The sequence below is a fragment of the Lonchura striata genome, chromosome 5, assembly GCF_046129695.1.
Source record: "Lonchura striata isolate bLonStr1 chromosome 5, bLonStr1.mat, whole genome shotgun sequence".
NCBI lineage: Eukaryota > Metazoa > Chordata > Aves > Passeriformes > Estrildidae > Lonchura > Lonchura striata.
This window is the reverse complement of record NC_134607.1, coordinates 2211407-2352833: the sequence shown is the minus strand read 5'-3', so window position 1 is coordinate 2352833 and position 141427 is coordinate 2211407. Positions and strand designations below refer to the sequence as shown.

The 141427-nt window shown below is 44.2% G+C and overlaps 6 protein-coding genes and 3 long non-coding RNA genes across 14 annotated transcripts; 3 read left to right on the top strand and 6 right to left on the bottom strand.

The window, feature by feature from the left end:
* Positions 1 to 8694: 8694 nt before the first annotated feature.
* On the bottom strand, positions 8695 to 16303 carry LOC144246247 (uncharacterized). Its single transcript, XM_077783103.1, has 6 exons — positions 16276 to 16303; positions 16054 to 16244; positions 15183 to 15287; positions 14663 to 14787; positions 13365 to 13521; positions 8695 to 12700 (listed from the first exon to the last, which is right to left on the bottom strand). Exons 1-5 carry the CDS (start codon positions 16301 to 16303, stop codon positions 13446 to 13448), a joined length of 525 nt encoding a protein of 174 aa, XP_077639229.1. The 3' UTR covers positions 8695 to 12700; positions 13365 to 13445.
* A 12865-nt stretch (positions 16304 to 29168) lies between these two features.
* LOC110475209 (uncharacterized) lies at positions 29169 to 33047 on the bottom strand. Its single transcript, XR_013339970.1, has 3 exons — positions 33000 to 33047; positions 31200 to 31358; positions 29169 to 29262 (listed from the first exon to the last, which is right to left on the bottom strand). It is a non-coding gene; the product is annotated as an uncharacterized LOC110475209 (long non-coding RNA).
* A 4932-nt stretch (positions 33048 to 37979) lies between these two features.
* On the bottom strand, positions 37980 to 41831 carry LOC110475221 (uncharacterized). The gene is made up of 4 exons (XR_013339969.1): positions 41695 to 41831; positions 40714 to 40800; positions 39444 to 39529; positions 37980 to 38331 (listed from the first exon to the last, which is right to left on the bottom strand). It is a non-coding gene; the product is annotated as an uncharacterized LOC110475221 (long non-coding RNA).
* A 111-nt stretch (positions 41832 to 41942) lies between these two features.
* YBX3 (Y-box binding protein 3) lies at positions 41943 to 58987 on the top strand. Of its 2 annotated transcripts, none has more exons than XM_021539201.2 (9): positions 41943 to 42171; positions 46196 to 46259; positions 47947 to 47980; positions 52753 to 52842; positions 53446 to 53568; positions 54780 to 54871; positions 56904 to 57075; positions 58105 to 58205; positions 58623 to 58987. In XM_021539201.2, exons 1-8 carry the CDS (start codon positions 41973 to 41975, stop codon positions 58168 to 58170), a joined length of 840 nt encoding a protein of 279 aa, XP_021394876.1. In that variant the 5' UTR covers positions 41943 to 41972; the 3' UTR covers positions 58171 to 58205; positions 58623 to 58987. The 2 variants fall into 2 exon arrangements, with proteins under 2 accessions (XP_021394876.1, XP_077639318.1); XM_077783192.1 differs by having other exon boundaries at positions 54777 to 54871.
* A 4275-nt stretch (positions 58988 to 63262) lies between these two features.
* Positions 63263 to 97466, bottom strand: SYCE3 (synaptonemal complex central element protein 3). Of its 5 annotated transcripts, XM_077783191.1 has the most exons (5): positions 97136 to 97466; positions 67722 to 67840; positions 64999 to 65109; positions 63944 to 64090; positions 63263 to 63314 (listed from the first exon to the last, which is right to left on the bottom strand). In XM_077783191.1, exons 2-5 carry the CDS (start codon positions 67741 to 67743, stop codon positions 63292 to 63294), a joined length of 303 nt encoding a protein of 100 aa, XP_077639317.1. In that variant the 5' UTR covers positions 67744 to 67840; positions 97136 to 97466; the 3' UTR covers positions 63263 to 63291. The 5 variants fall into 5 exon arrangements, with proteins under 5 accessions (XP_077639317.1, XP_021394871.1, XP_021394873.1 ...); XM_021539196.3 differs by lacking the exon at positions 67722 to 67840 and having other exon boundaries at positions 63263 to 64090; positions 64999 to 65107; positions 97136 to 97461; XM_021539198.2 differs by lacking the exons at positions 67722 to 67840; positions 97136 to 97466 and adding an exon at positions 67531 to 67614 and having other exon boundaries at positions 63263 to 64090; positions 64999 to 65107.
* On the top strand, positions 78334 to 84691 carry STYK1 (serine/threonine/tyrosine kinase 1). Its single transcript, XM_031503658.2, has 9 exons — positions 78334 to 78400; positions 79229 to 79372; positions 80278 to 80526; positions 80772 to 80953; positions 82743 to 82826; positions 83075 to 83283; positions 83495 to 83535; positions 83818 to 83914; positions 84356 to 84691. The coding sequence occupies exons 1-9, from the start codon at positions 78334 to 78336 to the stop codon at positions 84558 to 84560; spliced, it is 1278 nt and encodes a 425-aa protein (XP_031359518.1). The 3' UTR covers positions 84561 to 84691.
* LOC116183135 (uncharacterized) lies at positions 89410 to 92323 on the top strand. Its single transcript, XR_004147682.2, has 3 exons — positions 89410 to 89469; positions 90388 to 90490; positions 92295 to 92323. It is a non-coding gene; the product is annotated as an uncharacterized LOC116183135 (long non-coding RNA).
* Positions 97467 to 104406: 6940 nt separating the features above from the next.
* GABARAPL1 (GABA type A receptor associated protein like 1) lies at positions 104407 to 113354 on the bottom strand. Its single transcript, XM_021539194.3, has 4 exons — positions 113163 to 113354; positions 109517 to 109595; positions 108407 to 108525; positions 104407 to 107102 (listed from the first exon to the last, which is right to left on the bottom strand). The coding sequence occupies exons 1-4, from the start codon at positions 113250 to 113252 to the stop codon at positions 107037 to 107039; spliced, it is 354 nt and encodes a 117-aa protein (XP_021394869.1). The 5' UTR covers positions 113253 to 113354; the 3' UTR covers positions 104407 to 107036.
* Positions 113355 to 121203: 7849 nt separating this feature from the next.
* Positions 121204 to 124998, bottom strand: TMEM52B (transmembrane protein 52B). The gene is made up of 5 exons (XM_077783190.1): positions 124951 to 124998; positions 124301 to 124344; positions 123581 to 123619; positions 122522 to 122688; positions 121204 to 121732 (listed from the first exon to the last, which is right to left on the bottom strand). Exons 1-5 carry the CDS (start codon positions 124996 to 124998, stop codon positions 121482 to 121484), a joined length of 549 nt encoding a protein of 182 aa, XP_077639316.1. The 3' UTR covers positions 121204 to 121481.
* Positions 124999 to 141427: the final 16429 nt, after the last annotated feature.

Here is a 141427-nt window from a genome sequence, read left to right as displayed (position 1 = left end):
TCTGCCTGGCTGAAGAGCAGGCGAGGTGAGGCGGCGTTCCCAAAACTCGAGTGGACCCTGGTCCCCCTCACTAGTAGTTCCCCGACTCACAGCAACTCCTCGGCCGCTCCTGAGGCTCCCTGGTGCCAGCTCCAAGTGACAAAGATCAAGGCTTCGTCGCAGAGCCGTGTGCCGCTCCCCGAATTCCCAGGAGAGCGAAGGAGCGGCTCTGCGGCCGCTTGCAGGGGGGACTCGCTGGTACACGAGTGGACTGCCTAACGCACACAAACATGAATGGATACTGAGACTTGCAGCAGAGACACTACAGCTGCAGGCACACAAATCCATAAAAAAATAAACTAACAAAACCCAAACATTCTACCAAAATATTAATTTTATTTACCCAGTATCCAAATTGCCAAAGAGATTAACAGAGACACCCTGTCCTATCCCCTCAATAAGACATCTAAAATCTATGCCAAACAAATCCTTAAAACTAAGAAAACCCTGCCTGTATCAATATAAAGCCAAAAAAATTATTGTAAACTTCATAAATTCATTAACCTAACACATCAGAACCATAAAAATATTAAACCTTTATGAACACCAGTATGCAATACACACTACCCTCATTTCAACATATAAAAGTAAAGCAATTCCTATTAATAACATAACACAAATATCACAAAATATAGCAGTAAGGAAAGAAAAAAAATAAACCTCACTAAAACTAAAATATAAAATTTTTATTTTAAGCCAAAAAAACCCCATACATTCTAAACAGGAACTTCCTCAAAATCAAGTATTTCAATAAACCCAAAAAACTCTAACGTATTTCAAATAACTAGTAAAAAGCTAAAAAACAAAAAACAATTAAGCAACCCACCACAACTATCTAAAACTGTCTACAACAAACCTTCTTTAAAAAAAACCCAACAAATCCTCCTTACCACCTCAACAATACATCACCAGCGACACCAAACAACTCAAAATACTGTAACTCCCATCCAAAAAATGCTCTATAAACTGAAACACTAAAACTCATCTACAAAACACACTCGCCCTTCCAGAACCTCCTCTAACCTACACGCAAATCTAAAACCAATAAGAATTAACTATAAACTATTATACCTTAAAGAACTCCACCATTAAACACTACTGTACCAGACTTATTATAAATCAAAAACCACAAAATAACACACCACTGTTAACATTACCAAAACATTTTTCTCCATTCCTCTAACAACCAAATACAAACCTCAACTTACCTTCACTTAAAAAACATACAATACACCTACAACCAACTGCCCCAAAAATAAAAACACAGTCCCACCATCCAGCATAAATTCATCCAAGTAAAACTTAAAAAAATAAAACTCCAAAACATCTGTAATAATCCAACAACATTAGATGAAAAGTATAACAAAAATATTTTTTAAAATAATCCAAATTCTTCTAAAATACTATTACACCACAGGAAAAAAAAAAAAAGCAAAATCAAAAAGCCTACTGAAAAGATCCAATTCCTAATAATAAAATAACAAAAGAAACATCAAATTCTGACCAATATCATCAAAAACAGTCAGAATGGCTCCACGAGCCAACAAAAAAACCCCAACCTCTAAGAAAATGCCAAACCGCCTCAGAAACAAACAATGAAACACAGCCCCTCTTACCATGGTATTATTTTAGTACTATGATTTAAAAAAACATTCCATACAAAAATGTCCTCTACCCTGCCATCAAGGCCACATAAAGCAAATAAATTAACTGTTATCATACAGGACATCCATATAAAAAAAAAACTCAATCACCCTAAAGCCTTAAAAATAATTACAAATTAACCCCAAAATAAAAACTTTAACAAAAGAAACCCAAAAACAAACAACAGAAACTAAAAATACACCACCATAGAACCAACTACCAGCAAAAAAAAACCCCACACTACACTCTTTTCACTAACAGTTGTTAGTGAGACACATCACAAAAATGAAACAAAAATAAAAAACAGTCCTATAGAAGCCCACGAAACAAATCACAAAACCCACTAGAAAAAGAAGTCCAACCAACTTACTAAACTTCAAACCATACAACAGATCCTGAAAGCTGCTAAAAATTAAAACCATACCTCCACACTAACTCAAGGAGTAAGCAGTATTCTGCTAAATTAGCTTTAAAAACCAAACTAATAAAGGAGATTAACAAAAATCGAAACCACTAGACAATAAAAAGATAAGCACCCAATAACTACCTAAAAAAATCCACCGTATAAATACACAAGTTCCTAAAAAAAAAAAAAACTAATAAAAAGCAACCAACAAATATATCAAACTGAAACAAAAACCCAAATAAATAAACCTCAATTAACCACAAAAAAAAAAATTATTCCTAACTCAATAAACCCGTAATGCCTCAAACCATCAAAATACAAATACAACCTAGAAATAAACATGTCACCAAAAGATAAATGTAACCATAAACAATAACTCCCAAATTACCGGTAACAATAAAACGTACACGACAATTAAACAAACCAAATTAATAAAACCACTATAAGAGAATTAACATAAAAGCAATTATTAACATTAAAAAAAACCATCACTAACTAACTACAGGACACTATCTCAAACCCACCAATACCAACACTACATACGCATGCTAATAAAAGTCACCACAACCTAATTAAAAAACAACCTTGTACTTCATGCTATGACCCATAAAAACCATCATAAACCTTAAAAAAACATCTCCTTTACGAAAATAACTACAGTTATATTTTTATAATATAAAAATAACCAAAACAAAAAATCCAACATATCGCACAAAAAAAAAAAAAAATCCAACAACAAACTCAAACCAAAAAAACCCTTGTCAGAGCACCTGAACCAAGAACCGTAACAACCAACAAGCACACCATGACCCTTCTCACACACCGACTCCGAACAAAAGAAAAGGACCCAATGAATTCCCCAGGAGCGCCTCAAAAGCAGCGCAGCGAGGGAGGCTGGAAGATGCGGAGCCGCGCTCCCGGCCCCGGGCGCTCCCGGCTCCGGCAGGAAAGCGGCTCCTCCGGCAGCAGAGGCGGCGCCGCGCCGGCAGACCCCCGCCCGCTGCCCCCGGCCCGGCGGGGCCGGCACCGGGCCCGGGGGGCCCCGGCGGCGCCCGAGCCCCGCGCCCGGAGCGGACGGAGCGGCGGCACCGGCCGGCACCGGCGCGGCGCCCGCGCCGCCTCCCCCGCCCGCCGGCCCGGCCAAAGCTCCGCTCGGCTCCGCACGGCTCGCACCGGCGCGGCTCCGGCGGGCCCGCGGCAGCCCAGCCGCGCCCAGCTCCCCTTCCGCCCCGGCCAGCCCCGGCACTGCCGGCAGGGCTCCGCGCCGCACCCTTCGCTGCCGGGCCGGGGGCAGAAGAAGCGCCCCGAATGCAGCGGCACAGCCCGATCCCCGCCCTGCCAGCGCTGTCACGGCTGCAGCTCCCTTCCTCTGGAGCCCCGACACTGACGCCACGCTCCGGCGCTCACCTCACTCCAACGAGGGCACAGAAATGTGCGCTCCCCTTCAACTGCGTCCCCTAGAAGAGCAGAAAAGGAGCGGCTTGCCTCAAATGATGGCAAAAGGGAGAACTTTACCTCAACCCCAACCCCTTAAAAGGAGGAACAACAGGGCAGCCCCCTCCAAGTCAACCTCAGGATGACGAAGTTTAAAAAGGAAAGGAGAAAAGTCCCTGCTACAAAGGCACACCGGCTCACCTGCTTGGCTGCTGCTTCTCGGCACTGGTTTTTTTCCCTCGGCTCCTCCTTTGGGCCATGCTCCATGTATCCAAGCGATCCCCCGGACCCTGTCCAAAGCACTCACCGTCCTTCCAGGAGACAGCCCCGGGAGCCCCCCATAAACTCCTCTCCTCCAGCAGCTCCATGCAAAAGTTATGTGAGGAAAACCCCCTAAATCAGCCCCAGGAGGAGCCGCCCCCTCCTCCTCATCCTCACAGCTCACACCTGGGGCTGCTCTGAGCCCTCCTCATCCTCACAGCTCACACCTGGGGCTGCTCTGAGCCCTCCTCATCCTCACAGCTCACACCTGCCGCTGTTGCCACCCTCCAACAGCGTCTCTCCGTCTCCAGCACACAGCCCACTTCTCACAGACACAGATCCAACAGAAATCTGCTACGGGTGTCGGCTTTTCTTAATCCATCCGGTTACACGATTAAAACACATACGTGCATTGATGGTCAGTGAGAGAAAACATTCCCCTGGAGAAAACTGTCCTTTTGGTAGCACCTTCGCAAAAAGCAGAATCAGCAGCAACTCCTAAGACCCCTGCCGAGGAACCCAGCCCTCCTTGAGACACCCACAGCAGCAGACCTCGGAAAAGGAGGGGAAAAGTCAACCTTGGAGTGGAAAAAGAGGATAGAAGTACAGCAGCCTTTAAAAATGCCTGCACGAAGCAATAGTGGGAACCAGTCACATTTCTTCTTTCCTTGCTTTCTGTGATGACATAAATAGGAAGTAAGAACGCGTTAAACAAAAGGCAGAGCTAGGATTTGACAGGTCTTCATTTTGGCAGGCTGGATGACAAACGCCTCTTCCAGGACTGCGACGCCTTTTGGGGAATGGCAGAGAACGGAGGCAAAAGGTGCCGGGGAGCCCTTTCTGTTCCCTTCAGCCCCTGCAGCTGCTCCGCTGGTTTCAGGGCACTTGCTTGGTTCGTTCCCAGAGAAAAAGGCTAGGGCATGATTTTCAGAACTACTGCCCATCCCCAGTCAGTTTCCTACGTTCATGGGTACAAATGAATGGATAGAGAGATGGCTTCTTTCCAAATGAGTTCAGCCATAGCTTCCTATTCTTTACCAATAGCTGTGAAAACGAAACACTTGCCAGGTTTTAGTATTCCACACACACCCCTCCCTGTGAATTTTGGGGCAGCTTTGGGTCCCTCTGCGGGACGGCACCCAGCGTGACCCCCCCTCATTCGCCACCCACCCGCTCCCCCACCGCAGTGTGCGTCCCTCTCCTAGGGACCTTGGGGTGCCCCAAATGACATCAGAGCCCCGAGTCTTCGGCCCCTTTTCCTGACCCCCGAAGAAGGCACAGGACGAGTCCAACTGCCCCGAACAGCAGCCCAGCGCTCCCTTCCAGCCCTTCCCACACCTCCATCCCCCCAGAAAGGGACTCCGCCGCAGCAAGGAAGGGGGGCAGCCCCCAGGAGGCTCGAAGCTGCTGCCCCGCCTCGCTGTCGCGGGCCGGGGGCAGAAAGAGGGAGCGGCAGAGGCGGCGGGGACGCGGCACGGCCGGCCCGGCACGGAGCGGGGGCCGCTCGCAGCGCGGCGCCGGCGGAGCCGCGGGTCCGGCAGCGCCGGGGCGGGGTCCGAGCGGCGCGGGGGATCCGCCGAGAGCTCCGGCCCCGTGCGGGGACTCCCGCAAGGCCCGGGGGGCGCCGGCTCCGGCCCTCGGGGCTTTATTCTCCGGCGCCCCGAGCCCCCGGCTGCGGGGGAAAGAAGCGAAGGGGACAGGAAGAGAGGAGGGAGAGACAGGGAATGGAACGGAGCAGCGGGGCAGGGACAGGACAGGAAGGAGCCGGGTTTGGGGGGGACACGGAAACGGGAGAAAGAGAGATAACCGAGGGGAATACGGGCAGGAGGATGGAGCGGGAGAGAGGGACAGGAGGGATCCTCCCGGCGCCCCGGCTCCGCCCCGGCGCCCCGCCCCGCCCGGGCTGCTGAGATCGGCGGAGCTCGGCTCCGTTCGGCTGGACTCGGCTCGGTTCGGCTGGACTCGGCTCCTCGGTCGGTTTCGGCTACTTTCGGCTAAGCTCGGCTACTGCCGGTTGCATTCGGCTCGATTCGCCTCTTCGGCTAAGCTCGGCTCGCCTCGGCTGAACTCGGAGCCGCTCGGCTCCGCTCGGCTCCTCGGGCCCTTTCGGCCACGCTCGGCTATTCCCGCCCGCTCCCGCCTCCATTCGCCCACTCCCACAGCTCGGCTCCCTCCGCCCGGCCCCGGCTCCCTCCGGCTCACACATTTCCTCAGGGCACCTCATTCCAGGGCACACAAACTGCAGCCCCTAAAGGCTTGCGGCTCTTTCAACACACACTCGTAACTCAGCTCTGGGGACAGAGCTGATGGCTCCTTTAGGACAAGAATAGTTACATGTAAAAGCAATTCCCTCGTTTTGCATCTCCTTTTCCTGTAGCCCCCCCCAAATCCCATCCATATCACAAGGAATGTGCAGTTCTGGTTCCCCCACCCCCCGTACCCTATTTGTACCAAGGACCTGGGGCAGCACACAGCCGGGACTCGACTGAATAAAGCCTGGCTTCAATAATCAGAACAAATGACATTTGTTTACAAATCAGGTGCAGTTTTGTACGGTGCTGCATACCCTCGGAGCCAAGTAGAGGAAAAAGAGCTGCACCACTGGAACCTAAGTTTTAGCAGCCGAGTCATTTGTAACTTGTGCCATAAAGTAAACCAAGGATAACTACAGTATTATCTGCTGAAGTTCTCCACTGTGGATTTCGGGCACAGCAGCACGTGCTTTACTCCCAGCAAAAGCTGCTCAGGTGGGAGCCGGGAAGCCAAGCCTCTCCACTTTGTCTGAACACCATCTTCCAGGAAGGTGCTGCTTCCTCTCTCCCAGGCTCCCTTCAGCAAAGTGGCAAATACAGAATCCGGTGCCACAGGAGGCCCTTGGCTTACCTCCTTGTGGTTTTCAAACTGTTTAAAGTGAAACAAAAAGCAGAAGAGAAAAACAGTGATGAGTATGAAACAAAAATCTCTTCAGCCACCTTTCTTTGAGATGAGCTCTGAACTGAAGCTCTGGGAGCACAGGCGTGCAGTCCTGCTAGAACAGAGCTGCCCAGCAGTGTCCCCAGGGGCATCTGGAGTGTTCACACTGCTGAGCTGAGAAAAACTCACCAAACCCAGCCCAGGGGCCTGAGACCCTCCACCCACCCGGGGGAACTCCGGGCGCTGCTCTTTTCCAGCCTGAGCCCATCATTCACCAGCAGCATTTGAGCCAAGGCAATCTTCCTTCACAGGTACTAAATGCCAAGCAAGAGCCTCGGAGATGCCTTGGAATCAGAGGTTCGAGTGTGATGATGTTGGGAGATTTCCAGGGAGCCAGCTGGAGGTGCAGAAGGGATGGAAAACTCTCACAGGTGGGTCCCACTGGAGGTGTGCTGCAGGCAGGGATGTGCATCCCTTTCCTAAGGGAAAAGGACATGCAGAGGCCACTGCCGAGCCTCTGAAAGGAGCTGAGCTTCTGCAGGAGAGATGTTCTGCCTCAGCACAGGCCGGGAGCTCATCCAGCTACTGCCTTGTCCTGCTTTAAAACATCAGCTGGAGCCTGAGCTCCAGGGAGTGAAATCAGCTGAATTCCAGGGAACTCTGTCAAGTGACCCCAGACACATTCCTGGGGCTGGGGGATGAGGGTTTTAAATAGCAAGTTCTGTGGAATAGAGACCTGTCCTTGTCCTGATCCCACTGAGCTTCCCTGGAACCTCTGCTGGTTCCTGACACAGCTGGTGCTAAAGTGGCAGCTCTGCATGGGAATTTCCAATCTCCACGAGGCACCGTCAGGTTATTCCAGCAGGAATTCAGCAGGGAACCTGGGGCTGTGGGTATAATTCACCTGAACTAGCAAAGCTGATACTGATCCCCAAATCCAGGCACCATGCAGAGAACAATCTTTGTGCTAAAGCCCCTGGGCTGGGAAATTTCAGCAGCCAAATGTATGGAATGATCTAAATCCCAACTGGCAGCATCCCCCAGAGGGACAATCCAAGTGCCAGGGTGGGAGCTCTTGTCCTTCCCCTGCTGCTGGTGGGACAAATTCCCTCGGCACAGCTGGTGGGGTGGGAGCTGAGAGAAGGAGGGGTGAGAACAGGGATGGGAGATGAGGCTGCTGGAATGTCACCTGGAGCAGCTGAACATGTTCTGTCCCTGCAGGAGCCAAAGCAGATCCCTCCTGGCCAGGCTGGATGGGAGATGAGGCTGCTGGAATGTCACCTGGAGCAGCTGAACACGTTCTGTCCCTGCAGGAGCCAAAGCAGATCCCTCCTGGCCAGGCTGGAGGGCAGCTGCTGGATCTGCTGTGGGGGAAAACTCCCTGCCCCTGCCAGGAGCACTGGCTCTGCTCTTCCTCCAGCTCCTGAGCAGTGTCAGGGCCACCGGGAGGGAGTTCAAACCCGAAAAATCCCCACAGCCCACGGAGTGAATGATCCCAGCAGAAAAACGCAGCATTGAAATAAAAATCTTACAGCTCTGTCAAAAAGGCTGTGACAACACTGCAATGGAATTCCCAGGAACCTTCTGGTTTGCTCTCGGAATGCTCTTGGTTCTCTTTTATGTATTTTTAGTCCCTCAGTGGACAGCTTGTAGGATTTATTCTGGGACTTAGAGGCTGAGCAGGGTTGGCTCAGGATTGACCTTCACCTCTGGTGCTGCTTTGTGCAAACACAACGTGGCTGGGCTGGGTGAACTCGTGACCTCAGCTTTCCCCTCCAAAATGTCCCTCACTTATTTCCCTGGGGTGAGCTGGGATTTTGGCCCAGACTGTCACTCCTCACCTCCCCGTGCCCGCGCAGTGTCCGTTCTGTCCCCACGGTGCCCTGGGGACACCGGGGGGTCCCTTTGCCTTTCTCCTGCCCCTTTCCAGCCTGAGGCTCCTCTGCCCTCGTCCCACACAGCACAGGGGCACCAAAGGGGAAAGGCTCCAGAAAACATTTCTGCAATTCCTCAGCAATTATTTAATTAATTATTTAATTATCTAATCACATTCTTCTCCTCTTCCCCAGGGAGAAGAACATGAACTCACAGCCACCGAGGCCTGACGGGTTCCTGCAGCGAGAGCTCAGTGCGTGTCTGCAGAGGTGAGTGCAGCACCTGAAAGGAAGAAACACAGGGGAAAATGGGATTTATTTTTCTTCAAAGTTATTTCAAGTTCTGAAAGCCCAACCAACTTTTGCTCTTGCTTTTGGTCGGGTGGAACAGGAGCAGTGGGCAGAGGTGGTGCCATTGATGCGGACGTGCCTGATGCTTTCTGGGGCAGAAAAAGGAGATTAAGGTCACCTTACGTCAAGCAGCTATTTAAAAAGATTTATAGCTCTTCAAACATAGCACCCTTTAATTACCATAATGTTTCTTCCATGATTTTAACTAATTCTCAGTGTATTTTATAAAACTTAAAATAACACCTCCTCCCCATAAAACAGACTCATCAAGCATTAGACAAAAAGTCCTTGTGCCAGTCTCAGGCTTCCACATCTAACAGGAGACCCTCCCCATAACCAAACAAAAAATTCAAAATAACGTACCAAAAGTAGTCCTTACTAACATTAAAGATACAACTCAACTGTATCCAAAAAACCCCCAACTTTATTTCCTCCAAACGCCAAATGCTGTTCAAATTCTAAATCAAAAACTCTTAAAAAAACAACAAAAACCATCACAACATACTTCAAATATAGAAAAGCCTAATCGTATAGATAAATATTTGTCAGAGCCCACAAAAAATATAAAACAATCTAATCAATATCCTACATTAACAAAAAACCCACTACACAAATTAGTACCATTTGAAATGTAACATAAATAAAAATCTTTTACTAAGAAGCATATCTCCCAATAAATAAAACCACTCTGTAAAGATATAAGTAATAATCATAACTCAACAAGCTAAAATTTCTCCAAAACCATAAGACTTAAAAAACCTTCAATATTTATAAATAATAACATTCAATATGTTAAGTGTTAATAAAATCAAACTTAAATGTCAATACATTTAAATAAATACATTAAGTTTCTTTTTATCTATTAAAATTAACTTTATTATTCCTTACTATCAAAATTCATTCAGTCTAAATTTAATGTTATTTAATATAACTTATCCTAAATTTTATTAAAAATCACTTCTCTAAACTATGCAGTATATGGTTAATTTTCTTAAAAAAATAAAACAACTCCAATTAAAACAACTAAAACACTAACAAACACCTATTCAGAAGTAAAAAAATAATACAGTGTATTATATCATCAATTTCATCAAAAATTCTGTTCTTCATTACAATCTCTACTCTTTTTATCTTTTACAAGTAACACCAAAAAATAGCAATTATTATTAATATGATACTATTTAAAAATTTTTACTCTATTTGCTTAATATATAAATATTTTTTAAAAGTTATCCTAACTTCTTAACTTACTACTAATATACTAATTATATAATATAAATATATTAATTTTTATAATAAACAATATTTATTAAATATAATATTTACAACCAACTTTCATATACTTTATTGCCTCTTTATATAATGATCTAAAAAACACAAAAAATTTCTAATTCCTACTTTTTTATTCTCTACTTATACAGCTCTTAAAACAAGTTAACTCTCTAACTAATCTCTACACTAACTCTATAATTTAACCTAATGTTATCTCATAATTTTAAATATTTTTCAAGACTAAAAAAATATATTTCATTAAAAACCTCCTCCAAACTGTTAATCTGATCACTTTCCTCAGTTATTACTACAAAATCACTTCAATATAAAACTCAACTACAACATTAATTTCTTTTTCTAAGTTTCACACTAAGTAATCAGTCTCTCATACATTTCCTCCACCTTCACACTCTCAATATCCAAATCCAAACTCACAATCCTGTCCATAACCACTTTCAAATCTTTAAAAAAAAGTTTACTATATTCAAATCCATTCTAAAAACACGTCTAAAAAATTCAATTATTAAATAATGTAATTAATCTTTAATCCTAACATTTTTACTCTTAACTACTATTTTTAAAAACATTATATAAAAATATATTAAGTATTATTCACCAATTAAAATTTAAACTATAACCTAATCCTAACTCTACCTAAATAAAATAATTAACAAGAAACCCAAATATTTTCTACATCAAAAATAAAATTCAAATAATTTTAACTTAACAATTTAAGTTTATCAATATAACAAATAAACTTATTTTTAAAATAAACATAAAAATCATTATCCACACATAATTATTTAACTTACTACTAATTTAACATTTATCAACTGTTATAAACTCTAAAATAATGTACAATCTTTTAATACTTACTAATGATATAATTTCACCTATGTTACTAATTATAGATATTATCTAAGTAATTCCAAATTATTATAAATTTCTTCTTTACTACATACATTATTTTACTCTTATATTTCTTCATGCTTATAACTGAAAAATTAAAACAACTTATATCATTATCTTTCAAATCTCTATACAATTTTATAAAACAAAACTTAACAATACTTATTTCTCATATCAAAACATAAAGTTTACTTGTATCTCAACAAGTACAAAAACCCAAGTAAATTTCAATAAGGAACATAAAACCAGATCACACAAAAACCACACTCACCACTCCACAAATAAAACACCAATGTAAATGCACAGATAAATTACACTATGTAAATACAAACGTAGATTACGCAAGAATTTCAACTTACACCTGACATCTTGTACTACACCCACCAAAATATAGAAACTTTAAGTTTCTTTATAAATATAAAAATCAATATTATAAAATTCTTGTTTAATAACTTAGAAATTATAAAATTCTATCAAATATTATACTTCTACTCTATTTACTTTATTTACTTTTAATTATATCACTTTACCAATTAACCAACCTAAAACAAACATTTAAGTAACTTTAACTAAAGTTTCAAGTTTAAATACTTTGTATTTATCTAGCACTACTCAAAAAAATCCATTCTTTACCTACTTACTTAATATACCAATAAAAAACATTACAAATATAAATAGCCCTTACATTATTAACTCTTAATATAAAAATAGTTACCAATTTAAAACAAAAGTCATTTATCCATCAGTAGTAATCAAAATATAAAAGTAATTTTAAACCTTGAAACTTAAAATAAAAATGGTAGGATCACATTTTATACCACCTATTACTTCAACAAGACTAAAATAATTAAATAAATTAAAATATTATCTAAATAAACAATCTAATTCTACATCCCTTACACTAAATAACTTTTTAACAAATATAAAAATATTAAATACGCAGTTTTACAAAAAACCAACAATAAATTTACTTTTATTAACACGCAAACATAAATATAAAAATTTAATAAATTGTATAAATTTATGTAATCACACAAAATCTACTTACAAAAGTGTACAACTTTAAGAAACATCAAAAATAAGAATAATTAATATAACAATAAATAAAATTTAACACAATAATTTTAAAATATTATAACAAAATTATACATTTAAATTATATTATTATAATAATACTACTACTAATGATAACACCTTCTTTATGTTAATATATGCAACAAATGCTTAACAAATCCATTAATAATTTTTGTTTTTAAACAGAGAGAGAGGGGAGACGTGGGAATGGGAAAACCAGAAACTCCACGGACACTGAAGGATTTGATCTGCAGCCTCGGGAGAAGCTGGGATTGATGCACAAGTACCAGACGCGGGCATTAAGCAGGAAAAGAATGAAATAAAAGGCAATCCCTTCTGTTTCTGTGGCTGTCAGTGAGAGCCTGCCCCGGCTGAGCGAGAGAGAAACCGCGTGGGCACGATGGGGAAGGGCTGGCAGGGCAGGGCTGGGGCTGTGTGGGCTGAACGGAGAGTTTGCACCTTCTGACAGGAGGCGCTGAGCAAAAGTCCCCTCGGTGCAGCGGAGCCGAGCGAAGGCGCTGGGCTGGAAAAGCCAAATAAAGGCCGGGGTCAGAAATTCCGGCTGCCTCGGAACAAAGAGCCGTGAGCGCTCCTGAGCCCCGGCAGCTGCTCGCTCTGTGAACCCCCACGCGCCGGGGCTGGGTTTGCCTGAGCCCCGAGTGCCCCCGGCCCAAGAGCAGCCCCGGCCCTTCCCTGCAAACTGCACAGTGATAAAACATGAAAAAAGGAAACTCTGGCCGGCAGGGCTCTCTCTGCGTGGGTCAGGGCAGGGCCCTGCGGGGAGCAGGGCGCTCCAGCACGGACAGCCCGGATCCAGAGCAGCTCCAGGGCTGAGCAGCGGGCTGGGGACAGCTGGGGACAGCCGTGAGCAGAGCCCGTCAGCCTCCCTCCGGGGCTGGGACTGCCTCGAGCACACAGCTCCTCCAGCTGTGGCACCTTCAGACTCCTCGCCACAAACGAGTTCTGATCTCGCTCTCGGGGTGACCTGCACCTCCTCCCCAGAAACCGCAGGAATTAGAATTTCGGGCTGCTTTTACAAACTTCACGTCAGCTTTGCAAATGCAAATCCCAGCAGGTCCCTGCTTCCCAGAGCACCAGTCCTCAGCCATCTCCACTTCCCTGGAAAACTGCTCCAGCCCCAGGCTGTACCAAGGTGAGCACAAGTCTGGAGAGGTCAGAACCCTCACCTGGACTGCTGCACTCGGAGCGAGATCCAGCTACAAACGGAATTCCAGAAACAGCCTCCAAATTGTTCCATAATCACACCTTTAAAATGGCTCCACAGGGCAACAGCTCCGGTGCCAGAGCAGCACCTGCATGAGTCCTTGTGCCAGCCCTGGCTCCCTGAAAAACACAATAAACCAACATCACACAGGCCTTGTTTGCAGAATTCCTGATCCAAACCTCACCTGTCCCGCCCAGCACTGAGGGAAATCTGACACAGTCTTCATAGGTAACCTTTGGAGAGCAGCCATCACCCCAGTCCTCCAGCCCGGGCAAGGTTTCGCAGGGAATGGACCCAACTTCTAACCCTGAACCTAAATTTCTGTCAGCTTTTGTTAGAAAGATACTGGAGAGTAAATCCTACAACAGATTTAAAACATTGCACAAGGAATAACCGGCCCAGACAAAACCAAACCGCCCCATCTCTGCTCCACCCCATTTCTCCCAGTTTTGGGAGAAATACTGATAGAGTTTGTAAATACTCCCCTTCCCTGCAGCACTGTCCTTCACTGCACGTCCCTGGAGAGGATTTACTCCCTTTTTTGTGCCCAGCAGCAGCTCTGCAGCCCAAATCCCACTCCTCACAGACACAGCCTGAGCAGAGCTCAGGCAGCGTTCCCAGCAGCGGATGCAATTCCGAGTTCCCTGCATTGCTCACGGGGCACTCGCAGCAATCTCACCTCAGCCCAGACTCTGTGCTCAGAGGGAAGCGCAGCCCGATGGGACACAGCTCTGGCCCCACATTCCCCTTGTTCCTGCTGGCCTGGAAAGCCACAGATAAACCCAGTCCCTCTGCCCCTGCACCCTGAACCCCAGGAGAGCTGGAGCTGAACCCAGATCCCGGCGCCCTGCACGGCTGCGCTGACGCCAGCACAGGCTGGGCACTGCCAGCACCGTTCCTCATTTTCCTCCCTCTGCTCCCAAATCCTGCCAGCCCTCCCCTGCAGCTCCTGCCCCAGCCCCAGCAGAGGCTGTCACCCAGCCCTGCAGCAGCTGGCAGAGCTGGGAATGCACCGAGAGCTCGGCTCCCCGGGCTCCGAGCCCCAGACCAGTCCTTGGGTGCACAACAATGCCCAGCCTGCCCCCCTGGGCACAGCCAAACACCACAACTCCAGCATCCCCAGGGAACTCTGGCATTTGCCCCTTCCCTGCTGCCCTTTCCCAGCACACAGGGGTAGGGCCGGGCTGTCAGAAATGGCATTCCCGAGGCAGTTAATCCCAGCAGAGAGGAAAAGGGGAACCCTGCGTCCCTCTGACTTACCCCACGGCATGGGCAGGACCAGGAGCCCTCCAATGCACACCCCTGGTGCTGAAGCCTCTTGGCTTTGGCTGCTTAAACACTGAAGCTTCTGGCAAAGACGGGAGGAGCTTAATGATTTTCCTAGCCTGAAAGAGAGGAGGAAAAGAGCATAAGTCCACTGTGGAAGTCAAACGATCCCAGCTTTCACACTTCCGCTGTGATTGCTCACTATGGGGTTTTATCCATGAGAGGGGACACCAATACAAATATAAAAGTGCCCTTTTCCAGCATTTTTATTCCTAACTATTTCAGACACTAAAGGGAAGCTCATTTTTCTTATTGCCTAACTCTTAGCCTAATTTTAACAGAACCATTTTTATCCCAGGCCCCACTGTCAGTCATTCAATCCTTTACCACTGGACTTTATACAAAGGAAGGGATACCTGGGTGCTGTGTCACAAGAAATCCCAAAGAGAAACGTGTCCAAAACCTCACAGAGAAAGGTTTCAAGGCGCTCCAGTGCACAGACAGCTGCTCATACCTTGTCAGGCCACACCAGTTCTGTCACATCCACCTGAGCTGTGCAGGCGAAGCAAAGGCTGCCCTTCCTCCCAGGGAGCACTGTCTGAGACCACAAAGAGCCATCCTGGGTGAAAAGAACGAAAAGAAAATGTTTTCTGGCAGAAAATGAGTGTCTGTAATCAGAACTTCAGGACAGACTTAGTAACACCACTTTCATATGATAAATACAGGCCATGCCCATCCTTCCAGGCCAGGTGAAACCAGGAAGGAGAACTACAGGAAAAGCAGGAAGGCAGAGCCCCTTATTTGGATATATATAGAATGCCCCTATCAAATAAATCAAAACAAAAAATCCAACATATTGCACACACACACACACACACACACACAAAAAAAAAATCCAACACCAAACTCAATCCAAAAAAACCCTTGTCACAGCACCTGAACCAAGAACCGTAACAACCAAGAAGCACACCGTGACCCTTCTCACACACCGACTCCGAACAAAAGAAAAGGACCCAATGAATTCCTCAGGAGCGCCTCAAAAGCAGCGCAGCGAGGGAGGCTGGAAGATGCGGAGCCGCGCTCCCGGCCCCGGGCGCTCCCGGCTCCGGCAGGAAAGCGGCTCCTCCGGCAGCAGAGGCGGCGCCGCGCCGGCAGACCCCCGCCCGCTGCCCCCGGCCCGGCGGGGCCGGCACCGGGCCCGGGGGGCCCCGGCGGCGCCCGAGCCCCGCGCCCGGAGCGGACGGAGCGGCGGCACCGGCCGGCACCGGCCCCGCCCGCGCCGCCTCCCCCGCCCGCCGGCCCGGCCAAAGCTCCGCTCGGCTCCGCACGGCTCGCACCGGCGCGGCTCCGGCTTAGATCAACAACAACAAAATAATGACTCCTACCTCCGTAACCCCATCGTGCCCCAGACCATTCCAAGGAGGGCGGCAGGAGGGGCGGGCAGAGCCAGGGCCCCGCTCCGCCGCCCCGGCGGCATTTTCCGGCCCGCGGCCGCTCCCGGCGTCCGGAGAGGGGCGCGGGGCCGGGAAAGGGGCGCAGCCCTGCCCCGACACCGCCCGGCCCCGGCCCGGGAGCGCTGCGACCGCGCCTCCGCCGCCCGCCGGCACCGGCCCCGGCCGCGCTCGCCGCCGCCATCCTCGTCCGGCGCCGCCGCGGAGCCGCCTCAGCCCGCCCCGCACTCACCGACCCCGCCCCGCCCGCCGCTCGCTCCCGCCCCGCACTCACCGACCCCGCCCCGCCCGCCGCTCGCTCCCGCCCCGCACTCACCGACCCCGCCCCGCCCGCCGCTCGCTCCCGCCCCTCGCCCGCCCGCCCCGGCACCCAGCGGCGAGGGGCGGGGCGCTGGCTGGGGGCTGCAGTACCACTCTGTGTCCACAAGGCGGCAGCACTGCCGCCCGCCACCGCCGGGGCGCCGCTCGCCCGGAGGGGAGGCGGGCGGAAAAGAGCGGCGGCGATGGAGCCCCTTGGAAAAAAATCCTTAGAAATAAACGGCCCAAAAAACCCCGCACAGAAACTAAAAGGCCCTGCCTCGAACCAAATAACGCCCTCCCCGCCCCAAAAGCCCTTTCTTTTTAACCTAGATATATTTCTACGTTGGTTTCGTTTATTTCTAGCTGTACGGCAGGGAGGCGGTGGGACAGCACGGGAGGGGACGGGACGGGCGCTGAGGCAGGGGCCGCGCCCAGGATGGCGGCCGCTGCAGGAGCCGGGCAGAGAGCGGCGAATCGGCCGATGCCTGTCGGCGCCTGCTCGAAATCCGACCGCCCGTGGAGCCACTGAGCGCACAGCCCGTGTGCACGGCACTGGAACCGCCGCCGAAAATCCCGCCGGGCCACGCCGGCGTCAGGGTGGTGTTCAAGCAGAGCAGCCGACAGACACGGCTCCTGGATGTTCGCGTCCTTCTTTTGCGCCCTCTCGAGAAGGTCAAGCGAGTCCGCGCCTCGCTATTCCCAAGAGGGCGGCCGCGGGCGGTGGGGCTGCAGTACCGCCCTGTGTCCACAAGGCGGCAGCACTTTTCAAGCGAGTCCGCGCCAAGCCGCTCCCAAGAGGCGGCGGCGAGGCTGCAGTACCGCCCTGTGTCCACAAGGCGGCAGCACTTTTCAAGCGAGTCCGCGCCTCGCTATTCCCAAGAGGGCGGCCGCGGGCGGCGAGGCTGCAGTACCGCCCTGTGTCCACAAGGCGGCAGCACTGTTCAAGCGAGTCCGCGCCAAGCCGCTCCCAAGAGGCGGCGGCGAGGCTGCAGTACCGCCCTGTGTCCACAAGGCGGCAGCACTTTTCAAGCGAGTCCGCGCCAAGCCACTCCCAAGAGGCGGCGGCGGGGCTGCAGTACCGCCCTGTGTCCACAAGGCGGCAGCACTGCGCCGTCAGCAGCGAATGCCCCAAAGCATCCGCGCGGGAAAGAACGGAACAAAAACCTGCCTCTGACCCCACAGGAACCGAAAGAACAAACCTTTCCTCTTAAACTGCATTTCAATAGGCTTTATTTTTGTATTTTTCATATTTATATTCACATTCGGATTTGTAATGGATATTGATGTATAATTGTATTTTTATTATTTCTTACATTTATTCCTGTTCTATTTTATTACATTTTATATTTTTATACATTGCTTACATATTTCTATAGTTAGATTTTTATTTCTAAAAGTTTTATATTGCTTAAAATAAACCCTTGCCTCTATCCAAGTAAAAATCTTTTTAAAAGGCCCTTTAATTAGACTCCATTTAAATTTATCTCTATTTGTTGCATTTATATTCAAATTTATATTTAAAATGTAGATTGATATATGGTGTTATTTATAGTCTATCTCTTCCTAATACTTATTTTTATTTCTATTTTATATTTTTATCTATACACCTGTATACATTGAATATATATTTCCATATTTAGAATGATATCAAAATAAAATGTATATTCATATTTTTTCCACTAAAACCCTGCCTCTAACCAAATAAAAACACAAAAAGCCCTTTCTTTAAATGATACCTGAATATTTCTATAGTTTTTTCATCATTATAGTCACATTTGAGTTTCTACTTTATATTGATGTATTTATAAATATATATTATATATATAATAAGGTAGCAAGATAGATAAATTATTATTTAAATTCTATTTCGTACATACTGCTAATATTTATATTTACTTACCTTTGAATTTTTATATAGATCTTAACGTATTTAGGATATATTTCTATATATAGATTTCTAATTTTATTTTATTTATATTTAAAATTTTTATAATAAAACCCCTACCTACTACCAACTAGAAAATAAAATCCCCTTTATTTTAAACTATATTTAAATCTTTCTTTATTTCTATTTTTGATTTTTACAAGGACTTATATAATCTATCAAAATATATTGAAGTACCATATTTCGATATATAATATTTATGACATGTAATTCATTATAATAAGACATATACAGTAGAATACGCATTATGTACTGTATTGATTCCTATTATTTAATAATTTTTATATTTATATATCCACATGTATTAATGATATTTCTTTATATGGATATTTTGTTTATATTTGTAATCTATATTTATGTCTATAAACATATAAAATGCTCTATAACAAACAATATCATACCTAATAGTAATGGATAGCATTATTTATGCCACATGTTTTATTTATATGTTTTCTGTTTATATTTAAAATGGAAGTTTTATATTCCCATTTTCATGTTTATGCATTTGTTTTGTTTCATTAGAGTTATAATCCAATTCCTAAAAATAAAATGCCAAAACAAACAGCATCAAATTCCCACCAATACCATCCAAAAAATTCAGAAAGGCTCCACCAGCCAACCAACTACCAGCAAAAAAACCCACACTACACTCCTTTCACTAGCAGCTCTTATCACAACACAAAAACGAAGCAAACATTTTAAAAAAGACCAATAGAAACCCACATCTGTGTAGAAAATAGAAATTTCTCAGTCTGCACTCCAGACTTTTCAGGGCTCTGTGTCTCTTAGAGGAATCTGCTGGAGAAAAGTGTTACCCTGGCACGGGGAGATGGAGCGTGGCACTGCCTGGGAAGCATCCAAGGGGCCTGAATGAATTTGCTGATGACACTGAAAGTAAACAATCTGGAATTTTGGGAATGCCATGGAGACGACAGCAGACCCATGGAAAATAAAATGCATATATCAAGACCATCATTAGGATGGGCAAGGAGAAAGAAGCTTCCAGAGGTAGAAAATGAACCATTCTATATTTCTGTGTTGCATATTATCTGATTGTAACCACATTTCATAGCATTTTTGCTTTGAAAAAGACAACAAGAAGAAAACAAACAGATAAAAGGGGAGAGGGGAGCTGAAGTTTAGTTTCTTTTCTGAGCTGGCATTCAGTTTTTCTTGCTGTAAATGGTGTGCTGGCCTCTGATATATCTCCAAATTAAGCCCTTGAAAACAGCCTTCATTAGCACTAATGAAGATGATAAAAATAAAACTCAATATAAATAATCCTGTATCTTAGGCAAAAACAACTCAAACATTATAGACAGACATAAACACAGGTAATTTTTCCAAGCTACATAGAGAACTCTATTCAAAAAGAAATAAAAATTCTTACAAAACCACTGAGTTTCACAGAGTTAGGCAACTCCTCTATACTTTGTTTTGTGTGTGTGTTCTAATCAAACACCTGGATTCCAAGTATGACAATTGCTGGTTTTGAACAGTAGATGACCATGAAGCCAAATAATTATTTTAGCCAGAAAGGCTTTCCTGAGATGTCTCAAGTCTCCTGCCTCAACCTGCTCCCCAGGAAACAATTCCTTTTTATCAAGGGAACGCTGTCTGCTTAATGACAACCAAAACCAAATGTTTTTATCTTCCCCACACTGGGAAAGCCTCCAAATAGCTCCTGAATGACTAAAACCAGGGAGTGTCCAAGCAGGGAGACTGATTCAGAAAAGAAGGCTGGAAGCCACAGCCTGTGAGCTGGATCATTCTACTCCAGATTTTTACACCTTTCTGAAGTGTTCTTTTACCAGAATGAAAACCCCACACGTAATCCTACTGCTGCAGTGATATTTCCATGAAGGTTTCTGTGGGAAGATGAGCAGGGGCCAACACAGCCAAATGTTCTTCCTGCTGGCTGCTGCTGTCACTCAAGGTCAGCAATGTGGGCAGCCTAAAAACAGCAAAAAAACAATGGAAAGAGACTCTGACTCTCCTTGCTGGACACCCCTCTTTCTGCCCACTGAAAATATGAGGAGCAAGAAGTATTTGGCCCTTAACTCAGATGCAAGAGTAGAGTGACTACATAATATTATTTTACTGTTACTGACACTAGCCCCAAAAAGGGCCAAAAAGTGTAAAGAGTAGAAAAAGTAAGAGATAAATCAGCACTTAGAGCAGAAAAATTATTAGAGATGAATGTGTGTTTCAGATAGCATATAAATAAAAGATAATTTTTAATTGAAGATGTTCTGGTGTGTCAACAAAACAACAGCAAAAAGGTATTGGTCAGGAAGTTGTTTTTTGAAAGGTTGTCTTGAGAAGTTCTTTAAGGGAAAATATTTTCCTGACCACCAAAAGATAAATACATTTCATCTTTGTTTTCTGGAATATTCATTACTTGTCTTCATCACTGTCTTTCCACGATGCTTGTGCTGCTCTTTATCTCCTTTGCTGCAGATCTCTTGCCTTCTCCCCTGAGTGCTTTTTCCCTTAGCTCGGAAATATTTCACTTTTTAAAGAAATACAGAGGAACTGCTGCTTCCCTAGAGCATTTCCAGAGGCAGCAGTTAAGGACTTTCAATGCAATGCTGCTTCCTGGGTCATCCACCTGACCTGGCCTTTTCTACTTTTATTCATTATGTCAAACCAGAAAAGATTTAACATTTAAAATGTAAAGTGGGAAGCCTGCCTGGCTAAAACTTAGAATTCTTGGATTCTCTGTAGAAGACTGAGAAATGATACCATAACATAGCTGCCCCAAGAGCTATGGTAGATTTGAATTAATTTACTTTAAAATGTATGCAATGCATCTTTGCTGCTAAGTGAGTTATTTCATATCACCCTGCAGCTTTTGATGTTCACCCTCTGACTTTCCCACATAAAAGCACAGTTAAGGAATAAGGGAGGCTATATCCATCTACTTTCAGAACTGATAAAGGTGCAGGACAGCTGATAGTATTTATTCCAGTAAGCACTGTAATAATTCAACTTCATGATAGGGCTTTTGGTTCAAGAATGGCCTCTGGTAGACTAGACCCAACAACAACTGGACTATATTTCTAGTCACTTCACTCTTTCTGGACAACCTTTCACAAAGTCAAATCTAAAAAAGCTTTAAGATTTTTACTAACTTCTCCCACATATTATTCTTTTCTAATCTAAGCCATACATAGCAGTTTCCAGCTCACTGCATCATTGTAAAGTGGAGAAATAGTGCTGCATATAATTTAGATTTCTTAATCTAATAAAAGAATAAGGAATTTGATCAAAGGAGACAAAAATCACATGGGGAAAAAAGGAGCAGAAAATATCAGCTCTGGTGATTTCATTCTTCTATTGTGTTCATTGAGTGCCCAGTAATTCAGGCTGGAATACGGATGCACCTGGGTTTAGGTGCATTCCCTCTGACACAACAGGAACACTGTAAAGCAAGAAACTTCTAAAAAACCATATGCAAAACAATTTTAGTTGCTGCCCAGTTACGAGAAAATCCTTGTTCTTAGCTGCTCAGACAAAGAAACTGAAAACAGCTGTTGGAGTTGCTGAAGGTGCTGAGCAATTGCTGAGCAAAGTTGTTATGACAATTGACAAAATCCAACTGCATCCTGCAGGCTGGAGCTGTGGCAGGGAGGTCTGGGCTGGGTATCAGGCAGAGGTTCTTCCCCCAGAGGGTGCTGGGCACTGCCCAGGCTCCTCAGGGAATGGGCACAGCCCCAAGGCTGCCAGAGCTCCAGGAGAGTTTGGACAAGGATCTCAGGGATGCCCAGGGTGGGGTTGTTGGGGTGTCTGTGCAGGGCTGGGACTGGATGGTCCTTGTGGGTCCCTTCCAACTCTGGGTACTCTACAATTCCATAGGTCTAAGGAGGGATTCCAGAGAAAACTGAAGGAGGAACAAAGCTGGAGTGAGGAGCAGAGGACAGGGCACTGCTGAAGAGCAGTTGAACACAGCAGCTGTGCCTGCAGAAAGCCACGGGGCAGGAGGAGAGCAAGGGAGAGGCTGACTACGAGGGCAGCCAGAGCTTGCTGAGCACTAAAAGCAGCTCGTGGGTTAAGGGAGGACAAGTAAAGGCACTGACCTCTGAGGAGTGTTCAGAAAAGAAAAGCCATTTTCTGTGCACTTGAAATACTGATTTCCTAATTGTACCAGAATAACTAGTTAAAGAGCCTGTCCTACAAAGTTAATAACCTCAAAGGATATCATTAGGCACCCAGCTTCTAAGCATGTTAGATCACTCTGGAGGCATGAAAATGGAACAGGGTGATAGCATGACTCATGACTTTCCACTATTAGGTATGACAATTCAGTAGCTGTAGAGGCTGAGACTCACATAACTTCCTTCTTCCAAATCCAAAACTGAAAGAGCCAAAATTGCCAGTACAGCTGCACACTGTGTGAACTGGTTTGTCCATTCGTTCTCCAAAACCACAGTTAGTTAGTTCATACAGGTAACAACAGAAATCACTCTTAAAGTGCAACCTACATTTCATCATCACCTAAAACAGGATTTCTTCACTTTTTCTGGTTAATGTGCCACAGACAGAATTACACTTCAAGCCAATTAAAAAAAAAAAAACCTTATCTGCAGCTCTTCCTACCCAAAGAGGCTCTTGGTACTCCCAGAGAGCTGGTACACAAACAGATTGCATCTAACTTAAGAGTGGCAAAATAAAAAATCTGTATATCTTAAAAACAGAATTAAAGCACACTGAGATCAGAATGAAGGTTCCTTCCTGTCACTCACACGACATCAAATCTGTTCTTTGGCTGCCTCTCTCTTCAGTGAGGGATGAATCTGGCTGAGCTTGCTGTGCAGAATTAAGCACTGATACTGCACTAAATCCAGGGAAGGGGCAGGAAGCGTGGAAGGTTGAGGAACATGGGATACAGGCTGGGGAGACACATAAAAGACACAAAGTAAGTGGTTAACAGCATTCACCAGGAAACGAGATTAATTAGATTTAAAGAGCCTGACACAGGAGCTTCTCCACAGGCCAGGTGTTTAGCAAGCACATTCAAAGACAGCAATACACACTGACATGAGCAGAGGTTACACCCACACACAGACACCTGTGGGACAGTGAGGTATTGCTTTTACAACTACTTTCAAACACACACAAAAAAATTAGCTTTTAAAGAAATACTTCAAATGTTAGAAAGCTTAAAAATTTATTTATTTCATAACGGTGCAATATTTACCATTTCAATGTCATCTGCCCATATATTCTCAGTCTTCCATTGAGCTTTTCTACTCCAAACATCACTACACAGTAAAATACTCATTATTTCATTAAAATAATCTCCTTGCTCTGTCTAGAAAGGGATAGAATTAGGATAAAATCATATGACATGCCTATCACTTTTAATTATTTCATAGCTGGGTGCTTTTTGTATTTCTCATTGATTGAATTAGAACAGTAAAAGTAACTTTATGAAGTTTTCCATTCTCAAAATATATTGATTTCTCTGACGTGAAAATCAGAGCTATTAAACATGGTGATCTGATGTACTCTTTCCAAACTTGTTTGTGCAAAGGAACATCTGTTCAGGCAGGGGGCAGCTTCCCAAATTTGCTCATCAGTCTGGCTGCCCTAACAGCTACGTTGCCATCCGCCACCTGCCACCAAAGCTGCCAATGACCAGGAAGTTGATGAGGGAAAATATTTCCTTAACTTACAGCCACTCGTGGACAATTCTCAACTGTAACTGCAAATATTGGTCTCTGTACCTTCTTTCCCAGTCCCAGAGGGTAAAAGACACAAAAGCTGAAAAATCCTGGCTCCGATGCAGACACTGGCGAAGGACTGCTCCTCCCAACAGAACCAAGGGTTCAGGCCCTAACTCTGAGCCACCTGAGCATCCTGTCACCAGCAGAGACACCTCCACATTTTATCACAACAGCCTGGAAAAAGAAGGCGTGGATTTGCCTATTTTCAATTGCAACTGTCATTTAGTTGGGAGATGACTTGAAATCTTTGTTGCCCAAGACATCTTATGTGGCACAGAAGGTGCTACCTCCTTCTCTTCATCAAGAGAACGAGGCAGCAACTTCATCTCCCACCTTGGTCCAGGGGCCTTCCCTCCATGCACATCTCTGACTGCTCCTGCCAGGGGATGCACTTGTTCTGAAGACCAGCAGCTGCACAATTCAGAAATCTGATGTCACTCGAAGTGACTGAATGCCTGCTGTTCTCTGCCATGAACCTCTGCCATCCCTCCCAGAGCAGGGTAAGGCACGTCCCACGTCACTGCATGGCAGTGACCATCCTGTTGACCACTGGGTCACTGGCCAGTTTTCAAATCTTTCACACAAATACAAATTAACTCAATCTGTCCCCTTGCTGCTGGCAGTCCTGCCTTCTCTTGTGGGAATCCAGGGCTTCCCTCTGGCTGCCCTGGAAGGTCTGGGACCCTGGCAGGGGTCAGGAACCCCCCTGGACAGAGCCCCGAGAGACACTGGCTGTGATCTCTGTCCATGGAAAAGAGTTTTCAATCTCACAGGATGGATTACCAGCTCTGAGTGTTTGATATGAGTAATAATTAAGTGTGGCATGGGTGCAAAAGTAAAATTTTAGGATTCTAGATGAGGGGTCCAAAGGGGACAAGATGGAGGAAATTGGGTGTGTCTTGTCCTTTTTCTCCTTCTTCATGCCCTCCATATTTCACTGTGGTGTTGGCATTTTTCTGTTGGTTCAGGCTGGGGACACACTGTCCAACGTAGGTGACAGATATTGGCACGTTATTGTAAATCCAGCCCAGGGAGTTTCTGGTATTTAATGTTTGTAACATCCCACTGAGGGCAGAGCCCCACACGCTGCCCTGCAGGACAGAGCTGGGCAGGGCAGCAGAACATGTTAGAGATCAACAGAATAAACAACCTGGAAACCAGCACAGACCAATGATGGCTTCTGCTTTGGCAGCGGGGCAGAAAGACAGAGACTTTCTACAATCTCAGAATCATCAATACCTCAGATTCCGACAGCAGAGGGATATTCCAGACCTTGTGGCTCAATATATAAAGTGGGGGAAGAAGAAGGAAGAGAAAGGTATGTTCAGGGTTTGTTTTGGTGGGATTTTGCGTGCTGGTTCCCTTGGACAGTTCAAGAAGGCATTTCGAACAGAAGTGTCGCAGTGCCATCCTGTGGGCCAGGGAGGGATGAGACAAGGGACACCTTCACTGGTGCCTGGTGGAGGCTCCCTCACTCCCCACCGGCAGGATACCGGAGAGAATGGGAAGGGTAAAACCTGCAAAACCCCTGGGTTGGGATAAGGGCAGTTTTGCAGGGAAAGGAAGAGCTGTGCACACAAAGCAAACCAAAGAATCAATTCCCTGCTTGCCATGGGCAGGCAGGTGCTCAGCCATCCCCAGGAGAGCAGGGTCCCATCACACCTAAAGGTGACAAACACCATCACCCTGAACGTCCATCCCTTTCCATCTGCTTCCCCCCACGTTATACACTGATGATGATGATGCCACAAGGTCTGGAATGTCACCTGGGGTCACCTGTCCCAGCTGTGTCTCCTGCCACGCACCCCCAGCCCCCCTGCCAGTAGGAAAACCATTTGGGTCTGTGTCAGCACAACCAAAATTATCCCTGTATTATCAACCCCGTGTTCAGCACAAACCCAAAACACAGCCCCTGGGAAGGAAATTAACTGTGCCCCAGCCAAAAGCAGCCCAGCCATGAAGGCTCCGCTCACACGAGCAGCGCTGTCTGCCCCAGCATTTATTAATCCATTTCCTTTTATGTACAGAAACTCAAGATTCTCTGTGGTTTTTATCTCTAGTGTTAAGCTTTGAAGGAGCTGCTTTGGTGGCAGCTGAGGACAAGCACTTAGGCTTGGGTCACATTTAGGGAATGGCTGTGGGACTTGCCACATGGTGCATTTTCTGGAACAAGTCAGTGTAGTCTTTGCCGTGGACACATGTGGAGCACCTCCTTCATCAATCACTTGTATGAATGTCATGGGAAGACTGAGCAAAAGTCTCCGTGGGAGGTGGTGAGCCACCCTTCTGCAGAATCACAAAGGCACTTAAAATCCCTTGTTTCAGTAAAACTTGAGATTATAAATTTGCATCTTTGAACCCTGAGTGCTGGTCAAGGAAATAATGCAGTCCACAGGAATGACTCTTAGTGCTGTTCTTGCTCCAAGTCCATTCCCTGAACTCCAGAAGCTTCACAATGTGGTGGAATTTATTTCAAATATAAACCTCCAAGGGATTTCTCTTCCATGAGTTTGACCAGCTGAACACTTGTAAACAGCTACCATCCACAGCATCCTGCAGCAAGGAGTCCAAGGCCAGGTTGGATGGGGCTCTGAGCAACCTAGGATGGTGGAAGGTGCTCCTGCCCATGGCAGGGGACTTGGAAATGGATGATCTTTTATGTCCCTTTCCACTCAGCCATTTTGTGCTTTTATGGTTCCTATCCCTCCTTTCCCAGCCCTTCAACTCCCATCTGATTTTCAGATTCCTACAAGCCACTCCTTGGGGACAGCAGTGCTCCAAACTGCTGGTACCCAGTTTGCAGTGGAAGTGCTCCGGGACCCCCGGACCCGCCGGGCCCGCAGAGCCGGGGGAGTTGGTGTGAATTTCTCATCCAGCCTGGGCAGAAAATTCTCACGGAGAAACCCCAGAAATAAAGGATTTGGGGCTGGGGCCGGGGCCGGGGCACGGGCAGTGTTCTGCTTTAAATTAAAAACCCACTGGGAAAAATAAACCTGTGGAACGGCTCATTTCCAGTCCTGGACCGGCTCCTGTGTGACCGCCTGTGATTCCAGCTGCTCCCATGGCACTTTAAGCCTGTGGGTCTCTGATGCAGTGCCAGGGGCTGAGCACAACAGGAAATAATGGGGAAAACTCTTGGGATCAGGCAGTGTCCCAAAGAGCTGGCAGTGCCCAGCACTCCTGGCTGGAATTTGGGGATCCCAGCAGAGCCCTTCCATAGTGCCCCCATGGAGCTGACACTGTCCAGCATCCCTGTCCAGGGTTTGGGGGTTCCAGCACAGCCCCCCAGCCCATCCCGCTGCTTTCTCCAGTCCCCTTTAACCAGGATCATTTTTTGGGCTGGGGGCACCCAAACCCAGCAGAATTTGCTTTCACCAGCTTTGGGGGATCTCCCCTCTCCCCTCCTCACTGAATTCCTGCTCCCAAATCCCAGCCTGAGGCTCAGCTCCCCGTCCCCTCAATCCCTCTGAGGAACTGGACTTGGATTCCCAATCCAGCAGGGCAGGAATGCTGTTTCTCCTCACTGTGTATCCTGATTGCAGGAACTGCTTAAGGAATAATTCAAAGAAATTCCAAGAATGAAGAAACCAAGGAAGAGCTGCCAGCTCCAACCAAGGGCTGCTCAAACCCCTTCTCAATTATTTGCTTTAATTAACCAATGCAAATGAACCAGCCCAGACCACATGGATACGGTTTTATTCTTTTTAATGAAATTTTAAACACTGCAGAACATAAAAGAACACTTTTAATCCCAAAACTCTTCCAGGAGATAGGGCAGGGGTGCACTGCACCCCCAAAGTGAGAATTGGGAGAACCGGGAGAAAAGAAAATGCAGCCTGAGATTCCTGGGAGATTGGTGCAGCTTCTGCCAGCCAGAACAATCCTGGGTCTGAGCACACCTGCGGGATGTCAGCAATGTCCTCCTGGGCCTTTTTATTAAAAGCACATTTCCACAGAGAATCAATGAAATGTGGAAAATTAAATGGAAACGGAAAGGAGCAGCTCCCCCAGCCCATCAGGCTGCAGCATCCAAAAGAAAATGAACAAAAGATTATGGATTAGGGATTGGGGGGACCATCCCAAATCCCGAATTCCTCGTGTGGAATACCACTCTGCTTTGCTCTGTAAATCCCTTCAGCTTTGCTTCCAATCCAGCGAGTTCCCAGCTGTGGCCGCCAGGATTCTCCGCAGCTTGTCCGGGCGGGATGCAGGGGGAGCGGCAGGGAATTGCCGTGGGAGCTGCCCAGGAGCTCCCGGCCCTGCCCTGTGCCTGCAGCCCAGCGGGAATCTCTGCCCACGGCTCCCGAAGTTAGCCCGAGCTTTGCCAAAAGACTGGAAGAAAAACTCACATCCCCAGCAGAGCTAAAACCAGAGGGGAAAATGCAGCCCGAGGTGATGAAAAGAGAAGGGAATGATTGGAAGCATTTGAAATGGGTAAAAGGAAATGGCCTGAGGCGATCCCAGGGGAGGTTTAGGCTGGATATTGGGAAGTCTCACAGGGGAAAGGCTGTCCAGCCCTGGCACAGCGCTCAGGGCACTGGAGGGATTTAAAGCCGCGTGGATGTGGCATTTGGGGACGTGGGACAGTGGTGGCCTCAGCAGCACTGGGGAACGGTTGGGCACCGAGATCTCACAGGGCTCCTCCAACCTGAAGGATTCCATGATTCCAAGGACACCCTGAACCAGCACAGACACACCTATGCTTGCTGCAAGCATCATTTCCCTTCCTCTCCTTCGCTTGGCTGCCAAATATTCCCTGGCTACAGGGAACACAGGAACAGTCCTTGCTGTGGGAGAGGCCAGCAGGATTAGATCAATTCCCTTCAGAAAGAGCTGACAGGATCCAGCCAGTCCTGTCCCAGCTGCTTGGGAAGCTCCCAGCCCCTTCCAGCAGCAAGAGAGGGAAATCACCTCGTGCCGAGGGACAGTGACACGAGAGCTGTGGGGAGAGAGCGGCAGAGACGGGAGAGGAACAACACCAGAGCTTTCCAAAGGGAGCACCTGCCTGATCAACCTCCAGGACCTGTGGAAAACATTTCCAGCTGAGCTGTGAGTCCATCTACTTCTGTCTTCCACTCACTGAACTTTCAGCCATGGCCAGGAGCTGCTCTGGATGGAAGGTCCCCTTTGTGTCCATGGATGTGGCTTTTCACTCACTGCCCCTGTGGTCTATGGAGAGCCAAAGGGGAAGAAAAGGATTGAACAGGGAATAAAGTATCCATAAATACAGCAGATATGGCCACATGCCCTCACTGAGGTCATGTAACAAATAGTATCCCAAGCTATTGTGATTCAAGTCTCTTTTAGCTGGGAAAAGCAAGAAACATTCCTGGTCCCCATCTCTGACTCCTTCCCTTTGCAGTACCTGTCACCCTGGAGTGCCAGGACAACGGGGAATGGCTTCCCACTGACACAGGGCAGGGATAGATGGCATCTTGGGAAGAAATTGTTCCCTGTGAGGGTGCTGAGGCCCTGGCGCAGGGTGCCCAGAGAAGCTGTGGCTGCCCCTGGATCCCTGGCAGTGTCCAAGGCCAGGCTGGACGGGGCTTGGAGCAAGCTGGAAGAGTGGAAGGTGTCCCTGCCCGTGGCAGGGGTAGAGCAGGATGAGCTTTCCAGGTCCCTTCCACCCCAAACCATTCCAGCATTCCACGGCTCCAGCTCTGGTGGAGGCATTCCCTGCCTGGGGTCTCCTCACGGTGCCCAATTCCAGCCCCTGCTCCTGCCCCCAGGCCCTGGACATGTCCCAGCCCTCGGCCCGAGCTGCCTCCCCAGCTCTCCCCTGCAGATCCCTGGGGCTGTGCCGGTCCTTTCCCAGCCCTGCCCTGAGCTGGCACCTTTGCTCTGCCCCAGGGGCCGCCCCAGGATCGCTCCCGCTGGAATATCCCCCGCTGGAAGCCGGGAGGGGCCTCGGGTTGGGGTTTTGGAAGGAGATGGAGATTTAGCACCTACTGCAAGTGCTTGAGGGACTGCACACGTTTGTAGAAAACAGCTCTCACAACGTGTCCTGCTCTGCCCCTCCTGGCACAGGGAATGCTGACCCTCCCAGCAGGACCCCGAGCTCATCGACTGCTCCCAGGAACCCAAGTGGGCTTTGAACCTCCTGGTGAGACACGGAGCAGTTTCCATCCCATACACTGGGCTTGTCCCAGGGTATCCCAGCAGCGAGTGCTCAGAGGGAAATGAGAGCAGAAAACACTGCCAAGGGACAAAGGTGTGAATTCCAGGTTCTTCAGAAACCAGGACAAATGCTCTGTCAGGCTTGTGCAGGTTTCCTGGGACAAGCTGTTAAACCAAAACTAGAAACATCCAGTCCAGGATGGGACAGAGGAGCCAGAGGGTTGCAATGCCTGAGTCTTTTCAGATCCAGGCCTGGGAAGTCTCTGCTTGACAGCAGCTGAAGTTCCTCCTTGCCCTGATATTCCTGGCTCCTGTCTTTCTCCCCTGCCAGACCCTCTGGATTGTGGAGAGGATGAAAAGCAGGAGCACAAAGATGTTCCCAGTGCTGCCAGCTCTGCTCAGTGAAACACGAGAGACCAGGAGGGGAAGGAGCCAGCAGGAATTCTGTCAGCTGTGACCAAACTTGTCCAATGAACACATCCCACAAGCTCCTTCCCAGGCAGTCATTAATAAGGAAACTCCAAAGGTTGTAAACAAGCCTAATGCAGGACACCAAGCTTAGCCTTTTCCTCGAGAAGCAAATAGGGATAATTTATGCCTGCTCAGGATCAGAAGGAGCTGATCTGGCAAGAGCCCAGGGCTGAGGTGGAGCAGAGCTAGGACTCCGTGGTGGAGCCCAGCTACATTCCATAAAAAGGAATGATTCCACGTAGCTGCCAAGTCCCTGGGAAGTGCCTTTCACTGGGTCACCCTGCTCCAGCAGCTGCTTCCCACTTCCCACTCCACACTGATGCTTCATCTCTGGAATTTCCATTGCTCTGCACTTCAGTGGGAGCAGGGAGCCTGTCTCCCAGGGCAGGAGGAGGAGCTGCAGGGAAGCACAGACTGGAGAGGCTTCTCAGCACAGCCCCGCTGATGCTGCTGCCAAAATGCAGTTCTTGCAGGAGATCAATCCCAAGCATTTGCTCCTCCCTTCTGCCGCAGCTCACCTCAAACACCAGGGGATTTGGAGCCTTTCAGGGGCCAGGGCAGCTCCAGGTGTCACAGGCAAGACCTTGGTGGGGACTCTTCCTTGTCAGAAATTTGCCAAAGGATCCTCAAAACACCAATCCTGCTGTTCATTCGTGGAACAAGTGGGATTCTCAACCCTGCAAGAAGCAGAAACAACAATAACCCACCCTGGCCCTTCCTCACCAGGACTTCCAAAATAAGGCAAGGTCTGTGTGTCTGTTCAAATCACCTTCAAAGGCACTGATTTAACAGAGAGGGGATTCCACCCCTCCTGAAATTCATCAGGAATTAGAAATGGACACAAAATAAAATGGAATTATTCCTTTGCCCTACACCACAAACTCTTCTCATCGGTCTGCAACACTCCCCCTGTGACAGAAAAGAGGAAACACACTCAGGGTAGGCTTAAACTGTGTTTCCTTTCTCTTTCCAGGGCAAACTAAGGAAGCATGTACAGAATTCCCACACTTTGGAGTTGGTGCCATTTCCTATTCAGGCCACTGGAACTGGGAAATCTTATTCCCAGGTCTCACGAGGAGAAGCAGCTTGAAGCAAACACAGGAACCCCAGCAAATCTGAATCTTTCCACCCAATCAATAAAACCTTACCGTGACTCAACACCTGAGCCTCCAGAGTTTTTTTATCAGGAGTTACATCCCTGGATTTGTTTGTTTCCTAATAATATATCTTCCCAACAAAGCACTGGGCATCCACAGACTATAGAAATGGGTGTGCTAATCACTGGTTACCCCTCTGGAATGTCAGAGCCTGGAAAGAAGGGCAGTTGGGGCTTTTCCTGGTGGTACCTGTGAGGTGTATTTTACCTAAGAACCCCTTGCCACATCTTCCCCTGTATCCACCAAAAATCCATCTGTTCATTCCCCAGCTGCTTCCTCCCTGTTTGCCTTTATCCAGCAGAATTTTAACAGGTGAATATTCCCCTCTGAAACAGCACCTTTCATTCCAAACCTAACAGCAAACAAGAAATTTCCTCTGACCTTCATTATTAGGATTTCACCAAGAGCTGGTGGGTGGAAAATGATCCTCTCCTGGCCCCTGCTGGATTCCTGGAGCAAGAATTCTTTCTCTCTTTCCCCTGCCCCTTTTCAGGCTTTGTTCAACGGCTTTTGCTTCCAATCCTTGGGTCCTTTCCCTCTCTCCAGGAGCTCCCAGCAGTCCCACACCCTCTTTTCTCCCATCCTGATCGTTTCTCCAGGAATGGATCTGTGCATTTCAATTCCCTTCTCTTTCCTCCAACAATTCCCAGCAATCCAGACCTAAAGCTGACACAAGGAGCACTCAGTGCCAACAAATCCAAATCCAGACCTTGCCACCCCTAAAGCAGCAACTCCAAACACACAATCCCGGGAAATTTGCATTAATTCCAACCTCACATTCAGGCCCCACAACTCAGGCTGCAGCACAAAGTCAGTGCAACCAGTGACCCACAGGAGCTGTGGGATGTTCTGCTGCTCCTGCAATGGCATTGATGGCTGAGCAGGGCAGAACAAGGCCAGAGCAGGCAGGACTGGAGAATCAGCACCAAGCAGTGACCCCTGTGCTTGGCAGGGCCTGGGGCATCCCAGTCCAGGCTCTGGGCTTCTTTCCCCATTTTTTCACTGCAATTAACCTGGCAGGGGCACTTTGGAATCCATCCAGACACTGAGACATTTCCTGATATGGAGCCCCCGTATAAATGGGGAGCACAGAAAAGCTCATTGCCATGTTCAGAAACCCTTCAGCAAAGCATTGGAAAAGCAAAGGTGGTGTGGGATTACCTGGAGCTCCAGGGAACCGAAGCCAAGGTGGGAAACCAGCACACAGCAAACAGCTGCCACTGCTTCTCTCTCCACTCACCACAGCAGGCACATCTCCCCTGGAATTTCACACTCATAGTCTCTTCCAAGCTCAGCAGGTGAACAAACAGCAAACATCTCCTTCCTCTGCACTTTGGGCAGCACAGACCCACCGGGAGGAACTGGAATCCAAGGGTGGGTTGAAAGATGGGACTCACACTTGCCACTCTCTGCCTTGTCTCCAGCTTTGCCCTGGGCTGGGGAACAAGAGACAACAAACATTTAAAAAACATCCCTGAGGTGTTTTGAGGATGCTCAGGCCTGGGAGAAAGCCCCTCCCATCACCCTCCTGGCCTTTCCCCACTCTGAGGAACTGTGGAAATGCACATCCCCATCTGAGGTAGACAGCCTGGGATGCTTTCTGCACACCCAGCACCACAGCCCCGAGCACCAGGAGCCTCAAAAGGCTTTGGATGCAATTCCCAGCCTCAGTGAACCCTAGGGAGTCAAAGCCAGCAGAGAGGAGAAGAGGAGCCCTGTGTCCCTCTGACCAACCCCACAGCATGGGCAGGAGCAGGGGCAGGAGCTGTTGGGTTTGGCTGCTCAAACACCAAAACTTTGAGCATTGCTGGGGCAACTTCAGTGATTTTTCCTGTCCTAAAAGAGGGGAGGAAAAGAAAATTAAGTCCCCTGTGGCAGTCACAGACTTCTGGCTCACTGTCTGAGCACAGAGATGCTCATCTGTGGCAAGCACATTTCTCTCCTTCTCGGGATTTTTCATAAAGGTGCACAGAGAGAAATGAAAGAGAAAACAATATCTATTTCTGCTCCTTGTTTTTCCCATGTGGAATGTGTTTGGAGAATTGTTTCCCTGGGGTGAGTGCTTGATTGGATTCAGGTGAGGATTGTTTGAGCCTGATGGCCAATCCAACCCACCTGGGGCTGGACTCTCAAGAGAAGGTCACGAGTTGGGTGAGAGTTAGAAAAAGTAGTATGTAGTTTTAGTATCCTCCTTTTATATACTATATTAATGTATTTTAGCATAGCTATAATAAAGAAATAATTCAGCCTTCTGAATTGAGTCAGACATCACCATTTCTTCCCATTGGGTTCGCCTGCATTTACAATACTCATCCTCTGCAGCACCTGGAAAAAAACTTGGAAAAGGCAAAAGTAAAATGATGTTTCTCATCAGAAATTGAGTGTCTACTAACATCAGTTTTTGATAAATTTAACAAGATCACTTTTCCAGACAAGCCCCAGGCCATGGAGGTCTCTCCAGGCAGGAGAACTACAGCAAGCACAGGGAGACACAGCCAGGGATTGGCACTTCCCAAAGACCCCTCTGGCACCTTTGCCCTTTATTTGTAAAGCAGGGGGTGGCAGCTGCCCAGGAATGCTGCTCAGGGACATGGAGCAAATGGGGGAAGTTGTGAGCACTCAGGTGTGTCAAAGACCACCCTAGGTTGCAAGGTGGCTCCGTGTGGTGGAAAAACTTCTCCTCCAACCCGTGCTTCCGAGGAAAGGCTCAGCAGTCTCTTGTTGTCAGGTCTCAAGGTTGTTTATTGCAAGTTATCTAGAAGATTTTCTTCTCTGGCTGCTGTGGTTTGCTCACAGCTCAGGCAGAGGCACACACACACTGACATCCTCTCTGACTCCCGACTGCTTCTTCTCTCCCCGCCCAGGGTTGCTGTTGTCTTTAATATGGTACATTACGTGTTACATGTTTATAGTTTTTCCCCAATATCTACTATCTATATTAAATGGTGCTTTTTTACTCTAAACCAATCTGTGAGTACCAACATCACCAAGAACATGGAGGTAAGGAAGAAGAAAGAGGGAGGACAGGGCAGGCCCAAATCCCTCCATCGTAAAACCTCTGACCCCCATGTACAAAACCAAAACCCCCCTGTACAGGCATTAAAACCCCCCTGTACAGCACTAAAAAATTCTTCTCTCTACTTTGTAACTACTTCTACTATAACATCTAAACTTTTGTGACTTCTTGTTCTTCCTGCAAGGTTGGTAACTCATTCCATGGCTCAAACTCAAAATCACAGCTGTTTCCAGTTGTCTGCCAGGGTCTCAAATGCTTCTGACCTGGGCCTGGAACCTCCAAAAATGTCTGAGGGACATTTTGAGTTCCCACACAGGTGGAGAGAGCAAAGAATCAGAGCCTATTTTCCTTGTTTCTGGAACTCTGAAAGCAGGGACAGAGCCAGGCTGTGAGCGTTGCTCTGGCTGCCATGGATCATTTTGGCTCAGGGCTCTCAGCTTCATCCTCTCCTGAGAGCAGCAGAGAGCTGCTGCAGGAGAGCTGAGTTAGTCACAATCCAGGGATGGAATTCCAGAGACGAATTGACAGGGACTTCTCTCCCACACAAAAATCCCACACAAGAAACACCGAGTCTGCCTTCACTGAGCTGCAGCACAAAGCTGCTGACAGCAGGCCAAGGCAAGAGGAGCACACAGCACCACTGAAACAGCACCTGGGCTGGGATTACACAGCCCTGCCAAGTCAGGGGATGGCATTTGGGAACAATCCCGCCTGCCTGGAGGCAACTCAGGCCCCACAGCTCAGGCTGCAGCACAAAGTCAGTGCAACCAGTGACCCACAGGAGCTGTGGGATGTTCTGCTGCTCCTGCAATGGCACTGATGGCTGAGCAGGGCAGAACAAGGCCAGAGCAGGCAGGACTGGAGAATCAGCACCAAGCAGTGACCCCTGTGCTTGGCAGGGCCTGGGGCATCCCAGTCCAGGCTCTGGGTTTCATGTGCCTTTTTTTCACTGCAATTAACCTGGCAGGGGCACTTTGGAATCCATCCAGACACTGAGACATTTCCTGATATGGAGCCCCCGTATAAATGGGGAGCACAGAAAAGCTCATTGCCATGTTCAGAAACCCTTCAGCAAAGCATTGGAAAAGCAAAGGTGGTGTGGGATTACCTGGAGCTCCAGGGGACTGAGGGGAAGGTGGACAAGAAGCAGCCAGCAAAGAGCTGCCACTGCTTCCCCCTCAAGCCACTGCAGCGAGGGCAGCTTCCCTGCAATTTCACACTCAGCATCTCTTCCAAGCTCAACAAGCGGCAGGCCAAGGTTTACTTCAGACTTTTCCAGAGCTGCACTTGCCTGGATCCTTTGGGCACAAGGAGCCTTCCAGACTGCCCCACACCTTCACACCCCACTGGCTAGTTTTGGAAAAGCTCACTGTCCCTTGTTTCCAGCTGGAAAAGTTCACTGTCCTTTCCCAAAGGATCTCTCTGCAGTCTCTTCCTGAAGCCAGAACATCCCCAGCTTTGCTTTCCCCTTAAATGCTCTGCTCCCTGCACAAGCAATTGCCAGCCAAGGAATCCAAGCCCAGAGCCTGCCTGGGAGGAAGGAACGTGCATGCCACAGGAGGAGTGTGAAAAATGAACATTAAATTAAATTATTGGCCCTGTGCAAATATTAAATTGAATACTGTGTTTGTTACGTTGGAAAGTTATTTTGTAGTACTGTATTAATCCTTTTTAAGTAATGTGGTAGATACAGTTTTAGGTTATAACATAATATTATAATAGAAACTGTGCAATGTAAGATATTTTTTAACTAGCTCAAGGAAGGGATGAAACAATCAAGAAATTCTTCGCACAGAGATAACAGCAACAAGATACCTAAGAGTTACAGCCTCCTTATCAGACACAACAAACATCCTCCCACCTCCTCTCCGTCCTTAAGGAACCACCAGGATTTAGGAGAAGAAGCTGACCATAACCAGTGAACAGCCTCGGTTTGAAAAGAATTTCCCGTGTCGCCATCCCGTGTACCCATTCCCATCCCGGCTCCTTCCAGCACTCCATTTCCTCCCCTACCCAAGGCGCATGCGTAAATTACCGCCATATTTGGAAGGTCAAATAATGTCAGTGCCGATCCGCCATCTTAGGTGTGGCATAGTCCGACTTTCGGTCTCGACCGCTATCTTGGGTGCTGGCAGAAGTCACTTCCTGTTAAGACGCCATCTTTGGTGTGGCACAACGTGACTTCCCTGCTCGTGCCATCACACCGAGTACGGGCAGGAGTCATTTTCAGGATGGGACGCTGTATTTAGTGCGGCATCACGCGACCACAGCCGTGTGTGTGTGTGTGTGTATGTGCATATATGTGTGTGTGTGTATATGCATGCATGCATGCATGTATGTATGTATGTATGTATGTATGTATGTATGTATCTGGGGTCCGCCATCTTTGATGCTGGCACAAGTAAGGGCAAAGTGACACGCCATCTTTGGTGTGGTCTCGCGTGAGTACACGCGTTATCCCGCCATCTTTGCTACTGGCGGAAGTGGCTGCCGAAGGAGATGCTCTCTTCGGTGCGGCACCGTTTGACTCCATGCCTTTTGTGCTGGCAGAAGCCACTTCCGGCTGCGCCGCCATCTTTGGTGTGGTCCCACGGAGGTGCCCGCTGGCACGGGCGGCAATGGCTGCAGAAGGAGCCGTGACAACCAAGGGCCGGGCTGTGTCCGAGCTCACGGCTCCCCTGCCTCCGCCCAGGCTGTGTCCGAGCTCCCCGCTCCCAGCACGGCTCCGCAGGGCTCCGCTGTCTCTCGCAGCCCCCCTGCCTGCCCCGACCCCAGGGAGGCGCTGGGGGCTCTGCCAGCCCCGTTTCGGCGCTCAGCAGAGCCGATTCTTGTCTCGATCAGGTCCTTCCAGCTGCACCTTCGGCTGCTGGAGCAGCACCGCCTCCTGTGCACTTGCCTCATGTCACATCAACCCCTCAGGAGCCTTGGCAGGAGCAGAGACAGAGCAGCAGCCAGGGAACAGGACCATCATCACCATCACTGTCATCATCATCACCTCTTTTCCCAGTTTCATCTCTTTCGGCTCTGGCCCAGAATCAGGTTTTTCACAGATCACAGCCTTAATGAACTCAGAGTTTTTCCCGTGTTTTGCAACACTGAAATCCTTGTGGCAAGTCCTTTAAATCCTTCCAGCTGGAAGGATCCAAAATTGTAAGTTCCTCGAATTTGAGACGCATCCTCTCTGTGGTAGAGTGAATTCAATCTAACAATTCCCAGGTCAATGCCAAGCTCTGGGTTATTTTGGAATGAATTGTTCTTCATTTCCCACAATAGAGCAGATATATGTAGACCACCATACATCCACTTAACATATCCAGCCGGATCCTTTGACGAGTTTTGAAGTATTTTGTTAATTTATTTTGCCTAAAATTCTTGACTAGCATGCTCTCAGTTCACAGACTTCTCTCATAAATTGTCCGCTGGAAGTTTTATTATTTTTAAGCCCTCCTCAGAGAGGGCTGGGAGGTGCTTGCAGAGCTACGTGGAAATCGAGGAGCCCTGTCAGGAACTGTCAGTTCCTCTGCAGGAACTTTGTTACCTTGTCCCACATCGCCTCCCACGGCTCCAACGGGAAATATTTTTTATTCTTTACCTGTCCCTGACATCTCACTTTGAAGCCCCCTGCTTGGTGGAGCAGCATTTTGCATTTGACTGCAAATAGTGTGTTTGCAGATACTTAACCTAGAAACCATTTCGATTACTTTTAGATTTAAAATTCACAATACTTCCCATTAAAGTCATTGTCAGGTTTGGCGCTTTCCCCCTTAATGAAAGTCTTCAACAAAAAACCAAAAATCCCCAACCTTTAAACAACTCGGTAGATTTTGTAAAACTGCCTCCATTCCAACATTAAAGATATTCTTTGAGAAGCAGCTCTTGACAAGATAAATGTAATATATATTACACACTATACTGTTTACTGTAAAAAAAATAATTCAGGATCAATTTATACATATAAAAATTATATATTAGTATATATAATATATAATATATATAAGAGAGTATATAATATATAATATATAATATATAATATATAATATATATAAGAGAGTATATAATATATAATTATATATTATAATATTTATTATATATAATATGTATTATAGATATATAATATATAATATACATTATATATTATATACACTAATATCTGTGTATTTGTATATTTTTTGAAAAAATTTCAGTACATGAAATTATTTGGAAGTGCAGTGTTAAAATATTCGTTTTTGCAATTGTTGAAATAGAACCTTTCTTCTTTATTGAAGGCGTTTTTTGGGGTTTTGTTTGTTTTCCCCCAAGAAATACAATTACAGAAATTGATTGGTATCTGCAAAATGTTTATGTTTTGATGAGCACCACATTTTTTAATTACAAAATCTGGTATTTCAATCTGTCTTTGCATTTCCTTATGGGATCAGTGTGTCCTGCTCCAGACCTGCAGGCACCTTGCATATCCCCTTACCATGTAAAATCTTTACAATCCTGATTTTCCCCTCAGATTTCTCAGCAGAGCCTGAGGCCCCTGAAGAGTCACCTTATAAACAGAAGAAGTTATTCTTTATATACATAAATCACCAAACAAACTGTACCTGTGGGATCCAGAAATTTTATGGGATGCTTTTGCCAGTTCTCAGCGCTCCAAATTCACTGGGGTTGGTTGAATCCTCACAGGACCCTGGAGAAAGAAGGGAAGGAATAATTCTGCATCCAGTCTGAGGGCTACATAGTATGTTGAATAATTGCACATCAAGTGAGGAGGGTGAAAGGGACTATTGCAAACCAGCTCATTCACTAAAAAAAAAAAAGGGAACATCCTGTGAAAGGAGAAATTTGTGACCATCTAATTAAGAAATATGTAATTATCTCTATACTTAAGGGGTCTGAGCTTCCAGTTCACTTAAGAAAGGAAGTCAGCCTCACCTAGATCCATGAGAAAGGTATGGAGCAATTAATCCTGGATTTCCAGACACATGAAGGACAAGCCAGTGTCAACAAATCTGTGATTCTGTATTGCTCTAAATTCTATAAAATAGTAATTGACAGCAAGTTGAGGGGAAGTATTCAGAGAATACAGAGAAGCAGAAATTACTTTCCCCATGAAAATGTTTTTGTTACTTGAGTTGGTGGATTGATTTCTTCCAATATAATTCTTGAAACGACTTTGAATACTGAAGCAGAGGAAATGTATTATTAATTGGCAGCAAGAAAAGGAGAAATGAGATTACTCTATAATTCTTTTTTTTATATTAAAATAAAATTTTTAAAAACAGAGGAAAACATTGCCAATTTTCTGTCACAGTATATATCACAAATTGTATACTGTAGTTTTTTATTTAGTGGGCTTTTTAATAAACTCTAAAATTAACCCGAGGAAGAAAAAAATCAACTTAACAACTTCACTGAAAATAAATTTGATATATCAAGTGCACATCAGTGTCTTGATTATACAATTTCTATAACATAATTAAACTATCCTCTTGAAATTTATTCCAATTAGCACCCTCTTAGAAATTTTCATGTACACTGAAAAATGAAACAGTGACCTATTCTTAAAGTAATGGAATGAACACAGCACTGAGGATTAAAAGCTATGGGATAAAACAATATTTGTTGTTTTTTTATGTGTACAGAGGGATGCAGTGAGAAGTGCAATAGCAGCTGGCTTTGCTGTCTCAGGCAGGTTCAGCAAAGGATGCTCTCCAAAGCCCGTCTCTTTAGCTCTAAGAACAGTCAAGGAATAGTTGAGAAGCGGAGATCAGATAAAGGAAAAAAAAACAAAAAGGACCGTGCCCTTGCGTGTTCAGGTATGCAGAGAAGTAAGGAAAACTTTGTGCGTGTAGAAACACTTTATTTCCTTGCCTGTGGAGGAAGTGGAGAAGGCCATGTCCTCGATGCTTCAGTTCAGGCATCCATGTGGGACAAAATGATAGGCATAAGCAGAAAGTTCTGTGGGGAGAATGTGGAATAAAGACGGGGTGCTGGTGAGTGCAAACGGCAGAAGAGAGCAGAAACATCACCAAAACTACACTCGTGGAGGCTGTACAAAAACTGGGAGAAGGACAGGGAAAAGGAAGGAGACAAAGGCGAGAAGCCGAGAGAGATTTACGGGCAGCGGCAGCGAAATGAGGCAGCAGCGGGAAAACGAAATGCCCTGGGAGGTGGGAGCTGGAGGACACGGCGGGAATGGCAGCGCCGACGGGAGGAGAGTGGGAAGAAATAGGAGTGACCGCGCCAATGCACACACCGGGAGACCCCAGGTGTAAGTGGCCCGGTGTCCGCGTGTCCCGGTGCCCGCGTGTCCCGGTGCCCGCGTGTCCCGGTGCCCGCGTGTCCCGGTGTCCCTCAGCCGCGGAGCGCCCGCGCCCCAAACCCATCGGGCGGAGCCGCCCCAGCCTCGCTCCAGCGCCTGCCCCGCACAGCGCCCGAGCGGGGCGGCCGCGGGGACCCGGACACGGACACCGGGACACGGACACCGGGACACCGGGACACTCACACCTGTGTGCACGCGTGGCCACGTGTGTCCGCACTGACAGGCACGGACAAGCGCCCACCCACGCCGTGCAGTACCGTGCCCCCGAATCAGGGAATGCGCCCGCTCTTGGAAGGGACCCACAAGGATCATGGAGTCGTTCCCGGCTCTGCGCGAGACCGTTCCCAACAACCCCACCCCGTGCATCCCTGAGAGCGCTGTCCAAACGCTGCTGGAGCTCTGGCAGCCTTGGGGCCGTGACCATTCCCTGGGAGCCTGTTCACTGCCCGACACCTTCTGGGGAAGAACCTTGTCCTGACAGCCACCCTAACCTCCCCTGAGTCCGTGCCCCGGGTCCCGTCCTTAGTCACCAGAGAGCGCCGATCAGCGCCTGCCCCTCCGCTTCCCCTCGCCAAGAAGTTGCAGACTGCATGCGATGAGTTGTAGACTGTAGATTCTCCCCTCGTGCCGTGCCGCGCCGCGCCGACACGGGACGCACAGCCGGCTGCCGGCGCGGCCCCTTTAAATGCTAATGAGGCGGCGCGCGTGCCGCGCCGGCCCCCGCTGACTGTGTTAAAACTTCGGCGGGGCCATTTTGGGGGCAGTAAGACCGAACGCGGCCGAGCAGCCAACACCTCCGCCCGGCACCATGAGCGAGGCGCCGGAGACCAGCGCCGCCAGCCCCGCGCCCGCCGCGCCGCCCGTCCCGGCCGCGGCCGCCGCGCCGGACGCCGCTCCCAAGAGCCCCGCCAGCGCCTCCGCGCCGGGTGCGGCGGTCGCCGAGGCGGCCCCCGGCGCCGCCGCCGCAGCCACAACCGCGGCGGCCGAGTCGGCGAAGAAAGTGCTGGGTGAGTGCCGCGCCCCGCTCGCAACTTGGCGGCGCACCTGCCGCGGGGCAGGGGGCCGGGGGCCGCCGCCCGCAGCCCGGGCCGGCGCGCCCGCCCCCCCCGCGGTGAGTCAGGCCGGGCCGCCGCCGCCTCCCGCGGGCCGGGGGAGCCGCGCCGGCCGTGACGCGCTCGGGAGCTGGGCGGGAGCCCCGCTGCCTCATCGGCCCCGAGCGTGCGGGACAGCGAGCGCGGCACGGCCCGGCACGGCTCGGCCCCCTCCCGGCACCTGCCGGCGAAGGCTCCCCCGGGGAGGGCTGCTGGAAAGCTTGTGTGCCTCTCCTTAATGTTAAGGTCCTGGCACAACTTTTCTATCCGGACTAAGCAGCCTGCATTAGTAATGCTTCCCGGTTTAGTGGGGTTTGCTTATTTTGGAGGGGTGGGGTTTGGGTTCTGCTTTACTATCAGTAAGAAGGCAAACGAAATGTCATGTTGCCGTTTCTCTACTCAAGCCCGGTGCATAGCAAGTGTGACTCCTTTTCATTGCGATTAAATAGGATCAACCTGTTGAAAAGGACAGGACTTTCATCTGCAGGCTGCTGCCGATAGGGGCGTACTGTTTCTAACTATGTAACTTCGAGGGTTTGGTAAAGGCAAAGTTGAAACTGACTTACTGTAGAGTCCCAGATTTCCCTGAGGATACACAGGACCTTCTCGTCTGAAGAGGAAGACGGAGGTCTTGCTGCAAGAAAGAGAAGCCAGGTAAAGGATTCCTCTGGACTGGAGTTAGGAAAAATTCTAGCAAAGAAGAGATCGGAGCCACAGCTTGTGTGTTTCTTTTTTTTCCCCGTTACCTCATTTGTCAGTAATTAGCACGCAGGAATCAGCACATCCATATCTGCTGGTGTATCTAGCTGCTTCTTGCCTTAATGTGGCTTGCTTCATTCCTGGTAATGTTTTTTATCTTGTTCACCTATTCCTATTGCTTGGAGAGAAGGGGTGGGGGGAAGTGAAGGTAGAAGTGCCTTTTCTGAACTAGCACGAAAATGAAAACCACCATGGTGATGGTTTTGCAGAATGGCCTTATTACTAAGCAAGCTTTTTATTAGGAATGATGAGGAAAAGGATCACTGTAAATGCTGATGGAAAATGGACTTGAGTTAAGTCCACCTCAAATGTCCCTGTTAATGGTCACCTGTGTAGTTACGTTCCCTTAAGCCTTTTTTTACAAAGATTGCATTAGAAGCAAAATTTTATGCTTGCTTGAGACCTCCAAATGTCTGACTTTTAGAAACATGGGTAAAGGCTACTCAACTTTCCTTTTCTCCTGGTCACAGGAAGCTTTGGCTCTTTTTGTTAAAAGGCTGTTTTGTCATGAGTAGGCGTGGCTGGTGATTGTTTCCTCTGATAGCATCAGAGTACAGCATCTTGTAGAAATATATGGGCTTCCACTTGCTGGTGGGATGTACGTCAGCACATCAACTGCCTTCTGTGACTCATCAGTTTAGCTGGTTACTGTGTGTTCCTCTGGGCTTGTCCTCCTCCTTGCCAGACTTCCCTGCTCAGGCTTACTAGTGACTCTGCCGTGGATGTTCAGTGTCATGTTGTTGTCTGAGATTCTTTTGGCCCACAGTGATACTTAGGGGAGACTTAAATGTTTGCAGGGAATAGTATTTTACTAGCACACTGTCTTAGGGAGAATATATTGGCGTCTCCCCCATGGAACAATGTTGTTTTCAAACTGTGTGCATACTCCTCCACTTAGCAGCAGCCAGCTGGCCACAGAGTGAGTTTTGACTGCCTCTCCTTCCCAGCCTCTTGATCTCTCTGAGGGCTTTTGTCATGCTTCCTAGGCTTCTTCCTAATCTGGTTCAAGTAGGCTAACAGATTCCAAAGCTGTTTTGCAGGGGAGGGAATGGATGATGTTGAGTGAGGCAGTGGTACTGGCACAGTTTCTCAAAGCAGGCTGAAACCTACAGGTACTGTTGGCTCTATTTCTGTGTCCCCCTGTCCCCTCCTGGTGACTTGCCTGAGTGTGGGAAGCTCTTGTAGCCAATGCCATTGTGGTAGCAGGAAATGTCTGTATGTGGTGATGTCCCTATGAAACCAAACCTAAAAGCACAGCTATAAATACTGGTGCTGAACACTGTTTACTGAACCAGTATTTGGTACTGAAAGAATGTTTTTCTATTCCAGTAAACAAGAATTCTTGGGAATGCATGTTGTACTCGGCAGAGTCCTTTTTCTCTAGGTGATATCTCTGTCATGTTAAGACTTCACTGCTTCTGAATAAGAACATTTTCTACTAAAAAGTCTATTAAAGGAGACCAGAAACTTCACTTCTAAAAGGGCAATGAGAAAGGGCCTGTTATTGACAATCATAACAACAGCAGTGCTACAATGCACTGCTGTTATCAGATGCTCTTACTTGAGGGGGTGTATGAGAATGGCAAGGCTTTATGAGCCCAAAGGTCTGGCTGGCTCCATCATCTATTTAGAAAAGAATACAGGTGTAGAGTAGATGAAGGTAACAATTTACAGTGTGTTCTTGCCTCTAGCAGAGTGATGGGGACTTCAAAACTGGAGAGTCTCTGGTCTGTTTTAATTGCCTCTTGAGTTCCTGCCACCCCCAAAACATGTATCACATGTTTTTAGCAAGCAGTTGTCTGTGACTAGACCCTTTTCAAGTTAGTACTGCACAGGTTGCTTAAGTAGTTGTAATCAAGCTGTGTTAACAAGTAACAGCTCTTAAATTACAGAGTTTAAGACTCTCCTTTAACTAGGGATTTGAAAAGTACAAGTTGGTGGTGTCCATCCAGTTGCTGTGAGGTAAGGAGGGGCTGCCTCCTCCATCACTGTCGAGTTCCTCCTACACATTCCCATAAGTTGGAGAAACAGGTTTTGCCGGGTCCTATAAGACACTGCAGTGTGGCTTCTAAGTAGATGCTGTTTTACTGTTGAGACGGGAGCTTGCCTTGATCCTGAAAGTCATGGAACGTGAAGTTGGTCACTTTGTAACTAAGCAATTGATGCCTAGAGAGGCTAACCTGGAACAGAGGCTAAACAGAGTTAAGGGAGTAAAATAGGTATTTGTTGAAAGGCCTTCAAAGGATACACTTTGGGCAGTACAAGAGACTGGCCATGGCTGCACTGAATTTGGACTCCAGGTCATGAGTTTTCACACTTTTATAAGTTTTTCTCCATTTACATATTGGGGTTAATTGTCCAATTACAGCTTCAGGACATGAAGTCCAATTCTCCCATGTTGCTCTCCTCAATTTGCTGCTGTTTGTACTTGTGGGGCCTGAAGCTGTAACGGTGTCCTTGGTTCTCAGGCTGGAAAAGGACTGGTTTGTCTCATTCAACTGTGAAGAGAACTTGCTAACACTTTATATGAAGTCCAGAGTTGCACACTAAGGCAGTACAGAAGCTGAAAAATATGAAAGCTTAAGTCATCATAATCACAGATCATCTTAGCAGTAGGAGTACTAAAAAATAAGTCTTGTGGGGTCTTGCTTGGTTTGTGTGATGCTGACAATGCAAAAAGGAGCTTTTCCAGAACAAGGATGTACTGCATTTCCACTGGAGAGGGTTGTACAGTACTTGATACTGCTTCTTTGGGCTGTTCTGGTTTCCAAGGAAGAAAGAAGGGTAACTGTAAGTGAAAGAGAGGAGTTTTAAACAGCTTCCTTCAGCTATGTTTCATGTCTAGCTACTAACCTAAAGAGATCTGATGAATGGCAGTGGGATTTTCAGCTTTGCTGCCCATTTCTGGGATAGGATATTTAAAAAGGGATGGATGGTCAATTTTGAAAGTAGAGCTATGTTTTGTGCTGTGTGGTAAACCTTTGACTGAAGAATAGTGTGTTAAAGCACTGCGTCTTGTTACTGCATTAGAATGAGCTGAACTGGGAGATGAAGGCACACTTTGAGTGTTAAGGGAACAGAGTAAGTCTGGTTGCAGCTTCATATGCAATTATAGAAGTGTTTATATAACATTATTGTACTTTCTTATATTTTAGATTAATGTCTATAATTTCCTTTCCAGCCACCAAAGTTCTTGGCACAGTCAAGTGGTTCAATGTCAGAAATGGATATGGCTTTATCAACAGGTATGTTTAAATTCTGATAGTTGTATTTATGCTGTACTAAGACTTGTAGTACTGGTTGCAACAGTGACCTCAGGACCTGACTACAAGTTCATGCAATTGATAGTCAGCTTAGGCCAGGTACTCAGCAAACGTTCTTAAACATCTCAGCCCCCAATCAAAGGTTATGTGTATGGGGAGAAAACAGAAAGAGTCAAACTCACTACAAATTTGGTCTGTTACCTGTTTCTCATGTTTACTTCTACTGCACTCTTAATGAGCTGCATATTGTTTAGTGACTGCCTGGCTTCTTTTGAAGGCCTGAGAAAGGGAGGAGGATGAGGGGAAGTACTTTTGGGTAATCTTCAAGTGGTAACTGCTTGGTCAGAATACCTCCTGTGGATACTAATTGAGATTCTCTGGTAGTATCTCACTGAAAATATGCCAGGCCTGGGTATCCTACAAATTCTCTTTGTATCTTTTGGTTTTTTTCCCTCTACTCTGGGCACAAACAAACCTCTGAATAGCATTGAGAACCCAAACAGCTGTAGGTGAGAGTGATCATACTGCAACTGTAGGTGCAGAAGAACTAAGCTTCCAATTTACTGGAGGAAACTCTGGCTTTTAAGGCTGAAATATCTTTGTGGTTGAGGGGCTTAAATGTCTTGTGTGCTTTTTTGAGGAATGCAAGTGATGCATACTGAATACTTGTCTTCCAAAAACATACTTGGCAAGTTATTTCACTCTGCAAGTCCTTGAGCTGTTACACATCAGGCAGATTTGGGGGAGTTGGAAAGTGCAGAAAGGGGTAGAAGACTCCATGTTCATGGAGCTGAAGCCAGTCGTGGTGTGGTATTAGTCTCTGAGGTTATTATCTGTAAGCTTAGAAGAAGAGTTTTTTAATTAGGAAGTCCTCTTAAAATCTGTTATAGCAGTTGATGTAAGAGCCTTCACCTGGTTGTGGTGTAAATAACTTGTTAGCTTTCTTCCTAACATGAAGTCTACTGTTGCTTCAATCCATGACAACAAATTTGGGAGTATGCATTATCTTCACAGACTCTTCAACCCACCTCTTCTGTTTGCTGAGAAGGAATTGAGTGAACAGATGGTAGGGCTTAGGCTCTTTTTTATTGTATGGGATCACAGATTCAAGGTCTCAGACTTATCTCTGTGTTTTGTATGTGGAAGCCTGAAGTGTTCTAATCCAGAAAACCTCACATTCATGTCTGGGTCCTCCTCCTGTGGACTCTCCTAACACCTCTTGTGCCTCTTTGCTTTGAATTTCACTGAAAGGAGATCTCTGTTAACAGCTGTGGCCAGTCCTGTTGATAGTCTTGTTTGACCTCTGGGGTAACAGCTCAGGTTGCAGTCCCTCTGGAAGTGTTTTTGGGGAGTTAGAGTAGTGAAAAACAAGCAGTCCAGTCATCAACTCTGCCCTGTATAAAAAGAAAACACTGAATATTTGCCAGAAGATTAGAGAACCTCCCCCATCCTCTCAAGCTTTTGGAGGCACGGGAACCCTTTCTGTTCTCAAGCAAATGACCATAGAAGTTCAGAGCAGGGTTTTGGTAGCGTAGACTTAGACAGAATGTATGGAATTCAGGGCATGTGCTACAGGCTGAGAGAAGAAGGGTTTCACTTGAAAAGCCAGGAATTTCTATTGAAGTCTCTTTAGTCTAAACTCTTATGACTTCTCACTTTATTTTCACAGAAATGACACCAAAGAAGATGTGTTTGTTCATCAGGTAAGACAGCAGGAGTTGTGCTGTGGTAGGTTTCTAATGCAGCTTCCTGCAACAGCTACCCAACCTTGTCCTGGCTTCTCCTTAAAATATTTTCTGCAGATAACTTGAGTGGATGTGTGTGTTGAAATTTCAGGGAGAAATATTAGGTTGTTTTCTTTCTCTATGAAGGGCTAGGTATTTTAACCCTTCTTAACCCTTTTTGTCTGCTCTAATTTGAACAGTAAAGGTGTTTTTTGATGTGGTTTTTGTTTGGTTGTCTCCCCTTGGTGAGATGACTCCTCTGTGAATACCTTGCTACTGTTGTTTGTCCTTCCCCCTATTTCCTCATGCTCCTTGTGCCTTTTGTTTCTTCCCACCCTCCTCACTTGCAGGTCTGTTCTGTCTGCCCTCCCTGGTATTAGAGAGAAAGTGATCTAGTCTGGCTCTTGACCAGCCTGGGTTGCCCTCAGCTGTTTCTGCACAAGGCAGCTGCTCTTAGGCAGAAGAGAGGAAGGCTGTGTGCCAAGTATGCCCAAACAGAGAGAGCTTGCCCAGCGGCTCGTTATTGGTTAACTTTCCTTGAGCTGTCAGGAGGCTGTTCTAAGTTTATACTGTGACTCTCAGGTTGCAGGCAAATAATGGCAAGACAGAGGATGCTGTCTCCGTGCTGATGTCAAGTGATTAGTTGGCTTAGATCTGGTTTTGCATCATTCACCAGAAACTGTCATCTTGCCCCTAGAGTTTGTCCCATATAAAATGTCTGCAGGCTCATGTGATCTTTGAAAACATGAGCTTTTTCTGTGGTGTAAGTAACAGTATTTCTATCAAATGTAACCAGGACGTTTTTTCCCAGAGCTGGTCACTGAGAATGAGGATACCTGCATATATCCTTAGCTGGCAAGTCAACTGAGAGTTAGTTTAATTCTTGTATCTTGATGACTAAACAGTGGTAACTCTGTAACAGTGGTAACTGTTTCTCTGGGTCATAGGGTCTATACCCATTTTCTGAACCTGGAAGAGGCTGAATCTAGTGACTGTTATGAGAGAAAATGATGTTGGGAAGTGTGCACAGTACATGTTCCTGGTTCAGCTGGTAGCTTGAGAGCAAGAGCTGTCAATGCACATAATGATTTTTGATGGTCATTTTCCTTCCTTAGCAGTCTGTGCTGTAGGCATGCTGACACATCTATGGTTGGATGGGATTGTGTCTAGAGGAGGGTGGGAACAGTTCTGGAAGAGAAATGTGTTCTGTATAGGCAGCACTGCCTTAAAGACAAATAAGGTTTCCTTGATACTTGTGAGAAAACTGTATACTCCCTGCAGAATACTCCCGGAAAATGGCTGTAGTGCTGATGAGAGATAACATGGATCAGTGTTGTTCTGCTTGGTAAGGCTGCCAGCTGTGACCCAAACAGAAAGGTAGCGTTATCTGTGCTGTTCTGTCTCCTTTACTTGTAGAGGAGATTATTCCCCTAAATGTAAACTGGTGGGTGTGTGTGGAGAGGGGTGGGCACTTGCCTATGGCTGAAGTCCTTTTGGTGTGAGCAAAACTGGCTTTGTTTCAGAAATACCACATCATGTGTAGGCCTGCATCAGATTAACACTCTTGGCAGGCTGAGCATGGCAGAGTAAAGGCTTCTAGTGCTGCTCTGGCTTGGCAGCAGTCAGATGTTCCTCATCCTGTACATGGATGTGCTCACTCCCAGAGCCTGGGACATTCTGGCCGGATCTCCTGATGAGGCTGTCTGACGAGGGAGGCAAATCCATGCTGTGAGCAAACATCCTGCTTCAAGCTCCCTCTGCACGGATAGTGCCTGCTGTGCCCCTCCCTCGTGCCTGGGAGGGGCTGGATTACACTCCTAATCCCTTCAGAATAAGGCTGACCTAGTTGAATAGATACAGCTTCTCCCTGCCTCCCCTGCATGCATCTGCACCGGGAGGGAACGGGCCGATCTCATGATTGGAATGGGGGTTAGTGCTTGGTGTCTGGCTATTGGGTGCTATTTATAGCTAGTACAGATTAAAATGCTTTTCTTTTTAGGGCATGCATGGCTTGCTTTGAGTTAACCCTTTGTCTTGCAGTGGCCCCAGGCAGTGTTTTTTGCAAGGGCAGTTCTTTGCCTTGCATCCCTGTCTGGTTGGTTGGTGCAAGGTGCTGCCCAGGGCACTGTGTCAGTCAGCTACAGGTGCTGTGAGCAGAAGGGATCCATCGTGGGCTGCAGCGTGTCTTGCAATTTAACAACAGGAAGAGTGCCAGCATCCAGAGCAGTTACATTTAATTAAGTAGAGTTTAAATGAACGAGCTGTGAGGAGGAGTTAATCTCTTTCTCTTCACTTCACTGGATTGTGTTGATCACGCACAGCCTGAAGGACCTGCACCAGGAATTGGTAACAAATTTTGGCTGTTACTGGGACAATGCTGGATGTGCTGATCATGTGGTGGTATGAGCATATGGAAAGAACTCTCTCAAACAAGAACCTGAACTAGCTCTGGAGGCTCTTCTTGTTGCCTGCTCATCAGTGTTCCCCCTGGGAATGGAAAAGCTTTGTTGTTGAGTGTTGTCCATTAATGTGAAACATCTGTCTTCTGAATCAGAGGAGCTGGAGCCTGCAGGATGCTGCTAAACACTAACAGTGAGAATAGTGCTCTCTCCCCCTCTGGGTACACAGAGTAAAAGTATTTTCATCAAGCTTAGAGCTTAGGCTTGTTAGAGGCTTATTTCAGTGATGTTTATCTGCAGCTGAAGTAGTAAAGCTGTAGAGTTTCTGCTTAGATTTCTAGGATTTACTCAAAATTGTCCTGATTGCCTTTATAAAACAAGCTCCAGCCTACTGCAGCCTCTACCTTCTGTTGGCAATTGCAGATCTGGATTCTTGAAGTTTCTGTCCATAAAGCTGGGAACAGAACATGTGGAATACTGTTGCTTTTATCTTTCATTATGCTTTTTGAAGGATATTTGAGGAGTTTCATCTATCTTGCATGTACTCTCTGCTGAAAAGAAATTTGTTAGTCCTTTCTTCTTCCACACTTACAGGGTAGGGGAAGGAATTTGAAATACAGCTTACTGACATCTCTGTCACATACAAAGCAGAAGTCTTAAAAGTTTTAGTCAGTTGTTTCAGTACAAATAGTACTAAATCATTAATGTTGCTGCAGATTAAGGGTTTTAGTACTAGTATATAAAATGTATGGGAAAACAAACACTTCGATCTGATTTTTAGAAATGGGACAGTTGCACTAAAAGATCAGCAGAAAGCAAACAAAGTTGTTTGAGATAATTGTGGAGTCTCTGCTTGCTAAAGTAATTGCCAAAGGAATTTACTTGAATAGCTTGTTCTGTTTCTGTATTAAAATACCCCAAACCTCTTGGAATATTTTTGCTTTGACAGTTATATTATGTACACTCTTGCGTCCTTCCTTAGGCTGTTCAGGGATGCTGCAGGATATAAGGAAAGGTATGGCTAGAAGGCCATGCTGGTCTGTTGCCTGAAACACAAAGGAGATTGTATTAAGCAGCAAGGAATATAGGTTTCCTAGACTAGTCAAGATGAGCTTTTTAACTGAATAAAATTTTCCTTCAGTTGGAAATATTTTGGGGCTGTTGTTGACTAAATATTGTTGCTATGCGAAGGTAACAGCTCCAATGATGGTCATTCTGCAGTTTTTCTTGAGCTGCAGACAGATAGGACAACTGGTTCTCCTGTTTCTGCCCTACATCCCATTTCTTAAGCTGGATTTATGCCCTGTGTTTCCATGTGTGTTTCTCTCTGCTGGCTCTGCACCTCCCTCCTTCATGCTAACTAAAAGTTCCCGCATCAGGAAACTGAATGTGAATGGGTCTTTAATCTAGGGCAGATAATCTTTCAGTAAGAAAATAGCTACTGGGTTAGCTTGTACAGTACATGTCTTAGTCTCTTCTCCTTGACATCTTCCAGTTTGCAAAGCCTTGTCTAATGAACAGACTGTAGGCTTGTCTTGCTGACAGCCTTTTGTGGAGTCCTAGAAATACTCCACAGAGTCTGAGCAAGGTATTTGTATCTGACAGACTGAAAATTGCTCCAGGAGGTTTGAATGTTTCTGTGAGTGTGAGGTGTACAACTGGCTGTGATCCAAACCCATGTTGTTATGTTTATGTAACAATAATAGTATTGTTATTAATAGCTATTATTGTGGTACTTTGGGGTTTCGGTCCAAGAGATGGCCAAGATTGCATCTGTCTGTTCTGGTACTATTCTGTGTTATCACAGACTCGCCTAATATTTGGGGGTCTCGTTTACAGTGCTTAGATAAAATGCTGATTTGTTACACCAGAGTTACAGTAATTTTTTTCTAGTTGCTATGACTTGCCATGATACCATATAGTTAATGCTTCTACAGAAATGCTGTGGGTCTTGAGTTCTCTTTAGATGATCTACAACTCTCCTAATGACTGAAGGCAGGGATCACACTTGCTGCTAGCGCTGCCTTGGTACAGCTTGGAGGAAATCAGGCACTGAGTTATCAACTCTATTCATGCAGAGATTTGTAATAATTTTCATACTGGACTGAGCAGATCCTGGAGCAGCAGCTGATTTATAAACTCATAAATAGTGAGAGAAGAGGAGACCTTGAACTGAGTATTGGTGGGCATGTGAAATACGAGACATCTGTGTTTGAAATACTTTGGTGACTGCTCTGGTGTGTAGAGTTGGAATTTTAGCAGAGAAATACTGCCCTTCCCTCATCTCTAGGGCTAAGAATGTGTAAGATAAGTAACATAAAATAATATATTTTTATGCATCTTCCTTTCAAGACGGCGATAAAGAAAAACAATCCACGGAAGTACCTGCGCAGCGTTGGCGATGGAGAGACTGTAGAGTTTGATGTGGTTGAGGGAGAGAAGGTGAGAGATCCTGGAGCATCAGGGTGTGGTCAGAGATGATGTTACAGCTTTAGCTGTGTCTTTGATGTCTCCGTCTGGTGTGTTAACCACTAGGTTGGTGGCTTTCATGTAGCTTTTCTGGGGGAAATCTGTTTTTTAAAGGTGTCATTGAGGCATATTTCTAGATATGTATCAAAACTACTAGGAAACTGCATCCTAGTGTTTCTGGAATCTGCAGCTGTTACTTGAGAGAACATGTGAAGCCTACAGCCTGACCTGAAAATTTTTATTGGAGTCTAGTAGCTTAATAACTGTAAGAACTTTCAATTTCCTTATGCTTCTACTTTTCTGAGCATTCTTTGAGGTTTATTTTTGTCTCAGTCAGTTTCTTCTTGCTTCCTTCTCTGAACTCAGCCTGTTGGGTAGGATTTCAGTATCTTAACTCATGGTTAACTCTCGGTGGAGGGGTTTGGAGTAACAAACCTCCTTTTGCCCTGTGTAGAAGAAAGGAATCACTGTAGCTTCGAACTTAGGCAAAAAAGCCTCTTTCCTGTTTCATCTTCTCCCTGTAGCTGGTTGTTCTTTTCTCACGCCACCTTGGCTGCCTTTCTTTCTCCCTTTCAGGGTGCAGAAGCAGCTAATGTCACTGGTCCAGATGGAGTCCCCGTGGAAGGCAGCCGCTACGCCGCGGACCGGCGCCGCTATCGACGGGGCTACTTCGGCCGACGCCGGGGCCCACCTCGGAGTGTGAGTTTGATTTCCCTGGATTGCTACTGCCACACACAAAACTGACAGGGCTATTTCTCACCTGACTGTCTGAGACACTTCTGACCATGCTACAAAGACCTAATAAACTTTCAAGTTACGGTGTACAAGTCATCTTGACAAAACCAGAACAGTTTGGTATTTGCAAAGTGGATAAGTACTAAAAAGCTGTTGTAAACTGAGAAGTGTTATTTTTTTGAGTTCAGAGTCTCTCAGTTATACCTTTCCTGCTGTCAGATACTACCTGTTCTTACTATTTATCCTAGTTCCTTTGGATATTGAGTTATCCTGATCAGTTGTATACATGAGAGAACATCACAGTTAATTGTGGGATTTTTAATTGTGTATGGCCATGGTGGTTAAAATGGCTGTGCAGAATGGGATGGGTACTTGTCAAACTTTAGGTAGACTGCCAAGGGCTGTCAGGAGGCTACAGCTTTTGCTTCCTACTGGATCAGATGCAGAAAATGCACTTCTGTTTCTAGATATCTTGTTAAATTCCTTCTTTTCAAGGGAAAAATAATACACGAGGAACTCTAAGTCATGTAACATTTTATAAAACAGACATTACTGATGGCTGGCATTTGAAACACAAGCCACAAACAAAAATCAAAACAGAAAAAACACCACTGAAACCAATGTACAGCTTTACCAATTAACAGCTAAAGGGGAAAGATAACCACTGCATCTCTGAAACATTTAAAGAGGACTGTGTAGAAAGAGTGTTTGATGTGAGGTAATACAGTTTATATATCTTAACATTTCTTGATGTTTTTGTGCCGGGTTCTCTGTGGAATGGGGCTTTATGTAGAATGTGAAGTGGTTTGTGGCAAATTTCTGTGTGAAGTCTTTCTTAGCTTTTCAAATAAAGAATTGTGCTGATCAGTACTGCTTCTCGATAACATGTACCCCTTACAGTGCACTTCATGTAGTGAAATGCACTTAACATGTATCAGAGAGAATGTTTCTAAGAACAGCTTCTTAGTCTGTGAGGAGCAGGGGCAGCACTGATGGCTCTTGTTTTGTCCTCATCTTAACTTTGCCCAATTTTAAGCCTTTTGAGAATCTGCTGCTTCTTTTTACTCAATATGCTGGGATTTCTGTACTGATATATTGGTTCTGAGCTTGCATTCAGGGCTATGGTTAATATACTGCCTGTCAAATACCACACTTCTGTTTTCTTTTGTTAGCAGGGTGGTGAGGGAGAAATCAAGGATGGGGTCACAGAAGGAGGACAACTTCAGCAAGTGCACAGGAATCCTACCTACCGTCCCCGCTTTCGCAGGTCTGCAGTTCCTCTGCTCAGTTACTCAGATGCTTTTGTGTTCTGTACAGGCTCCCAAGTGTGGGAACACTTATGCAAATTGTAGGGACAGTGAGAAGCAGTTTCGTTACTTGGAGAAATTTGGTTCGTGTGTTTGTATGTTCAGAATCATAATGGCCCAGAAAGGGCAAAGGGTTCTTAGCATCCCATTACATGTTGCAACTGAGCAGCATTTTGAAGAGAGCTGCAGTGTCCGTGTCCTCCCAGCTGAACACTCATACTTTCCTGGATAAGTAATAACCAAATCCTTGATCTGGGACCCTGCTGGGGGTGCTGGTGGGTGAAAACTTGTGTGTGAGCTGGTGAATGTGGAGTTGCAGCCCAGAACACCACCCATCTCCGAGGCTGCAGCAGGAGCAACATGGCCAGCAGGCTGAGGGAGCTGACTGCCCAGTACTTGAATGGAGCTTATAAGAAAGATGGGGATAAACTTCTTAGCAGGGCCTGTTGTGTTAGCATGAGGGGCAATGGTTTTAAACTAAGAATTTTAGAATAAATAGAAGGAAGACCTTTTTTTTACTGTGAGTGTGGTAGAACACTGAAACAGGTTGCCCAGAGAGGTGGTAGATGCCCTTTACAAGATCAGGTTGGATGGGGCACTGCTCAACCTGATCTAGTTGAAGGGAGCTGGACAAATGGCCTTTAAAGGTCCTCAAGGAGCTGGTTTGTCTGCCATTCATTCAGTTACTCCTCATCATATTGTCCTTGTTTATCAAGCTGTTTATGAAGTCAAATTCCAGCACTGAATTTAGAGATTAACTGTGAAAATGATGTAATCTCCATTTTTTCATGTGCATGTCTGTTCAAAAACAAAAACTAAGAGGTGAATAACAGTGCAAGAGCAGCAACAAGCTGAATTTGATAGGGATAACAAGATTGTTCTTAATTGTAATGACTTGCTTGTTCCATGCACAATGGATCCCATCCTTTTGGAATCTGGGTCTAAAACCACAAGCTTTCCATCTCTACTTTGAGCTTTTCTATTTATGAAAATTCATGTTCAATTTGGCTCTTTTATCAAGGATTGTGGGAAATGGGGTACTACTGATACTTGTTGCTTGTTGGCATCCAAGCTGGATAAATTTAATTCCTGAAAGTTTTCATTAGTTTTGGGCAGTCAGAGAGAGCACCATAGCAAGACCAGTGAGGCTTTTACACGTCATGTGGTTGAATCACAGGCTGAGTAACTTGTCTATGACTAATGGAAACTTGTGATTTTCTGATGCAATTTTCCTATGAGAGGAATGATACATCCTATCAGTGCACAATGCTTCTGTTTGAGTTCACAGGTATTGCTTTTGTTTACAGGCACTAAATCCAGTGACACTGGCACTTTTGTTAGGTTCCTTTAGAAAAGCTAAATTGGTTTCTGGGACTAGGTAGCTGTGGATTAGCTAAGGGGAACTGGATTTTGGCTGTGTTTAGACAGTTTATAAACCTTGTTTATACTAGAAATAAGGCAAAATGCTCTTGTATACATCAAGAGCATGGACTTGATAGCTTAGTGTTAGTGAGGTCCAGCTCACCTGTGATAGGTGCTTTTTCTAATTGGTTAAGAGGGGCCATATGAGGCAAAGAGCTGAGATCCAGGAATGGTTTTCAGGTGGAAGTGAGGAGGATTGCAAGGACTGCACCATTAATTAGGCATAGGACTAGGCTGGTGTGTAGCCATGCCAAAGCTAACTCAACACAATCAGCCTGTGTGGCCACTACTGGCTTGTTTCTTCTGTTAGCCAGCAATTCAAAGGGGCTAACTGCATTTTCATTGCACAATAGACAGCAGTGAGGTAGCTTCAGCAATGAAGAGACACTCACTTTCCTTGACTTTCCTTTCCAACCGTATGCCAGCTAAACCCTGAAGGGATGGTTTTCTAGCACTGAAAACTGTTGAGGATGACACTTGGTTATGGGAGATTTTGCTGGGCTGAAATTACTGTGATTTAACCTTCCTTGGGCTCCTTTCATTCTTAACACCTCTTTGTGCCCCTCTCAGAGGGCCCCCTCGCCCACGCCCTGCCCCGGTGACTGGAGAGGCTGAAAACAAGGAGAACCATCACGAAGCCAATGCCATGAGCCAGCAGCCGCTGCGCCGCGGCTACCGGCGCCCCTACAACTACCGGCGCCGGCCGCGCCCAGCCAGTGCTCCGGCACAGGAGGGCAAAGAGGTACGGACTGCGCGGTGCTCCCGGGCACGAGCGCCTCTCCTGCGAGGGAAGGCTGGGGGAATTGGGCTGCTTCAGCCTGGGGAAGAGAAGGCTTTGGGGTGATCTCACTGTGGTCTTCCAGGGCCTGAAGGGAAAGATGAGGCAAGACAGTTCCAAGGGTCCGGAGTGCCAGGACAACAGGGAATGAGTTAAAACTGAAAGACTTTAGGTTTAGATTGGATATGAGGGAAAAATTTTTCTCTGTGAGGATGGTGAGGCCCTGGCACAGGGTGCCCAGGGAAGCTGTGGCTGCCCAATGCCTGCAAGTGTCCAAGGCCAGGCTGGATGGGACTCTGAGCAGCCTGGGATTTTGGAAGGTGTCCCTGCCCATGGCAGAGGGTTGCAATGAGGTGATGTTCAAGGTCACCTTCCAACCCAAATGATTTCATGGTTGTATGTAGCAGAGGTTTTAATGAGGTGAATGCCCAAAACCTTCAGCCCTGTGTGAATTTTTAATAAATGTATTCATGTGCTGGATAAATCTGCTGAGCAAATCTGACATGCTAATTGCCTTGCCTGCTTTTTCTGACCCTCTTTGACAATAAGCACCTTGTCTTAAAAGGAAATGGCAGTGGGATAGGGATTGCTTCTGGGTAGTTCTTAATTATAACAGTAACAGCTGTTTTTGAAGTGGAAACAGTTGTGTTTTCCTGCTTCCACAAACCTTAATTCTACATGTAGCATGAGAGGTGGATTTCAAAGCTCAATTTCCTGAACTGTTTGAACCAGATAATTCCAGGAAATTGTTTGCAAACACAGATTATACTTTAATGAGGGAAGATTTTCTCATTCAGTGTCTACTTCAGGTGTTCCCTTGACAGAATCTACTGTGTAATACTCAATTACAAGAAATGCACTAAAATTTAATATTTTCTAGAGATGCATTTTTCTTGATTGTTTTAAAACCTGCATTATGCTGGCTGTAATGCTGAAGAGAGGAAGGGTGTGGAGGTCAGCCTTTGCCTATAATAAGAGTTTGTTGTGTCTCAGACAAAGGCAACTGAAACACCTGCTGAAAATCCTGCTCCAGTGACAGAGCAGAGTGGCGCTGAGTAATGTCCGGCTCCCCAGGCACCTTTACCATCGCTCAGGTAAGGAATATGGACGGTTCTGCTTCCCAATGGAAGCAGAGTGTGTATGCTTCTGTGATTCTGGCCACATCCCCTTATGTATGGCTTGATATCTGTGAAAAGTTCTCGGAGTGCTGTGGAGGCAAACCAAGATAGTGCTTTTCTCTTCTTTCTCCCCTCTCTCTGCCTCTGTATTTGTCCCAAAGAAAGTTTTGCTTTATAATTGATATTTTTTTTTCCAGGAAGCTGTCTGGTGTGTATAGTAATAGCATTTGCTGATGAGTTGTTTTATTTTAGGAAGGTTCTGATTATAACAGACAGGATAAGCACAACTGGCTTATCCTGCTTGTTATAACTCTTTTCATTGGACATTTTGTCTATATATTGAGAAAGTGTAACTTCAATTGTATTTGTTTTTAACATGTGGCTCTTCAACAGGTGTCCTAAAGTACAACTCAAAATTAACACCAAAGAAACACACAAGCAATAAATTGTCAACAGTGATGATAAAAGCAAAGATTTGAAATACCAAAATGTAAAAGAAAATTTACCAGCAGCTGAGATCCAGGGAACGCCTACAAGATAGATGCATGAAGAGAGAAAGAGAGCGAGATTCAGAAAGAACAACCTCCCTAGTTTCAACAGCAACTGTGGAGCTTTTTGTTTTTTGGGTTTTTTTTCCCTAGAATTTCACTGTTTTGCTAGTATTGATTTTTTTCAATTTTTCTTTTGGTATCAAACTGAAAAGGGAAAAAAAACCAACCAAAGAACTAAAATTGAAATAAAATGCTTTTTTTATTGGATGCTGGTGCTAAACCTCCCAAGTGTGAGTTTTTTTTTTTTTCTGTGCCAGTCCTGTTCACTGCAGGACGTGGGGAGGACAAACTTCCGCTTTCCTTGTTAAGATCTATTTGAAACTGTGCAGCATGGGTGACGTTCCTCACAAATAAAAGTAATTTCAAGTACCAAAAAAATATGGTTTAGAGTGTTTTTTCATGTTTGCTTTTCAAAGAATTCATTATTTAAATCTTGTTCCTTCAGCGTTTATATGTGAAAGAGAGCTGCACATGTCTTGCTGGATGATACCTGAGCATGGTTAGGTGGATGTACTTCAATACAAAACAACTTCTGTGAAGAAATCACAAAACAGCTATAACTTACTGTTCCCTCTGTTCCTTTGGCTCTAATGAAATTTATTGGTTGGGTTTTCCTGGTACTGTATTGTGGCAGGAGTTTGTGGGATGGTGGAGTGAGATCCTGGAATGTTTTTTTCCTTATCTCTTTTGCTAGGCTTTTGTGTTGTGTAAACAGTGGAATCCAAGTTTTGAGACTCTACTCAAGAAGGACACTGATGTAGTAGCTACCCCTTTATCTAAGGTTCTGTTCTGAATAATGTTTGACTGGCTTCTCCACTCTTTATTTTAAACCAGTAAAATCTCTGTACCTGTGCTGTCTTGTGTAATGAGCACAGTACTAGGCTATCTTAGTGGTTTTTTAATGTTCCTCTCTAAAACTTGGCTGTCTTCCAGGTGTTATCAGTCTGCTTCCAGCTGTTGAATATGGGTGCGTATCTTGTGTCCTTCATTGTTAGTCCAGCCTTTCTCACTGTCTTAAAGTTGCTATTACCCTAATCCTAGATAAGTATATTTGTTTCTCAAACAAATAATCTTGTTATTCTTCAGGAATTAAGCAGAGAGTGCAGGGTATAATTACACCTGAAAGCCTCTTGCTTCCAGCTTCTGGGAAGGTGAGGAAGGGCCATTGCACCCTATTGCCTTTGCCTTGGGGAGAAGGAGGGTGGGAAAAGGTTTAGTGGTGCCTGAGCCGCACTGCTTACAGCTGACTGAATTGCAAGGGATTAGGAACCTCTTAATTAGTTGTGAAGTGAAAGCCATAGGCTTGGTTGAGGAAGAAATCTTTACTTGGAAGATGAAGAAAAATGTCTGTTTTGACACAAAATAAAATGCAGTAAGGTGAGGAAAATATAAGTAATAGTACCTTTAAAAAATCTTAAACAGGATAAATATTTTTAGGCTTAAATTCTGCTCTGAACTAAATTTATAGGCATGTTGGGGAGAGGTTGATAATTTCACCATAACAAGCAGGTGCAAGATATTTGTAAATATGAAGTGTTCCTGCAGAACTTGTCATAACAACTACTTGAATTGCCTTCAATAGGTGTTTTTCCCTTGAGAGATTTGACAGGCTAAAGAGAATTTTCTTAATCTCTGCCAACATGTAGGTCAGATTGAATCAGGTTAACAAAAGTACCTAACTACCCATATTTTTTTTAATGAAGGAAGAAAGGAAGAGATGCAAGTAATGTGCTAGCATTGAGTTCTAGTTTATTTCTGTCCTGCCTCTAGTAAGAGTGATGGCATAAAACAGAAGCCAGTGACTCACATAACCCATTTCATCCCTCAGTTCTCTGGTTATAAAAATGTAAGCTTAACTCTAGCAAAGTTCAAAGCACTTACTACAATTACATCTTGGAAGTCTTGGGCTGTACATAAATTGTTCCTTTACTAGGCCTTTTATGCTCTTGTTAGCTGAATTTGCCAGGAAGAAAATATAAACCTGATGCTCAATACTGAGGGTAATTTCTCTTGGCAGCTTGTGCTTGTGCTGTAAATAAGGCTATGGGTTATTTGCCTCAGAAGCAGAATTTCAGATGAGAGCTTAGTTTGTGTGGTGCTGGTTTGGTTTCTTAAAAAGACACTCAGCTCCCTGGATTCTGAATTTGCAGAGTAGCTAATGTGCTGCAAAAACATTCCCTGTGGCTTGTGAACTGTTGAGGATGATAAAGGAAGGAAGAAGAGAGTTCTGTAGGCCTTCCTTTGTGCATTGTTTCATTTGAACATAACTGCAATACAAGGCATTCACAGTCTGGAGAGATGTGTACTGTAAGCTTCTGTCTCGGACAGTGCTGCTGTGGGAGAACTACACAGGTGCAACAAGGGCCTTGGAAGTGAAACTTCCTGTTGGAAAAAGCTCTGGAAATGAAGCCTGTGCTACGTAGTTTGCTCTCAGGGCTGTGAAATCAGTTGTGCATGTCTGACTCTGTTGTGGATTTTTTAGAGAGTCTCTTTGCAGATCCTGAGTTTGAAGCCATGGCCTTAGACATCATTCTGCTTTCTGCTGGTTTGGCTTTTTGGAGAGCCAGAGAAGGAAGTTCAAGCTCTGAAGTGCTCAGAGTTGTAGGGAAAAGCATCTTCATGAACCAAGTGGCAGTGGGATCCTTCCTCAGGTGTAAAGGGCATGAGAAGATTTTGGAGGCCGTGTCAAATAAGTGGTAGCTTAAACTTTCTATTTTGTGCTGTTTGCAATAATGGAGCAAGGCTACTATGATTTAATTTTGAGTCCTAGAGCAGGACAATAATGCATTGAGCAGAAAACGGATCTTGATGATTTAATACCACCAGTTGATGAGATGAGTAATATTTGAAGGTTTTAAAATGTGATAGAAAAGACTCAGAGCTTCATTTAATTTTCTGACTGGTGTCAAAATGCATTATTCTTCAATGTTTGGCTGCAAGTTTTGACATGTAAATGGTGTCTTGAGTGGGACCACAAAGTCCTTATAATTAATGAATTATACACTGCCACTTTCATGCCAGTAGTGCCTATGTGATACAGTTCTTGTTCAGAAAAAAATAACATTATTTTAATGGTTTGTGTAAAGAGAGGTGTTGCAGATTCAATTTCAGGAAAAATTGCTGCAAGAATCTGGACTGCAATTTTGAAAATATGCTAAAAGGCAAAACAGCTCAATTCTTGAGGCTATAACAAAGAACAGGAGGGCAGTAGTAATAAATGTAAATATTCTAAACAGAGCTCTAGGACATGTTCTGACAAGATCAAGATGCCTTAGTGGGTGTGTGAAATGTTCTCATTTTAGCCTCCTTTCAGTTGTTTTACACTGAAAAGGGCACAGTTTCAACCAGAAGAATTTCCATCAGAATTATACAGGAGGCTTTGTATAAGCCTCATCTGTTTCTTGGTAAGAAACTCTTAATGGAAACTCTGAAACAGAGTATTGAGAATATTTATGGCTCCATTTGGGAGTGGATAGATCACTCTTGGGCATCAGCCTCTTGACCCGCCAACAGGTGCAGTGTAGAGCTAAGGCCAGTAAAGTTTGCTGTGCCATGGATGGTAAAAGCTTTGTTATACCACACAACTGCTGACACTTCGCAGAAAATGGGTGCTGGGGAGTTCAGAGGTCAGCAATCCAGTTAACTGGTACAGTTGTGTGAGCACTAGATGGGGCTGTTACTCCACTTAGTTTCTCTTTCTGGAAATTCGTGGCTGCACCCCTGTGACAGGAAATAAAGGTGTTGCAATGTGGGCTGTCTAGGTTTTGCTGCAGGCTCTAGGGGGGCTGAAATAGGGTAGATGATGAGTAATAACCCAATAATTAAATAAAGGAAAAAAATAGCAAAGTAAAAGTATAAATATATTGCTGTATAGTTTTTTTCTAGAAATAAGCACTGCTGCCTCTCCCTAACTTTCCTCTCATAATCATCACATAACTGTGAAGAAAATCTTGAAGAAGTGAAGACCTACCCATGGGAAAGTCAAGTGTAGAGTTTGAAGTTTGTTCTTATTTAGAAATACTTGGTGCCTTTTAAAAAACCCCAAAGTTAAATTACCTACATATTTTTACTTCAGCGGATAAATGTTTTGTCTGAATTTAGATCAACCACACTCAAAGAAATACACAGCCTAAAAATTGGTAAACTTTCAGGGATTATTTAGATGTGATTTAAATCATTAAATTCCTCTTCAGAGGAGGTGGAGGTGTTCTCACTTGCTTCATGGAGCTTACTTTCTAGTTAAAAGAGACTGATTTTAGTAAAAGGAAAAATCCTTACAACTTACTACTGATTTCTCTCTCTGATAAATTACTCATTTATGTATAACCACAAATCATGAAGTGCTGCTCTTAATCCACATCCTGACTAAAAAAGTAATTTTTTTGTCATTTTCTAATATTGCACAGCAAGAATGTATGGAGAGAAGTGTTTTATAACATGGTTAATTTGGTTTCTTCAGTGCCACCACACTGCAGTCTGTAATGGTAAAACATTTTTATTTCGTGCCACCTTCAGAGGGTTTGAGAGGAACAATCTGGGAAAAACAGTTCAAAGAAATGGTTAAAAATCTAATGGAAGGAGATGCAACAACTATAGATGATACATCTAGATAATAAAACTATATAATTGAACACCTAGATGATAATACTAAATAAAAACAACTCAATCTATCTGCAAACCTAGAATTTAACCTGTGTTTCATTTGGGAAAATAAGCAATTCCTCAGTTTTCTTTGAAAGCCATGGGCTACCAATGCCACTGTGTTGGTCCTCTACAGCACCCCTACTCCCCATCCTCCCAGTTTGTTCAGGTTTCTAAGAATTCCAGTTATACTGACCATGGAGTGAGTATGATCTTCCAGGGAAAAGGTCAGAGGGTGTGTCAATTGTATGTGCAAACACTACAGGGATTACTAATGGGCATCATGCTAATACACACACTGCTGCCTTTTACCCTCAACAATATGAAGCTATATGTGTAATCTCATTAAAATGCTTCCACAGATGTTCACAAATAAGTAGTTCTTAGCAAGAGGAAAGCCCATTTCCCACAGTGCCTGTGAATCCTCCACAGCTGGGAGGAAAAGGGACCTAAGTGATTTTCCAAGGGATGTCATTCTGCCAGCGTAACCAAGTTCAATTTATTCCTTTTTTTGCCCTTCACCTCTAGATTCCAGTAGCACCTCTTGCCATTTCTTCTCCATCTGCTCTTTGCACATCAGGAAGGCATCTTCCAAGTGCTGCATGGCATTGTAGGGGCCTGGGTTGGTCTGGATGGCCACGTAGTTGTAGGCCATCCAGGCTGCACGCACTGCAAACACAACAGCAATTATTATTTTCTGGCCAGGAAAAAGCAATGGCTCATTCAATACATAAATTCAATAAATAAAATGAATTATTACCAGTTCAGATCTCATAGAAAGCTGGAAAATAAAATGGAAACTGCCTACAGTAATACTAGATTAGATAGACTGTTCAGTATTACTTCTTTATAAATGTCTCAAAATAGTTTATAATGAAAGTGCACTGATGTAAATTATTAAACAAGGATGGGCCCTTCACCTAAAAATGACAACAAAACAGGTAATCAAATGGAAAGGGTCAAGAGAGTGTTTTAAAATATATGACTATTATATAAGGAATTCTCCCTCCAGACCAGTTACAGCTTGTGTTAGCTGAGGAAGAATAAGATCAAGGAGATTGCAACAGAGATTAAATATTTTAAGGACAGCTTAAGTAATGAAATTGATCTTGAAATAATCAGTACCTTAATTAATTGAATTTTTCTTAAAAATAATGAGTATCTGATAAAGCTGAGCAAATAGTTTTGCACTTATGTACTAATGTACACTTACATACTTTCCCTTTTATTTTACCAAGACTTCACTATAGTACAGTGACCTGAGAGGTGATATGTATCCATTTTTCAGAATAAAGTCTCATTTTATATGCTATATTTTAATAATTGTACATTAAACACCTTAGTAATATTTCTGGTTTTAACCAACACTCTGAACTAAGCATGCATCACCTATTGATTTTTAAATCTGAGCCATCTGAACTACATGCTTTTTCACAATTAAGAACACAAAGGCATTAATTGATGGTGATTGTTTTAATTACATTTCTATCATACCTAAGTTTACAGAATAAATATAAAAATAAATCTTCAGTGTCTTTAGGACAAAAATTTGTATAATTCCTAATAAAGACCCATACCTGTTAGTTTTTCCATTTCGTCCAGAAGTTCTTCCATATCCGTGTTAAAGTTCTCCACCATCTTTTCCCCATTATAATAGTTTTCTTCCTGAGATTCTGATTCAGCCATCTATAAGGAAACCAGGAATTTCCTACTTTATTTTACTCTAAAGTGAATTGATTTTCATAGTTGAGACAAAGTAACTTTGCAATAAAAAAATAAAAGCATATACTTTTAGATTTACATGTGAATTCAGGAATGCTGCATATTATTTGTGACTCATTTTGAAATTAGTAGAAAGAATTAGCTAAAATATGCTGTGCTTGTGCAAAATAAAGATTTTTAGTATCAGTAACAAAAGATCATTGTGTCAAACCCTTCACTAGCAAACTTCATTACCCTGTTACAGTTGTCTTCCAGCTTCACTCCCAAATACTCTGACCCAGGGCAACTCCTTATTTTCAGAGTTAGTTGTAAAATCTCCATGTGTAACCAGTATTTATTTCACAATTATAGGCTCCAGCCAGGTTAAGTACAAACACTGAATCCTGTCACCATAGAGGCAGATTAGTGATTATGATTCCCTAACCTCTGCTTAGTTGTAGGGAATGAAATTCTAGGATTTCCTAGATGCTTAAAATTCTAGGATTTGCTAAAATGCTTGGGGCAAAAAGAGAGTTTTAGAACCTTTAGTGTTCACCGAAAACGTGACACAAAATATTGCCTTTAATTTCCTTTTCTGAAAACCATCAATGGATGGGACAGAGCTGTGAAGAAAGAGACGGGAGAGCTTCAGTGTAGTGGTTTATACATCACACTTCACAGTGTGATTTAGTTTTTACAAATCACAGATTTTATCCTATGATTTCTCAGACTCGGTGGGTATCTGTTCCCCGGGTTTTACTGCCGGTATGTGCGGAAGGAGCGCGACGCGTGGTTTGCAATGGCGTTTTAAAGCGGTGCCAAACCTCAGACGCTGGGTGTTCCACGCGTCTCCTCACACATCGAGGTAAAACGGAGGCTAACCGGGCAGCTGCCTTGCCCCGGAGCCCTTGGCGAGCCCGAGCCGCGGTGCCGTCCCACACCACGGGCGCCCTTCGGCCGCCGCCGGGGCCGCGTCCCCCGCGGCACCGGGGCCGCCGCCCGCCCTCAGGATCAGAGCGGGCGGTAACGGCACACCAATGCCGCCCGCCGGCCGTGCCCGCCCCGCCCGCCCGGCCCGCGAGCTCGGTTGATTCCGTGTTTCGCTAACGCCAACGCTTGGGAGAGCTCGGCGGCCGGGGGATCGGCGCGCTTGGCGCTCTGCGGCGCCGGGCTGTGGCTGTGCCCTGGCACCGTGTCCCCGCTCCGTGTCCCCGCTCCGTGTCCCCGCTCCGTGTCCCCGCTCCGTGTCCCGGCTCCGTGTCCCGGCTCCGTGTCCCCGCTCCGTGTCCCCGCTCCGTGTCCCCGCTCCGTGTCCCGCCTGCCCCTCGCTTCCAGCGCCGCCGCGGCCGGCTCTGTGCGGCATCACAGACCGAATCACAGAACTCACAAAATCACTGGGTTGGAAGGGACCTTCAAGATCACAGAGTCCAACCCATGCCCTAACACCTCGAATAAACCATGACACCGAGTGCCACATCCAGTCTTTTTTTTAAACACATCCAGGGATGGTGACTCCCCGGGTAGACCATTCCAGTACTTTATCACTCTTCCCGCAAAAAACTTTTTCCTAGTACCCAACCTAGGTCTATTTCCCTTGATGTCCTCTCGTTCTGTCAGTTCTGCCTGGAGAAAGAGACCAACCCCACTGACCACAGCCACCTTTCAGGAGCTGTACAGCATGATAAGGTCACCTCTGAGTCTCCTTTTCTCCAGGCCGAGCACCCCCAGCTCCCTCAGCCGTTCCTCAAAGGAATTGTGTTCCCAGCCCCTCACCAGCCTCGTTGCCTCCTCTGGACGTGCTCAAGCATCTCAGCATCCTTCCCAAACTGGGGGCCCAGAACTGGGCACAGCACTCCAGGTGTGCCCTCACCAGTGCTGAGCAGAGGGGAAGAATGACCTCCCTGCTCCTGCTGGCCTCACAATTCCTGACACAGGCCAGGATGCTGCTGGCTTCTTGGCCACCAAGGCACACTGCTGGCTCATGTTCAGCCGGCTGTCGACCAGCACCCCCAGGTCCCTTCCTGCCTGGGCACTGTCCAGCCACGCCGTCCCCAGCCTAGAACGCTGCAAGGGGTTATTGTGGCCAAAATGCAGGACTCGGCACTTGGGCTTATTAACCTTCATTCTTATTGGGCTCTGCCCGTCCATCCAACCGAGCCGTGTGTGTGCTTTCGATGGTTTTTACATGTGCTACAGCTTTCCTACAGACAGAGGATGGTTATGTCAATAAAACTGCCAGTCTGCTGCCTTTCAGTGTGCTTAACCACACAGAGAAGCACAGAGGCTGCTACACCCCACGGGGCCGGGCGTGCTGGGCAGCGCGGCATCCCTCCGCCCCCTGCCCGGCGCGGTGCCATGCCCGGCGCCCGGAGCAGGGGAGGTCCCGCCCTCCGTGCCCTCGGTCCCACCTTTCGTGCCCTTGGTTCCACCTTTCGTGCCCTCGGTTCCACCTTTCGTGCCCTCGGTCCCGCCCTCCGTGCCCCGGGCCCCGCGGCAGCACGGACCGCCCTGCTCCGCCAGCCCTGCCCCGCGGCAGCCCCGGGCACGGCGAGCCGCGGGGGATGCGGTCGTGGCCTGGGGTGGTTTCAGGCACTTTCCTGGCAGTAACGCAGAAGGCACATCTTAACCCCGGAGTTTAAAGCTGCGTGGTGCTTCTGCTGCTTTTCTCAGGGAGTCTCTGCGGTGCTTCTGCTGCTTTTCTCAGGGAGTCTCTCCTGCCTGCGGGATGGGAGGGAGACGTCAGAGCAGGGCCGGCAATGACAGCGCAATGAGCAGCAGGTTCACAGCTAAAGGGATAAGTTTATATTGGATGTAAGGATAAAATACTTGCCAGTGAGGGTGATGAGAAGTTGGAACAGGTTGAGAAAGTTGTGGATGCCCGTCCCTGAAAGTGTTCAGGGTCAGGCTGTATGGACTAGTGGAAAGTGTCTCTGCCCACGGCAGGGGTGTTGGAATTGCATGGTCTATGAAGGTCCCTTCTGAACTGCTCTGTGATTCTATGATCTCTGCATCATTAATACAAAAAAAGCTGGAGAAGGTGTTCAAAGGACTTGGCAAAATCAGGTTAAAATTTTTCTGGAGAAAGTGCAACAAGACTCAAGGTTTGTCAAGCATAATAGATAGGACTTACCTGGTTTATAGCAGAGTGAGAATCAAATCTCATTTCTGAATTGTCCATACTCCAAGTCATGTCCATTTCAGATCAATACCCATACTGTGAATGGTTTGGGCTGTCTCTTGTTACCCTTTTTCTTTCACACAAACACAAACTTAGTCCTGTTTTTAAATTATTTGGTAAATTAGTGTTCTCATTATGCAGCAGACTTGCTCATCTCTTTCAATCACCACTCATTTCACTGTCAACTGAGTAGCTGGTTTGAAGATGAGACTCTATCTTCAAAATAAAATTAAGTATTTATTCACCTAAATTGCATGAATGCAACCTTATTACAGAGCATTTTGTTGCTAAGTTTTGCAGGGGTTCAAAAGCAGCTGAGTAAAATCCCTGACTAGAAAAAGTGCTAGCAAATTACTGGACCTTCAGCTGGCTGATGAAGGGCGATGCCTAATCATTAGGTAATTTCAGTTTTCTACTTTGTTTCTTTCCATATGGTGCTACCCTTGGAAATTTCAAATAACAAATACTGCAGGGCTGAACTGGAAATCACAACAGAGTTGCCATTAAAAATATAGCCTTGTAATTTTTCTTGATTAAGGAAACCTGCTACTTTGAGAGGCAAAGCTCATGAGGCAGAGCAGACGCTTGGGGTAATGATGGGAGGTTTTCTTACACTTTTAGATAATTTCTGTGCTGTGTCATGTTGTGCTTATCTGCAGAAACTACATCGAGGGTGCTTGTGCCAGAAAAGTGCTGCCCTTCCTTTGCATGGCCCCTTCCCCAGCCACATCTTGTTTTTTTCTCACAGTGTGTTGTTACCAGCAATCCTTGGTTGGCTCTGCAGCCGTTTGGCTGTTGTTGTTTGAGTCTTACACATTAGCCCCTTATCTTCTGAGTTACTACACCTCTGTGGGCTTAAGTTGACCAAAAGATCAGTCACAGTGTATCAGCCATAAGCCACAGTTTTAAGCCTGATACTAGAATGTGAAAATAAGAAGTTTACTGCTTAGTCCTAGAACCCATCTTGAGGCTATGGTGCAGCAGCTGTCTGTGGTTAGGATGGTTTCTATATGTGCTACAGCTGTCCTGGAGATAAAGAGGATGGTTAATAAAACTGCCAGTCTGCTGCCTTTCAGTGTGCTTAATCATAAGGAAAAAGCAGAGAAGGATAGAGGATGTCAAACAGGCAATGTTTTCTTTGTGGATGCATGTACAATACAAGACATAGTAGGAAAAGTCTGTTTTTCACAGGACAATAAATGACTTTTGTCACTTCACTAAGCAGGGGAACAGGCTTGTTGATGAATGAGGAGGATTATATAGGCTGAAGCCTGAACTCTGAACCATTAAAGTATCTTATCCAACCAGTCAGACTGGGAGCACAACAGAGACACTGGTGGGGGGAAATTAGAAGCTGCAGCTATTGCTGCTTTTGCATATGCTTATTCTGAATATTTAACCCTTTGTCTTTCACACTCTCTTTTACAGTAGGGAAGTATAGAAACTGAAAGGAGGAAGATTTTCAGTTGTCATATTTTTAAACAGGAATCTGAATAGGTTTTCCTCCACATGCCCTTGAGGAAGGGAATGTAATTGCCTGTGGAATGTAACTCATTTAAATGAAAAACTGTTAGGTAAAATTTGCATTTTACTTACTATTTAATGGAGAATGAGGTATAAGACAGATCCCCTGCTCCTTCACTGAGAAAACACTACAGAGAATCAATGCAAGTTAGTACCAGAGTGAGAGGAAAGCTGAAACTGGAGTCTAAGCCTGCATTCTGTAGCTGTAGTGACCTTTCTATTTCAATGAAATTTTCAGTCTAGAAGATGTCTCTCCTGGTTTCTCAAGGGATAAAAATCCATATCACAGGACTATTTCATTGATACTACTTTGCCCACTCCTGCCAGTGTCTGTGGAGAGATCGAGCAATGATTTTATCACTCCTGGTTTTTACCATTTTGCACACATGGGTTAATGCCAGATGGAAGAATAATGCTAGGGAGAAGCCTCTCTTAAATTAACTATTATCTTTTGATACCTAAAGGTATTGAATGTGCCACAACTAAAATTTTCCCCACAACAACATAATTACATGCAGTGATAAAATGTTAACAGGAGTAGGTGAATTTTGCCTAAAACAGTTGGCAGAGATCATATAATCTGCTGTATCTTCCCCAAACCACCTGCATTGAGTTGATGAGTGTGAAATTAAGTTTGTCTCTTGACAAGAAGTAGCTCTCATGTTGTTTACTCTTGAAATACAACTGCCTCTCCTGTGAAGTAAGGTAAGCAAATAATCTTTTGTAGACTCATATAAACAGAACTCAGGAATCTGAAACTCTTAACACAGGATTTATCAGTGGTAGGGGAGGGCAGGCCAACAGCTGGGGCTTGTGTACATAGGTCGGAAGAAAGTCCCCAGAAATAAAATGCTAAGGTGTGATGAAGATTAGATCCCACAGCTGCTGAGGACACCAGCAGAGCACTGGAGACTCCAAGGACATCATGGCAGCAAAGGGTCACAGGGAAGTTCAGGAGTATTGTCCTGGTGTGGTTGGGGAGCTCAGAGTGGTGTGAGGAGAAGGCAGGGGAAAGCTAAACTTTTCAAAGTTCTGGCAGAATGCGTGGAAAGCCCGAGCAGGAGGGACACCAAGGGGCAAGGCAGAATGTGAAAAACCCTGTGTTTCTGCTGTAGCATGTTTTGATACCATTAATCTTTTATCTCTTTCTTCATTTGCAGACCATGTTCCAGATGGAATGCTTTTTCCGCCTCTAGAGTCCTCAGGGTTTTGTACAGATTTTCTGTTCCAAGAGCCCATTCTTTTTAAACGTGAACCTGTAGGCAGAAGTGTATGAATTCTATTTATTGTATAACCTGTCCCTCTTGATCTGTACTGGTGTGCCTTTCAGACCCCACTGCAGGTGCCTTTGCTGTGCCTGTCTGTAGTGAGCCCATGAGCAGCTGGTGTGTGGAAGCCAGGCAGACCCGTTCTGCAAGTGTGTGCCTTCCTGTCACCTGCGTGTTGGACATCCCTGGGGACACAGCTGAGGAGACCTAGAGCAGCAAAGAGCCGAAGCTGGGCGGGACTGGAGGAGAAAAATCAGTGAGGAGGAACTGAATAATAAGAATTACAACCCTCCCAAGGTAATCACCGGAGTTACTGGGAGTGGCCTCAAACTGGGAAACGGCAGGAGGAGAGCGTCAGGAAAAGACGACCGCAGGGCTGGGGAAGCGGTGTCATTCAGGTAAGTGAGAGAAAGCACTTCTGGAAGATCAGCCCATGAATATTTATTTCTTAGAAGACTTTTATTAACATAAATGTGACCTGAATTAGGAAGTGGCTGTACTGTAAAGTCTATACGTCTGTCTGTGTGTGTATGTACACATGTGCATGTGTTTACTGCTGGTAGTGAAGCTACTTACAGCCATTTCTGTGATCATAATGGTGTTGGGGTTTGAGAATAAAACTAAAGAAGGATGTCCTCTACACACTGGCTGATTTAAATTGAATAGCTCACAGGCATTTTTTAAAGAGGAAGAAATTAACAAAGTAATTAAGTTCCGCATAAAATTAGTCTCAGTTCACTGAAAGAGGGTGATGTTATGCATGTGTGTATAAATATGACCAGTCTTTAGTTAAATAATACATGCCTGGGGCTGAACTAATTTCCATTTTACTCCCATCACTGTTGCTTGATTGTAATGCAGTGATCTCTAACCCAAAGTGGTGAAGATATCTAGATTTTCCTGTTTACCTGTGTGTGCTTGAGCTACTGATTAAATTACAACAAAAATCTGTGTTAAATCTACCAAGAGACATCCAGAACTTGGGAAACTAAAACTAAAGTTGTCTACACAGCTTCAGGTGGCTGTGAATTTATGAAAGCAGATTTATGTTGGATTTCTGAAACAATGAAGCAGTAATGTGATGTCATACAGTATTTTTATCACACAGTAGGTTTTTCACAACAAGAGCTATATGTATGCATGATTATTTGAAACAAAAATCCTTCATTCTTCTCATGTTCTCTCATAGCTTTTGCTGTCACAGTTTTTCAGAATTTGTGTATTTGTGCTGGGGTTTGATACAGGCTTAATACAGGCAGCTACCAGCAAAATCAGAGCTCAGTCAGCAGGGAGACATTTTCAAAAGCAGGATATGATTTTGCTGTCATAAAAAGGAAGCCATAGGTGGTAGTGTACTGTTGAAAGTTTTCACTTCTAGACTTTTAATAACCTGCTCATTAAGGGCTTCAGCTTAATGTATTCCTTGGGGTTTTTTTATTATTTTAACTCATTCCTCAGATTACCTGCGAGGAATTACTTTTGCTGGCCTTAATTCAGTGGGAATGTCCAAGATAGATCTTAATTTTCCAGAAACTATGGTAGGCCATGTCTGCATTAGAAAAAATATCTTTGTCTTAATCCTCATTTGGGTTCTGTACTGTTTCACACTTCTGTATTTAGATTTTCTTATGCAGCACAAATAAATTAATTTTTGTAGATGATCTGAGTTTAAGCATAACCTAGCACCGAACGAACTTGCATATCTCAACTGAAATGGTGCCAGTTAGAACAAACATTTCTAGCATAAAAGCACAGCAGCACTGAGTACTCCTGACTCATTTCTCAGTGCAGTAGTGACTGTGAACTTTGCCTGTTTTTTTCTGTTATATTGAAAAGGAGCCAAGTTTCCTCTAAGTAACCACCTGCTCAAATAGCAGCATGGGCCTCATTATTTGTTGTTTTCTCTATGCTCTCTATGCTTTTGTCTAACTCTTCAAAAGTGGTCAGCCTAATTTTCTTCCACTTCCTTAATATGCTTCTGTAGCAGTTAGCCTAGGTTTGATATTCAAGTCTTGCTTCTAATTTTGGACCAAGAGAAAATTTTATGTTTCTGTGTCTGATTTTTGAAACACTTTGTTTTCCTACAGGGTGTTACAGCTACCAGCTGTTTCAAAAGTGAGTAATATGACTAAATCTTCATAGCTGAAACAGTGCTACAGCAAGCCACAGGATACTATTTTTAGTCCTTATTCACAAGGACAGAAGGGACTCTGGTGTGGAAGGTCAGAATTTCCCATTCAGCCCAGGTGAAGATGCTATTTAGTAACACACAGGTGCCTTGCAGTGAGAGATGAGGTGACTCCATGGCCTAGGAGTCAAACCTTGCAAAAATGACATGGTCTACCAGCCTGTTGGAAATAGTCACTAAGGTCTCCTGCAGACAGAAGAGACAGAATATGCAGTCTAACAAATGCATGGCTGAAACCTGTCTGGCTCGTTTTTTTATTTGTTTTGGATGCTACTTTTAGTAAATGCTGGACATGGCAGGGGGAAAAAAAATCCCTTTTCCACTGTTTGTTTTACAGTGTGCTTTATTTCTTCCTCTTCTTTCCCATTCAATGTCCACAATTGCCCACACCTGGTGGTTTCTTGCTGTTTGGATTCCTGCAATTCCCTGTAGCTCCTCTCCCTTCCTGCTGCACAGCCAGCACAGCACGCTTGTGCAGAGCAGTTGCCAAAGCCTTGACTGTTGTCCATGTTCAAAGGTCAAATAAAAGAGGAGGGAAATAATAAAAGCAGCAGTGAAATGGTAATGGGAAAAGCTGGAGAGTAAGTTTTTGCCACTTACTGCGAAAAATTGAGTAGAAGACATAATGTTTATGGATTTGTCTTTTATCAGTCAGGCACTGTGCTGGACTAAAGTTACTGAATTACTCAGTTGTTCTTTATGTGCCTGTAGTCACATTACAGCTAGTCCTCACAACTGGTGCATGAAAAACAAGTGTAAGAATATTTTTATAATAAAGTGATGTGCATTTAACATGGGACAGGATGTCTGGAGAAATAACTGCATTAAGTCCATGTCAGCTCGCAGCACTTTTAAAAGGGTCTAATGACAATCCAGATGAATCTTAGCTTTTATTTTTGTCATATTTAATTAATAAGGTGTTCCTTTAGACCTTTAGCTAATCATTACACAAGGATTTACATGTTTGTACTTATGATGGGAACTGCTGGTAGCTCACAAATTAGACATATTCAGGGGCAAATTTATGTATAATGTGTATTTGCTGTGAATATGGACAAGTTACTGAACATGGCAGGAGCAAGCAGCAGGCAGTTTCTGTGTGGGCAGTATTCAAGCTGTCTGTTCCCATATATTCCATAGGCATCTTAAGTCTTGATATTTCTATTTCTTTTCAGTCTTCACCACAAAGTTTGTCACTCAGATTTCTTAAGTCTTAGTCCTGGCACTTTAAATAACATCATTTGAACTTAATGATTAACTTCAAGGCCATAAAATATCAGAGAGGATTGATTATTTTAGGGCTTTACCATTATGTGAATGCTTCTGCTATTGCTAAGGGGATGGTATCCATGTGAGAATGAATGACAGAGGACTGGAAAAATCACAGTAAGGCTTCTGCTGGCACACAGTGCTCGTGGATCTGGGCTGACACAGGGAGTGGTTTCACAGTGCAGCTTTAGATAAATTAGTCACTCACCCCTGACTGAAACCAGCCACTAAAATGGCAGAAAATCACCATGGCAAATGAGCAGTGGATTTTTCCTGCTAGGTTAGTGGTTTGAATCAATTTACCATGTGAAAAATTGCACAAGTGAGAGTAAAACAAGCAATGAGAAGACAGCAAAGAGAGGAGATAATCCCTTCTTTTGGCATTGATGAACACTTAATTCAGCTCAGCTACATTCACATTCAGTATTTGGGCTTCCTGAACAGCTTGGCAAGCAAACATGGCTGGAAACAAAATGCCACCTTTCCCCAAGTGTTCATCCTGTTGGCAGATGTGCACAGAGGAACAGTGTTGGTGTAGGATGGAGGCTGTGGAGCTGCTGTGCCATGTGCTGTGCACCAGGTAGTCTGCTAGGAGCAGTTTGCAAGTGCAGGTGACTGTAGTTTAACTTCTGCTGAGGTTTTGCCTTGTATTTCCCATTGTCTAAGAGCAGCTGCTTCTGCTATTTTTAGGTACTGTGGTCTTTGTTGTATATTTAGCTTTGACATCAGGATTTTGGTTCAGGTTGAGGGTCAGAAGGCTCTGCAGAGGGATCTGACCAGGCTGGATCCATGGCCCAGGCCGGTTGTGTGGGGTTCAACAAGGTCAGGTTTGGATCCTGTCCTTGGCTCACACCAAACCCTGCAGCTCCAGGCTGGGCAGAGGGGCTGGGAAGCCGGGAAAGGCCCTGGGGGCGCTGGGGACAGGCTGGACAGGAGCCGGCTGTGCCTGGGGGCAGGAGGCCGATGGGCCGGGGCTGTGCCAGCCATGGCGTGGCAGCAGGGCCAGGGCAGGGACTGTCCCTGTGCTGGCACTGCTGGGCCACACCTCGGAGCCCGGGGCACCTGGGGAGCCGCAGCACAGGAGAGACATGGAGGGGCTGGAGCATGTCCGGAGAAGGGAACGGAGCTGAGGGAGCTGGGGGGGCTCAGCCTGGAGCAAAGGAGGATCGGGGGAACCTTCTGGCTCTGCACAGCTCCGGACAGGAGGGGACAGCCGGGGGGATCGGGCTCTGCTCCAGGGAACAGGGACAGGACAAGAGGAAACGGCCTCAAGCTGTGTGAGGGGATGTTTATATTAGATCAGGAAATTTTTCTTTGCCGAGAGTCATTAAGCATTGGGATAGACTGCCCAGTGAAGTTGGTGGAGTCATCATGCCTGGAAATGTGGACGTGGCACATGAGGGCATGGTTTAGTGGTGAACGTGATGGTGGTGCTGGGCTGACTGTTGGACTTGATGATTTTAAGGGTCTTTTCCAACCTTTATGATTTTATGAATTCCAGTGAGTGGAATTCAGTCTGTGTAAAAGAATATTAAAAAATACAGTGGAATAAACAAGATGACATTTAGTTAAAATTGCACAAATTCTCTATTGCAAATTCTAAAATGAAGTAACACAGTGTATGTGTGCACATGATCTAGACAGCACTGATATCGGTACAGTGTTAACCCACAGGCAGGGAAAATCAGAATGCCAGTGAAGTACAGATTTTGAACTTTTTAAGATATTTTTGTTTCCTTTATCCTGTCTTGGTACTGGAAAAATGTCTTCGTCTAATAATATAAGTAGCTGAGCAGTGTCAGTAGTTCTGCTCTGTGTTGAGTATGCACATGAACATGTTAGTTCCACATAAATTTCATGTGTTTCCTATTGCAAAAAAACATTAAATGTATAACGTGAGTTCTGTGGATTTCCAAGTTACCATTCTTCTTGTGAGGACAGGAATGTAAGAACCGCAGTGATGTTACTGTTAGACAAATAAGCTGCAGAAACAGCCTAGTACAGGATTTTATTTAGTCTTGGCCTGAAAAGTGGCATTGAATGGCACTTCAAAATTACCTTACTGAGCAAAACTTCTTTTTCTGCTTGCTGAGTATTGTGAGAGGATAGAGACATAGGGTGTAAGTGGGCTTCTGTAATCAAGTTTTTCTAGTGCTAACACCTCCATAAGCAACTACAGCACATGGGAGTGCCAGGGCAAATAAAGTGCCAATGACTGCCAGTGTTTTCATTCCTGGATCCCATGGTTCTGCCCTGAGTATGGTTGGAAAACATGAGTGCCACCCACTGGCATCACTGCTGGGAGGTGCATAAAGGGTAGAGAGCAATCTTTTTTACAGACAGGGACCAGTGTAGACATGGCTGCTGTGTCAGAGCTTTTTCCATGGATCTTTGCTGCTCCCTCTGTAAGCACAAATTGAGGTGTGTGCTTTTGTGTGCCTGTGCATGCATGGTGTGTAAATGTCAGTGTGCATTTCTAGTAAGCACCTGTAAAAAGCCATTAGCAAGTTTTAAGATGAAGTTTGGACTGTTCATGACTTAGATTATACTGTGGTTACTGGCTAATGGTCCTGAAGTCTGTGTATACCTGAGAATGAAGGAAGCCAGGATTGGTGTTGTGTATTTGTGTGTGTGTATGTGTGTGTTAGAGCTGAGGTGGGTTGTTTCAGTGTGCTTGCTTTCAGGGTGTACCTGAAAAGCTTGGTATTATTGTTGTGTTATTACTCCTTTGACTGGATTCCTGGTGTAGCCAACCTTGGAACCAGGTAAATCTGCTAGCACATTAAGAATAAAATTAAATTAAAAAAAAAAAAGGAAAGAGACTTTTTTGTGATACCTTAAAGCCAGATATATTCCATTTTCCTTTCTCTGCTGCCTCTGTTGTGCAGCTGGTAAAGAATAATTTCACTCATTAATTTTAAGCATGAGAGCAAACTGTTAAATGTTTCGTCACCAAATTCCATAAAATCAAATGCCCTATATTTGCCATTGAGGTTAATTGCCTAAAACTTATAGCTGACAACAAAGTATGTGCTTACAGGATAAAAGTCACAATTCCTATAAAATGTTCTAGATTATACTGTTTGAGAAGCTGTTAAGTCTTAAATTTTGGCAATGTTTATAAGAAGCAGTGACTAAACAAGGTGCATGCTTGTACAGGCTGTGGATTTTCAGCTACAAATGCAGAAGAGTTGCCGATGATGTGCTTCAGAATACCTACAGACTTGGCAGTGCTCAGAAGTTGGTACCAGAGAGCCCTAATGACAACTCTTTTTTTCTCCTTGCCTTTGTATAGCAACAGTAGGAGTAGTGGCAAGGACTGTAGTCAAGAATGACATTTTCTCTGCATGCTGCTGATCTGTTCACTTGTAATAGACCAGAAGATAAAATGCTGAGCCATTCTGGCATCTAAACATGTGTTAGCTAGGGGGGGTGTTAGATGTTCTTTAAATATCATTAGGTTAATATCTATGGATTTTTGTACATATGCCAGCCTTTAGGAGAAGGGGTCCTTATTTGCTTGTAGAGCACTGTAGAACAAGCTTAACTCTAAATTCTCTCTGGTCATGCAGTGCATCATCCATAGGATGTGATAGTGGATGTCCTGTGTCATTCTTTGAACCTTCAAATCCCCGTGCTGCTTCATGCAGCCACTGATTGTAAAGGGTAGAAAAGTTCCTATTCACTTCACTTGTTGCTTCATCATCATCCTTTCTCCTAATAAATTATTCTTTATTTTTGTGCAGGAAGTGGGGATTGGAGGCCTGCTGGCTTGTAACTGAACATGGCAGGGGATGTGAAAAGATTCTCACGGATGCTGCTGGAGTGCAATAGCAATGACAAGCTATGTGGTAAGTTTCACACATTCCTTTAATAAGGTTTCATATGCTTGCAGGAAGGCCAGCTTCACTAAAAAGTGTGCCAAGCCCTTTCTCCTCCTTCATCGCATCGCAGCCCACACAGAAAGATTTGATGGAGCTTTCCAAATGTTTATGGGGATGAAGCCTCTGTGGCTGGATTAATCTCACATAATTTCAGCCATTTTAGAGAATTCCTACTTTGAATGAGGTGTACAGCAGTTATTAAAGATTCCCTGCAGCTTCCAAAAGGACCAGTTTTGTGGGATTTTGATTTCATGACTTTCTGCCATCTTTGGGAACCGAAAAAATGGTCTTGACCACCTCCAAATCTGGGGACATGAGAAATATAGTTACCTTCACAAGCCTTGCTAATTGCAATGTCTTCCAGTCAAATTCCAAAGGTGACCACACCTAGTTTCCTTTAAAATGCTCTGTGTAATTTTACTGGAAGGAGCTGGAGCTGTAATTGCACATGGTGACATAGCAATATCCAGCTGTCCCATCTCCCTGCTGTCCTGCTGCCAGTGCTGTTTCTGTTTCACTGGTGGATGAGACTTCAAATGGCTTCAAATCCTGGCCTCCATATTAAAGCATCTAAATAAGTGACCTTAGGTGTGGGAGTCTTAGTGATTTCATGGAGTTTGAGTACTCAGCACCTTTGAAAAATAAGGTGGCAGCACTAACAGCGTTCAGCTATTCCAGAGGATGGAACACACACTTTTGGGGTTGAAAGTTACCAAAATGGATTGTTTTACATGCTTATACAGAACCAGTGTGCTGCTTACTCCTTGGTTTTCTATTTTCTTTCTCTGCTGACAGTTGTGCGTGAATATCAAACGGAAGTGATCATTGTCCCAGTTCTCCTGGTGGGAGCTTTTGTCATCGTGCTCACTGTGATCCTTTGGCTGCACTGCCGTGGCCTGCGAGCAAAGCAGGCGCAATCGGCGCCAGCTGGAACCCAAGGTAAAAAAATGCTTTTCAACCAGAGGAAAGAGTATTGGTTTCACAGCCAGAAGCCAATTTCATTTCCCCATCGCTTGAGCTGTTAGGCAAAACCATTTATGAGGATCCCGAGTGGTATTCAGCAATCCAGTCAACATTAGAAAAATTTGGAACACTGATTTACTCCACTTTGCAGCAGCAGCAGTGGAAGCTGTAGTATAGATGGATCTGAGAAAATCTAAAGCATCATGCCATGCAGGCTGTTTAACATGCTGTGGTAACATCACAAGAGCTGTGAAGTGTATGTAACAGCTCCTGGAGGCTGGTGCAAGGAGAGGTTTACTGGGGTAATTATGAATGATAGTAATTTTGATGTAGATTACACCTTGTTAATCCATTTTCTATACTGCCATTTCAGAAATTTAATTTCAAGCTGCTGTCACCCTCTTCCTATGGAGACAACATTAAGTAGAACAGGATGAGGGGGTAGGGAAAGGTTTGTTGGTACATGTGTGGCTGTGTGGAAATAAAAATACAGTTCTGAACTAATTTTGGATATGTAGAGGGAAGCAGCTCTTGAGCCTGTATTAAGAGATATAATTAAAAATGGGTAATAAAAGAAAATGTTTATTGCTTGAGCACATGGGAATGAAGTCCAAATGTGTTTTATCTATAAAAGGTTATGTAGTTAAATATGGGAGAATTTCTAGACTATTTCTGTCTTTTCATCCAACAGAGTGGTAGATAAATTCTTTGTCCACTTCAAGGGCCAGGATAAGTAGGATACAATAACAGTTCCTTACTTTGCCCTGACTTCTGAAACACTGTGGAGCAAAAATGAAAGAGCATGGAAGGATGAGCATTGCCATCTATTGCAAGAGTTCATCTGTCTGCTTTTATGCATCATATATATTTGCTTTTGTTAGTGACGAGAAAGAATCAGCAGGAACCCTGCTCAACAGAGAACCACTACATACAGCTGAGTGAGAGATCTGTGGAGAGCCTGCTAAATTCTGAATCCTTGACTCTGAAAGAATTAGAGATACCACGAGAGAAACTCCTACCAGACACCTTGCAGCTGATAAAACTTGGTGCCTATGGGAGCATCTACAGAGCACAGTTGGAAACTGGGAGCTCTGGGAAGACGAAGACTGTGGTATTGAAAGCCTTGCAAGGTAAAGCCCATGGTCAGGATCCACTTTGGTACCCATGTATCCCAGACATGGTGCTGGGCAGAGCATTGCCATCAGTACTGGGCAAGAACAAGCTATGTTCAGTATAGGAAGTCCAAGATGTTCTTGTAGGAATGTCTAGGTAGGATTAAAGGATACTGACCATGTTGGTTTTAGCTGTCAACCTGTTCTTTGATGCTTACATTTGTTGTTGTTTTGTTTTTAATTTGTTTTTTTTGTTCTTTCAGACCCAGCTAGTCCCCAGAAAGTAAAGGATTTCTTGGGAAGGATTAAATTCCATCAAAATCTTGGCCATCATGAGAACCTGGTTGAATTGGTGGGATGTTGTGTAGACCAGCTCCCACTTTATATGATCATAGAAGATGTGTCTCTCGGTGACCTGCTGACATTTCTGTGGACGTGTCGGAAGGTGAGTCAAAAGAAGTGATGACAAAATAGCTTCTTAAATTCCTTAGGTACATATCTATCCATAAGTCATAAATTATTTTTTCATCTCTCCATGTGTCCCTCTATATCAATCAAACTATTTCCATGCTCCATAGAAGTTCTACTCAGGTCCTACTTGGCAGACCATTGAAGGGCATTGCAGGCACTGGAATTAAAATGAATTCATACAGCCACCTGAATTTCTAAAGTTTTAAATAATATCTCACTCCAAATGCTTTAAAGAAAGCAGAGCAGTTACAACACAGGGCAAGGTCATGGGATGATAACTAATTGGTAAAAGACAGGAAATAGAATATAAGAATGAAAGGTTGGTACTTGCAGTGAAGGTAGGTCAGCTATCTAGGACACGTTGCTGTTCATTCCATGTATTAATAACCTAAAAATGGAATGACAGTGGTGTGAGGATATTTGTTAATGATTCCAACCAGTAAATCCAAGGGCAGACCCAATGGAATTGCAGAAAGATCTTCCAAGATTGAGAGACTTGTAAATAAAAAGAAGAGATGAAAATCAGCATAGTTAAAAATGAAATAATGCACAGGAAGAAGTTTCATATATGTGAATGATGGCTTCATGTCTGCCCATTGTTGAGGAGTGGTAAAATCTGATGGGATGAGGTCTCATAATATGAAAATATGCAGTCCATTAAAAATGGATCTAAAAAAGAGCCCAAATATCAGGGGAAGTTTAGATTGGATAGCAGGAAGATATTCTTCCCCCAGAGGGTGCTGGGGCACTGAACAGGCACTCCAGGGAAAGGTCACAGCTCCAAGGCTGTCTGAGCTCCAGGAGTGTTTGGACAGCACTGTCAGGGACAGGGTGGGATTATTGGGATGTCCTGTGCAGGGCCAGGAGTTGGACTCAATGGTCCTTGTGGGTCCCTTCCAACTCAGCATATTCTGATTCTATCACTCATTGTTACAAAAGACACGGAAACAAAACTCTGATGTTACAGTGTAAATCCATCAGTCTACATCTGAAAAATGAGCCAAATTTTCAAATTTTGGCTCATCAGTCTGTATCACTACATCTGAAACTCTAAATACAGAGTGATTGCTTCCTGTCCTGTTCAGCAGAAGGTCCAGGGGGTAGGAAATAAAGCTAGTATGCGTCACATTCAAAACAAACAAATGGAGCTGATTTTTCATGAAGGGAGGAGTTGACTAATGGACTGTCTTGCCACTGACTGCTGTGGATACCGACACTTCATATGAGGTCAGTTATGGAAGGTAACCTTTCAAAGGTTACTGAACATGTTGAAAACATAACCATCTCAGGAAGTTTTTAAATGGAATGTATCTGTGGGTTATAAAATGGCACAGGAAGAACATTATGTGCTTACCTTGTTGTCTCTCATCTCTCTCTCTCTTACTGTTACAGGCAGGGTGGTAGGAGAGATGGACTGTTAGTCTCATATCAGGTACCAAATTCATATCTTAGAATGTGCTTTTCTACTCATCATTCTAATTTATATCTATCATTCACCTGTTGGATTGTCATTCTTCACTGTCATTCTGACAATTTCTGTCTAACATTAAATTTTTTCCCCACATGTCAATTTGCCCACCAGTTGTCTCTAGTGTACTTGTCTTACTCAACACACCCTTGGCATCACCCATCCACGTCCTCCTACATTTATGAGCAATTGTGAAAAGGAGGAGCAAAAGATTAGATAGATTAGAAGGAAACATTCCCCACTGTCCTACTGCTGTGGCATTTGTTTGAACCAAGGTCTCTTATTTTGTGTCTAGGATGTAATGGCAATGGATAGTGTCCCCTATGACCTCACTGAGAGGCAGGTATATGAGGTTGGACAGCAGGTTGCAGCAGCTCTGGTAAGTCTGCTCAGGTTGGCTGCATTTTTTCCTTCTTGCTTGATTGCAACACAAGTTTGTGTTTTGGCTTAAGTCTTCTTGGTCTAAGCACTGAGAATAAAGGCTTTGTTAAAATACACTTACATTATGTTGGTGAGCACATGTCCCTACTCCACAGTGTTGAAGACAAACATAAACTCAGTGAAAATTTGTATCAATTAAATTTGCTTTTAAAATCATCCTGTTTTCTTTCTTTTCCAATTTCCCAGGCTTATCTCGAAGAAAAGAATTTGTTCCATGGTGACATTGCTGCCAGGAATGTCCTTCTTCATCACAACTTCACTGCTAAGCTCTGTGGTTTGGGCCTGGCCTACGAAGCTCACACATATGGTGCCAGCTCAGTGGCATGGAAGGTGCCTGTCAAGTGGCAAGCACCAGAGAGGCTCCTGAGCAAACCCCCTACAATCAAGGCAGACATGTATGGCTTCATTTTGGGACTAGAAGTTCACCTACCTCTTTGACTCCTTTATGTATCATTTCATGTCCTGAAGTTCACAGGAAGGCAGATTTAGTTTCTGCATAATGCTCCACTTTTACAGCTCATTCTTTCTCCTATCTGCAGGCCATGCCTAGTTGTTTTTGTGTATTTAAGCCAGCAAACAACATTGCTTTATTTTCTTTTCTTCCAGATGGTCTTTTGGAATTCTACTGTATGAAATGATTACACTAGGTAAGAAGATTTAATGCTAATAAAAAAATATACATAAGGAAGCAGCAAATTAACAAGATCCAAAATCTCAAATTTTAGAATGTAAAGTTGGGCCATTTAAATAACCACCCTGTTTTTTCCAATTTGCAAAGTCTCGTCAATTCCTTTTAGACCTTCTGTTATTGTGACTTGTGGTAGGAAAAAACCAGATTTTGGTAGGGAAAGAAGGCAGTCTTGCACAGAAGCTGCTCTCTGCAACCACTGCCATAGAGTTTTCTACCATTGCTCCTTTTGCCCTCCCAGGTGCTCCACCATATCCTGAGGTGCCACCTTCTGACATCTTATTATACCTGCAGAAACAGAACATTATGAAGCAGCCCTCGAGCTGCCAGCAAGCCATGTAAGCCACTTACTTTATGGAAAATTGAACATGGGGTTGGCAGAGCTAAATGGAAATTAGACATAGAAAATGAGGTTTTACACAAGATTTCAAAGTCTGATCTATACTGAGAGTAACCTGTTAGCTGAGATTTGTGTCTGCCAATCTCCTTACTGGGTTCTGCTGCATAAAACCTCTGTGGCCAAAACCTTTATGTTCTTCTCTTGAAAATGACACTTGTTTCTGTTTCCTTCTCTTGAAAATGACACTTGTTTCTGTTTGCTTAAGTGTCCTTGCATTTTGCTGCTCCGCTGCTTCCTTGCAAGGTGCAGCACTGCTGGGGAATGATTTTTCTCCTCTAAGTTATAGGCTATTCTCTGAAATGAACAAAGTATCCACAGGGAAGGTCTATGGTACATTTCTTTGCATGAAGACATAATTTCATCATTTCATGATTTCCAGGTACTGCATCATGAAGTCCTGCTGGCAGTGGAGTGCAGCTCACCGACCTTCCCCAGCACAGCTCTTGTGCTCCCTGAAAGCAGCTGTGAAGACCAGCAATGGGCACACAGTGCTGCAGGTGCCTGAGCCAGTGGTGCCTGAACTCTATGCTAATGTTGCTGGAGTTGATGTGCACAGCCTGGTGAGGGAATACACGATCCTCTGAAGGGTCCTTTCATATTTTGGTAAAGGAGAAAGAAGTCTCAGAGTTTTCACTTTCTAAATAGTTTGCAAGCTCAGAATGAGGTGTGTATGTTGGAAGGGATCCCTTTGTTCTTCAAACATCTATAAAATCTCCATGCCAGACACAAGAAACTGTTATCATTATGCTTAAATCAACCTGTTGGTATAATTCTGCCAGTAGTCATTTGGGACTAAAGTGTGTTTAGGAAGCTGTAGAAAATGTAATGAAAGACTAAAGTTAAAGGAGTGTTAGGTTTGTGTGGCAAGGTTATGGTGATGGGGTGGACTGCAGAGGTGACTCCTATGAGAAGATGCCAGAAGCTTCCCCCAGCTCCATGATGGACCTGCTGCTGGTCAAGGCTGAGCCCTTCAGCAGCACTGGTAGCACCTCTGTGATTACATATTTAAGAAAGTGTAAAAGATACTGCACAGCAGGCGAAAGAGAAGAGTGTGAATGACGGAGGAACAGCTCTGCAAACACCCAGGGCAGGGCAGAAGCAGGGGCAGGAGCTGCTCCAGAGCTGGGATTTCCCTGAGATTCTGTGGTACAGCCCACAGAGCAGTGGCTGAGCCCCTGCAGTCCATGCAGCCCAGAGGGGTGCAGAGATCCACCTGCAGCCCCTGGAGAAGCCCACGCCAGAGCAAGGGAATGTCTGAAGGAGGCTGTGACTCCAAGAGAAGCCTGTGCTGGAGCAAAATCTGTCCAGGCAGAATTTGTGGAGAGAGGAGCCCTCATTGGAGAAGGACTGCACCTCATGGAAGGGTTGTACATAATGAAAAACAACTCTTGGGAAGAACTCATGTTGGAGAAATTCCTGAAGGACCCACTTTCCTGTGGAGGGACTCCACTCTGGAGCAGGGAAAACGTGTGAGGGGTCCTCCCCCTGAGGAGGAAGGAGCAGCAGAGACAATGTGAGATGAACTCACCACAACTCCCATTCTCCCTGCTGGATGAAAAGAGGTAGAGAAATTGGGAGTGAAGCTGAGCCTGGGAAGAAGGGAGAGGTGGAGGAAAGTGCTGCAAGATTTGGTTTTACTTCTTATTATACTTCCTAATTTGATTAGCAGTAAACTAATTTTTCTCAAGTTGAGTCTGTTTTGCCTGTAACAGTAATGGGTGAATGATCTCTCACTGTCCTTATCTTGACCTGGGTGCCTTTTGTTACAGTTTCTCTCCCCTGTCCAGCTAAAAAGAGGAAATTATAGAGTGGCTGGATGGGTACCTGCCATTCAGCCAGAGTCAACTCACCATGCGGTTTCTGGAACTTTTCCCCCATCTTTTCTGTCCCAGGAAAATGCATCAGTTAGAGGAGATGTCCTGGGGAACATGCTGGGGTGGTATTCAGTAATTCTCTGGGATTTCTCTAGTGCTTTATACTCTAGCTTCCCTTGGGAGCATGGGCACTGTATTAAAACCCACAAACAAACAATCCCCACACCTCCTTACCCAGCAACAAAACCAAGCTAAACCCTTCATGTCTGTGGATGCAGAAGCGGTTGCACAAATGTCATACATCTTCATGGAAAGTGTGCAGGTCAGGTGAGTACTCCAAAGTTTACATGAATTTTTTTGATCATTAATTTTAATGGACATGCAGACTTCGTAAAAAATTAGAGGCACTGGAAGTTGTGGCTATTTTGATTTAATTTAAAAAGAAGTAGAGTCAGTCTGTGAAACAAATTTTCTCACTTCTGTTTGTGGTTTCTAAAGTTGACAGTATCTTAGGGGCTTTTTCCTCTTATTATTTTGGCACTTTGAGCATTAAAGGTCCTTGTGAAAAAAGACTAAATGCACATTAAAGGAATAATTTTACCACTCTGTGTGAAGAGTGGATTCAGTGTTTACTCACTATCCCCCCTCTTAATATGACTCTTTCCATTCTGGTTTCCATCGTTGGTCTTCTTCCAAAGACAATGGTGAGAAGTTTTCTATTTTTAATGCAAAATGACATGAATGAAATAGTTGTTCTTTCTATGTCACTTAGGCTTTGTAGGAAATGATGTTTTCTTCCATAAACAAATGTAATATGAGTTCATACAGTACATGAGTCACCACTATACACTGGGAAATTGCAAAGTCCATTCAAGAGGAAGCAGTCAGCTTTCTGACTTTTCCCATGGTGTTGGCTAATTGCCACCTGGGTCTTCATAAACCAGTTGGTGTAAATCTGACCTGGAGAATTGAGATACCTTCTTTTCCAAATGGTAAAATAATAACATCCTCTTCTCTCGCCATCGCTTGAAAATGGTTTCAAAGCTACCTGGTAAATTAGGTCAAATTCACAGTTATCTTTGGTGAATAAACTATTCATTTAAAAAAACATTTGATTGGTTCAAACCTCCCACTGAAGAGTGGATATTCAGAAAGGTCTTGCCTGTGAAAGTTGGGTGTGTGGCAGGTAATACAATCCCAGAGCTGTGAAAGCATGCCCAGTGCTGCTGCAGACCTGACAAATAATGCACAGGGAGCCTTGTTAAACGGAGAGCTAAAGGTAACAAATGCAGCACTGTTCTCAGGGGACAGAAAGCAATGCTCTGCCTTACACAAATCCTCATATTTTATTTCTGTTGTGAAAGCTCTGATAAAGGAAATCCATGGGAATTCAGATGCTGAGCACCTCACAGCCTCTAACACAAGATCTATTTTGGTTTCCCCTGTGAGCAAATCTGTGACAAGACCCTGCTAATGAATTAGCCTACAGAAAGACATTTTCCTGCTGTATGAGAAGATGTAATTTAATTTCCTTTCAATAAAGTGGCATTATTCATTCTAAGAATGTAAGCATTCTTACTCTGATTTGTCTTCCCCTGGTTCATTTATGTTGGTTTGAAAGTAACTGAATTGAAATTAGAATAAATTTTATACTGGCAAAATGTAATTGTACATGTGGAATTACTGTAGTTTAACTGCTCTCCCTGCTTTTTTAAGTAGCCTATACAGAAATCTTTTCCACATAGCAGTCTCCATTTTAGGAACAATGTAGACTCATACATCCATTTCTCCTTAGTGAACCCACTGAGGACTTGGAAATTTTTCAGTTGTTTTGTGGAGAATCATGGCTTTTCAGCTTTTAATGATAGACTTTGTTTTAGTTGTTTAATTAGAATATTTTGTTCCCATAAAAAATGTTGCCTTTTAATTATGATATTTAATTTTCTCAAAGATGACAGAACCATCTGCATAATTTATTTAGTTTCTGGTGGATTGTTCCTCTATTCTTCTTAAATGTAGCTTATCTTTCAGTGCACATAAAGGCTTATCTCTTCTGCCTGTCTTCTTCAGGCATCTGAGCACATTTTCAGTGAGAGACTGAATTAGATCCAATAGATCTCCTAAGGATGAGGAAATCCTGTCCAGACCAGGAAGAGTGAAAAAAGTGGTCCAAAAAGTGACAACAGACAGGAGGCACAGATATTAAATTCTGGTATGATTTGGCTTCACCATGTTTGGAATTTTCTGAAACCACATATGAGCAACATGAACTTTTTAAGGCTTTGTACTGCAAAATCTTCTTTGTGCTACAGTGGGCATGTTGCAAAGGACTCTGGTTCAGCCACATAGAAGAGAAGTACTGCAGTACTCTTGCTTTTTTGCATTCACAGAATTGCATTTTTGGTGAGGGCTTTGGTTTGGTCATGAGAATGTGAGAGTGCATTGGTTTATGTTCTACCTCCTACAGCTTGTAATTTTATTTATAGCAGGTGCTGCACCATCAACAAATAGCAATAAACCTCCAACATCCCCCCAACTGTCCAAGACACATTAAAGGCTTTTTTTCACATAAGTTTCATGTTACTCTCTTATTTTTGGATGGTTTAGCAGGTCTTTCTGTCTATGATAAAAGGAGGCAGTGAAGTGGGGTTTTCCTCTTGCCTTGTTTTATAAACAGCCCCCACTTCTGCAAGGGACATTTTAGTTCATAGAATCACAGAGTTATAGAATGCCCTGAGTTGGAAGGGATCCACGAGGATTACTGAGAGGAATTGTTCTTCATGCTGATGTTAAACCCAAGCTAAATTATGAAAGGATAAAAGACAAATTGCCTGTCTTGATTTTTCATTTAATTTTGCTCCCCTTCTCATGGACAATAGTTTCAGAAATAAAACAGGCACCACCTGTTCTACTGTTACATTTCAGCTTCCTCCTGGAGAGTTAAGGTAACCACACACCCCCCTCCCCCACTAAATTTTCTTGTCCCAATTCTCAAACTCTTGTGTTTTGCTGTGTTGTTAATATGAATAAATAAATAGGTATAATTAAAGATGTTGATACAGATCAAATGCACCTGCACTGCTTTCATTGACAGTGCTTGCAGTGAAAGAGAAATGCAATCTGTAAATTATCCCACTGAATTATCTGTTTGCTATTTGAGGAAATTTCATTCCTCACCTTTTTCATCTTGGTCAAGCCTAAATTGCTTATTCATATGACGTGAAGAATGCTAGGTACCTTCGCTCCCCCAGTCAAAGCAAGCTTCTCTGTCTAACAATGATTTATGGAGCATCCATCAGAGCAGCAATTTAATCACAAAAGATCGACCTCTTTGTGAACTATTGTCATTGCTTAAACCATTTTGTATTCCAAAAAGCTGATGTATGACATCATTCCTTATGTATATTACTTTTCTGCTAATAATATGCTCTGTCATTAGAAATCATTCCAAAGTGCTGAGAGGAAAGCTCATCTGCCCCTCAGGGAAATCCAGATCCACATCCAGGCTTTGTGGCAGATGGGACTTCTAAATTCCAAGTAAAGCAACATTTTAAAAAGCAACACTTAAAAGCATCTGACGGGTATAAAAAGGAACACTTCTCTCTGGATGTGAAACACAGAACTGCCAAGAAACAGAAAAGACAAAGAACAGAGAGGAACAAGGACATAAAGAACAAAGGTAATGTCTGTTAATAATGGAAAAGATGCATGCATTAGTAAATAAGCAGTCTAGCAGATTTCGTGTCTGAATTAGAGATTTGCATTTGTATGCTAAATTTTTTTCTTTCTGTCCTGCTGTTTGAGATTGGGAAGGATGGGCAGTTTAATGTAGGTTAAATTTGAAGACTTACAGCTCCAACAGAGTGATCTAGGAACTTCTGTTGGTGCTGTATCAAAACACTCATGGTATTTAGATTTCCCTTCAGATGCAAAGCTGAGTTGTGACTGATCAATAAGCCCCTATAATGGGCTTAATCTCAAGGGAGGGACTCTCAAAGGAAAGTGCAATGTATTGATGAAGTATGCAGTGACTGATTTTTTTTTATTAACATTGGTGTCAGTTGGGTGGATCAGCTGATTATATCAGCTGGCTGTGTAAATTTTTGTTCATGAGTTAATCAAAAGAGTGTGAATGTCCTTCTAAGTTAACAAAACCAGCATGGAACAGTATATATATATATATATATATATCTCCTGATACTTATTTCTTCCTGGTGCTAGCCAGCGCTGTAATGGTGAGCATTAATAAATTCTGCCAGTGACAATCACATTTATATTGTGCTTCATGTCTTTATTGAAATTGCTACATTCTGTTAGTTTCTCTTGTATTGTGCTTCCAACACATAGCTGTGGTTGATTCTGATAAATCAGAATCTCATGAAATATCACATTTTCAAATAAGTGAATTTGCTATTAAAGGTTAAATTATCAATGTGTGGAATATCAAAATAAACTCTTTCAGACGTTCTTGGACTCTGACATGAGTGCAGGCTTGAGATAAACTGACACTGCAGTTTGATGTGAATTGTATTTTTAAAGCTGGTCCCGTTAAGCAAACTTCACCTTTCTCACATTTATGTTCTTTTTCTTTTTTTAGGTTCTTTTGTTTCATCTAGTACCTGCTGGATTACTGCAGTGATTCTAGGCATCCTCTTCTTGACATTGCTGGGAATAATATTTTTATGGCTTTATTATCAAGGGTAAATAATGGTTTTATTATCAAGGGTGTAATAATAATAATAATAATGGTTTTATTATCAAGGTTTTATAATAATAGTTGTATTATCAAGGGTAAATAAATCTCCTTCACTGAAAATACTTCATTTGAATGTAGAACTTTGTCAGGGAGCACAGCAGAGCTCTGCTCATTGGTCCAAGAAGAGCATGGACCTTTTCTCTTTAAAAGAAGACTTACTCTCACACCTATCTCCATCTGGAAAATGGATGCCCTTCACAGATTCCTTCAGAGGCTGTGATCCTTTACCAGTCTCAGAAAAGCTCCAGGGCTGGCATTACTGTAACTGGGGAGAATCATTTTCTGAAAGAACGCATTTGTGAAATGTACTTGTAAGGAACTAGGCATGACTATGAGTGGGAAGAGACGTGTATGATTCTTTTTCAGGCTGCCCATGTCCCTGCTGCCCTGAGCAGTGGGTGATCTTCAGAGGCAGGTGTTACTCCTTCTCCAAGGAGAAGAAGGACTGGAATTCCAGCCAGGAATCTTGCTGGGCACAGGGAGCTTATCTCCTGGTGATCAGTAATACCAGTGAAATGGTGGGTGCCTTTGTAGGGGCAAGGGCAGGATGGAGTGGGAGCAAATCCCAGGCACTGTTATGGCAGTTCTTTCCCTCTGGGAGGAAGGGAGAGCGTAAAAGGCTTCTAGGACCCACCCACCACCTCCTTGCATTGGCAAAGACAAGGCTTTCCCTTAGGCACTCTGCAAGAGGGACTTGCTTCTTTCTGCCTGCCTCAGCTGAGTCTTTTTTGTAATGAGTTCAGCCCTCAGAACCCACAGCTGGGGAAGCTGACTCTGAAATGCCGAATCTCAAAAAGCAGGTCCCTGTAGGAAGGAAGGGAGTTGGTGTTCACATTCAGAAATGGCCCCAAATTTTCCTCTCTCACACACTGTTTCTTCTTTACCCTTCAAAACCCATGACTTGACTAATGGACACAGCTGCTACATTGGTGTCTGTAGGTCCCACCAGAGACAGTACACATGCAAGCAAAGGACTGTGATACAGTGATTGTGCTTGCAATCATCAGCTGCTCCCAAGGCTCAGACCCATCCCTTGCTTCCCCTCCTCCTCTCTCTTTCCTCCTCATCCCCTAAAAGTTCCTCAGCAAGTTTTGCACAGGCATGAAGGCCCACCTTGAATGTACTCAAATCTTCCTGCTCTACTTTCACCCCACATTTCTTATCTGTTCCAAAGCCCAAGGTGCTCCTGTCCAATGCTGTGCCTGGAGGTTTTTGATGGCCCATCAACTAGTAGCTGAAGACTTTTTGGTCTTTGCAGTTTTGTCTGTTATTTCTTGAATGTTTGTGTCTGTGGATTTCTGTTTCATAATTCTGTCCTCATTATGCTCTTTTGTCCTGAATGAGACCTTGATTAGATAACCTTAATGAAGCAGAGGCTTCCACCTCTCACACACTCATACAGATGATTTTAATTGCATACTTTAACTGGAATACTTTATACTTTCTGTCTCAAATGCCTTTAGTAGAACAGCAAAAAGTCCCTCGTGGGACAGAACATTTTGCTCTTTAGTGGTGGGAAATGGAGAGCCCAGTGTGAGACTGGCAAACTGCAAGCCTCACATTGAGCTCCAGGCATCACAAGTCTCACTGCCAGACCTCCTGTGTCTCAGGATGGATCCTCCCTGATCAGCTCACTGAGTCTAACTGCAGCAGGTCTCTTCCCTGCAAAGCTGTGAGATGTTCTTCCCCCTGCCAAAGTGGGGATCCCTCTGTAGTATTGCCCTGCTTGTGTGCTCTGTCTCTCACAGGGTCGAGTCCACCAGCCCTGTACAGAACTGTACTGTTCTGCTGAATGGTGCCATCCGTGCTTCCAGCTGTCAAGTCCCTGCCCCATGGATCTGTAAGAAATCTGCTCAGTGACCTCTGTGGACCTTGTCTTTGGAGAGCTCTGCTAAGGCCTGATTTCTGTGAAATTTCTCTGAGAGGAGCTGTGCTCCTTGCTCCTGTGCCAGCTGCCACACTGCAAGGAATGAATGCAGCTGCCACAGGAGGTCTGAGTGCTGCTCCTGGCTTCATTCACGATCACTCTGGTGATGTTCACATTCATAGCCCTCCCCTAGTGACAGACAGTCTTCAAAACGAAGGGGGAGGAGAGATTCCTCTGAGTTGCTCAGTCATTTTCAGAGGTACTTGAACACTGTCACTGCTGTTTTGAAATCCTAGGGAGAGGTGAGTTTGTAATCTGTGAGCTCATGCAAGTTCTGAGTTTATTTCCCTCTTTTGTGACATTGGTGACATGCACCAAAGCTGAAAGCTAGCCTGAAGTTTGAAGCTGGCCTATTTTTGCAAATGATCAGATGATGTCCACAGTACCTTTCTAACCTAAATTCTTCTGTGGTTTATATTTGTACCTGGAGAAAACTGGAGCACGGCTTCTGGTGTTACATTGCTGTGTAAATAGCTGTGAAGGAGTGAACATGCTACCCTTTTGAGCTGAAAATAAACATGAATTGCTTCTAACAATTCCTTCCCTAGTCACTTTTTCTGTTTCCTGCCCAGTATTATTGCTTAGTCCATTTGTTGATTTGTAAAAAGCAGAAGGAAGCTGGTGGCAGGAACAGAGTCAGGAGAGCAGGGGGTGAAATACTTTGCAATAACACTGCAGCAGAAGTACAGCCACAGTCACTGAAGAGTTTCCTACCCCAAGGGATTAAGAAGTGACAAATTTACTTTTTTCTGTAGCCAAATGATTGCAGCTCTTAATCTTCCAGTCCCTTTGTCCTAAGACTCATCTTGGCCATGGTTCAAGTGCCCTGCACTATCCCTGAGTGGTCTGTTTGCCCCCTGTTCAGAGTTTCCTCCAGAACAGGTCTCTCCCTAAATAACAAGTCTAAAGAATTCCTGCCAGACTCCTCATCCAGCACTTCTTCCCATGGGATTCAGCAGACAGATAAATATAGTTCCAATTTTTGTGACAAGTAGGCCACAATCAAAAATGTCCTGTGCTGTGCAACAACACCTTGACTACATGACAGGATGACTGTGATGACTTTTTAGGGACAATCTGGTGGTATTTTACGACAGTATCTCTTAAAATACTGGTGATTATGTTTTCAGGTTTATTGCCCTAAGCAGTCACAAAATATTTTATTAAAATTAGCTGGAAGAAGTATGTTTGTTACAGAAATAAAGATGTTTTTTACCAATAACATTGAGATACTAATGTAACACCCAGGACATCTGAGATGACAAAATAGTTGTTGCCTAAAGAATTTTTCTGAAAAAGCCATCTTATTACTCCTCTAGTATTAAAAAATGTAAGGTTAATTAATGTTATGCAATAGTAGCTTATTATTTTCCTGCATTCTTCATAGGCATCTTAAAGAATGTTTAATTCTCATCATACCTTAGTTATTTTAAAATTGTTACCTGTTCAGAAGCAATTTGAAAAGTTACTTGTTTGTGTTCTTTAGTTTTATATAAGAGCCATTAACTTTGAATTACAAAACCCAACAGAGCATGTAAGAAAAACAGGAGTGGTGCTCCAAATACTTCAGTAAATTCTGTTGTTTTCTGTATTTCTTCCTAGCAGAATGAAAAGCAAACCAGGCAGGATCCTTGGCTTTTAAATTCCTCTCACCTGGGGTGTTGTTTCAGCCTCTGAGGAGCAGTCTCCTGTTTAATATGTATGATAGCTCCTCATGAATATACAAGTCTTTTCTCTGCACATGGAATTTTTGTCCCATTCTCTCTATAGAGTCTGAGGCATGAAAGAAATAGGATTGTGTTACTTCTGCAAGTTTGTGACTTTTCGATAATCAACTATTAGATTTACAAACTATACCAGCACTGGAAATGTGGGAAATTATTTGGGCTATGGAATGAAACCAGTGTGTACACATTTTAAGAAAAAAAAAAATTACAGCACAGCTTTCTTTTAAAGGCACTCTACACTGCTGAGCTGCTAATCAGAAAAACAGAAGTATAATATTAAATATATATGCCTTGCTTTTTGTCCTGGTGAAAACCCTGTTAGCTTTCTGTTCTATGCTGCCTTCAGGGTGTTAAATGGCTAACCTTTTCCTTATGGTATTTTATACAACTTGAAAGCAATTCTGCTGTGTACACAGTGTTGGGAAAAAAAGCCTGCAGAAAAAACAAGTTTAGATAATTAGCACTTTTAAAATATTTTGTATCTCTAGTCTATTTTGTTTAGTAATATTAATCACAGAGGAAGAAGGGAATTTTTTACTGTGATCTGACTTCCTTTGTATTGTCAACATTTTGTATTTTGGGTATTAGAGGGGTGAAATATTCATTAATTCCACTATTGAGGTTTGGGGTGGAACTTTCAGCTGATTTTCTGCTGAGAACTTCTAAGAATAGCTAAGGAAAGCAGAAGAAAATATCATGTGTGTAAAAAAATCCTGTATTATCAACTTCCTACAGGAGCAGATGCTGCCAGATCTGGCAGTTCTATGCACTTTGAACCTTTAAAATATGCTTTGCAACAGTAATTAACTAGCAGCAAGTAATATGTTTGAAATAAACTTCCAATTAAATGTAATGTTTCTGCAGACGTACATTTTGATATTTTCAATTAATGTAAATTCCTTTAATTTTTTTTTTTCATTACTTCTGGACCAAAGTCTTGTCAGTTGACATCAAATAAAGCATGTGAGTGAGTCAGACTGCTAATTAATTTTGTTGTTCTGTTTGTTGTTTGTTTTTTCTTTCAAGTTCCCAAGTATTTTGATGAAGTGCATTTGATTAGTGTTACATTCTCCAGGAAAAAAAAAAAATTCTTGAAGGAAACCTGATTTTATCAAATTACTTGTTTTGATGCCAGAGAAGGAGAGAGATTTTAAGCTGGTGCTTACTGACTAGGCAAGATGTTACTGTGCAGCTCCACCAATCTCAGTGCCAGGAATGTAGCCTAGAGCAGAATCTTGTCTCAGATTTTAGATGCAGAGCATGCTCTGATAAAACCCAACCTGAAGCTTTTCTGTAATGCCAGTGAAAGCAGAAACAAGCAGCTAATATTTTTTTTTTCTAGTGTAAATTCTTAAGGCTCCTTTGATGCTCTTTCCTAACCTTTAAAGGCTCTTGGTATTTCTTGCTCCAGAGAAATGTATTAGTTCCTTTGGCATTGTAATCCAGCTGGAAGGATATGGTTATTCTCCTTTCCACTGTAAATACTTTCATAGAATTGACAGGATTGACAAGCTTTTGTGTAAATTTCATAGCAGTGAATCCTACTTAATGTTGTGGTCTTGGGTCCTGCACTAGTATTACTGAATTTGTCCCATCTGATGACGTTTTAATCTCTGTTCCACACTTTGGAGATTCACAGCTCCTACACCCCACCAGGCAGACAAATAAATATCTTACATAAGCAGTGGTTATTTGAATCCTTTGACTAAGGCATGAGTTCTTAATAGAAAAAGCTTATGGTAGTTATTGAAAGTGGAAAACCAGAATAACCAGGGGTTTTCTGTCTCACACTAAGTTAGACTAGTTCAGCCCATCTCTTTTTCTGTACTTTTTAAGAGGCAATACAAAAATCCACAGAAAACACACAATCACCAAATTGTAGCCACCCTATATATTTTTTCCTGCTATTTCCTTATGTAAATTAGTCTTTAATTTTTACTGCTTTCAAAACTCCCACATTATGCATGGCTCTTTCATTTTTTCCAATCAAAATCATGCCATTTGGAAACAGAATATTACTTTCAAACTATGCTCATGAATGAATTATCTTCAGGTTTTCTGCAAGTATTGATCCAGTTCCAGCAGACAGGATTCCCCTTCTTCTGCTTCAGAGCCCTGAGGTTTTAATGCTTTTTCTACCCTGTAGGTAGCTGGTCTGTGATTGTTTTCTACAGCTTGAAGAACAGCTGCCTTTCCATTACCAGGAGGATCATTTTAGTATCAATCTCTGTAGATTGCTTTGAGATCCTTTGGAAATGGAAGTTAGGCTTGTCATGTGATGCAACTTGCCCAGAACTATCACTCAGACAAAATGAGTTCTGAATCTGGTAAGTCTTAGGGAAAACAAGGAAAGCAGAAACAGCTGTGGGGGGAAAGCTCACCCAAGGCTCTGAACTACAGCCTTGCTTTCCCAATAATTCAGGTGCAGATCAAAAAGAAACACAGAGGAACTGGTAAACATCACTGTAACATATTAGTGATATCAGAAGTGACCATTAATTAACATGTGGAGAAATCTAAAGCAGCCTTGCCTGACCTGAAAATGATGAATTTGGTGACTTTCTGGCCACCTCCATTAGGCACTAAAACAATTGTTGCTGAGGACATGAACCCCATCACACAGAAGGTTAAACTTGAGTTGGAACTGGTACATGTACAAGCTGTACCAACAGGTTGCTCTTGGACAGTTTTACCAGGTGGAGTAAGGGCACTTGTCATGGCAAAAGCAGTCTTGACTTGGAGAATTTAATTTAATTTATCACCAGCTAGAGCAAATTTTTGATTACTGACTCAGCCTTTGAGGAAAAAAAAAAAAAAAGAAAAATGAAACAATTAAACAAATATTTAGGTAAACACTTTCCCCCCCCTTTTCCTCCCAAGTCGATTTCAGTTCAATACCACTCCCAAGAAGCCTGAGACCTTGGTCCCAACTTACCTTGTTTTTCCCATGCATTACACTCAATCTTTCCCTGCCCCTTCAAGGATGTGGTGGGCAATGCAGGAGGCTGAGGCTGGAATGCAGTGGTTTCTCTCTGCCAATCCATGCATTTGGCTCATTTTCTTCCACTCTGATGTGGGTTTTCCACAAATCACAGTCCCTCAGTCCCTCGCAGTCCCTGCTCTGGGTGTTGCTCTTCCTTAAATCTGCTTGAGCAGGGGTGTCATATTTTCTGTTGGGGATCTTCTGACTGGTTTTGACAGGCTGAGGTTTCTGAAGCATCCTGGGCTGTTCACATCCATATCAAAGTTGGCTGCAAGTAGCTGTGAGGCAGCTCCTGCACATGGCAGCCTGGCAGCCTTGCTACAGAAACCCTGCTCAATACAGACTTGTTGCCCCTGGTACCCCTCACAGACACAAATAGAGTTTTCAGTTGGATTATTTGTATGTGTGGGTTTGTGTTTCACAGCTAGAAATTGCCAGCCACCCACTAAATAATCTCCCTCAGTAAGCAAAGCTTAGACTTTAAATCACTGAGTGGTGTTCTTGTTGCTACTTCACTCTGAATTGCCAGCATGGCTTACTTTCCTTTTAGAATTGTTTCTTTATTATTTTGTTCAAGCACATGCTGCTAGAGCAGGTAGCATGTTCAGATCCTCCCTGGGGAGCAGGCTCTGACCCAGAATTCTTTGCAGAGGAGATTTTGTAATTTTGTAGTTTGGACAACGTAACACCAGCTGCAGAAAGCAGAGAAAATGTCTAAGCTATGGGAGGAACTGGCCTACAACACCCAAGTCAAGAGAAGTGTTAGTGCACCATGCCAAATTACAGTTCCTTCTGCATGGGAGGCCCTACTTGTGTGTGTTTTCTGCTTTCTGGAAAAATATGAGAATATTACAATAAAAAGGATACTGAAATATGGACCAGCCTGAGCAGCTCTGTGATTTTTCAAGAGCTCAGAAACTGGCCCAAATACCCACTTCATTCTGCCTTCCGGAACAGTCAACATTTGCAAAGTTTATGAAACATGTTCATAGTAAAATGGAAGACCAGATACTAAATACTTTAAAGTTGCCAAAAATCCAACAAAATTCAAATTACAAGAAGAAAATGAGCTTTTTTTTTTTTTTTTCCCAGGACTGCACTGTGATTTCTATTTTGTTCCAGAGAAAGAAGGCACAGATAAATGTATCAATGAGCTTTGCAGAGAGCTGTTGCTCAAAGACAATTCAGCAGTGTTTCCTTGGCAGTGTGTCAAGAGAAGGAACTACCTTATTGTTGCTGCTTCTGGCAAAGAAATCAGAGCTTTTCCAGTCCACAAATGGCAGAACATCAAAATGTTACAACACTGTGTTCCTAGAGCTAATGAGAGGGTTCTTTCATTAATGAAAGATCTATGAATGTACAGAATCCACATTTCAAATTGTGCCATGTAAAGAGCAGAAGCTTGTTATTAGAAGTTCTAGAGATCAGGGAGACAAAGGCTTTTTTTTCTGACTCTGTTTCATTGCATGGCCTTGAGGCAAGCCATGTCTGCACCTCCATTTCCCCAGCAGCAGGCTGGAGACAGTGAGAGCTTCCCCATGGGGCCACTGAGAGTCCGAATAGGTAATTTCTGAAAGAACTGAGACTGGCATATGGAACTTAGTATGTAAGTGTGAAGTAATAGCATGCAAACTAATGAAATATGATCAGACCTGTCACTGCTCATTTTCTGCTGTGTGGTCCTTAGAAAAAATGCACTGAGTGAGCGAGATCTGAAATATTCCAATATTACATCTGAACAACCACTGGAAAGTGGAGCAATACTTATCTCAGATTCTAATCTGTATCACCACCTTCTCCATCATTATTATATACATTTTTACATGGTGAATTGCAGCTTCACTTCTGCCTTTTCTTGGCTCTCATTCTAAAAGGTTTGTTTTACCCATTGTTGTCTACTTTTTCTTTCCTAAATACTTTGCTAGATTTCCAGCATATCTGCATAATGATACCATGTCTTCAATTATATGTTCATTTTGCTCTTGGGCTCAGAACATCTCTAAAGAAAAAGAAGGGTCCTCCCTGTGTGAGCTGTTCCCTCCCTTGCCCTGCCAAGAGTTTTCTGTGTGACACCAGGTAAAAGCATTTAGGATGTCCTGTACCTGCAGCCTGAATGCCTGTTGGAGAAACCTCACACCTAATCTGGATGAGCTTTTTCTGTAATGCCTTTGGCATTAGTTTATGTCCTTTTCACTCCTGCCTTGGAAATCAATATGTTACTTCAGTGCTGGGCTTCCCAGGCAATTCTGCCAGGTTCATATGTGTCCTGCAGTCTCCTCACTCATCTGTCCTCACTCCCCTCCCACACCTTGTTCCACCATGCTACTACCTCCATCTGCATGCCACAAATTGAAAATACAGCAGCTTCACCTCCCTCTTTTCATCCCAGCACAATCCAGTCCTAGTCAGAAGGGTCCTGCTTTTTCAGACTCTAATTTTCACCTCCAGTTGCAAAGGGAAAGAGGGGGATTTCAAGGTTCTTTACCGCTGAAATATGGCTGTGTGTACCTTCCTTCTTTCAGGGTTTCCCGTAACACAGTGCTTTCTCAGCATCTTTTGCACTTCATAGATGAAGCACTTTAGTGGCTGTAGACTTTTGTGAGAACTACAGGTTCATTTTTCCCTCCTTTTACACTTGCAAGCTTTTCTGTAATCACCTGAAGTCCATGACTGTGTATTACTCCATGCATTTTTCCCACCCTGTGTTCATTTTCACTCTGTGGTGGGTGGTGTGGCAGAAAAGGTGGATGTATTCGTGTTTCAGGTGTGTTTGGGATGAGCACGGTGTGGTGTACAGGAAATAAGGTACAGGAAGTAGCCACACACTTCTGGGTGTGTGGGCAAGGTGGTGTGTTCACAGCTGTGTGTTCTCTGTGGGAATGATGTGGGATGTGAGGCATTTTCAGCCCTGCTCAGTGGCTGCAAAATGTCTTTGAACCCCAGGTCATGGAGAGGGGGGATGGATGCTGTGTGAGAGAACATCTCAGGCTTCTGTCATCTCTGAGAGAGAAGGTGGCTGGATGGTCACCAGAGGGTGGGGAAAGCTTTCTGTTCCTGCTAATCTTGCTGGGAAAAGGGCAGGTGCTACTGAAGGAATAGCAGGATACAACAGGACACAAGATGCAAACAAAAGGTTTACACCAAGGGGAGCTCTTTGTACAAATGGATACACCATGAACTCCTGATCCCCCTGACACATGAGGAAACACTCTCGAGTTCTGCAGGCAGTTGCCACCCTGTTGTCACCCCTTGTGCTCCATCAGTCCCTTGGGAACAGCATCCATAATGCTGAGCACTAGCAGAAGGGATCCTATTTGGGAGAGCAAATCCAGATTTTCAGCAGCAAGCAGTCTGCAGATTTGGTGGCAGCTGTGACACTTGCCACATGTGCTGGCAACTCTGAATGGGGACGCTTTTGCCCTAGTAAACAGTACAGTAAGGATTTCTTAATGGAGGGGTTTACATTCACTGACCTCAAGGTCTGCTACTACATGGAAAATTGTAAAGATGTCAAGTAACCCAAGCAAACCCAAAGTTTTATCAACCTGAAAAGGTTATATCCACTGGCTCAAGGATGGTGAGGCACAAGCACTGCTACCTCCTGAAAGCTCTCTAGGTTTCTGAATGGTGTGTGGACAGTGCAGAAGGCAGCTCAAGTGATAAAGAGAGAGCTGTGACAAAAAGCCAGAACAGGGTCCTGAGCTCTGACAAAAACTCCTCCCAGAAATAGGGGGAATAAAGAGTGGCCAGGAAATGAATCAGTTTTTCCTTCAGCTAATAATAATTCAGTGCATTCAACCTTAATGCAGTTCTAGCAATATTTTCACTTGAAAGTTAGGACCTTTACATTCTCCTTCTGCTTCCATGTATCACTATTTTTAGCAGTTATTAACAATCTTTTAATTCCCAAAGAACAGTACAACATGCAGATGGCATTGGCCAGAGTGCAAAATCAGGGAGAACCAGACCCTTCCTTTATGGAAAGGTGCTGCAAGATCCAGCTTTTTCAGTAGAATATTAATCAATTCCTGTAACACATCTACATCCAGGCCTGAGCTGTGCTTTGGGATGCCTGCAAGCTTCCAGGAACACAAACACCTCCTAAAGATTGGAAACAAGTTCTGAGGCAGCTGTTGTTTGTGGTCAGCTGTGCTCTCCTTGGGTCAGTCCTGCAAGTGCCCTGCCAGCAATGAGCTCTCCAGTCACTCTCTGTGCCTCACCCTGGGGAAGCGACCACCTGAGACTGACAACAATGAGCTGGGCTTTCTCCCTCTGGTAGTCTTACTTTTGTTTTAGTCAGTGTTTCTTTCATCTCAGACATGACTGTTTTATGGACGTGAAAACATCAGTGTTTAGCACAATGTGGGACTTTTTGTATTAGTCCAGCTATGTACTTCACAGTGATGTTTTAAGGCCCCATAATAAGGGATCTCTTAACTTGGGTAGTCTCTGCTCCAGGAAAACATTTTCTTCAAAGGAAAGCATCAGGATGACTGGAAAAAGGATCCCAGGTGCAGTGATAATGACCAATTAATTATTTATCCTCTCTAAACCAGCTGAGCTCATAATTTCCCCCAGGCCTTGCTTTAATACAATTTCCATAACCCACAGAACAAAGGTTATAAATAAACCAGCCTTGGAGCACCAGCTAATATTCCACATTTGGACTAGGTAAATTACATTTAGCAATGTACTGGCCTGCACATTTTGTGTTAATGGCACTGATACAAACATGCAAAGCAGTATGGCAAGTACAAACATCTCTGTGATACCATTTTCCTAGCAAAGGGGTGAAAGGGGGAGTGGGAGATGACTACTTAGATATACTTTATACCACTTTTCCACTTGAGCCAGCAGACAATACCACAATCCACACAGAAAAATCTTTACTGTATTTGAAACTGAAATACAAATTATTTCAGCTAATAGTATATGCTTCTAGCTGCTTCTATGCCCATCTGGCTGTAGTCACAGCACCCTTCTGCCATACAGGGGCAGCTTGTTTCAGTCACAGTGGTGGATATGAGCTCAGAAGTTGCTGCTGTGGGCAGGCTGCAATGCAGGATGAGCTACTGCCTCTCCCTCAGTAGCAGCACCAGAAGCTCTCACAGTGGCTCCTCTCTTTATGCAGCAGAAAGAGAAGGTCCTATTCAGCATAGCAATTTTTATGCTGGTATGCTGGTGCATTTCAGTGTTGTAATTCTTGACTTTATCACTACAAGCAACTCCCTCGCTCAATGACAGGGCTGGAGCATCACCATGGCCCATTGCTGCCCCCTCAGCCAGAGGGACCCACACAAAGCACGGGTGACATGGAAGGAGGGAGCGAGGGGCAGGAAGGAAGTGGCAGGTCTGTCACTCTGTCACTGCTTCTCCAGATGACAGTGTGCATCCCTTTCCTCTTCACGCACTGCCAGAGCCTGGCTTGGAGTCATGGTGCTGAACAAATGGCACCTGCTGGTTTTGCCAGCTCCCAGCAGGACTCCTTCCCCTCAGTGCACAAATATCCACAAGGAAAAGCAGCCTTATTTGTCACTACTGTGGGCTTCCTTTTCAAGGAATCCCAGATCTCCTTATCTTTTTCTCTCCTACCTTTAGACAGTCTTGTGGCATGGCGGGCACCCTGGGCCTCTCTCACTTTTTCCCACGGCGAGTTCCACCTCAGCCCCGGCAGTGGTGACACAGGACGGGGATGTGGCTCCATGAGGAACATGGCTGGCACAGCACACGGGACTTGTTCTACTGCACCCACCAGAGGCAGCGGGGCACAGCCAGAGGTGGGGACAATCCCCATCCATAGGTGACGAGACAGGAATCCTGCCGGCCTGCCAGGGCAGCCTGGTGAAGCAGCGCTGAGGGGGTTCATGGCTGGGCAGGGCTGAGGGGATTCATAGCTGGGCAGTGCCTCAGGGGCTCATGGCTGGGACGTGCTGAGGGGGTTCATGGCTGGGCAGCACCTCAGGGGGTTCATGGCTGGGCAGCGCTGAGGGCAGTGCTGAGGGGGCTCATGGCTGGGCAGGGCTGAGGGGATTCATAGCTGGGCAGCACCTCAGGGGCTCATGGCTGGGCAGGCTGAGGGCAGTGCTGAGGGGGGCTCATGGCTGGGCAGCGCCTCAGAGAGCTCATGGCTGGGCAGGGCTGAGGGCAGTGGCTCAGGGGCTCATGGCTGGGCAGGGCTGAGGGCAGTGCCTCAGGGGGCTCATGGCTGGGCAGCACCTCAGGGGGCTCATGGCTGGGCAGTGCTGACAGCAGTGCTGAGGGGGGCTCATGGCTGGCCAGGCTGAGGGGCCTCATGGCTGGGCAGGGCTGAGGACAGTGCTGAGGGGGCTCATGGCTGGGCAGCACCTCAGAGGGTTCATGGCTGGGCAGCACCTCAGAGGGTTCATGGCTGGGCAGTGCTGAGGGCAGTGCTGAGGGGGGCTCATGGCTGGGCAGTGCCTCAGGGAGCTCATGGCTGGGCAGCGCTGAGGGCAGTGCTGAGGGAGGCTCATGGCTGGGTAGCGCTGAGGACAGTGCCTCAGGGACTCATGGCTGGGCAGCACTGAGGGCAGTGCTGAGGGGGCTCATGGCTGGGCAGCACCTCAGAGGGTTCATGGCTGGGCAGCGCTGAGGGCAGTGCTGAGGGGGCTCATGGCTGGGCAGCACCTCAGAGGGTTCATGGCTGGGCAGCGCTGAGGGCAGTGCTGAGGGGGCTCATGGCTGGGCAGCACCTCAGAGGGTTCATGGCTGGGCAGCGCTGAGGGCAGCTGCCGGCCAGCCCTGCTGCAGCTGTGCCAGCACAGGTGGCCACAGTCCTGAGGGGCTGATGGGGACAGCGCCAGGGCAGATACAAACAGTCCCGAGCCACAGGCATCAGGACATGTGGCCCAAAGTGCCTGGCAGGGACAGGCAGGGCTGGTGATGCCCCCGAGGCCCCATCACTGTTCAAGGCCTTAAAATGGCAGAAAATGCATTGTTTTCAGTGTATTCATTGTGCATCTTAAGGTTTTCTTACATCATCCAGGTCTAATTCAAGGTCCCACTGGTGGCATGGCAAGACACAGTTAGGTGTGTATATGACAATACCACCAAAAATAGGAGATGGGACTTATCCTGGTAGACAGGACAGAGTAAACCTGGGGTTGTGGGAAAAAGTAGCAGCAAAATTTCTGGCAAAGTTCTACCTCTTTATATACAAGCCCACATAGGGAAGAAGTGCTAGTCACCCATTTTGGACCAATCCATGAATTTCAAATGCATCTTTATTGATAAGTTGATTAAGCTCTAGTCTGAACTTTATTTTACAAGAACCTGCAGCTAACCAACACAAAAAAATTACCATCATTACCTTGTACAATACTAGCACAAAAACAGAAATGCCACAATTCAGTTGAAAGAACTGTAAAAGAACTAAATTAAATCATAAACTCTACACGTAACAAACAGTTGTGATTAGTCCCACGTGTCATTTAAACCCAGCAGCGGGAGGGGAGGACTGAACACAAAACCAAGCACCCCAGATGCCAACTCTTTCTCCCCTGAGTGTGCTTAACCGTGTGCTTGGCATGAACAAGTGGGACAGCAGCAGAGAGATGCACACCATCTGCCTGTGTCTTCTCTTCTATCCTAGAAAGCCTCCTGGGTCTGTTCTCTGCTTCAGAATAGTCAGAGCTTCCTAAAACAAGAGATTGATGCAGATTTGCACCCAAAGAATGTGAAGAAAGCCTGGTAGTTGAAGGAGAGTGAGTCTAAAAGAGAGGACTGAGCAGTGCAGGCAGAAACTGAAGTTATCCAAGCTGGCAGTAGGTACAACTCATCCAAATGCATTTATTCCAGGTGAACACAGGATGGAACACCAAACCTGAAGTTCCGGATGTAATACTGGGGATATTATGCCAACCATTTCATCATCTGCTCCCTCATTTTCTGTCTGCCCATTCTGACTACTCTGTCTGCATCCTTTGTGGTTCCTCCCTTCTCTCCCATTCTCCTGGTACTTCCCACCCTACACAGGTTGCCACCACCAACCCTCCCTCCCTCCCCACCATGCTGCCCTCCCTCACCTTCACACAGTTCTGCCAGTAACTCCAACCTGACACTCCCATCAGCTCTCCTGCCTTGTGCACCTCCATGTAACAGCCAGAGAAGGCTGAACCTTGATTTCCTGTTCTCCATACTCAGAGGAGCACTCATCTTGATTTCTCATTCCTGAGGAATACAGGGAACAGTGATCTAACTTTACAACTAAGTAAATTGAGCAAACGCCCTCAACTTGATTTGCAATTCACCTGTATTCTCCATCCTTCTTCTCTTTTCCTCCCTCTTGGTCCCTCTTTTGAATGTAGGAATGTTTACAGTAATTCAGGCTTACTTCTCTGATTTTTAGGTAAGACCCCAGAATTTTCCTGAAAGTCAGCTCACTCTCCAAGACCTATTTCTTCATCATAGTTACGGCAGTAATGGGAAATTCTGCTGTTCGTGCCACTGGGAAGAAACTGCTTTGGCATGACAGCATAAGGCTTGCACAGGACAGCACCCATCTGACAACCTGCTAAGAACACTGGCTTAAAACAAAATAAGAAAAAAAATCTACAGATAATCCATTCCCTTTTCCTTTCAAGTCTAAAAGATAAAAGAATCTCTCTTGTGGCATAGAGAGGCACTGTTACCGAATTACGAAAAGCCAGCAAAACACATGTGGCAGTGACTGATTTCCTACGCTTGTGCACATGGTGCAAGGGCTGTACAGGGATGAGACATGGAAGTGAAGGCTAATCCCACAGGAACTCTGCCATCTTCAAATCTGCAGAAGACTGGTACAAGGACAACACTGATAGATAATATTCTGTGTTCACCAAAATCAAAACCACTAGTAGTTAGTTGTCTTAATGCACAGCAAGGATGACTGAAGTTAGGTATCAGGAAAGCAATCTCACTCGTAGGCTAGCCAGGAACTGAACAGACAATCTCAGCAGCCTCCAGGACCTTCCTCAGTGAAGTTCAGTAAGAACAAGTTTGATGAGCAGCCATGGTGGACATGTTTGGGATACTCAGTCCTGTCTCAGAGCTGGTGTGGGCTCTTGAGGTCCTTTCTAGCCCCTGTGCTTACAGGTTTTTCAGCTGACTACACTGAAAAGAACAGAAGGGTCATTTTTCTGTCCAGCAGTTGCAATTAAAGCAACAAAGGAAAAACACTGCAGAATTTTTCCTTCCTTTCTCCAACCTTCATGTCTCATAACTGAGGAGTTCCCAACCCTCACAGTAAGCCCTTCTAATACTGATGGACAGAGCTCCCAGCCCTTCTAATACTGATGGAAATGATGAGAAACACAATATCCTCAGAACAATTCACAGGTAGCAGCTAGAGCGAGGACTGTCAGCACAGGACAGCCTTGTGTGGGCAGAGTGAAGTATTTCACAGCTCACTGAATGGGAGCCATGGACAAGACAGGACAAGGTCAGTGTACAATACATGGCATGCCTTCTTCATCCAATGAAAGCGTTATACGAAAATGGCCATCCTGCCCAGTCACTCTCCTGGAGCTTCACTACACTGGCTTGTCTAGCAGCCTCCAGCACTAACTACTTCCAGCTGTGGCAAGAGAAGAATTGTGAACAGTGGAGTTTCCCCACCCCCGCAGTGTGGAACCTCTCATTAGTCTTCAAGTTCACCCTGTCCCCCTACCCTGACTCCCCTCAATTTAAAAAAGAATGGTTATAATTAATGTGTGGAAGCTGATGACATTGTGCATGTGGTTCACTTCCAGTTCTCTTTTTCTCTTCTCATGCATCCTCCTTCTGCCTCTCCAGCAACCCCCTCCCCGTAAATCCATTCCATCAGTCCATCCAGCCTGCATGCCTGGGGGGCTGCTGCTCACTTGCCATAGACGCTCTCATCGCTGTAGGCCACATAGAGAAAATAGTCCTCCTCGTGGTTATCCTGCCAGGGGACAAAGGGACAAAGTGAGGAGCCAAGGCTGGAAACTCACTACAAGTGAGAAAGCTCAACCCAGAGATCACTGTAACATGAGCAGGTAACTTCTCTTTCACTGTACCTCTCCGGTTACATCGAGGGCTTTGCTTCCCAAGACCAAAGAGAGCCCTGACCACAGCTTTTCTTCTACACACAGGCAGGACACGTTTCTGTACACAGGGAATTTACTTGAAGAGCCACGGCCAGGCTGTGTTGCAAGCATGCAACAGAAACAGCTCTGACTGTTCACCAGTATCTCAGCAGTGGTATGGTCTTAAGATCGAGAGAAAGACTTGGAAGGATTTAACAAGTCAAAAATCACCTCTAGAGGGTATTTTTAATTTTTCAGAACACTTTGACAAGTGGCTGTATTTCTAAGTCCTGTTTTACATATGGGCAGTAGAGCTGAGATGTTAAGTGATTACACTGACACAAAAATTCTATAGAGTGCCAGCAACAGAGATCTGACCTCAGCTCTGAACAGTCAGACACTTTCCTTCAACGTGTTCAGATTTGGAAAACACTCTGCCTGTGTTATCTTTTATTGTCTTCATCAGTACACAGACTGATGAAGTGTCCAGTTACTGTCAAAAAGTGACAGGCCAAACAAGGCTCACAGCACCACGCCAGAGCTCTTTTATTAAAACGCCCAGCAGAAGGAGAAATCAAGGAGAAATCAATCCAGGCTGCAAACCACCCATGATATAACAGCTACAGATTTGAGAAATATGGAAATCCAATATGCCTTTAAGGTTGACAAATAACACTGCTGAGTAGAAATAGTAGGCAGCAATGCTTGCAGCATCCTATGTAATCCTCACTTATACAGTACAAGCAATGAAAAAGTAATTCTAGACAAAGAATAAGTATTCCCTAAGAAAGTATTTATAGACGGATGCCCAGTGATACTGGTCCTTTTACTGGCTTTTTACTTACTTTTACAGGCTAAAAGGAAATCTCTTTTGTTTACACAGCAAAACCTATGTCCTCCACCCTCCCCCCAGCCCCAATCCTTCCTCTGAAAAGGAAGTGGTTTATTTCAATACTTTGTTAAAGTAGCAGGAGCAGTATATCACTGCTGGGGCAAGTATTTGCCACAACCCTTTCAATTAGCAAACAACTAGTTGAATTGATAAGGCTGGGGGATGGAACTCCCCTGACCAGGTGATGGGATACAGCTCAGGACAAGAGGATGCCTTTGTTCAGGTATCTGTGACCAAGCTGAAACCACTGACACTTCTGGCCATTGCTCTTGCCAACCCTATGCTTACCTCATACAGCTGGCCCATGGTAGCACTGGTGGGAGGGATGGTGTTATTGACGAAGAAGAACAAAGCATCTTCCGGCCTCAGGTGGATCCGCTTTCGGATTAAGAAGTAGAACTGACCAACTTAAGAGGAACAAAGAATGCCTTAAGATGCAGAAGGAATGTTGAAGAGGTTTTTTTGTTTGTTTGTTTTTGTTGTTGCTGTTTATTTTTGTATTTTAACCCTAACCATGGCTGTTTTCTTTTGGTGGTGGAAGTCACATGCTGTATATAAAAAGTAGGGGAAATGAACAATGCAGGAAAAAAAAGCAATAGAAGAAAGCAGTGACTTCATGACTGTAACTACATGAGCAGCCAATTCACTCAGAGCTGGAAATTTCTCAGGTACATACCTCTTACCATGTCCCCTCTAAATCCACACTCCACCTACTATGGTATGAAATACTCTACTGAGGGGATTGGTGAGAAGACCTTTAGCTAGCTTATCCTTTAAATTCTACAGATCAAAAACACCTCAGACAATTTAGTCTTGGTGTAAATGGTTATACCATTCCTGAAAAAAAATCTTTATTATTTACTTGAACTACATTGCACAAGAAAGTTTTTCACAATCCATTAAATACTGCAAGAAGAAGAAATGCTGTTCCTTTAACTCATTAATGTTCTTAAATAAAAACAGATGTAATCACACTTAAGATCACCATGACCATTCAGAAAAAGAACTTTGCAGCTATGACTGCAGCCATGGGGTGGAAAAAGAATAGAACTATTACAAGAACCTCTCTCTTCCTGCAACAAGAGTACAGCTTCTGGCAACTCTGCAGCTAGGTCATCACTGACTGGTGATGACACTGCCCATGATACACAATTTAGTCACTGTTGTCATGGTTAGAACTCAGCTGTGACACGCTAAGCTACCAGTGAGATACCTCAAAAGATCTCAGAGAATTCTGCATGTTGTAATCCAGGCTATAAGGTATAAATATAACAAAGACAGCAGATAAATGAGATGTTGAGCCTATCTGGGTATTTTCTTTGTGCTGACCACAGAGTAGAAAGCACTTCTGAGACCCTCTCACTGAAAATCAGGAAGAATGGAGGTAGACATTGTTACCTGTGAGGTCAGAAGGCACGAGATACTTTCTTTTGTCTAAGTCAGGTACTCTGGCTTTGGGTGCTTTTTCCACAATTACCTGGAAAAAGAGAGAGCAAGAAACAGATGATGAGTATCATACACCAAAATGGTCCAAAAAGCATCAGTGGATAAGGAGATTACACTTTGATGGTGCTAGCAGGCCTTTAGGTATTTAATCTGTAACAAATACACAACTTTAAAGAACACACAGGTGAGATGACTTAAAAAAAGAACAGAAGACAACTTAAAATCACTCCCAATAGCTGTGCTGGGAGCCCAGGCCTACAGCAGTAAGCATGGTGAGTGAAAAAAATAATCCAGAACGGACACAAAAATAAACCATAATGGCTGAGAAAAAAATAATTAGGACACCTTGATGTTCCCAATTCAGGTTAATTTTGTGTGAAGAAGCTGTCAGGAGGCCAATACATGAACACAAATAAGTTAAACTGTTTCCAGGTTACGATTCCAAACTGCCTTGCACAAAATCAGCTCTACTCCCAGTAGTCCAACATCCTAATTTCTACTTTCACCAACACCAAGTGCTCTAGAATGAAGCAAAGAATTAAAGAGAAACTACAGCTCATTGGGGATTTTTTTAAAAATCTCCAGTTCTTCAGGAGTCATCATCTACTCTGAAATTCATATCCTTTAAGTTTATTATCTATATTTCACATAGTTATGGACATTTCCTTAATCAAGTAAACATACAATAATTATAATTAGCCTACCATCTGGGCAGCTGGACCCACTGAGACCTCTTGACACAAAATACTAATTTCCTTATATTCTAACACAGAAAAATACAAAGCTCTGCAGCTTTAGGATCAAACAAATCAAGAGGTCTTTTGCTAAAAGATATTTTTTGTTAGCAGAGCTAGGCAAAATATTTACCTCCGAAGCAGGAATTATTCCAAAGTGACCTGATCTCCTTTTCCATTGAAACCTTTGGAACTACTGTGTTTGTGCAGAAAAAACCTGCAGGCTTTTTTTTCCCTCATGTGTATTTTTGAACTGGTAAAAGATATATCATGTTTCAATCTATATGGCTTGCTGTTCTGCAGAAGCCATTCTGACCACCTAAATGAAAGCAAAAGCTGGATTTTTCTGAACTTCCTAAACTTTTTAATTTCCTTAGACCCTGTAAATACTCCACAGGAAACACTGTGGGACTGATTTCTAAGGGCTCCATGCTCCCATAGCTCTTTGGCAACCCAAATACAGCTGTTGTGTAAGGGAAAAAGTTGGACTGCTGTGGACTAAGACTTCTTTGGAAGCAAAATGATGTTGACCCACTAGTGAAACACCACACCAGAACAAAATGTTATCATGAGCTTGGCGTATTTTAGCCTGGACATGGTGCTGTGCTAACCTGAATCTTTCTAAAGCCAAGTGAGTGTCTGCAAAATATCTCACACCAGAGAGGTACCAACTAGGACATCTTTTCCCTGTGCTCCATTTGGATGTGGCCAGCACAGCCAAACCCGCTGAAGTTTCCAGGTTTGATTTTAAAATAGAAACATGGTTGCCTCAGCTACTTCAAGATTTTCAAGTACCTAAGTTAGCACAAGGCATTCAAGCTCCTTCAGGGAGTCTGAGGTAGGACATGGATTTCTGTACAAGATGCAGCTGGCAAATGCTGTGAGAGAAGGACACTACCACAACCTCACTGAACAGCAACACACAACACTTCTCACATTTTTTACCAGCACAGCCAAACAAAGCAGTAGCTAACACAATAAACTGCAGTGGGGAAAAACCTTTAGTTCTTGCCTCCAATTTAAAAAGCTACTGACAAGCCAAACTGCTTGCTGTGACTTCCCTAACTGGAGGTGGGGGGGAAGGAGGGGGATTGTAGATTGGTCATTAGATAATAAAGGAAAAGAAGTCATGCCTTTGAGGTGACTGTTGGGGGTTCTAAGCCCCTAGGAAAGATTTAGGAGAGATTTAAATCAGATTACCACTGATTTAGGAGAGCTTAAGGGACATCTCCCTCCTGCAAAGATGCACGGAAGGAATGGAGATGCTCTGCTCATCTGACTGGCAACTGTAGTCAGTTTTGCTGTATAATGCAGCTTATCTCTTCCGAGCCACTAAACCCTTCCCATACATAAAAAAAAAAACAAAACCAAAAACCAAAAAACAACTAAAAGGAAAACCGTAAGGGTAGAATACAGATAGCTACATTTGCCTGGCTGTTGAGTGGCGACTGTGATAACGCAGGGCAGTGAAATCTCATCAAAATGCTGAGATGTATCACGGCACTGCAGCGTAGGCAGCCAAAAGGATGACATCTTCAAGGATCCTGCTGTCAGGAAGGGCAGACACAGAAGTGATGTGAAGAACAGAGTGCTGCATTCAAGAGGCCATCCCTAATAATTCACATCTGGGCCTTGCTGTGCATAATTTCCAATTATCATTAACTCCAGCACACCTTGTTATTCTGGTCCTGGTTTTCTTTACAAAGTTCTGCTGATGAGCCCCTGTCTTGACCTTCTTTACCTCCTGCCAGACTGGGCCTTGTCCTGGGCTCCCCACAGGGCTCTTCCCGACACATTTGTCATGGCCTGCTGTGCAATCTGCCACGTTAATCCTCAATTTACACCTTGTCTCTCACCCAACCTACACAGCCCTCATCCTAAATACCCAACCCCACACACCTCAAGCATGCTCAACCTATGCCAAAAAAGAGAGAACAAAGGCACCCAAATACTGACTTCCAAAAACTTGTTTCCAAGTCCATTTGAGGGTCACTCCCAAGATAAAAAAATGTTGTTAGCCTGCAGGGAAAACATGGGGTGTAACTGTTCCCCCTTTGTCATTAGTTTTTCAGGAAGGACCCAGTTTTTTTGAATGCAGTACAGTTGTGCAGTCTATCTAGGGCAGACCTCTCCAGTGGGGAAGGAAAAAAAGAATACTTGCAAAATGTTTATTAAAAAAGAAAAAACACTCTACACTTAATTATATTTGTCTTTTTTTTTTTTTTTTCTTTCATCCCAATAATTATTCGGAATTATGAAGCCAGAAGTTTCCCGTAGGCACTCCAAAGGGGCCTAAGAATGAGGAAGCAAAATTTAGCTAGATGACCTTGCATTCCAAGTGACATTTTCTCCACAGGATGATTAAACAGGAGGGTAAAAGGACCCAGAAGTATCATTTTTTTCTGCTCATGCAAAGGAAAAGAGCAAGGCTATATAGAAAAGACAAGCCATAGTGAAGTAAAATAAAAATAACAGGGACGTACGAGATGACCCGGATGCAGACCGTGTTTAGCATGAAGAGTACCCGGTTAACCGCCTCACTGATCTCCATTTTCACAGAAACACGGGTGAGCTCCTTGCCCACTCACCCCCACGCATGCCAGAAAAAGATCAGCAGCGTTCCCACCGCGGAGTCACCGCGCATCCCGGGGAAAAGGTGTATTCCACCCCCACCCGCACCGCAGCCCTCCGCGCATCGCGAATAGCCCCAGCTTCGCTCTAGGGAGAAAAGCAGCCGGGGATGCGAATCAGAGCAGCGAGATCACGGCCATCCGTACTAAACTCATTTCCTTCCAAAACAAGGCGAGCAGCAGCCGGCGGCCAGCACGGAGCGCAAAGGCGGCCGCCCGGCAGCGCGCACTCACGGGGACTCTGTCGGGGTATTTCTTCCGGATCTTCTCCCCTTCTTTTTTCCTGTACTCGAACGGGTGGTCTTCCTTGTACTGGAACTTCATGGCGCCGGGCTGTCCCTCCGCTGGCGGCTGCTGCGGCTGCCTCCGCCCGGCCGGCGCTGCGCACAAAGCCGCGGCCGCTCCCGCCCCGCCGCCAGCGCCGCTCTGACGTCACGCCCGGGCCCCGCCCCGCCCTTACGTCACGGGGAGGGGTGACGTCACGCGGAGGTGCCCCCCTGACGTCACAGGGAGGCACCGCGCTGGCCGGGGCAGGGAGAGGTGGGCGGCAAGGAAGGGGGGGCACCTTCCGTCAGTGTTCGTGCACTGATGTGTTGCCCGGCAGCACATAAACAAACAACTGTTATACACGAAAATTTGTCCAGCCAGATTAAAATGAAAAAATAAAATATTTATTTTGCAATCCAATTCTATCTATCCAGCCACACGGAAAGAACAGAGCCGAGCCCGGGGCTGGCCCTGGGTGTGCAACAAGGAGTCAGCCTCAGCAGAGGTTTTCCTCTGTGCCCACACGCCTCCATCCTGGCATGAGTGGTTTTTATAGGGAAAATTCCGCCTGAGGTCAAGATTTTTGCAATCAGTCTTTTCTTCTATTCAGAGTCCATAGGTTAAAAAAATTTTCTTTTTTGGTGATGAGGAAGAACAATTCAGTGTCTGGAGTTGTTGGATCCCTTGATGAAGTTTACGGGAACCCTGCATTCACATGTATCTGCCCAAGGATTTCCATCATATCCATCTCTGGGCATCCCGTATCTCTCCAGACATGGCCCATCAAATCGGGCTCTAATATACACCAGGTGTCACCTGTGAGGTTGGGGGGGACTCCTAATACAAACATGTATACTCCAACAAATATTCAATATCACATTTATCATACCAGAAATGGCGCAAATTAGATCTACTACACATAACACAAGCATTTAAACACAATTTTTATTTTTTAATACATACATGCCCTCTGCAGTGTGACTCAGGGCTGTCAAAACAGCACCAGCCTCAGCGGGGCACAAGGCTCGGGGCTCCCCAGGAGAGGCCTGGGTGGCCCCACTTGCCCCGATGGGTGTGGTGCGAAATGTAAAAAATTGTGCTGCATACACAAAAATAATGGCTCATCCTTGTGAAGGAATAAATAAATAGGCTCCACAACTTGGGGTAGTTATGAAGGGGGTATGTACGGTCAGCGCCTGGCACAAGTGAGATATTTCTCCAAGACTTGCACACTGAGTTTTAATCTGACCCAAACTTTTATTCCCAAAGGTGTTCCATATGCAATACGTTACACAACTTTTCTATGCATATTTAACTCCTGGCCCCGCCTGCCCTTGTCCCTAATGCTAAATAAGTCTACACCCTTCTGGGCACACGTAGTTTGCTGTGGTGGTCGCACGGGGGTCCCTGGTGGTCTCTTGAGGCTGAAGATCATAGTCATCCTCATGGTTGAACTTTAGTACTCTTCTTCTCTGCGCATGCATTTTCAGTCTTTTGGTGCTTATCTGAGTACAAGTATCAGTCTGAGAGATAAGTCTGGAGATAGAGGAGCCTCTTTATCTGGTTTCTTTTTCTTTTTGATCCCTTTTTTTTATTGCTTATGCAAGAAGGTTCAGTAATTTGCATTTCTTATGCCCTTTTGTACTTTGGTTTCTTAAGTAAAAAGTTAAAATTCAACACATAATTTTACAAGCTAAAATAGAAATGCTTAATTCCTTTTGTTAACTTAAGTGAATTCCAAAATTCTCTGTTTCACTTGGACTGGCCCCGTGGCTGCTGGGGTTTGGGTTGTTGCCTTTTTTGTAGCACCTCTCTGGCAGAAAGCGTTGCCATATGATGGGTCACCCCAGATGCGTGTTGCAAACAGCAGGCAGCTAAAGGTCTGCCAACAAGCCAAAACACCCAGCCAACTTCGGCCCAGTTACTCAGCTGGCACATAAAATATCTGGGTTTTTTTCCCCTAGGAGTAGATCAACTCACAATTATTCACTGATCAGCAGAAGAGCAGGTATTAATGAATGGCTCAGCATGCTCAAATCAGGACAAAAATAAATTGCTACAATTCAATGAGTTGGATTGTATTAAATTATTTTTTCTTTGCATGCTTTACCTAGAGGAAACACAATTTTGCCAAGGCTGATCTTTTATCTGTGCAGGTGTTTTAGCCATAGCAGACTATGAGTGGAACAGCCAGATGCATGAGGTGATTCTCCATGGCCACACCAAAGGCAGAGGTAAAAAGACACAGATTTCCCAATTCAGCCCCGTGTCTTTACTGAGGATGAACAGGGGTAGGAAAAGGTGTGCTGGGGTGTGATTCTTCTCACCTGAATCATGACACCTACTTTTGGATGGCTGAAGTGTGTCTGCAAAAACTCTGGCAGGTCCTTTACTTTCTAAGCTTTTATTACAGTTACTTTTTTTTTAATACAAATACTTTTATTTAGTATGGGGTGGAGTGACTTCTTGCTAATGGCCAGTTCCAGCAGGTGCATGCCCAAATCTCCTAAGGATCAAGCAGCCCACAGTGGGAATGTCACCAGCCACAGTGTCCCAGCTTTCTCTAGTTCATGTGCACCAGGTTTGTACAGGAAGCACCGTCAACACGTTTCTGTCTGTCCTAGGACACGTAAATGTTCTCGCATGGTTGCCAGGTCAGAGGAGCTCAGAGGGATGAGTCAGAAGGAAGGAATTATTTTTTGCAGTTCCATAGCAAATATCTCAGATTGAAGGAGCCCCAGGGTTTAGACCCAAGGAAAATTCTGGTTTCATGGCATTAAACTTTTATGTCAAGCCTGTGTTTGGCCTCCTTGCCTCCTGACTGCCTGCAGCACAGCAGTTGCTGAGGTGTACTGAAGGTTTGCAGTGATGTTCCTCAAGCACAAAAGAGAGGAAGTTTTCTAGTCTGTTTCACCTAAGCCACCAACATATTCTGGCAAATTTAAACAGACCGATCTCAAACTCCTCTTATCATGTGAATTGCTGTTTTTATCCCCAGGACTTCTCCCAAGGCAGCTAAGGTAACACCTGGTTTTAATTTCTCATGACAAATCAGAGAAAAGTGCCAGGTTTTTTTTCCTGTTCTGATGCAAAGACATGGCCCTGTGAGCAGATTGCTCAATGACTTCTCCTCAGCAAATGCCCTAACTGAAGTTTCTCCCTGCCCTGATGGTGCAGCTCTGGATGTGCAGCCCCAAGACTCCTCCTGCTTCCCCACTTTGTCAGGCACCGAATTCCCAGCTCTCTCCTTCAGCTTCAATAATAACAACAACGTCACTGGCAAAACAGGCAGGAAGATGATACATGCAGAAGCAGTGACAAACATCTAAACATCTGACTTAGGGTTGTTAAAATGTCAGCCCATGGGCATGTGACAAACCCCACGTTCTGGATTCGTTTGCCAGAGGGAGGAACTGGAAATGGTGTTGGCTAATTTTCCTACCCTGGACTGCCAGCACAAAGTGCTCCTTCAAGGACTGTCAAAACAATATATTTTTTCTTAACCTAGAGTGTCAGAACACTGTGAGCACGTTCTGTACTGCAGTATCTGCAGGTCATGTGGTACATTACACGAGGGATTTCCCAAGCATTGCCAATGCTGCATGCATAGGAGCAGGAGACAAATATTTGCACAGAACCTGGGGGCAGGCTTTGCAGCCTGTGCCGTACTATACAGTCCTGCTTATAACTCTGGACTCCCTTGCATGTTTCTTTCATTATTACCATTATTCATTATTGGGTCATTTCTGCCTCTACAGACTTTTTTTTTTTTTTTTTTTAATCTTAAGTGTGGACTCCGCATATCAAAGTGTCTTTTGTCAGGAAATTTGTGCTTTGTGGTCTGAACAGTGATTAAACCACAGATGGCACACCTGAAGGCACTCGTGCTTCTGATCTGCTCGCTGCCACCCGTGGCACAGTCCTTGCCTGGTGTCTCTGCTGTGTCCCTCGTGACTGGTCACCAGTTTCTCTTGGCACTGGATCTGTAGCACCTTCAGAGCCAGTATGGGCACATTGGTCTTGGATGAGGGCACAGGGTTACTCACTCCCAGTAAACAATGTTTAATTGTCTGAATGTTTTCTTTTCCTCTAGGAAAGCACTCTGTGTTGTCCATGCTGGGCTGCTGTCTCGCTGCTCTATTTTCTACAATTTCTTAGTTGTTTTTTTTCTTTTTTTTTTTTTTTTTTTCAAAAAAAGGCTGCTCTTTCTTACCATACTTCTTGTATGGCCCAGCTTCAGCTAAAGTTGCTTAAAGGCATACAAATGATGTAATGAGGAGATTAAGGAACACAATCACAATTGCTGCATGATCAAAAGCAGCAGTAACAGCCCAGACTTGCAAAGCAGAGTTTGAGATCCATTTGTTCCAGCCAGTGATTGGGAGTGGCTCGTTGGGGAGGGGTATCATTGTTCCTGTGAAAACAAAGGAGCAACAGTGGGGCCACTGGGATGTTTCTGAAAACCAGTTTTTCTCAAAGACTGCGTGTTTTAGGGGAACCTAAGGGTGGCACTGTTACCAAACAAGTTAATACTTCTTTTAAAAGGAGCCTGTGCAGCAGTGTCGGGAGGGAAATTGCTTTAAGAATATTTAATCCATGAATTGAGTAACAGATGACAAGCAAGCTATGGGTGATGCCCATGTGTTAGAAAAACAAATTACCAATTTAGGGACTGATGTGCTTCAGTGCTCTTCGACCAGAGAGAGAAATTTTTCGTTGAGACCTGGCCACAAAGAATGCAGAATTTGTAACCAAAGACACTTAGAGAAATTGGAGATGAAGGAGAAACTAACAAAGAAAATTACTGAGATTCTCTCTACCTGGGAAAAAGAAATAAATAATAAAAAGACTAAATATGTGGATTAATTGGCATTAGAAGCAATAAATAAATAACAATAGGTGATAGAATACTATTTAATGAAGAGAACTATGTAGCTTGTAAGCCAATGAACACTAATTTCTTTGCTCAGATGTATGAATAGTTAAAGGTTTTGATAACTGGCATGTTCTGTGGAGTTATTCACATGTACCCTAAAACCAAATACAACTATGTTGACTTTCTACCTCAACAAATTGGTTAAAGAGTCTATTTTCCAGATTTTGATGGCAGTTTCTGGTACCCCAGATGGGACAAAGAGATGCCAACTCAGTGGACCAGAGGAATTGTCAGCACTCCAGTGCACACCAGAATATTTTCAGGGAGATCTTCCTATTACCTGGTCTGGTGAGTAGACCACTCTGCCCTTTCTGTGAAAAAGAATACAACATTATTTAAGGTACTTTATTTGAAGGTATTTTTCCTGTCCATAAGTTGCACTAATAGTTTGCACTGTGAGACTCAGAGATTTTTCAAACCAGCTTGGGTTTTGGGAAAGATTGTAAAAAGTTGTAAAAGATTGTAAGAAGTTACAGGAAGTTTGTAAAAGGTTTTAAAGATGTTAAAAGGTTTTTTCCTAAGATGGGAAATATGGGAGTGGGGCTATGTTCATAGCTCCCATGAGAAGGGATCCCAAAGGGTTCCCCTTTGGATTGTGTCCTAAGGAATTGGAAAAGGTTGGGGGGTTGGGGGTTTGAGAGGGGTGATCCCCTGACAGGAAAACAACTTGTTGAATCATTGGTGGCCATTAAATAAACTTAATGGTTGTGAAAAGTGACCAGTTAATGGGACTGCAAATTACAAATACCATTTTGCAAATAATGCTGCTTTGTTAAAGGAATGTAATGGACCACCCGCTGTATGCTGTTGGTTTTTCTTTTTTTTTTAATTTTTTGATTTGTGGAATAATCCTGATTAGTGGAAGAAATGTATGCATATGCCTAGAGATCTGATGGTGTTAGCATTAGAAGAGAAGGGATGGGATACCACCCAAAAGGTGCTGCTCTGGCTGCAGTCCAGGCTGCATCCCCAGTGCCAAGCGTGCAGCTGCAGGCTCCCGTGGCACAATGAGCTGGGCAAGTTTGTCCTGCAGGACTGGTGCAGCTCAGCACTGGGGCTGCTCGGGGAACATCATGTGGAAAGGCTTCACCTCAGAACTGGCCTTGTGCTTTAGGATATTTACTGTTTCACAAGGACAAAGGAGTTTGGTCCAGGAGGGAAAAGATGCTGTCTGTCCAGTCCTGAGCCCCTTTCTAAGAGAGAGCTGAGCCTGACTGCAGGAAGGGATTTCAGGGATTGGAAGATGCTTTAATGACTGCTCCTGCACTGGGATTACTGGGCTTTCTTGGCAGAATTACTGTCCCGTAGAGCAGAGTGACCATCACGTGTTAAATGCCAGGATAGCTCAGGGTTTGCAGGCAGGATGAGCTGGATGTTCTCCCCAAAAAGCACTGTGAAGATTTCCAGGGAGTTTCTGGGCTTGACAGTACTTGACATATGTTCAGCAGACTCAAATGTCTCTGCTTGCTTCAGGCTTTTACTGTGGAGTAAACAAGAGCCTTCCAGGAAATGTTCTGCAGCTTGGTGAAGCCAGGCCTGAACAGCATTTCAGAGAGCAGCTGATAAAAGAGGTCACTCAAACAGGTGCTCCACAAGCAGTTATAATTATTATTTTTATTTCAAGGCCAGGCTGGATGGGGCTCTAAGCAACCTGGTCTAGCCAAAGGTGTCCCTGCCCATGGCAGTGGGGTTGGAACCCGATGATTTTTAAGGTCCCCTCCAACCCAAACCATTCTACAATTGCAAGACTGAAGAAAGGTGTAATAGCAGAAGGGAAATAAACTTATATGTAACTTCTTTATTTATTCCATTCCAGTTTATCACTTGCTAATGATACAGTTAATAATGACTAGACAATTTAGGAAGAAGTTTGTGACCTCAAAATCAAGACCCTCATTAAATTCCTTTAAATACAACATTTCTGTGGCTGGTCAAGGTCTGGGGCATCATCAAAGATGTTTTGGTTGTTCAATTTAGTTTTATTCTATCCCTGAAGCTATTTTATCAACCTTCTCTAAAATTTTCTATGGTTGTAATCTCAACAGCAGTTAGGTTCCTAAACATGTTTGGGACCTAGTCTATGATGGATGGACCTTGTCCAACATTGTCCTTGTTCTTCTTATCTACAAAATAACTGTATTTTCTGTATTTCACAGGAAAGGAGACCAGCATATTAACTAAAGTGGGAATTTGGGTACTTCAGCAGGAAGGGTCATGCAGGCATTTCAGAAAGATGTGACCTGTGCCTTCATATCAGCATGAACACATACATGCAAGTTATTCATGGCTGAAAGAATCATCATGTGATATTTAATGTTGTGCTGCTTTAATGTTTTCAGGTGCTGAATCCTGGTAGAGACAACTCTGATGTAGTTCCACACTCATCCTGACAGCCTAGTCCAAGGTTTTACAGATGGGCCATACCTATTTTCATCCAGTTTCATTAATATTTCTGGATGCTTCAGCATATTTGTATTGACCAGAAGAAACTCAAAAATTCAATCTGAGAAATGGCTTGCATGTTTTAAATGGCCTTACTTCAATTGATCTGGTTTTGACAGCAACATTGGGAATTAATAAGTTATACTATATGAATGCATTAAAAATATGTTTGAGCTTTATTGCAGGGGTAGTATTCTTTCTGCTCCCCTTGTTTGATCTGTTGGTACATATATAATATTTTTCAATTGAAATAGAAGAGCTTGTGACTACCATTTCAGAATTGCTATATATCCCATTCAGAACCAAGCTTTGTTCATTCTATGTATTCTGCAGGGCATTAAGGGCATACTGTCTGTATGTATGCTGTCTCCCATTTACATGCAGATTGTTCCCATAATTTTTTTTTTTAATTCATTCATAATTTATAAATGATTAGCAATTTCCAGAAGTTTGGTGTTAATATTGGGTAGTAATAGACCTATGCAAATATCTTTTATTTTTTTCTGTTTTGAAGACCTCTCTGCCATCCTGAGGAAAATTAGACTAAAGGCAAGTGGAATGAGACTGTATCTGCAGCCACCCTGCCAATCACTAGCCTACAAAATGGCTCAGCACCTTGATCCTGCTGCCTGTGTATTTATGCAAAGTGTGATTCTAGTCTTGTGTGCATGTAATGAGTGGGCTTGGAAAACACAAATTATCTGAAGGAGTTGTCAAAAAGAACCATTAGACTATACTAGATCTGAACATAGTTGGAATTTTAGTTGCTTCCCCCCCACCCCGTCCAACCCCCCTTTCTCAATTGATTAAGGAAGTTAATCTGAAATTCTTAAAACCCTGCCCACCTGAATTAGTCTCTGCATGCAACTATGCTGTATTTTTTGCTCTCAGGTGAAACCAGACATCCATCAGTGTCCTGGGAGGGCTGGCTGGGTGTCCTTGCCCTCGGTGGGTGCCTGTGGCTTTTCCTCCGGCACTGGATCCAGCTCGGGCACCTTCTGCCCTGCCTTGGCCACGGTGAACCTGCTCATGTGCAGAGCTTCCTCGTACACTGGAGGGGTGTCTGATGCAGAGAGGGGAGGTGTTCCCTGGGCAGCATTGTGGGAGTGTGCCACAGCAAATATCCTCCTGGCAGCAGGGCCAAACACCGAGTGGAGAGCTGGAAGAGAGGAGACCAAAGCTGTTTGCCTCATCCTGAGAGCATCATGTGGTTAGAGGAGGGTAAGGATACCCATAGGGCATAGCCTCTTCTATTCCCACAGCCAGAATGTTTTTCTTTTCCTGCTCCTTGAGTCTTCCCTAAAAGGAGTATGTGTGTGAAATCCTGCTAGCAGCATCCCACAACTCCTCTCTCCTGAAATGCCACTGAACCCTTATTCCACCCAAACTTGTCTCACAGCTGAGTGCCTTAGTTTGCAGCACGTGCAGAGGTTGTTTTCTCTCCATCCTGCCATGAACTTCCTGTGACATTCACATTCTCTGGACAGAGAGACATAATTGTGTGTCTCGGGATTTCTTGGAGAAGCACAGAGAGAAGAGAAAACAATCTTTGTCTCTGCTCCTTTGTTTTCCCCATGTGGAATTTGGTATGGGGATTGTTTACCTGAAGTGATTGCTGGATTGGATTCTGGTGAAGGTTCTGTGGCTCGGACTCTCAGCAGAGAGTCATGTGTTTTGTGAATTAGTTAGGCAAGTAAGAAGTATATATGTAGAACAGGATAGTCTCTCTTTAAATAGTATATTCATGTAATATAGTATAGTTTTAATAAAGCAGATCCTTCAGCCTTCTGATCTGGAGCCAGACATAATTTCTTCCCGGATCTGGGGTTCGCCACATTTTACTACAACATCCCTCTGTCAGCCTTGGGGTGTCACCAGCTGGGCTTAAGAGTGCAGCCCCCACTTCACAGGGTGTTGAAGTCCCCAGGATGGGGCAAGGCCAACTCACAAGTGATGGTGCTCTGGAGGGTGCTGTCGTGGTCAAACGCAATGACGGTGACCTCGTAGGGTGGGGGGCCCGCCTCGTCCCCTGTCTGATGGCACTGGAAGCAGCACCTCAGGCAGACAGAGACCAGGCCACACAGGAGCAGGAGCCCCCCAATCACCAGCACCAGCCTGCAACGGGAGGGGACACAGAGTTAGGACAGAAAGATTTTTGTTTACAGGATGCCTCTTAATGTCTCTGACTGCTTACAGCATGGTTAACCTCAAAGCTAAACAAAGTCACCTGGGGATTTGTCCAGCTGAGTTTGGACAGTATCCAGGGATGTAGATCCATCATTCCCTCCAGGCACCTGTTCAAGTTCCGCACCATCCTCAGAGGAAGCATTTTTTATCCTATCTAATCAGAATTTTCCTGTCTGCAGTTTTGTCAGCCACCTTATGTGCTTCTACTGAGCACCTCTGAGAAGTCTCTATCTTCTCTCAAGATCCCCCCTGGTTAGTGGAAAACTGCAATTACTTTATCCCCTTAGCTTCCTCCAGGCTGAAGAAACCTGCTTCTTTTTATTGGCTTTCCAGGGGACTGGCTTCAGTTTGCCAACACCTGTTTTGTATTAGAGGACCAAAACTAGATATTCCAGACATCTAGTCATGAGTGACAAGCAGAGAGGAAAAAGTGGATCTTACAATCTTCTCACATACCCTTATCAATTCAGCCTTCCAGATGCTCAACAACTACCATCCTTCTTAATCTGGTGGGAATAACTAAGAAATCAGACAGAACTTATTTTAAAAATCAGTCTTTTAAAAGGCATACTGTGCCATGAATACTTTATTAATCATGTTCATATGACTAAATATGTGGAATAAAAAAGGAGGCTGGTGGGTCAACTTTTGTTAAAGACAGTGAGATATCTGAGGGGTTGCCTTGCTCTTGCAGAGCTTTAGAGAATCCCAGGGAAAAGGAGGGGGTGGCATCACTCTTGAGCAGGTCACATTTAATCCCACCCTTTGCTACTGGAATTGTCTAGAGATGCAGATATGTAGAGTAAACATGTTATCTTACCAGATATACCACAGATGGTCCCATTCTGTACCTGTACAGCTGAAGAGAAGAGGGTGCAGGAAATCGTTATCCACAGAACACCAAATAAAGGCAAAGATCCCTATGGTATCCTCCTCCCTCTCCCCTCATGCTCCTCACTTCCTGTCCAAATTCCAGATGCCACAATGATGAAAAACTCATTGTGCTATGTGGAGGACCTCATCAATATCCCTGTCAGGTGAATTTCCCTTCTGTTGGCTTTATACCTTGATTGTTTTCCTGATATTTATCCTTGCCCAGTTCCCTTTGCAAACCTTAGAGATCTGCATTCATGTTTGTTTTTTTTCTTTTTTGTCAATATGTAATTTCAGTTATTCTTAAAAATGACATCACTGATAGTAATATTCACCAATGCAGTATATTTCAAACCAATTTTTTCAGGAAAGCTCGATTCTAAATTCATAATCCCAGTCAACTGAAAATACACCAGAAAGCTCTTAACTATTGCAGCAGTGCAAATAGGCAGCAGGAGCAGTACCACGCAATCAGTCTGTTGATCAACAAAAATAGCAATTGATACAGTTCACATTCAAAGTAATGGTGATTTTACATGAATCTTTAATACAACTAAATAAGATTTTGTGGAAAATGTCAACCATCAGGTCATAACACCCATGTCCAGTATTGTCTTTGTTGTTCAGTGTTTTCTCTAAAGAAGAGCAAGATTGACAAATACTTAACAGTTCAGTGTTAAGGCAGCCTTCCTCACCTCTCACGTGGGGGAACTAGAAGGAGAAAAGCAGCAAAGACACAGTGGAAGTGAATTAAATCTTTGTCAAATGCATCTTGCGTATCTTTTATATTATGAGTCTGGATCTCCTTTGGTAACAACGTACTGTTATTTATCTTCCATTGTTTCTATTGTATATTCTGCTGTAGATTTGAAGTTACTCTTACCAACAGCATTGTTTCATATTTTAACTTCCTGTAGTCCTTAAAATCCTATTCAGTACTGTTCTTAACTTCACCGTCACCACAACCTTCCCTTTCTCCACTACAAGCCATGTCATTCTCCAGCTGTGGATCCTTCTCCACGCTCAAATATTAAGAACATTTAAATACCCTGCTTCATATTATACCCACCCTGGCTTGAAAACTGCTCTGTCCCTTCAGCACTCCTACCCTTCTCATTCCTTTGCCTTGGGTACCCTGATGTCTGAGTTTCCATCCCTGGAAGAACAGCAGTTATTATCTCCTCTGTGTGTGCGTTTTAAATGTCCAGTTCTTTCTAGTATCAGGGGAATTATTATTGCTAATGGCCCTCTGTCTTTCCAAGGTAACTCCATAGCTGAGCAGAGACCCCATAAAAAGGAATGTCAAAGATGACTTACCCATAAGAAACCCCCTACAACAAAGCAGATCATGCCTGAGTTATGCATCCCTGTAAGGTGGTTCTGTGGCCTCTTGGTGTTTCAAGCTGCTTGGAGTCTTCTTGTCCTTTCTATTTTCAGTTCATCCTCACCAGTCCAGTGGCCAGGAGAAGGAGCAGCTTCTGTGCTGTGTGTTGAATCCAATGTCTTCCTCCTATTCTGCCCTTCAAGTTTTTGCTTTCTCTCTTTTCCTTTCTGTCCCTGGCAGTTCCTGATTTTTTCTGCCTGTCTCTTTTTGTTATTCTACTTGCCCAGTTCTCTTCCTCTTTTGAAGAGATTTCTACAACCTTCCAGTCAGATCAGAAGAGCAGTGGCTACAGGTTCTTACTTTAGATGTTTAACTACTTCAGTGAAGGGCGTCATGAGATCTCTGCAGGCCTGACCCTTCCCTTCTATGAGCAGAAAGGGTCCCTGAGTTTGTTCATTCCCAATTATTTCTCTCCCCGCCCCTACCCTGAGGGGAGTGGGTTGAAGGTCATGTTACTGACCTTGTTTAAATGGAATTTTCAGATTCTTCTCCATCCTCCAGTACCTTTTCTGTTCCTGCACTCACATTGTTCTACCTCTGACCACCCAGTCTCCTGACTTAGAAGTGAAAGAATTTGCCATATAATAACTATATTCAGCATTTAATATTTATGAAGTTATATGTATGTGTGTATATGTTGACACATGTGTATATATATGCAACATATATGTATGCATATGCATATATTTTTTTTTTCATATGCAGCAACCCTTTTACCTCTTATTTTAAGGCTCTGCCATCATCCCCCCTACCTGTTCATGTCCTATTACATCACTTCTGCAGCTGAGAGATTGTTCACTCACAGATCCTACTCCCAAACTTCCTGCATGGCCAGCCAAGTCCCCCACTCAATCTCTTACAGCAGAGGGATAACATGTTGATTCTCCTGTCCTGGATACTATTAGTCCTATGACTGGTTATATTCACAGGCTTCATTCAACAACCCATTAATTTTCTCTGTCTTGTAGAGTTGCTTAAAATTTCTGTTAGTGCTCGTGGCTATGCACAGTGTTATTACAGTCATGTAATTGGGTTCTTCTAATCTTTCTCTTGAATAGCTGTGACAGAAAAAAATGCACTGCAGTAATGTGTAACAATTTGTGTTTGGGAACCTCCTGGGACTGGTGCATAAATGTTTGTTGGAGGCAGGATAGCAGCTGGTGAGACTTGTTGCCCCTTGTTGCAATCACAGCCCTTTCACATTAAACTGGTGAATCATTAGCCCTGGTGCTACATTTTAGAGTTGCAGAGCAGAACCAATGGATTCATGAACATAATGTTTTCTCCCAAGGCAGGCTAAAACCCATTTGCCATTCTCTAATTATAAAAGTAGTGGTGCAGTATCCATCCATCCATCCATCCATCCATCCATCCATCCATCCATCCATCCATGTCTGCTGGAAGGAGGCTTCTGATGTAGAAGTAACAAAGAAAGAAAGAAACATGACCTACTCATATTGTATTTATATAGGAATTGATCAACGTCCTTCTAAATTCTTCGGTGCATTAGAGAAGTCTTAGAAGAAAAGACATAGCAGAACTGTAAAATAGTTCTTGTATGCATGGCTTTTGAAACTGGTGGGATTCAGTGTGGAAAGGGAGTACAAATCACCAGTGTTTCCAGGGCTTTTTATTATTACTATGATAATTCAATAGATCTTCACTTGGTTTTAGCTGAAACTCAGTCATATAATAATCTCAAATTCTGGGATGATCCAAATGCAGAAATAGCAGGAAAAGTGACAAAAAAAATCCCTAAAGAAAAAACTGCAGTGTGACATGAAACTGTGACCCCTCCAAAAGGATATCATAATTTATTCTTACTGAAACTTATTTATTACTCTTCTTCAATTACTGTGGCATTTCTAGTAACACTTTGCTTCCAGTGTTACCAAAAATAGGTAAAAATACAAACTCCTTAACACCAATGTAGCATTAAGAAGCAGGCATTCTTTATTTGGCTGGATGCATGAGGGGATATCCTCTTGATTATTGTGCATGCTGAGTACAGAAAAAGCTCCTATTTAGAGGTTTTATTTTGCAGACACATTCATTGATTGTCCTGGAATAAACAATACATTTGATAATCATTTCCCCAGAATCATTAACATATTTTCCCTCCTCTCTGCAGATGTGTTTTTCTGTCCTGGGGGTCTCTTTGGTGGTCCCTGGTGGCTGGTGATCCCAAAGTCAAAGCTGACTGCTTGGTGAACTGATAAAAGTTGGCACAACTGGGCTGGCTCCTCTCCTGTTCTTCCTACAGAATGGGCATGGTGCAGTTCCATAGGCCAGTGGTTTTTCAGGAATGATCATTGCATTACCCAACAGGTGCAAAGAATTCTTAATCTGGCAAATTTTTCCCTTTTAAAGCTTGTGAAACTTGTCTTTAATTGCTCCAGAAGGTGGCCTTTTCCTGCTTATGGGATTGTTTTTAAATAAATTGGACATTGCACTGTTACAGATTCTTCTATTTCAGTCATTCCCACACTAAATACAGAGTTTTGGAGACTAGGTGTCAGGGACTCAGTTCCCCTGAGGGATTTGCTCTGTTCTTTTCCCATTACTTTCCTCCTTACAGGAAGTGGAACTATAACCTGTTGGCTGCTTGTTACCCACCATCCCTCTTGATTCTTAGTGGCTTTTAATATATTTTCTAAACATTGATCCTCACTGTCAGAATTAGCCTTAAATTGTATCAATTTATTTTTTGTGGCACTAACACAAAAAGAAGCTTGGGATGCCTTTTTCAGCTACTCCTCGAGCTGCCTTGTCTGCCAGTTGGTTTCTCACTCTAACATCAGTTTGTCCAGATTGAAGTGCTTTACAATGCATCACTGCCACCTCCTTTGGTTTTTCAACTTTTTTCAGAAGTTGTGAAATTTCTTCTCTGTGTTGAATAGATGATCCTTGAGCCAACAGCAGTCCTCTTTCCTTCCATATGGCTCCAGAGGCATGAATCACAACAAATTAATATATAGGATCAATCCAGATATTCACTCTTCTGCCCACTGCCAAGTTAAATGCTTGTTTTAATGCTATTATCTCTTACTTTTGGTCTGATGTATTGATTGGTAAAGATTGAGCTTCCAATACCTCAGTGGCAGTCACCACTGCATATCTTGCCATCCATTTTCCATCTTTCATGAAACTGCTACCATTTGTGAATAATTCTAAATCAGGACTCTCTACTGGTTTATCCTGCAAATGAGTTCTGCTGGAATATACCTGTACCATGGTTTGGAGCCAATCCTGTGTCAGGGTTCCCTTGCCCATTGCCTTTGGATCAAGGAAAACTGCTGTATTCATGGCTGCTGTTGTCTTTAACTCCAACATCATCCTGTTCCAAGAGCATAACTTGGTATCTGAGCATCCTGCTGGGACAGCCAATGCCCCTCCTTTTGCTCTAATATGGATGTCACCATGTGAGGAACAAAAGCAGTGATGTGCTATCCAGCCTGAGCTTCCTGGCTTGGATCAGTAGAACAGCTGCAGCAATTGCTCGCAAGCATCCTGGCCATCCTCTGCTCACATTGTCCCGCTGGTTAGAGAAATAGTCCACAGGTCTCCTCCAGGTTCCCAACCTCTGCATCAGGACCCCCAGGTCCGCACAAGTTACCTGAGCATCCAATTTTCCCCATAAATCTCTCCTCAACAAGTGGACTGGGCATTAAGGCATATATAGAAACTGATGAGCAGTGCAGTTGTTTCCTAATTTAAATTTCATGGGCTGTAAAAATGACCGAGTTTCACTTTTCCCTGTAGCACCAGTTACATTTATCACATCGTGTACATTTACCACATGTGCCAATTTACGTGTAACAATTTGCAATTTACCAATTTACATTTACCACATCCTTCCTAAGCTTTCCTTTACATGTACTCAATACAGAATAAGTTACCCCTGTGCTTACCAAAAATTTCGCTCTTCTTTCCCCAGCCTCAGGGGTTAAGCTGATGTAGAATCTCCTGTATCCCTTCAATATTTCCCCTCTGTTAGGCAGGGTCCAACTTCCCAGCCCGCGGACCAAGGTGCTTTTTCCTTACCAAGTGTGCTCTGCTTTTCTTCTGATTGTTGTCTGGGAAACGATGGGAGCCTCCTGCCTCCCCTTGTTCCCCTTTTTCCACCTCACCTTCCTCTTGCTCCTTCCCTGTTGGGCGGTCTCTTAGCACCCTCTAGAGTTCCAACTGCGTTCTCGTGGCTCTCGTTTTCCTTTCCAGCCGGTCACATTGCCTTTTCCCTATCTATCCCTGTTGGAAAATGCTTTCCAAACTTCATCTAACAACGTTCCTGAGCCAACACCACTCCACTCCTTCCATTTTCTGGAGTTTGCTTCTAATATCTGGGGCCGACTGTCCTATATAGAAATTATATTTCTATATATAGAAACGAATTCTATCTTTATAGAAACTAAAAAGATAGTTTCTAACTGTACAGCCTCCTCTAGATTCTGAGGATTAGTGTATTTTTTGGCAGTCACCTTCAATCATTTGATGAAAGTCACAGTCCTGTCCTACTTTACCTCACACAGTTTTGACCAATTTGTGGCTTTCAGGATAGCATGCTTTACACCAAATTATCCCCATCTGTGGCACCTTGCTAAATTCTCTCCAGCCCAGGTAAATTAGGGTCCCACCTTGGGTCTGTTGAAGGAAAAATTCTGATGTGCAGTTGCTTCTAAGTCTCCATGAGCATGTGCCTCCTCCACCTGCTTTCTACACCATCTTTTTTTCTGTACTAACCAATGATGTTGACTAATAAATCATCACTTGTATGCAATTTCACTCAGGTTCTTGAGTCCTACTTATGGTTCCTGGTGTAATTCCAGCTGTTTGGGTCAGCCCTGGTTTAGCAGTCACAGGATCACAGGATCATTTGGGTTGGAAAAGGCCTCTGAGACCATCCTGGATCACCACATTATCAACCAGACCATGGCAGTAAGTGCCATGTCCAGTCTTGTTTTAAACACCTCCTGAGACAGTAACTCCACCACCTCCCTGGACAGTTTCTTCCACTCCAACCTCACCAAATTATTTTTATGTTTTTCCACAAGGGATAAGAGCAGTCCCTTGCTTTCTGCCTTCTTTCCCTTTCTCCACTGCTTTACCTTGAACTTTTTAATAAAATTGACCCCCAGCCAACCTTGCAGACAAATTATGTATGAAATTATCCTGTGAAGTGAGACCAGAAAGGCTTTGGAAAACTCTGTTTTTAAATGTTCCTTCTAAAAGCTGCAGAGAACACAAGCTATTGAAGAAACCAAGCTTTTCCCTTCAGTGACTGACACTGAAGCAGTGCCACATGTTGTGCTAATTCCCTTGATTCAGCTACATAACACAAAGGAAAGCAAGAATTAGAGTTGCCTGGCACAATAAGACTAGTGCAAAATAATGAAAAAAAAAAAAGCAGGTTTATATTTTATATAGAGACCAATGAAGTGAGCTTTAAACCCACCCGCCAATTTGAAATGACTGCATCTGCCAATGTCCATGAATCTTGAAAAGTCAGAGCACAGGATCAAACAAATTCACTGTGAGCTCATCCATGAGGGCCATCACAAGGGGAAAAATATACTGTACATATCCAGTTTCATGTTATAGCTTCAGTGGTGTCACTCCTGTGCTTTCTACTGCAGTTCAGACTTACACTAGAAGGAATGCCACACACATAGTGAAATGAAGAAATAGATACAGGGAAACAACTATGGGATGCAGTCAGTTAACTTTTTCCTTGAGTGTGGGAAATGATGCTGATGTTGCTTTTCTTGGGGGCACAGAAAGAAACTCCGACCTGAAAGCAGCAGTTCAATGGGTGCATCAGCTAGTTATTTATGGTTGAGCTATATGTGTCAGATAGCAACAGGTAAAAGCACAGTCCATTTCTCTGGTGATGCAAGGACAATGCTTTCGTAGGTCAGCACAGCCCCCTTTGATTTGTGATCCCCTTCTTGAGTTTCAGTAAACTTGATGCCTCTGAAGTCCTTGCCTATTTAGGACAGAGGGTTTTACTTCATTCTCTTTGTACAAGGTGTACAAGACAAAAAGTAAAGGGCCTCCTGAAGGAAAGGAATTGACTGAAAATGCACAATCTTGCCTATCTGGGTTGTGATGTGGTTGTTTCATGCAGAATGGTCAAGGTCCCCTCTGCTGATAGCAGGATGCTGATCTTGCTTCTTCAGGGAAATTGCTCCCAGAGATTTCTAAACACAGAGGAAAATTACCAACTTTCTAGTCTGAGGTCCCCTGTCTGGAACTTCTGTAACATCTGAAACCAGACTCCAGTCTGGTTTTCCCATGCTCTCATATGGATGCAGATTTGAATTTACCCCTCCCTCCTCTGCAGGGGAAGAGCAGAAGGTAGAGAGCTGGCATCCTATGTGACCTCACAGGGGGATGGCTCGGAGTTTTTGGGCAAATAATAGTTAAGACTCTTGGACAGCACAAACTGCAGACTTCCCTCTGTATTTACACCTATAGATAAAAATAATCTATCTCCTCAGCTACAAAGGTAGTCTCATCCCTTCTGGGAACAAGGATGTGCAAGAAGTCTGATGTCCCAAAAATCTGTGTATACAAATATGTTGCCAGATGGGGAATCAGAGACTATGGAGTACAGGACTCACCTGTCTTTAGGATGAGAGATATGCCCTGTTTTACTAAACATGTGAAGCAGATGGAGTGGGGAATGCTCAGAGCCCCATCCAGCCTGGCCTTGGCACTTCCAGGGATGAGGCAGCCACAGCTTCTCTGGGCACCCTGTGCCAGGGCCTCAGCACTCTTTAAACTGAGTAATTTTCTCCCAGTATCTAATCTCAACCCAGTCCTTATCTGAACTGTTCCTCAAGTTCCTGTTGTGGTCAGCAAAAAGAAATTAGCATTTCTAGAGCACAGTCTGTTATCGATTTCTAAATTAAGTGAGCTGTATGCTTAAAGCCTTTGCCATTCCTGGGCAAAGTCAGCTGAGAGTGACCATGCTGGATCTCCTCTGTACACACCTTGCAGGCTGTTCCCAGTTATCACAAAGGGAGCTTTAGTGTCCCCTTGATGGACACTAAAGTTGGGCAAGATGAATTCGGTGTGTCTGGCTGTTTGTTCTGTGTTTTAAGAATTGGTTGCAAACGCCTGGTTTGCTTTTCAGAAATACTTTGGCTTCTTCTCACCTTGGCCTGGATTTAGATAAAAATGATAATTAGGTAATGGATTTATTCCAAATACATGAATCCTTTCCTGCACATTGAAAAAAAAAATGCAAGAGAACAAAGGACAAAATTGTCCTTTGGGTTACTGAAGTCTGATCTCTGTAAAACATTAGAAATATGACAAGCACTTATAAGCATAAGACAATTTCAGGCCACTTCTTTTTTTTTTCTTTTTCTTCTCTCCATTTGATTGTCTTGTTAGGGTTTTATTCTGTGTCTTACCAGGTCAATATTACGTCTAATTAAAATACACACAGCCTGCTAAAAGTAGGAGTAGGGAAAGGGGGAGAGAGCTAGGACTTCACAGCTCCCTGGCTGGTGTTATGGCAATAAACATCCAATTTCCAAATTAACACCCCGAATTCAACTCTGTCTGTGAAAGGCCGTAACAAGGTGCCATGAACCACTGCTCTGAAGTGAGTAAAACCTGATCCTTCTGACTTGAGATTTTTTGACTGAGAAGTTCTGTGCTGATATCCCTATGTCACCTCAGCTGTGCAAACAGGAGAAGGCAACAAACAGCCAGCTTCTCCTGAATCAAGGACTGAACCTGAGAGCCCTGAACATGAGTCCACTAAAATCCACAGCCTGCAAAATGCTTCTGGCTCACACAAGACAGAATCTGAATTAATACTTTAAATGCTGAGTGGTTTTCCTGCTAAAACCTTTGTTTCTGCAGGAGATGGATAGATGGGAAATAGAAATTTCCTCAGCTTCTCTGATACTCACTGAATGCCTCAAAGCTCAATCTGCTGTGTGGGCAGTCAGAGAATATTTCGAAGAGATAAAGCAGATATCTCAGAAAATTTATAAGCTTTAGTGTAGGGAGTAACCATAGCAAACAAAGTGTTTGCAAAGGCCCAACCTCCCAATGGGCTCAAGTGGGAGGAAACATTCTCACCTAATCCCCTCAGCTGAGCTCCTAATTTCTGAGAAGCACTTAGAGACAGGTGCCTGGGGAAACAGTGATGCCAGGCAGAGCATTGGGCAGCCAGCAGCCTGTTTTATCCATGTTTATGCCTTTGGATGCCAGGCTGAATAATTCAACTGGCCTGGTGCTCATTTGACTCATTTGCTAATGGCTTCAGTCAATGCCAATGCAAGTTAGCTCAGAAAGAAGCTTTGCACAAGACAGGGCTGAAATTAGACATCCAGGTAGGAATAATTCAAGATAACTAAAATATGTGTTCTGCCAGTAATCTGTCAGACAGCTGTCTCAGTAACCTTGGTGGCTGGCTGGATATCTCTTGGTGCCTGAACTGAAGTCAGTGAGAAGGAGATTTATTTTCTTTCTGGAGGCAGAGATAGACCTGCCCTAGATGGATGAAGGGAGACCACTATTCAGATTATGTGGGAAGAGAATTAAGGTTATTTGGACTGAGTACTTAAAGGGCTGGTCAGCCTGAGTTGCTGAATTATAGGGGATGGTCTCCAAATAAAGGAGGAACAGATCTGTATTTCCATTGGATCAAATGAACATGAGGGCTTTTTTAAATTTTTCATTTCATAGGCTTTGGAAGATGCTTCTGCTATGGAAATCTGCCTAGTGCATGTCATCAGTCAGCTTTTCAAAAAGCTTTTATTGCATTTCAGACAAGCAAGAAAACAAATGAAGCCCCCTTAAAGCAAACAGAACTTAATAGCAAAACCACCCTCCAGAGCAAGGAATCTGGATTGCTGAGTCTTATTTCACTGTGGTGCCTTTTGCTCTAATATGAAAGAAGTAGTAACTCAGAGATTGGTATTTCTGCTCTTTAATATTTAATTTTGTTTTTTTTCTTCTTTTTCAAATGAACCCACTTACCCTGTATGAAACATTTTTCTATTAGTTCCCTGTAAATTCTGACTTGTGCAACTATCCTAAGCTTACATTGATGTGGGATGTTTCCCTTTTAAAGATACCAATCTAAGCCCACCAGACTCTGCTTCTAAAAGCATTCATAGCTGTCAAGTCTAATACAAGTCAAGTGACTGATCTTGTAGCTAGCAGCATCCTCCAGAAGATAACACAGGACTTAGGTCCTAAAGGCTTTTTGTTCTTTTCAAGCAGAAAATCCTCCTGCCTATGATCCCATGCTACAGGGCACCATCATTTATATTTTCAGTGTATGACAAAAATACAATTTAAATATCGATTGCAAGTGTTTTAAATCCTTTGTTCTCTTGAAGTTTGCTTGCATAATAGTGGCTTATAGAGTAAAGCTAAAAATGGTATAATTTAAATTAGTGTTTTTTCTGGGTTGAAAAATGAAACAAAGCATTTGTCAATGTTTCTCATTCTTTAGAGTTTTAATAATGATCCCCAAATCTAAGACATTCACATTTTTCTCATTTGCTGCATAGTTAACCCTACACATTCAGTGCAGTACCAACACAGTGACAATGAAAAACACTCAAGTTGTCTGGACACATTCTGTGCAAAATCCCCACACTGAATATGTGCAGGAAGACATGTTAAAGTGGTTTTGGTAAGGCTTTTTTTCATATGATTTGAATATCCAAAGGGCTACCTTGTGCTATCAAATCTAAATTGCACATGGGTAACACTGAGGTGATGGGTTGGAACCAGATAAAGGAAGGCAGAGGCTGCCTCTGTCAGTATTGTTTGAGAAGGTTATAAATGCTGTCAGGTCCAGATGCCTTCAATTATGGAAAACTTGAAGTAGGTTTTAAATAATAAAATTGGTACAGGTGTACTTCTGCTGGCAAAAGGTTCAGGAAAAAGGAAGAGCTGGGGATTATGAAGACTGCAGCTAACCAGAAAGAGAGGGGAGAAGAGCAGAGGTGTGGACAGGAGAGTGGCAGGGGAAAGCTGCTGATGGATCTGGATGGGAGATCCTGCATGCATTGGTGGGGAAGGTCTCAGGTGTAAGAAAGGGAATCTTTAGATCTCTCCAAAGCAGGGCTATGGCTTAACCATCCTTCCCCCCCTCTCTGCTGATTAGAAATCTGGAATTCTCCTGGCTGATAAGAGGATGGGCTGATCCACTTTACTGCCCACAGCACACGAGCAGCTCTCTGGAGAAACTCAGTCTGCTTGTGCTGTGGATGTCCACAGAGATCTCACTGACTCTGCACCTGCTCATTTACAAATAGACAAAGGGACTTAGGTTTGGGGTCTTGGACACTTCTCCAAAACCTCCAGACAAGTTTTAATAGCCTTGTACATCTCTGAGGCTTGCACCTCTCATTCTCTCCCTCCCATGAGAAAGAGCACAAGGACTTTCAGAGGTGCTGAGTGAAGGAGGAGAGATGTAGCAGCTATGAAGTGCCTGATTTTACATCCTCCAACAACTCTCTGGTTCTGATCTGCCTCCACAGCAGCAAGAAGTGTCAGTCAGAAGGAGAACTTCACTTCCTCAGCTTCAGAAGACAAACACAGTTTAGGAATTTAAGTTGACTTTCTTATTCATATTGCTTGGTATTTCTATTGTTATCTAAAACCAGGACTATCACATTCCAGAGCTTGAAATGGAGAGATTAGAAACTACATTCAACCCTAATGTTCACCACACCACATTTTATACATTTATTAAAGAAGGAATGTCTGTTATACTATTTGTTGCTGGTCAGCAGAAATATGCCTTTGTGATAGAGCTGGCCTCTGTTCACTAAGCAAATAAATGCCATGCATATAACTTAGGGGCTATTCAGAAATTAATTCAAATAAGTCAAATTGTTATTTACTCACTTAAAGCCAAACAGTGGCAAAATGCCCAGCACAAAAGGTACACCTCTAGATTTATGTCTCAAAAATTATTAGGCATTAATTTTGCATTAAGATGCATGGTACTGGCTGGCTGCACCATTTTTCTGCTGCACTTTTCTTTCACTTTGCATCAAAAAGAGTTGAAAAATAGCTTGGAGATTTGAATCCATCTTCACCAGATGAGAGTGGTGTAGCCACTACTTATTCTGCTAGATAATGAAGGCAAACCTGTGTTCCCAAGTCCTTCACTGTCATCAGGATAAATCACTTTACAAGCTTAAATAAAGGAAATAGACCTAGTAACTCTGTAAGATGTCTGCACAAATCATAGATATTTATTTGACCATCTCTCTGATTTTAGGAATAAAAGAAAATCCAGATTACATTTACATATATTCATTTAATATATTCATATATTCATTTCCCCATTCTAAAGTCATGTGTTTCATAGATGTGTGTGACTTCTACATACACATTTAAAGAAGTCTTGCACATTATTATTTCATTTTATATTCAGCCATCAACAATTGTTGTAAAGTGACATTACTGAGGCCGGTAATATTTAATATTTTTATATTAAAATTAAAATTAAAAATTTAGAAATCCTAAAGCCCACTTATTTTTCCATCAGTCAGACATAGTAATGAAAAGTCCAGATCCTGCCATCCACGCTAAACACATTACTCCCAGTAAATTCAGTATTATTTCCAATTTTCTAAGGACAAAACACAGGACTGAACCTAGAGTTACAGTCATGCAAGAAAGAAGCAATCTTTTTTAATTAGGTGTAAGGATTTGAGGGAAAATACTGGATACATTTGAAACTATGAAGAAAGATGAGGCTGTATTCTGATACTTATAGTTGCTGTCTGTATTTTATTTTATTGTAGGAATTTGACTGCAATCCAATATGCAGAAATGAACTGCATGTCCTTTATCTTCCATTAATTTTTCTCTTTATCCCTCAGCCAACTCCATTTTCTTTCTCTTTGTATGGTAATGATAAAATGGAACGATACAAGTATAAGAAATAAGGATATGAAAATGTAAAAAAATTGAGGGCAATTTTGTGAAAAGCAGCTGGAATTTCAGATTTGTAAGGCTGGCATTAATTAGCTCAATTTTGCATTTAACCTGCTGGCTTTCAGAAGTCATATCTTCAGAAAAAAACAAAAAAACAACAAACAACAAGCTCATGAAGCTGTTCCTGAGCTAACAGCAAGAGAGAATTTTGTAGAAGTTTGCTGGATGAAGTGCATCTGAAGAAATTATGCATTCAGGCAGGTAAACAAGGCATTTCTGTTATGAATGGAAGTTTCTGGAGCTGGCTGCAGGAAAGCCAGTGAGTCGACAAGTTGAATAATAAAAAAAACAAAATCACAGATAACCCCATATTACACCTTAATCATACAATTTATTACAGCAAGATAACTCTGGAAAAGGAAGGACAGCCAATATAAAATATTAATCCTGGGGACCTGGATGAATCTAGAAGGTCCCAATGTAGACCCATGAATTTAAAGGTTGATGTGTATGCTGGCCCAGCAGTCTTTAAAGGTTTTTAGCCTTGTTAATCTGGATTGCATCCTGATTTCTCAATAATGTAAAACAAGGATCATTATTTCAGCTAAGTTACATTGTGATATTTGTGATGTGGTTGCATGCAAAACATTACTCCTTAATTATATTCTAAAAGTTACAAAGGTGTTGGAAGCCTTACCCAAGACTTTTAGGGCTTAAAATGATCATTCATTAGTGGTGACAGGAAGACACTCCACTCTGCATCAGTGAACTTTTGGCATTTTCTTGTATGCTCTGCAAAAAAAAAAAAAAAAAAAATTTTTGAATTGCTAATGAAAATGAAAACAAAAACTGCCCTAGGTAAAGCAGTGGTTGGATTTGGGGTGATTGTTCTCTTATTTCTTATTTAGGTGGAAATTTTGCACTTAACACACACTCAGAAAGATCTTGCAGTGGCAGTTACCACGCCAATATTTTAATTCCATTGATTTTACTGAAATTGGCACTGATATCTTCTCTCTGGTGACCAGGGACAGGACCCGGGAATGGCTGGAGCTGTGTCAGGGGGGGATTAGGGTAGATATTAGGAAAAGGTTCTTTCCTCAAAGGGTGGTGGGTCACTGAACATGCTGCCCAGGGAATGGTCACAGCCCCAAGGCTGCCAGAGCTCCAGAAGATGCACAGGGTGGGATTGTTGGGGTATCTCTTTTCAGGGAAAAACTCGAATGCATGAAATAGCTACTGGACTTGGCGTTTAAATGAATTTTTATATTCTATAAATATAGATTAATAAATAACCTGCATCTAATAACCAGACAGAAGGGGTTAATTGATTGGATTCAACTTAATGTTCCTTCCCGATTTCAGACACCTGTTAGAGAAAAAGGGCTGCTAAACCTGCAGATTACCACCATGAGCGTGTCAACTCAGAGAGGAGCTGAGCTGGCCTATGACCAGCCTGGTTCCTAGACTCATGGAAAAGACCTCTAGCATCATCAAGTCCAACCATCAACCCAGAACCACCACCATGTTTGTCAGTAACCATGTCCTCAAGTGCCACATCCACGTGTTTTTTGAGCATGCCAGGGATGCTGATTTCACTACCTCTTTGCTCTAGTACTTGACAAGCTGTTCCATGAAAAAAAAAATTCCTATTATCTAATCTAAATCACCCCTGCTGCAACCTGAGGCCACTTCCTCTTGTCCTGCCACTTCGTACCTGGGAGAAGAGACTGATGCCCACCTGGCTACAACCTCCTTTCACAGGTGTTTAGAGAACACCAAGGTCACTGAGCTTCCTTTTCTCCAGACTAAAAGGGAAAAGGCTACTCCCTCCTTCTCATGGGACTTGTGCTCTTCACCAGCACAGGCAGACTGTGCCAGTGCTGGTCTGTGTGCTGTGTTAGCCCAGCAGGATCCTGATCACACCTGGAGTCTCTGAGAACAGCAGGTATTTAACCCCTGGAGCTGGACAGCCAGCAGCTCACTCCTCATGGCATTCTGCTGCCCAAACCCACAGTCATCCTCCCCCTTTGTCCCTGCTTGTTGCACAAGTTATGGTGGAAGTCAATTCCAAAGAGACTGGGGCCCATTGAGTCTTCTGCACTATATGTTGTAAATATTCTTATACTTTCTCTTCGGATGAGAGTGTATGGAAAATCCAGGTAAGACAAATGATGGCTTTTAAGCCATTTACATTTCATCACCTCCCAGAAAGGAGTAGAAAAAACAAGGTAGGTTGATTCATGGCTGTTCCCATTTGGAAACATCTCTTTTCTAAATTAGCAGTGAGACACAGAGTATAACTGACAATAAATAACTACCAGGAAGGGGAATGGCCCAAGTGACTTCCTTGTCCTTTAGAATGAAGACTTCAAACATGACTAGATGGAAAATACAGCTGTGTGTAACAGGCTGTTGATTTCTGTTCAGGTGCAACTGGATGAAATTATGCTGCATGTTAGACTTGTGGTTCCACTCCAGGGGCTACGGAGCCATTTGTCCTTTTTAGTCTAAACCAAAACGCTATCTCCAATGATGGGAAGAGTTATGAGCTGTGCTCCATCCCAGGAAAAGGGCTGGACAGCTGTACAACATCTGTTTGAAAGCTTCCTTTAGAACCACAAAAAGACGTTTGTTTTTTTTTTCACTCTGTCCAATATTAAGACTAAAATACTGTGTGGCAGAGAATCCTGATTTGTTCTTGCCGTGTTCTGAGCTACATCCCAACTCTGCCAGAGAGGACAAGTGTGCAGTAGGAATTCTATTTCCTGTTTAAGACATCTATGCCTAAAGAGTTCATGTAACACAAGAACATATAAAAGAAACCCCAACTCCCAACAAGAGAGAAGAAATAGAAACTTTGCAGAGAATTACCCAGCCACTGAATGACACAAAGGCAGAGAATTGACAGGAAACTTGTGTTTAACCTATCCAGTCTGGATCTGGCCTGAGATTTGATTGCTGTTCCCATCACAAATCACAGAAAGGTGTTATAAATAGCAGCCAAACAAATTCCTTTTGGACTTTGGAATTAATTTGTCTGTTCAGGAGTGACTAACAGTTCAGCAAGATCGAGCTGTACTGGTGCTGGCCAGGAAAAATCAACTTCCTTCCCAGCTCCTCTCTATCACCTCCTGATTTTCCTGTAGCATTTTACAACTCATATCTAATAACTTGAGACTGAGAGACCTTAAAGAACCTTGAAATCAGGGATAATCTTAAGATGTAACTGTGTCCAGCTAGATGCTGAATTTAAGGGCAGTATGTAGACCAGCAGGATAGCATTTGCTATCAGACATTTTTGCTGTGTGCAGTGATGCTCCGCATGGTGTAAATCTCTGAAAAACACACACATCAAAGGACTTTTCTTTCTGGAATTTTTCTGGCTCCCCATTGAATACTTTAGCCTATTATTGCATATGTGCTTCAAAATATTTCTATCCAGTTACACTGACAAATCAAAAGAAGTTGAAACCATTTCAAGTCACCAATGAAGTTCCTAGAGCCATTTGAAGTGCTGGTGCACCAGCAATTACAGGGTGACTCATTCGTTTTCGTAGTTAATTCCTGTGCCAATTAGCTCATAAAGATAAGCAGAAAATAAATCAGGCCTTTGTGGCCTGTCCTCGCTCCCTGGATTCTCATTCTCTAGGAATGCCCCTAGGCAACCCCACCCTGACAGACGAGGGAGAGGGCTTATCTGGCTTAGCCCCCCTGCATGCACACAGCATCATCATTTTTTGGACCAATGTAGGTTAAAATCCTCATCTGATTTCCTTTCCTGCCCTTTTGTCCCCCTGCCTCCCCTTCATGTCCTCATTCTGTGTGTGTTGACGCCCCAGAGGTGTCCTCATGCGCAGCTGCAGGGCAGGGGCTGGAGAGATGGTGGTGAGCTGAGAGATGACACTGATGTGCCACCCTCTGCCAGGGCAGGGCTCTGCTGGCAGCACTGCTGTGATAGCTCTAATTAGCTGCATCCGCTGTGCACGAGGCACGGCGCGTCCACGGGCAGTGATTTGTGCTAAGAGGGATGGAGGGAGGTCAGGGAATTTTATCATCTGCCATGCCATAAACATGACTTGGCACACAGGGCTGGCTTCCTCCAGAGCATCGGCTAAGCACAGGCACGGCTGCCTCGCACAGCAGTGCCTGTGGAGTCAGAGATTTCTGAAATCAGAGCTGTCAACTCATAGCTCTTGATTAGGGCTGAGATATAGGTTAATGAGGGGAGGCTTCTCTGAGAGCACTCAGATGCTGCAGGGAAGCTCTACCAGGAAGGGAACTGCTGCTGGATGTTGGAAGTTGTACAGAGATCCAGTACAGCCCATTCCAGTAAAGAAGTCTTGGCTAAGTCACACACCCTGATAGCTGTGACCAGCTCAGAGTACACTGAGGCAGAGAGTCTTGATATGTTGTGGCAGCCCTACACTCATCCTGCAACTGAATTTCATTAGACCTACACAGGAGCACAGGATGAGGTTC

Coding starts and splice junctions, on each gene's coding strand:
- LOC144246247 (XM_077783103.1), bottom strand. CDS start 16,303: ATGGCGGCGGCGAGCGCGGCCGGGGCCG. Junction 16,245..16,275: donor GGCGAGCGCGGCCGGGGCCG/GTGCCGGCGGGC, acceptor GCGCGGTCGCAG/CGCTCCCGGGCCGGGGCCGG. Junction 13,522..14,662: donor GGTCCTGCCCATGCCGTGGG/GTAAGTCAGAGG, acceptor TGTGTTTTTCAG/GGAGCCAGGGCTGGCACAAG.
- YBX3 (XM_077783192.1), top strand. CDS start 41,973: ATGAGCGAGGCGCCGGAGACCAGCGCCGCCAGCCCCGCGCCCGCCGCG. Junction 52,843..53,445: donor ATGTGGTTGAGGGAGAGAAG/GTGAGAGATCCT, acceptor TCTCCCTTTCAG/GGTGCAGAAGCAGCTAATGT. Junction 54,872..56,903: donor TACCGTCCCCGCTTTCGCAG/GTCTGCAGTTCC, acceptor TGCCCCTCTCAG/AGGGCCCCCTCGCCCACGCC.
- SYCE3 (XM_077783191.1), bottom strand. CDS start 67,743: ATGTGCCTTCTGCGTTACTGCC. Junction 64,091..64,998: donor CGAAATGGAAAAACTAACAG/GTATGGGTCTTT, acceptor TTGTGTTTGCAG/TGCGTGCAGCCTGGATGGCC. Junction 63,315..63,943: donor GGTGCTACTGGAATCTAGAG/GTGAAGGGCAAA, acceptor TGTTTTTCCCAG/ATTGTTCCTCTCAAACCCTC.
- STYK1 (XM_031503658.2), top strand. CDS start 78,334: ATGGCAGGGGATGTGAAAAGATTCTCACGGATGCTGCTGGAGTGCAAT. Junction 80,954..82,742: donor TTCTGTGGACGTGTCGGAAG/GTGAGTCAAAAG, acceptor TTTTGTGTCTAG/GATGTAATGGCAATGGATAG. Junction 83,915..84,355: donor TCGAGCTGCCAGCAAGCCAT/GTAAGCCACTTA, acceptor CATGATTTCCAG/GTACTGCATCATGAAGTCCT.
- GABARAPL1 (XM_021539194.3), bottom strand. CDS start 113,252: ATGAAGTTCCAGTACAAGGAAGACCACCCGTTCGAGTACAGGAAAAAA. Junction 109,596..113,162: donor AATACCCCGACAGAGTCCCC/GTGAGTGCGCGC, acceptor CTCTTTTTCCAG/GTAATTGTGGAAAAAGCACC. Junction 108,526..109,516: donor CGTGCCTTCTGACCTCACAG/GTAACAATGTCT, acceptor GTTCCTCTTAAG/TTGGTCAGTTCTACTTCTTA.
- TMEM52B (XM_077783190.1), bottom strand. CDS start 124,998: ATGCATAACTCAGGCATGATCTGCTTTGTTGTAGGGGGTTTCTTATGG. Junction 124,345..124,950: donor TTGTAGGGGGTTTCTTATGG/GTAAGTCATCTT, acceptor TTCTCCTTCTAG/TTCCCCCACGTGAGAGGTGA. Junction 121,733..122,521: donor CCTCCAGAGCACCATCACTT/GTGAGTTGGCCT, acceptor CCTCTCTTCCAG/CTCTCCACTCGGTGTTTGGC.